The following is a 112427-nucleotide window of genomic DNA, read 5'->3' on the forward strand; positions in this document are numbered from 1 at the left end:
GTACAATTTTTGGCACAGATTCCGCCTTCAGGGTGCTCCTGGTCTGCCCTGAAGCAGCAAGCCATGGGTCTGAGATGCCACTTCCCTGGAGTGAGTGGTGCCAGGACGAAGGCTGGAGATACAGATGAGTCACTGAAACAGCAGAGGGACCTTTAGTTTGGTTATAAAGTATGTTTGCACTGACTAGCTGCTGGGCTGACAAAGAACTGGAGATAAACTGGAAGAAATTAGTGTGAGTTATTGTTACTGTGTGTAACTGTATTCCATATGCTCCATGCAGCTTAATTCCTTCAGGATCTTACCCATAATGAAATTAAAAATATATATATAAATATGATATAAAATATGAGAATGAAAAATACTCTGTAACTATTACTTCTTCCAGTTAGCCAATATGTCTACCTTCAAACTGATAAGAAGACTGATGAAGCTGGTTGTATTCTAAACAGAAATGCATATTTTCCAAGTGACTTAGCTGCTGCTGTATCCTATAGTTACAACTGGATGCAGTGGAAGATGTACGTAGTATGAGGACCAGTTCTCCTAAATCCAGAAATAGCTGGAGAAGGAGCATTAAAGTATTTTTTCCAGGATACTGTCTGAGAAAGCAGCCTCAGCTGCAAGGTAATTATGCTATTTGTCTAGTGCTCCAGATGGTAAAGATGAAATCCCCAATCCATACAAAACCACACTCCGGAAATTCACGTCCTATATGCTTTCTGAGGCAGGTCTAGACTGTGAACACACTTTATCCTGTGGAGTGTGTTTACAATGCTGTAACTGTCCTCGTGTAAGAGAAAAAAATCTGGCATGGATAAATTGCACCATTTTAACAGCCAAGATGAATAACATTTGTTATTTTCTTATCAAAGTATAATCAGACTTTCTCATAAAACACTAAACCCCACACTTTCTGCCACAGGAGTGCTGATATCACACATACTTTGTTGTCACAGATATGCTTGAGCCAGATATACATTATGTGAAACTGTGAGAAGGCTGTTGATAGAAGCCGCCATTCATTTCAAAATATTTTAAAGTATTTTAAAGTTGTGGTGTAAGTGGTAGGTTCAATGTTCTGCATTCACCTCAGGCTATATTCATTCATTATTTTCTCAGTGGAAATGGTCTTGATCTTTAGCAGAGGAAAGTGAAAGGTTGGACTGTACAGAAACTGAACTTGCTTAATGTTATAATGTGTCTTAAAAGAGGCCTTTTTAATCATATGGCAGTTCACTTTGGCAGAGGCTTATATTAAATAACAAAATTAAAATAAAAACTGGGGAATACCTTATCTGAAGTAACTGCTGTTGAAATGCATGCCCATTTATGGTGAAAGAGAATTAGCCTACAACAAGAAACATTAAAGCACATATGTTGTTAATTAAGACATTCCAGATTTTATTGCCAATATCAATGATGCATATCTATATATGAATAGCTAGGTATAATAGTAGTGCATTACATTATTGGCATTTAACACACGTTGTCATCCAGAATGACTTATATAGGTTACAATTTTTATGTCATCCAATTATACAGCTGGATAATGACTGAGGCAGATAAGTACCTGGCTCAAGGGTACAGCAACAGTACCCCTGTGGGGAATCGAACCAGCAGCCTTTCAGTTATGAGCCCTGCTCCTTACCACCATGCTACACTGCACTGTAGTAGTAGTTAGAGAACATTTTAGCATAATGACAAATCATGTGTAAGACTCCTTTTAGACATGTATTACCTATTCATTTTGTTCTCCCAGGTGCAAGGCCTTGTCTATTACTGACTAATATTAATTGACAGCTAAGTATTAAGCACGTAGTTTATATAACTATTCATCCCATAAAGTAATTTCCTTAAAATATAATGATTTATTATTTCAAGCTAATGGTAATTTAGCAAACATACTAAGAAATGAAAAATGTTGACAAATACGAGAAGTACAAAGATATGACAATAAACAGTCCATCTATTTCTGACATACGCAGATTGTAAGAAGTAATTTTTTAACGCATTACCTTTCTTAATAAAGGAGACAAAGGTCAAATACAGCACTGGCTAATGGTGTAAAAGGCATGCAATGAGCAAGCTTGAAACATGTGTGGAATCTTAATGGTGTAGGTCAGAGTTTGACAACAACTGAAATGGTAAGAGAAGTGAGGCCCATGCAGTTATGAGAAGACCCGCGGAATAAAAGCAGGAAAGACAGATATATATACTGTTTTCATATGACTTCAGTGGTTACTTGCAGACAGTTTCATCAAGCATGTGCAATATTTGATAAATTACAAATCATCTGTGCATCAATGATTTCACTGTGCCACAATAGCTGTACCCAGTATCTATTCTAGAATATGCTGGATTAAATAAAAAAAAATCTAACCATGCCCCATTATTACTGTAAACAAGCATCAACATAGACATGGAGAATTCTGTCAATCAGATGACCATTGATTTCTGGGATAGATTTGAAAAAGGATTTGAAAAAGATTTGGAAAAAAAAAACTGGGAAATGACTGCTGCAGTGTATGCAGGGCTTGTGATGCCTAGAGAATACAGCAGCCCAGAACCAACCTAAAACCAATTCAAACCAACCAACCTGGAATATATTCCATTTTATCCTAACATAATTGCTGTCATTTCATGAGACACCTCACAAACACCAGTGAACACTGAAGCTTTGTCAGTGCTGGAATAAGCATACTTATCCTAGGATGTTCCATATGCGAGTCAGACCATACCCCTCAAAAATGTTCATACCAAACCAGAAAATCAGATCACTTGTATAGTTTCTATATAGTTTCAACAATGAAAGAGAGAGAATTTTCAGTGAGTGCAGGGAACCAATTATCTGGACCATGTACTGTATAGAACTTCCATGGTTCTTACATAACACTCTTCAGCCATCACCCAGTTTTTTTCATATTTGGAAAATATTGTACAGCATATTGTACAGCAGGTGTGCTCTTGACCAAGGCTCAGAGTCACAAAGCGTTCAGCTTAAAAGTCTTGCAGTTGCCTGCAGCCTGCATCTGGTTTTTGATTTATTTCTTGGATGAGACAGTCCTGTGCCAGGATGCTGCTGTAATGAGATTGGTCTGGCTGTTCAGGTGCTCACATCCTAATGCCTCTTAAAGAGGTGCCACTCTGGGGCCAGACCCATAAACCACGAGTGCAGCTCAAAAGCAGATCAACATTGCAGTGATGTTCTCCAGATAGTGTCCAAGCCTGTGGTCTTGATATTGATTTGGCCAGACTGTGTTGCTACAGGTGATTCTGTCTTGGCAATTTATGCTTCAGGAGATGCTGTGTGACACAGAAAAAGAAATTTGTTTTAATTACTGGTCAGTGTGACAGGTAAATCACATTTTGGTTTGTTTCTTTATTTATGTATTATGAAGACATTTATTGACATTTATTTGTCAAAACATTTTATCTTTTTCTACGAAACTAATATGTCATGGTACATTAAGTACATATCACAAGGGCAAAAAGAACACAGTTACAGACCGGCCAGAATTACATTAAATCAGTAAATAGGTATATGCATACACACATACACACAGACACACAGTCTGGCCTTCTTTTATTACCCAAGAACTGTGTGTCTTGTTAATGAATAAGACAGTGGAAATATATATATCATTCGAGGGGTCTTGTAAATGTCAGTCTCAATCAGCATGCCCCAGGCTTGTCTATTCAGTTATGTTGGCTGAGTGAATATCATAAGTCAAAAGCAATATGTCATTGAGTCAAATGTGGTTTACGCAGTGTCTTGATCAGAGAACCATCATGAATACTCTGATAATTCATTACAAAAATATCCTCTACATTTCTCATACGTTCCTAGTGTTCTTTTCTCTTAAAATGTTCCAAAACAGTGCGCTGTAGCTCATTCAAAAACAGTACATTGTTGAATTTTAATGGGACATATGAAATAACTTTTGATAGCCTTTATCTCTGTGCTGCATAGCCGGCATCTTTGAGGGGCAGACTCTCTCTCTCAGTAAACACACGCGCACACACACGCACATACACACACACACGCGCACACCCACACACACACACACACACACACACACACACACACACATACTTTCTGTGGTGTTTGTCTGTGCCCCTGCTTTTCCTGCCGATATCAGCTAGCTCATGCATGACAGGCCAGGGCCTGGGGCACTCATGATAAACCTGTTTTCTCCAGACCTGAGGATGAGTTTTTGAGCATGGAGAGAATGTACAATTAGTGAACTCAATCAAGCAGCAATTACGTGCTTACACACAACAGCAGAGGTAAATGCTGCACAGGTTACTGGTAATGAGAACCTTTGCCAATCTGCCTGAACCACTTACCAAGAGGAAGGCTTGATTTGTGATATCGTGTCAGTTCAGAGACAGGTCATAGTCTATAATTAAAGACAATTATTACATTATTATTATTTTAATTTGGGCCTTTTCACCCCCAAACACTCAAGATTTCTGCTACATCCTTCAGCCAGTCATGGTGATGTTGCCCCCTGAAGGTAGTTGGAGGACTTACAGTCTGTGATGCTGGAGTTGTAGGTATTTCTGTCAGAGCCATGAGATCCCTGGCCAACACTAGCTGTGTAGAACTTGAACATGTTGGTGAGATGAAACGCTGCTGATGATGCCATGTGCATTTCCTAGAACAGCAAGTTGTCATTCTCTCACTCGGGTCAAGCCACAGTGCAAATGGAATTTGTTTTCGATGAGCTAAAATTCCTGTTTCGCAATGAAACAAAGGATGATATGGATTCAATTAGATCGGGAGGTATGTTTATATTTTAGAAGTGTACTATTAAAAAAATATTTACAGAGTGCACAGCACTTGCTGTAAGAGAACAGCAAGCTCTGGGGTAAAGAGGGGCAGTGCAAGGCAGAGGTGGCCACCCTGACCCTGGGTAGGAGTGGCAATTGACCATTCCAATTGTCAAAGGGCCACAATAAAATGGACCCGTTTATTATCCATTTGTACATTCATTTGAATTGGAAATCTGTTTTATATTACACCTGAGGTATAAATGATAAAATGGGTATTATACACTTCCCTTGCTTGTATACCTGTGGTGAGATGACAGGGGTAACCTGAACACTACTTGCCTTTATGTTGGTCTACATTGTAATGCTATTAAATGTATTTCACAGGACCCAGTGATATCATTTTTGATCATCACAGTAATCCAATTTGGAAGGTATGAGATTTCTTCCCTTCACACTTCAGGGGCCAAAGATGAACCTCTGAGGCTTTGAAGCCCTAGGACTGCAAGTTGATTATCATTTTCCTGCAAAAAGAAAAAAAAAATTGACATAACCTGTCATAATGAATTTTTATCCTCATAACTCATACATTAAACATTCAATTCAAGTTTAACATGCAGTACATTCAATATAGGGATATTCCCAATTCAGCTCACTAGGAAGAGCAATCAGTTCTAATACAAAGTTTGAATTGCTATCTGTACATCGCTGCATCCAGGGGGTTCATTTTGGGAAAATCTCATTTCTCCATTTGGGACCAAAGTAATTTCTGTAACTGAACAGACCAAGCCTACTGTTTAGGTTTTCATCATTAACAGAATCTACAAATAAATCAAGCAAAGAAATGAACGTTGCATCACTGATTGGTTTAGCCGACACTCTTGTAAGTCACTTTGGATAAAAGTGTCTGCCAAATGAATAAATGTAAATGTATTGAGGGCAACATTCTTCATGCAGCTTGTCTACGGCTTGCACAATTAAATAAACAACTGCTGTCACCACATTGTAAACAATTCATACATGCCTACACAAAGCAAAAACCAGTCATAAAAAGCATGCATGGTCATTTTCATTGTATATCATCCATAAAAATGGTTAGCTTAGTAATTAACTGTGAAGAGAAGGCCTGGCTATGATTTCAGTAAAATGCTTGGTTTCTTGTTTGTTGTTACGTTGTTTCTTAATCAATATCCAGTGCCCATTGCATGTCTTCCATTCAACAGAGGCCATAGCCTAGACTGGTGATTAAGTGCATATGTGTTTATACCAATGCCTGTGGCATGAGACAGCTAGACATACAGATTTGCCCCATACAAGGAGACTAGTGTCTGTCTGAAGCCAGTACCCAACAGAGAAGTCCTAGGTCTTAAGTTCAAAGCAGCTGACAAGGCCATAAAACCAGTTACTTAAACAAGGCTGACCAAAATAATCTTCCTACTCCTCAGCATGTTTGTACAGTCATAACCATAAATTGTTAAAAGGAAACTAGAATTTCAATTTCAGCCAGAAACACATCACTTTTTTGTTGTCACTCTGCAAATCCTGAAGTTCAAAAGCCAGGTGGCATGGTACCATCAATCATGTCTCTCATTTGACCCTGCAGTATATTAGTTACATATAGTTACATGTAGTTACGTGCACTATCTTTGACAATACATTGAGACACCCTTTGTTTATTGCCTATGATATAATTTTTTGAAAGACATTTTCAAAAACACAGCGGTTCATTGAAGACACAGTGTAGAATCTGATGCTATCTGATGCTATGCTGTATGCTTTTTTATTTTGTAATGGAGTGGTCAGGCTTTACTGCTGATATCCATTTTGAATTAATGTCATGAAGTTGTCAATGTGAGATAAAGACTGTTAAAAAACTGTATAGTGTAGTTTGTGTCTGTAACTAAGTCAGTAATATATAAAATACTGCACAAAGAAATGCAGGGAAAGTGAAATTTGGCTGGAAAATGACAAACATGTAATGATCTGTCTTTTAAGGCCGGTCTGTTTTAAATATGATGAACTGATCCAAAGTAACTTTGTGCTGATTTCAGGAGATGGACATTTGTGATTTTGAATATTTTAGAAGGGACTTTTCTGCAGTTCATAATATGAAATCAAGGTATTACATTATGAGTAGCTGGTTTCACATATATTTGGATTTTTACACTTTGCATCTGCTTCCCTTAGAAACAAAACTCGTGGCTCTCTTTTTTCAAAATATGATTATAAAATATTTCTCTTGGAAAGGGAGTCATTAACATCAGTAAAACTACAAAAGAGGATGAGATTTCTGCCTTGCAGTGGAGTTAAGCCAATTGCTTTGTGTGAACTCCCAGTGGATGTTTGGCCTCAGAGTGTTTCCCATTACCCAGGCTGTGTCACAGTTATAGCACTCACCTAGCAGGAACATGAGTTTGTCAGGGCTGTTTCAATGTCAACCTAATGCGCATTTAGAGACAGCACGGTCCTTCCCCATCCCCCCACCTAAGAATCCATTATTGCTTGGCTTACACATAAGGCCTATGAAAGTAAAACACATTTTCCATCGCTTGACAGGTCTATGGCCTATAATGAGGTGGAACAAAAAGTTGCATATATATGTTATGTGACATGAGCAAAGAGTTACAACTTGCTTACTTTGGCTTGCCATCAACATTGATTCTCTGTTACTACCATTAGCAGTTGAACTTGAAGTTTTATCCAGGGATATGCAGGCGTTAATCATGTCTAGGGCACTGCTGTTGTACCCTTGAGAGAGGTAAACTGAATATCCAGCTGGCTGAATGGATACTATGTGAGCTATGTAAGTTACTCTGGAAGAGCATCTGCTGAGCAATTTTTTATTTTATTTCATGTATTTTCTAAATGTGTCTAAATGTAAATGCATGTGCATGTATCATACAACATTAGATATGATGAAAATGAATACCTGCTTTTGAGGATCTTATTTATGAAGTGTTAATGTCACTTGATTTTATTTCCTGCTTTCTCAAAGAGATAAAAATAAAGGTCTATAGAGTCATATTTAAAACAGTAACTACCACTTTAGTCAAGATTTAATGTGACTTTTTTATGCAGGAGTGAGTTTTCTTGCTAACATGGTAGTGTTAAAATGGCGGTAATATATGTATGTATAACTCCAAGCTTTTTTTGTCCTATAAAACATATCCTGTAAAAAATGAATGCTCAACAAAAATGTATCAGTCCAGCTGGAGCCACAGAAAATCAGTTAAAAAACGGCTCCCTGATTTTTGGAACATGCACCAGCAATAGAACATCCCCGTATATCATTATCTTTGAATTTAATTTGCCAGAGCTTGATTTGTATTCCACAACCTCAGCTTTGTATGAAGACATTTATCAAATGGTCCTCCTTTATTTCATGGCCTCTGAATCACAATAAAGCAACTCTAATCTCAGATCAGCGACATTATGCCATTTACCTTTTCTGAATTCTTGCAGTGGAGGATTGGAAAGGACCCAGGTCCATTTTCACTCTTAATCACTGTCATAATACAAAGCTAAATCTCTGCATATTCCCCCACCAAAATAATCAAGAATGAGACTGAACCCTGAATTTAATCAATCATCTTAAGGACTTAACTATGACTCATAGATTAAATGCTAGCCTTTTTCTACACAAACTCTATTTACATTAATTGTGGTGATGTCTGAACTTGCCAAACTGTACTACTGAAGGGAAAAAAGAAACACTTTCATTCATTTGTAAGCCAAAGCTAAGGATACATGTTGATTAGGGTCAGGCATATCTAACCACTATGCTGATTTGTCCTTAAAGGTGGACTCTAATTTTGTCGGACTATACCTACGTTTAATCTGGCCCTTGTTTGTTTTATTGATAGCAAAATAAAAAACAACAGAATATCTATATCTGTGGAATTTTATTGCTTATGCTTAAGTATAGCACGAGGAGGAGTACACGCCGAATGTATGAGTTTTGACAAGGCTTTGCTTACAAGGCTGCTGAATTTGCCCTGGCAGCTGGAGGAGCATGCAGGGACGCCCGGTCCTGAAAGTGTGCACTGTGAGTTCAAAGCTTTATTCTCCCTGCAGTTAATTGACTGTGTGCATTGTAATAAGAACACTCTGTTCCGACGTGAAGCTGACAGTCTAATGGGGACGTTGCTGAGCTCTGCATAGCATCCGAAATTACAATGCGCAATGTCAAAATGTGTAATTTTTGGTATTCATCATTTGAACATCTTTGTTATTGAAATTATTCATTTTGTTTAGTAGATTCCAACCTTTCCACAAGAAACTGGCATTCAGTTAAAGAGCATTCCCTCGGCAAAAATGCAGGCGAAGTAGAGCGAACATAACAGGACATTAATGTACTAACAGTCGTGTTTTATGAGGTTGGACTGCAGTAAGGGTTCAGAATGACCCTGCTGACGAGATCCAATTGAGATCTGTAAAACATGACCCCACAAGTGTAAAACTTTTTCATCAGTGCGTTTACAGCACAAAATCATTGTTTAGATCACGCTTCATCACACAGTTCTCGTCTTCTCTGTTTTTGTGCCGTTAATAAAAATGTTCAGGAAAATAAATCCTGCCTTCTTCCCTTTAAACACTTGGGTGCCTCAGGGGCTTTGACCTTTTATGGGAGGGATTATCACAGCAGATTGAGCAAGCAAACATTTGTAACAAGCTGAAATGTAAAATTCGATTTATTTGAAAAAAACAGAAAATGTGGGAGAAGTCATATTATGGCTGTGTTTGGTATCAAGTGAAATGACATATGACAGTCATGAAATAATTTTGTATTGTGATTATGGTGGGAAGTGTGCAGAACATGAAACAATATCCCTGTAATAAAATTAAAAAGAAAAAAATTCACATGATATTCCACGCAGCAAAACTCCCTTGTGTTCTAATCAGATATATACATTGTGGAACAAGAAAAAAAACAATAGCATAAAAGAACAAGGCCTCTTGTTTTGGACATGGGAACTGTTTACATTCAGCATACCACGGTCTTTCAGCGTCACAGAAAACTCACAAGGGAAGGATGGATAGTGGGAAAACCACCTCTGCCTTCACTGCAAGGGAACAGCCCTGGTATTCAGTACATTTATTGAGTAGTGAATACATTTCATTGTATCATATTTTAACTTTTGGCAGGTAAGGTTAACACATTCCACCTAGCCATTTTGCCCCAATAATTTATTACATGTCCAAACCCGAACATGGAGAGTTTTTTCATTCCCAGTCCCTCAAACACCTAATTCTCAAATTTTCCATCCTCATTATTTTCCCAGTTATTTCATTTGAAATCTTTTATTGTTTGTTTTAAACACCACCTGGTATCACACATTTCTATATTTGCTGGTATTAAGTGTAATGCTATTTACATGATGAGATTTAAACAGGTCACCATGAATAAACCTCACTAAAACTGGGGTTTTTTTTCTATGTAGCCCATGTATCACTCGATGTGTCTTTGTGTGTGTTCCTGCGTGTGTGTGTGTATTCCTTTGTATCTTCATTGTCCATGCCACGGTGGCTGCCTTATTTATCGTCTGCCAGGGCTTTACAGAGGAAAGCTGGCTTTGTGATGTTCCGCCTCTGTGCAGCTGATCTGATCTCCGTGTCATGTCATTTCCTTTTGTTGTGTCTGTTAGAGTGCCTCTGTGTGACTCAACACTGCTCTGCCTGAAAGGTGACGAGCACTGATCTGTGGTGAATCATTCAGTTTGTTTATCTTCATATCAAGAGACGACTCTTTCTAACAAGGCCTTTAGAAGGTGAGTCATTCCCTTCAATCTCCGTCCTCAAGTCTGCCAAATGATGGTTATTTGTACCAAAGCACAACAACTTATTTTATTATTTTTTAATTGCCTAGCAGATGCTTTTATCAAAGGTGCCAGATATAGCTCACATTATAACATGTTATCACTTTATACAGTAATAACATCTACAAGTCGGATGTTTATCAAAGCTGCACGAGGGTACAACAATAGTGTTACAACTAGGGTTCTCTGATATTTAAAATGTCTTTTAAAGGTGAAAATGTATACTGCAATTACCACCATGTGAATTGTTTTTTAAAGAAAGAGTAATAATTCTTAAATGTCACATATTCATGTCTTGTGTTTTTGGAATAGCTTATTTTAGTTTTCCTCAGAAACTGACTCATATGTCAGTACTCCCTATCACTGATTAAACTGTCTCCAACTGTAAGGATGTTGGAAGTCCTTCATAGCTGATGCTTGACAGAAATGCCAAGAGGATGTAACCAATGCTGGACCATTCTGAATATGTGACTCCTAACCCCACCTAACACCACAGCCCAAACCTCTCCGCCTACTCTTGTGTAACCAAGCTGACTTAGTGATGATGTCCACACAGCCCTTTGATTTAAGTTGAAGAAGATGGTGCCAGGCTCTGAGACTCTGAACTCTTGTAGTGCTGCACATCTCCATACACATCCCTCAAAATCAGTGTCAGGTTGATGTTTTCACCCTGTGTGTATGCTGTAACCCAAGCACTGTATACATGCCGCACTGTGTGTGTTTACAATGATGGCTTCCCACTGTCTGGGCAGAGAAGACATGTCTGGCTCTTAGAGGCCAAAGAAGAGTCCATGCTTTCTTAATTTTCCTCTTCTTCCCATTGGAAGAGGCCTATATACCATCTGTGGGGTGTATGGTCTTGGGATGGTATGTACATACTCACTTTCTAACCCACGTAGACTATTTTATACCTTCTCTTCCCTCCTCAAACCTCCCCCTTCTTCACCCCCTCTGATCTCTCTGCAGATGACTTTGCAGATCACTTCAACCAAAAGATTACAGACACCTCTAGTCACCATAGCCCTCATCTCTCACCTCTTCCACTTTTCCCTCCCACCCACTCTCCACCTGTCCTCTCTCCAAATTCTCTACACTTTCAGATGTGGACGTTGCTCATCTCCTTACATCACATCAACCTACCACTTTTGCCCTGGATCCCATTTCCTCACCTCTTCTGAATTCATCTCTGGTCTGATGAATTTGTCACTCTCCACAGGCTGTGTGCCTGCGGCCCTCAAGAAGACACGAGTCACGGCTCTGCTGAAGAAGAGGACTCTTGACCCATCTGCTGTTCAGAACTATCAGCAGGTCTCTCTTCTTCCATTTCTCTCTAAAACACTTGAATGCACTGTGGCTAATCAACTATCCTTCTTTCTCTCCCAAAACAACTCTTTTCTGTCTGACTTCAGGGCTGGTCATTCCACAGAGACTGCCCTATTCTCCATTACTGAGGGTCTTCAATCAGCCACAGTATCCTACCACTCCTCAGTCCTGATTCTTCTGGACCTTTCTGTAGCCTTTGATACAGTGGACCACATTCTACTTCTATTTACCCTGGCTATATAGGGATCACTGACACTGCTGTTCTGTGGATTCAATCCCACCCCTCTGGACGCTCTTTCAGGGTGTGCTGGTACATCCAGACCCAACAGCATGCCTACTGGCGTCCTTCAAGACTCTGTAATCTATCCCCTCCTCTTCTCTCTTTACATGCAATCTCTTGGCTCTGTCGTCTCCTCCCATGGCTTTTCATACTACTTCTATTCTGACGACATGTAATTTTCCCTGTCTTTTCCACTATCTGACACACAGATATCTACGAGTGTTTCAGGTTTCCTCAAAGACAATTCACAGTGGACTGTGGACTCTTCAGACTGCATCTCTGCTCCACCTCAATCCCCACCCCCTAACACCAGCTACTTGTATTACTTGCTGTTTATTTTACATGTAGTATTGTGATGTGTTTTTGATTCTGTGATCTAGTGACTGATGTATGGTAGTAACCTTGGCTCCCCTTGTCTTGTTAGGTTGCACAAGTTAACTTGTGGTAGGCCTTGAATTGTGTTATGCTCACACTCCCAGGATTTCTTAACCTCGTCTGACACTGTTGCTTATACAACTTGAATGATTACACCTCTGTTCTTTTGCGCTAGAAGTCAGTTTAGGTATGAGTATCTGCGAAAGGAATGTAATGTAATCTGTATATATGTATATATACAAGTATGTATTACAGTATGGTATATAGTATAGTTATAATATTGTTATAGTTATAATAACATAATAATATAATATACAATATAATGATGTAATAAAAAAGCAATGGCTGTGTATATATATATATATATATATACTGTACTTATGCAGCAATGCATGCATAATTCTGTAAAAGAGGGTAGGTGAGCATGGCATGGTTGGCTTGGGAACAGATATGAAACCTGGGAACAGGGAGTGCTGACTGGTACAGATATCTGAAACCACAAGTTGCAAACCCACAAATGGTGAGCCCCTCCTTTTCTTCACTGTCAAAGACATTTGTGTTAAAGAAAAATATTTGTCTGCTTTACTTAATAAATATTTTACTGCTGTGTTTTTATGGAAATGCAAACTGCAGTTGTACAAGAGTCACTCAAAAAGTAAAGAAGTGTTTCTTTTCTCAGCTGAAATGTATTGAGAAAATATGAACTTAGCAGATTTATTGGTTACATGTGCATTACTATGCATAGCATTTAGTCGTAGAGCAAGTAAATGTGGACTTTTTTATTTTTTCAAAATAGAGCATTACGCTCTGTGTGACCCTTGTACATTGCAGGTATCAAATGAACTGTGGTTGAATTGAGAAAGGACAAAATATAACCTGGTGTGCACTCCCTCTCCCAGGGCGCTGAGTTTCAGATCCTTGGGGTTAGCTCTCACTCACAATGTACTGTCCAACCCATGTCTCACAAGGGTGAATCTTCTCAGATGCAAGACATCCTCAACCACATCAATTTACATATCAGCCATTCATATAGCTGGATATGTAGTGGAGAAATTCAATATTAGTACCTTCCTCAGGAGTACAACAGGAGTGCCTGTTAGGGCGCTAGACGGCTTTTGTGTCACTTAACACTGCTCTTTAACATTACTGCTGCCTGACCGATTCCTAGAATCTGTGCAACCTTGAGTTTGACCAGCCCTTCGTGAAATAATGAGTGCTGGTGAGAACAGCCAGAGTGCTGCACATGGGTTACATCCCTGACAGACCCCCAGGGCTGTTCATCTCACCCAGCTGCCATACTCCTCCTGTGCCCTGAGAGATTAATGTCCCAGCGCTCACTCTCAAACTGCTGCTTATCTTTGTCTATCACTGAGCATCACTTAGATGACCTTTAACTGAATCAAGGAGAAATGATGGACATACTGTAAATTTAATCTCCAACACATTTTCTCCTTCCCTACCTGTCTTGCTATGTCCATTTTCTCTCCCTCTCACTTTCATTTTCATTTCAAATATATTATTGAGGTTTCAAACAAAGATCTGGGAGAAGACTATCCCTTTGCAATTAACAAACCCATCCCATCCTCAAATATAACAATCTCACCAATCACCTCCTTTTCGTGTCAGTTGTTAATAACATCCCTTCTCCTTCTCATCTCCTCCTTTTATTTGTATTCCTGTATACAATGTCCAATTGGGGGGGTCAACAACCTTGCCCTGTGACCAAGTGTCATGCCTTCATCCAAGACCAGTGCACTATATCCTCCTCAACAGCAACCGTTATGCTTCTTCCTGTATTAAAATTCATATCTACTGAATAAGTTGATACAAAATACATTTTCACAATGTGTTATTGTACTGTATGGCAAGAAAGTGCATGGAAGCATTCACATTTGGAAGTATTTAACTGTGTGTGTGTGTGTGTGTGTGTGTGTGTGTGTGAGAGAGAGAGAGAGAGAGAAGGAAAGCGAGAGATAGAGAGAGAGACAGTGTGTTTATGTGTCTATGAGAGAGTACGTGTGTGTGCATGTATGTCTTACTGCATATAAGATGTGTGAGTGGGATAGTGTGTATGTGTTCGCATTTGTGTGTGTGTGTGTGTGTGTGTGTGTGTGCGTGTAGAGAAGTATCTCAGCAGCTCTGGGATCACGGCCCAACTCCAGACCCTCTCTGTGAGTCTGAGTGGGGCCGCCCCCTGCTCTCACGGGCAGGCAGTGTCCTTCCTTTAAATTCAATTTACTGAATTAAAGGCCTGACACTGTCTCCCAGCTTCAGAGAACACTCCCCAGTACACCCCTGACAAGTAAACAACTAGATGTTCTGTAGGTCAAGCCCATGTCCCACAGTGATAAAAAAGCACAAGCCAATATAGATGCTGTGCTTTAATTTGTCTGAAAGCAGAGGGAACCATGCTTAATATTTCTCTGTGCCAGCCATGACCACAGCCTTTAATTATTTATTTTCAGTCACTAGCACAGCCATTACATTATAATGCTACAACGCTTCCTATGAATTTTCTGTGGCTACGTGGCCACTTAGCTGATATTACATAATAACTACAATCACCCAGAACTTAGTGATTGTACAGTGGTGCTGCAGTAAACCTAATGTCGCTGCCGTAATTGTGTAAGTACTCTGTAATGGACATGATACATTTGTCAGTGACAAACCTTAAATACAGCCAATGGCATTTCACAGTAGATTACCCCCTACCAAAAAGTGTTCTGGCAATAAAAGTCAGCAATATGACCCTCTTTGATTTCTAGAATAAGTCCAGTACTCTCTGTGCAGCTTAAATAAACCTGGTTGCACAACCCAAATTGCCTGCAATACAGGATGGATCCAGTCAAGGTAAATAAAAACCTGTATAGATAGTGCACAGGTGATATTTCAATGGAGCATTAGTTATCAGTACTTACAGTATGTCTGTATGTCAGGTTATTTTAAGTTACTGTGTGGAAAAAATGGCTGGGTGGAATTTCACAGCTCTGTGGTGGAACTGACCGAAATCAGTGTTAATCATGGTCTGTGAATAGTAGCCAATCCATACACAACATGTCAACCAAATCCCATGAACCTGTGTCCCACTACTCTTAAGATATGTACAACCTGCTGTCAGAGCAGTGTGTCATTCTAATCCATAGTACTCCTTTTTTCAGAGGTTTATCTTGTTAATTACTGATGTGCAATTTGTGCACTGTGATGGACATTTCAAAGAAGGCACTTCATTCTCACCACAGTGATTATCAAGCATGGCTGTAAAAGTCTTCATTATGCTCTTGGCAGTCACAGCAAGCTGTCTGACTAATGCCTCTATTGATTAATTGAATATATACTGCTGCTTTAGAGATGATTATTTTCATTCAATGGTTAATATTGACTGAGGATGCGAGCATTGAAAGAACATGTGAAGAGAGGGAGAGAACACTGTATCTCAAACTACAGAAGACAGCTATGAGTGCTGTTTAGTTCCCTGGCAAAGTAGTGAAAATATAATAATATTTTCAATACAAACTTACTCTTATGGAAATATAATGGTTCTATAATGTAGTTCTCTACAAAACCAAAACTCTTGCCAAAACAACCAGGAAAAAAGGAATTAACGATGAAAGTAGTGGTAAACTGTATTTTGCCATACTGTTCTGTACACAATTGCTGTTTCTTTTAACAGTTAAGAAAATGTGTCTAGATCTAATTATTAAGACTCTACCTGGACTGACCCAGCACACAATTGCTGCCCCCCCACGCCCATCAGTGCTGCCGTAAATTGCTGTGCTTTTTAAATTGTGCTTTTAAATTTGTCTCTTGTTGCCGCCTTTACCCTGACGCTCATTGCGCCGTTTGAAGTTGTCGAAGTCCGCCGTTTGAAAGTGTATCATATTGGTTGCCCTTTAGGCTGTAATTGTACAAATCTAATAGTACTGTGTCCTCAAACAGACGCTGCTCTCAGCTGAGAACTGTCTCATTGTGGAACTGTACACATCCTGTCCCCGTACTGTCGCTATACTTGCTGTATGCACTTTTGTAAGTCGCTTTGGATAAAAGCGTCTGCTAAATAAATAAATGTAAATGTAAATGTAAATTAATCTGCTGGTGTTTCACTGATGAACTTGTCTGATGTGCCAATAAATATTTTACGCACTAAAAATTTTACAAACTAAAAATCAATGCATATATAAACCCAGCATACATATGTGTCTTGAAGTACACCTTCAGTTCCTGAAATAATTTACATTGCTGTCAGTTGTAATTCAACTGTGTGTGTTTATGTGCGTGAATGTGCATGTGTGTGTGTGTGCATACATTCATGTATGTGTGAATGCGCGTGCATGAGCATTTGTACGTGCACATGCATACTTGTGAAATAAAGAGCGGTGCAGTCTCGCTCTCTCAGCTGGATGCAGACGTTGGATTTGTTTTGCTTTGTGCTGGTGCAGCAGGCCTGTCTCACAATGGCCAGACACGGCGGACGCCACAGGCTGGCCCAGTCTGAGTGCCGCAGTCACCCATTAAAGGAGGAGTAAAAACCACACAGGAATGCTGAAGATTACAAAAATGCACATGCATGTGCACACATACCTACACACGCAAATATACATGCATGCGCACACAAATGTGCATGCATGTATGCAGACACACACATGCAGAGATATGCAGGCATGCACTCATGCACCCAAATTCACAGACAGACACGCAGAGTTGCACACAAACACAAAAAACTATGGGTTGTGCAGGCAGATTGGGAGGTTGCACCACTGAAGACGGAACTGATGTTAGAGTTCTTCATTCCCTACCACTGAGATATAAACACAACTGAAATATAAGCAGCTTCTACATGCTGTTGTACAACCCAGCATTCAGTGCTCTTCACAACAGCCTAAAGAGACATTTTGTGGTTCTTCTGTGAATATTCAGCAGAAACTAGACACATAAAGAATAGATTCAGGGCTCAAAGATGTGGTGCATCTGGATCGACATTAAACGAAACAGAAGTTTAATATTTACAGAAGATATCCATAAAAAATAGGAAACATCGTTTGAAGGGTGATCTGCAGCATTCTGATTCAATTAAGAATGTCATAACAGAGCACAAAAGTACAAGGCAACCACTTTGTCTTCTTCTGACGACAAGATTTCAAGCACAGGGTGCATATCTGCGTACATGAAAAAAAGAAACTATTATGAAAACAATGCACAATTGAAAGAGTCAGGTTTTAATGGGGGAAAAAAACTTTGTCTGGAATGTTTCGTAATAATCAACACCAGAACAGCAAGGCTTGTGATTTCCTGAAAATGTCAAAATGTTATAGAAAATAAAAGTAAAAAATAAAAATCCGTGACTTAGTGTCATTTAGGCTTTAGCAGTGTCCCGCTGTTGTGTTCAACACACATCCCCTGATATCTTTGACATTCAGTGACCTGAGAGCACTCCAATTTCAGCTCCTCACAGAAAAAAAGAACATCAACCATTACAGTGCAATCTTTGCTCCAGCCTGCCTACAGCATATGTACACTGTATAGGGCATTCACTGTGCTCCTGTTATTTTTGTTACAAAGCCAAATGACCTCTTAAGTCTCATAATGAGGCTTGAAAATGTGTTTGGACTAAAACCAAAAATAGAACAGGAGTAGCTCTAAATGCTTAATAGAGTCCCATGTCTCAAATAGGGGGCCATTTCTATGTGTGTTTACTCTGTCATCGAATAAGTTAAGTAATAACCTGACATAAGACACCTAATTGACAAATAGTCAGACCTTTGGATATAAACAGAATAAACACAGGCTATTGGTTATTGTATATGTGTGTGTGTGTGTGTGTGTGTGTGTGTGTGTGTGTGTGTGTGTGTGTGTGTGTGTGTGTGCGTGGGTGTGTGTGTGTGTGTGTGTGTGTGTGTGTGTGTGTGCGTGCGTGCGAATGTGGGCACCCGCGTATGTCTGTGCTTCATTTTAGACATAACACTACTGTTGGGGTGATCTAATCAAATAGTAACACAGAAAGCCTTGGCCCCTTTTTCCATTACCCATGAGTCGTTGTTTCAACATCTGATTGGCAGACATATGTATACACATAAAGCAGCATATTTAGTTTTGAATTTTTTTAGGATACAGTGCAGCAGGCCACCTGCCAACTGGCCTGTGTCCTACAATGTTGTGGTGCTGGTAGCTGACATTATAACACCATTGGAGGCTGAAAAACCAGTGAAAACCAAGTCGTTCCCAGTTCAAAGACTCTTACTGGGATGTGTAAGCGATTCTTTGGGGAGTTAGCAAGGTGTGATGTATTTGTTAGTGGCAATGGAGCGCAAATAAATGAACTGAGGAATGAATGCCTTCATGTTTCTTTTAATAAAAAATAAGTAAATTAATAAATATTCCATGTTCTCTTCATTACACTCCAGACTCAAGGGGGTGGTAGAGACGAGATACATTTGTTTTATTTCTTGAATAATATATTTACCTTTGAAGTCATGTTGCAATTTTGATCACTGATTGCAAGAGTGCATAAGAACAGCTGTTACTTAATTTCATTCCAGCTTCTGCTCTTAATTCTTTATTGATTTCCTTTAATGATCTTTCCCGATCATTTACTTGATCTGACACATTTGATAAAATGTGAGTAACAGAAGAATGTGCTTGTAGTATTTGTTGTTTTCTACCACAAGCATGAACCAGTGTAGGTGTATACAGCTAATTAGCTACAAATTTAGCCTTAGTTGCAAGGTGAAATTAAAACCAGCACCAAACTTTGCCCTCCAAAATCTTGGAAGTATACCCATGGCATCCCTGAGTTATAGCATCAAACAAATATATCCAGTAATGTTATATAACGTACAGGTAGCTAAGAGACTGGGTTGATGTATTACATAAGGATTTTTCCTTTTGATGCAGTTGGACTTTAGGTGCAGCCATATCTTGCACTGGACAGACATTCTTGGTGAGAGCTGGCCTTTCAATTCAGAAAGCAAACAAAGGGGCCGAGTGAATTAGACGTCGTAAAAAATCATTTTAACATGACTTACCGCTCCCTACAGTTCCCCTCTGCTATCTGGCCTGATTCGGCCATGCTCTGTAGATGATAACAGCGCGGTGAAAAGCCTGGATGCGTCATTGCTTATTGATGAAAACTCTGCGGCGTGTGACTTACGGATATCGGTGCGCTTTCTGTTTACTAAGCACCTTGGGAGGGGAGCATGAGTCACTGCAGTCTGTGCCTCTCTCTGGCCTGATGCAGCAATCCGCTCCCAGATCTCCCTCTCAGACTTCGTCCCTGCTTGACTTTAAAAGCCTTTGTTGGGTAATGTACCATAATCAAAAAACCGATAGTGTTTCACATACAGTACTATGGGTATCAATGCTCACAGGGGAAAAATCGTTTAAAAAAAACAGAACTGTTGTGGAGCAACAAACCCCATCACCTATGGTAAATACACAATTTAGCTGCCACTGTTTTCAACAATACAAGCAGGGGTGTTGTGTGTTCTGTGGTATCATATTATAACACCTTATTTGTTTCTTACACTTTCTTTCTCCAGAAATTCACCAGAACCTACTTTCTGTTTTTTGGCCGTTGCCTTAAATCTGCAACACATTTACATTTACACCATATCACACCAGTGCTTGGAAACATAGGTTTACCCTGCCCCTGCTTCTCATATCACAGAGCTTGGCAGAAGATGATGAAATTGATTATACTCCACTTACAATGAATGATCCAACACCCATTCACGTTGTGATTTCTGGCCAGAAGTCCACGCTGTCAGGTAAACAAAGAAAAAAAGGAGAATCAATGTTCATTTTATTTCATGAGTGCAAAAAGCAGCACCCTTTTAATAGCGCAGACGGACTCAAAACTTGCAGGTCATTTTGTTTGACATTCCGTTATCACGACTCACAGGCAATCTCTGAACCTCACTGCAACACCCTATACTGCATTTTGTGTATGTGTTGTAACATACATTTACATAGCATATCCAGAGCGAAATGGAAGTAGAGCAGGAGGCCTTTGGGAAATTATGCATTTAACTCAGGAAATTAAAAGCAGGACTTGGGAAATTCAGAGATGAGGCCCCTCTGGGCCTGCTGACCAGGCGTGGATCGATACGGCTGAGTTCAGGCCCGCAGGTATGTGCGCCAACGTGGAGGCATAATCCATGCATCAGCACGCGGTGTGTAACGAGGCGAAGCCTGTGGTGCAGCAGGCACGACCAGCAGGATAATGCGGCCCTCGGCGGCTGGCGCTCATGGACGTTACTCACCCCGCAGCACAAGGAGAAACAGCTAATTGGTTCCCAGTGCCCTTCACCGGGCTCTGTCAATGACGGTCGCCGCATTCTGCCTGTTTTCTTCACCTCTGCCCACCAATCAGACGTCGGCTGGAGCCACCAGGACAGCGCTCAGGGAACCTTGTTTGGATGAAACGTTCAAAACCTATGAGTGTTAGTATGCAGGTGTAGCTCTCACAGTCATGAAATAAAATTAAAATTGATTCTCCTTTCCCAGTTCGCTCACATGATAGCAGGGTACAGAGATCATATGTTATTAATCATCACAAGAGAATATCTGTTTACTCATACTGTGCATAGAGTTTTGATGAGATCAGTATGATAAACATACTTATTTCCAAGTATTGTTATGATATGGAACATTTGTATTTAAGACAAGTAAAGCACAACATAACAGGAACCCTAAGAAATTCTGGAGACAAAAATGGGGGTCTATTCAAGCTCCATGGTTTTTCAGCTAACTTAACATATGGATGTTTTGGTGAGGGCGAATTACTGCATGCAATTCTTTCTGCATATTTCCCTCCTGAACATCTTGTAGCAGAGGAATAGTTTGGCAGTTGTAACAATGCATAAATAAATAGAGAATGGCTGGGAGGCGTAAGGCAAAGTTGCAAGAATGCTGCCTACCCTGCCTATTGCTTCCTATTTTAACACACTCCAGGAACGTTCTGTTTAATCATACAGGTAGAGGCGTGCACGCTCACTGACAAATTGATTCGGGGAGACAGCCAAAACAGGTCATGACAGATTTCTACGCAACCTCTTTTGTATCTGTTGCCAGATTTTAAGCTGTTTACTGCACTATTAGATAGAATTGTTTCTTTTTTTGGTCTTCAACAAGGATCACACCAGATTTAGCTGCAAAGGCAAGGGAATGCAAGCATGCTGTGTGTTCTTTCTCACACTGGCGGATGAGTCTCCTTTAACCAGGAATGCAGTGCAGATGTGATGTGTTACAGCTGTGCTGCATTTTAAGTGAGGTTTCTTTACTCTAGCATCAGCTGAGGTGGGAAGCATACACAATTGAAATTTTTGTTTGTCTTACATATCAAACACACTTTGAAGGGATGGGATTGATATGGGTATGGCGTGTGGGCTTACCCCCCCCCCCCCCCCCCAGCCAGCTCGGGCATCAGAGCCAAGGGGAGCAATTACCCCCAACAGTTCTGTTTCGCTTCACATGGCTCCCTCATCATTTTTCTGATCCTCCACAGTCCAAAACGACGTCTGCTTGCAGCACCATTCAGGATCACAGCAGGGTAATCTGTACAAGCCTTGATGAAATCCACACATCCCTCACTTGACTGGGACTCTTTGTAAGCTTTGTGGATGTCTGTCACCTCTTTCTACACCGTTATTTATTTGTCTGACAGGAGCTCGTCTTCCTTTTTCTTGCTGGCACTGATTGTTTTGCCGCAGTTGCATCTTGTAAGTTATTTTTGTCAAGCTATGAAATGAGGAAGCAGTCATTGAAACTGATTTGTCTCTCATCAATTCACTTGCTAATTGAGCAGCTCCCTCAGCTATGAATGCCAGTAGTGATATTCTACCACTAAAGCCCAGAAAAGCTATTGCGGCTGTTGCCCAGTGCATTACATTACATTATATTATTGTCATTGCTTTTATCCAGAGTAAAGATTTATACAACATTCATACAGCTGGATATTTACTGAGGCAACTGTGGGTTAAGTACCTTGCCCAAGGGTACAACACCAGTGCCCCAGCAGGAAATCGAACCAGCAACTTTTTAGTTAGGAGCCCTGTTTTTCACAACTACGCCACACTGCAGCCCCAGTGCCTGTTCAGTTCTTGTTTTATCACTATATTGGGTTCTTACATGGAAAATTTCCCTTTCCTTGTGGTTTAAATCACTTGAGAATATTGAATAATCTCGATCTCCTGTAGACTGCTGTAGATATGACTCACACTCCCTGTTGCTATTGAGTCTGCGTGGCGCCTCTATATAAATCGCAGTCTGCCTTAGGAGAGGTATTTTCTCTAAAAGCTTTAATCATTCATACTCAGAAATCCATCCCTGAGGTGTGTGTCTTTTTAGCCTCTCAATCCCAACACCTGTATCCTCTGTTTTCCAAGCTTTATGGTTTAATTATGTGTCTTGAACAGGCCCTCTGAACTTCCATCAATATCCAAACCTTCACCTACACCTACACTTCAAATGACAGATCGTTTCCAGGTAAAAAGACTGTGAATCAGATTTGCCTCCTGCTGAAGTCTCACTCATAATAATAGCCATAAAGAGAACACTGACTCTAACAAGGGGAATATGTAAGTCAATTTTTGATGAAGTTCATCATGCCACAATGACTACCATAAAAATGACTTTCTATGATAATAATAGGTATCATGGAGATCACAGTCTGAACATTTTATTTATAGGGTTGCAATGAAGGCTAACCAGTTAGGGCTGTTACAAATTATGCAGATATTGTGCAAGAGACAATATTTGAAAGGCATTAGAGCAAAAAACATCCTCCGATGTGGGTGCAAACATACCACAGATTCTTATCAGTATGTTTTATAGTAATGTTACCCTCACTGTGACCAGGGTTAAAGCCACAAGTTAATCCAGCTTTTTGAGGACTACCTGTTTAAGCCAAAAGTTGTCTAGTTTCACATGTAACATCATTAACATTATTGGCATTTCACAAGTTTCACCCACTGCCCGGGAGACCTTGGTCTCTGCGTGGGCTTGGCGTTCAGGGCCTCCGCCTCCATATTTGCAAGAGGTGGACCAACAGAGTGAGGCACTGCTGTCACCTCAGCCAACCTATGTTTGCATGGTGGACATCCATATCCATGAAGATTTTACATACTATCCATTTGTACATCTGGATGTTTAGTTTGGAAATTCAGGTATCTTTCCTGTACTCTTCTGGATGCTAGTTATTTTCTGTAACCAGAAAATAACCAAACCAAACCGCTGCCCATCATGAACTCTTTCTTCAGTTCCTCATCCATCCACACACCCAGGGGCCAGTAAGTAAGATGAAATCCCAGACTTCAAACTGCAATTTCCTGCTTTTTAGCCACTAAAGAAAGACAACCACATAGCTGCAGGCTGTAAGAGAAACCAGTGTGTTGAATACTAGTGATACTGTCTTTTGGACCAGAAGGTTGCAGGTTTGGTTCCAGGGTAGAGACACCACTGTTTCACCCCTAAGCAAAGTACTTACTCTGTGTTGCTCCAGTTTAATATCCAGCTGTGGTAACACTTAATGTGTTAAAATGTGAGTTATGCACAGAAACTCCTGCTGGGACATCTGCTAAGCTCGCTAATACTACCTGCAGACAAAGGCAGTGTCTGGGCTTGGTTTACCTTTCCATTTAGCACTCCCTCAACCCCTCCTGAAATTTTCTCAAAATGGCTGCTATGGGAGGCACAGTGAAGGAGCTCAAATACATACTTGGAAAAAATCCCTGTGTTCAGTACATGAGACCCGTGCATGTTACACTTCCTATTATTATGGAAAAAAAATATGTGATTGTAATTTTAGAACTGTGTGACCTCATGTTCTTCTTAACGGCAGTGTATTCTAAAGCGGAACAAATTGAACTAATTTAATTCAACTTTTTCCATGCACACATTGAGATTTGATAATAGAAAAAATATTAGAAGTCATCATCGTAATCATAAACATAATCTATTTGTTTATATTACACTTTTGGTACCAAGTCATGAAAACAGGACGTTGTTGCACATGCAGAACGTTCCTGGAAAGCATTTAGTTTCTCACGTTGTAGCAGTGGTTTCAATGGTAGCCTTTGGCAGAGCTTTTCAAACTTTTTTGGTTTTGGCCAGCCAATAATAAATCATGGGAATCCTTGTTTAACCACGCAATAACCACCTCCAAAGATAAATTCAGTGTACATATCCCCTCACTATTATGTACATTAGAGACGCTGAAGTAGATGTTGATGTAGAAGTTGGCTGCGTTTTATTATTTTCATAATTGTGCATCCTTTCCCTTGACCACTTCACTAGAGATCAAGAATTACCAGCAGTTAAGAGGACCTCAGTTTGAGAAACACTGACATGTCAGATGAACAATCTCAGACAAAATTCATATCTCAAACAAATACATTTTCTTCATGGAGTTTTGCCACGCCATCTTGTGACTAGGAATGGGATTGCAGCACTTTTTTCCAGACAGACAAAGTGGGGACACACAATCCTATTTCCAGCAGATTTTCCTATCTCTGCTGAACAGCTATCTCTGAGAGGTAGAAAGGGCTAAATTTCTTTAAGTAAGGTGGTTTATACTTTAATCAAGAGCTTAAGGGCCCAGGTGGTAAAGAAACCTGCTATATCCCAGGAAGAGCATTCAGGACCTCTGTATTACAGTGTGTGTTTTCAATGTCTGGAACAGAATCAGAATCATGTCTCTGTTTTGTTGTTGTAATTATTTCTTTACACCATGCAATATTGTCAAGATAAAATGGAAATTCCTTGTGGTTTTTTCAAAACTGTACCAACAATATTGTTTTAGTTTGTACCAATGTTACACTGTTACCAATTTTAATTAGCTCTCCAGTCACAACAATAAGACCTGTATTTTGATGCTTATTGTGCCATAGTGATATATGTCACTACAAGAGAAAATGTTTTTCATGCTTTTAGCTCCTAGGTCATGTCATGTTGTAATGCAATGTTGTATGTTTTGAGTTGCCTTGCATTCACTTACCATTTTTACCATTGCTTTTTATATTATGGCACTGTTATAGTTTCTCTGGAGTCAAACTGAGTGTGCAATACACCACCAAAGAATAGTACAAGTCACTAAATAGTAGTTATTTATAGCAGTCACTGAGTGAGAAGGCAGTCTGTATTATCATCAGTGGAAGTTTTTACTTCATCTGGTCCTTACGAAGGCAGGAAAAAAAAACGTATAACAGCATGTTCAAGGTGGAAAGAGAAACACCTCTGAGGTTATGTAAGTTCACTATCACAAATGCTATCAGAGAAAATTTATTTTCACAAATTAACATTCCGTCTCATTAAACCGACCTTTTCCAGTACCAGCCAGAAAAGACTGAAGACACAGGTGAGTGCTATCACGATAAGGAGACATGTAGATTCTCAGACAGGGTATATCAGACTGGTTAGATCATTTTGCTAAGGGCTTCTTAGATATAACAGATAAGGGGTGTAGTACAGTATTCCAACCACTGCTTCATATAGTACAAAAACTGAAAACAATGACTTTGTTGGCAAGCCTCTTCAGTTCATTGGCTTTTGTCATATAAATAGAAATAGATGAGATAGGCGTATTTAACGTGTTTAAACAGAAGGATGGTATTCAATACAAAATACATCCAAAGACTTGAGAAAAATTATAGCATTCCGTAATACAACCATCATTATTATTAATAACAATATTATTGTAAGAGGCTCAAGGAGACATTTGCATGACAAGCAGCCTTCTTGTAGTAACAATGATCATGCTGGAATGGTGAGCGGAGGGATATGGCTTTAAATCCTAGGAATTACACTATTGTGGCCCTCAGACACAGAGGAACTCATTAAGAATGACTTCTCAGTTACCATGGATAAGGGATAGTACTAAAGAATTAGCTGAGGTAATGTGATGTTAAAACTCTGACTAAACATAGACTTCCTGGATGAAGTACAGGTTACTAGCCTATGGGTTTATACATTTCCATGACACAGATGGATCTGGGTCTAATTTTCATTCCCAACTCAAAACAGACCACAACAGTTGGGTAATGCTCCTGAGTGTGAAACAATAAGGAAGAAACAACTAAAATCATTTAAAGAAATTCCTAACATTTAAAGAAAGAGCTCATTGTTGTTTGAAAAGGTCCTCTTTTAAAGTCCCATTTCCAGTCTGTACAGCACATAATTGTGCAACAACCTCACACCATGGAATTGTACTGTGGGTGTGTATGCATGTGTGTCTGTGAGTATGTCCTTTGTTAGAAAATTGCTGTTTCATTGTGACCATCTGCTTAAGAGAAGCAGAGGTTTCTTAAAGAGGACCGGAGACACAGTCATGTCACAGCTGCAATGTTGAATTTGTACTTTCAATGTTTGAAAATGCATGTGTTGGCATGCGATGTCATATAGGTCTTTTGTTATATGGATTAGTTGCGTTTAGGTTTTCCTACCAAAAAATTAAACACAGTCTCCTCCTACTGCTTTAAGGAGAAAAGAAAAACATACTTTGTCATGTTATAGTGCTATAGTCACCTTCATTTCATTGACTTCTACAACCTAAAAGTGACATTGGTAGACCTCCATCGGCTGATGCAGAGAGGTTTTGGGGGAGCCATAAAAAGCTGCACATTCATTTGCATTTTGCAATGATATAATAAATTAGCTTGTAAGTAAGTTACCTTGTTTTGATCTCTGTGAGATTTTAAAAAAGCATTAGAGCCTTATTTATTTTTGCTATTGCTCTCTCGTGTGATGGTTGGCATCCCTGTACACAAACCTCCATTTTCTCTCCTGCAAAGGTGTGATCTCATTAGTCTCATTAGCTCATCTGTTCAGACACCATTTCTTTATGTATTTTTAAAGATATACTATAACGTTTGGAAAAACTTTCCACATCTTCACCATCTTTGTCAGATGATGTAAGGAACAGTGGAAGATTTGTCTCCAGGTGGCTGACACACTTACTGAAATCTTTCATTTCCAAATTACCACGATCAAATGGAGACTGGAAATAAGGAAAGAAAATGGACACAACACGTCAAATGATAACTCTTCTGTAGAGCTCCCCTTTGACCTTTACTCTTTATCTTAACTCATTCATGACAAACACCTGTTTCCATGGACACCTGAGCCAGTGTATTGGAGCTCTAAGGAGAATCACAGGGGACAAGAAAGTCGGTTGTCAGTGAGGAATCATTAAATGCAACTGAGTATATCATTTATTTAGTGCTTTGATCATGGTGAAGGATGTCAAAGATCAGGTTAGGGGGACACTCAGTGTGCCTATTATATGGCAGCCATTTTGTACCCAAGCGCTCACGACAAATCAGATTCAGAGGGTAAAAATTAAGTTGCATTTATTTGGACATTAGGATATTCAACATCCAACCAGTGGCTCGTGTACATTACATTACATAGGATTGAACCAATCAGACACTCATGAACAGACAGCGTTACCAGACAAGAATCAGAGAAGATATAAGACTACAGTTCACATCCAACATCACAGAAGGTTCAGCCAGTTTGGTTTTCTCCACTGTTGAGCTCTGATGAGAAGCTTTGAACATTAACAAAGAAAGATATTTTCATTATTACCTATAAATAAAACAGTCCCATTTTAGTATACATTCCATAAATTAAAAACTCTTCCTCTATGGTACGTAACAGTTTAAAGAAGAACAGTGCACTAGTGCCTTGTACCGTGCAAGCTGAGGGGTTTTTTTCTGAACACATCACGGCACCTGATATTCTGCAATGCAATAGCATGGGGGAGAGACAGCAGGAGTGAGGGACATCAAAGCTCTTTCACAGTACAGGGCCAAACTTGTGGGAAGAGAGGGCATTAAAGTAAATGTGCATTTATGACCGAAACCAAAGGCCTGAGACGAACCGCTGAAATGCTCCTCCCTAGTCCTTACACCATGTGACAGTATGTAGCAGTCAGGGCTGTGGAAGTAGTATGGTATACCTGTCAGCCTTAGACAGTTAAACTCTTCTACTACCATTTTTAAATGGTACATATTAGGTCATAAACAGAAACTGAGTATTTGTACAGATCAGTCACACAATTGCTACGTTTTTTTGTTCAACATATGGTAAAATATCAATCCAAATTCATCAGACTAAAGTATATATTTTAGTATATTTCAAAATATAGGGCATACAATGCTATACTATCAATTGCCACTCTCATACATGCAATTTAATACAATACATTTTGACAATTGATATAATTTCTAATATATGCCACATATTTTTGTATATTTTAAACATATATTCCTGAGATTTGGATCGTATATTTTAACACAACACATGTTTGCAATATCCAGGAAAATGCCCTGGCAGTAATTGTGCTAGTTCAGCATTTAAGATCAGGGCTACTCAGTACAGGTCCAGGACAGCCATCTTCCATCCAGTTCTCTTTAAGACATTAAACTGTATAAACAGGAGTTAAAGGAACGTGAAATCCAGAGTTGTGAAAAAAAAAAAAAAACGTCTATAATCTCAACCTTGGACTTCAACTCCCATTAGCACCACTGCTTAGCTTTTGGCTGTTGAACTCACCTGCAGTACGGGAAGTTGTTTCTATCAGAGCAACGGTTTGCTGAATGAGATAGTTAAGTGCTTGCAGCCAATGCACAGGCACAGTCTTGAGTAGCCTTGCCTTGAACTAACTCTGTATTTACTTTTTTGTCAGTCTCTGCAAGAAGGTGTACACACTAGCGTGGCTCAACTGTGGTTATTACAATACATGTCCTTCAGAGGAAATGGGATTAATGCATTAATGGATTACATTTGTATCTTTAAGACAAGGGAAAAATATCCAATGTCAAACATGGCCAGCAACATATACTATAGTTTACAAAAGTAATTATACAAGTCCATTAAAAACTGATGATGTGCGCAAAAGGCACTTAAAATACTTCTCATAAACAAAATCTAAAAGGCAATAAATTATAAAATACTAAAGAAAATTGTTATAACACAGTATAGTTTATATTTATTATAGTTCTTCTGAGAATCTTATGTGCCCTGTGCTTTTTAGTTATATGCATTTTTATTGTATTTTTTAAACATGCAATCATATTTGAATTTTACATTATGAAAAAGGAACTTAATTTGACTATCCGGAAGAAATGGGGGAAAATGTGGTTAAAAAATCCAAAATGATGAAGTGTCGAACAAGAGAAATGTAAAAATAACCCGATAAACAGCATTTGTAATTATTATAATAGTAAGTAGAAGAAGACAGAGTAAAAGAAGAATCAGAATAAGAATCAGATTCACTATCTCCACCGGAATCACCTGTCATATTGTCGTCAAGGACCCATCAATCCACTGAAGGCTCTTTAAGGGGAGCATTACCAATATTAGCCACTAGAGGGGTACATACACACATACAGCATGCCCTTTACTGTTGCATTTTTCTGCCTCTTTCTCACCACCAGGGGTCAGTGTATTAAATGTGGAATGGAAAGACTGCTAGGGCCTTCCCTGAGCATCAAACCAGCATAAAAAAAAACATTGAGGCCCAAGAACAAGCTTTTCACCGTGAATCTCCAACTGCTGATATTAACATAAAATGATTATATTTCACCAGTCAATCACTTCCTGAGGTGCTTGCTGGAGTATCAATACGTTTGAAATCTCCAAGTTTTCACTCATCTCCCCCTATATACATTTGTTCCAGGTTACATGAACAACACTTGAACAGTAGATATCTATGTGCCAATTTTTACAGTTAGACTGGCCCACCTTCGAGAAGCGAAGGCATCCGGTAAGGTACTTGTGCGTGTTAACAGGAAAGGCACCACAGACTGTCGCGTTGAACGGTGTCAAAAGCTATGCCACATGCACGCGAGGCTCTGTCACATGCTGGTCACTGTGCCATGATCCCAGAATGTCGTGAGATCGAGCGGATAAGTGACCTCATGCTCCTTCAAACAAGCACAAGTCCGTGAGATGCTGTGAGCTACCACAGGGTGTGTGGAACAATTGCGACAGCAGCCATGCAATTCACTGCCTTTTCCAAATCAGCTTCTTTCTCTCAAATCCTCCCACACTCCGCACTTCTCACTCAGAAAGACGAAAAAATAATAAAGGTGAGAGCTGGTTGGAGGAGAGGTGGGTGGGAGAGTGGTTTTGAACTAAGGGGATGTAACGCTTGGACATGAATGGGAAACTGTTTTGGGTCAGTAACAGCAGGAAGAAAGGAAGGCACAGAGCTGTGCTATTATTCTGTCAAGACATATTCACTGTTCAGGTGCTAAAAAATGGATGAGAATCTGTCAGATTCTGTGTAATCATCACATTTAATATTAAAATAATAATTAAAAAACTGTAACAGTACTTTCCAGCATATTTTGCAGCAATACAAGCAATATTTAGACCAAACTGGAACAGGCAATAGGCAGTTTAAAATGGCACAGTGACTGATTCTGCAAAATGAGTCAAAATTCGGTTAATATAAGGCTGCATTTAAAACAATTCCATAGAGAGGCACACATCTGAAAATGTATCTGGGTCAGACGGGCACATTATGGGGCAGCTAATATTTCTTACAGAGATGGGTCCTAGCTTTCCATGCTTCACAAGATATGAGCCAGTGCTGGCTAGTTGTGAGCTAAATTTTCAAGCAACACGCGAACAGATTCAAGCTCTTTGCTTAAAACTGCTTTATTCAATGGTAATGCCGTGCACATGAATGTATGATGTATACTTCATGAAGGTGTTATGAAGTTGCACATAATACCAAGTGTGATCATTAATAAAATACCTGAAACAGACTGGCTCCAGAGAATGCATACAGATCTACAGAAATAGAGTGTAGGGGGAATGATTGAAATGAGGACTATATCCAGTACCAGTGGCTTGGTTTTGAGGAAGGATGGCTGCTCATCCAGTTGGCACTTATGTTATTCCTTGCTATGATATCTCTACAAGACCCATCACTTCAAAATACTGTGGAGATGAAGCCCATTATAAAATAGTCTATGGTGTCTTCAACACTTCTAATATCAGATTCATAACTGACTAGTTTTTGTATATCAGCTATCTTAAATTAGGTCTTGTTAACTATTAACCTCAGCTGCTTGGCTTTTAATGTATGCAAATGGTTTTAAAAACACCAATGTAGTCAGAACACTAAAAATTCCCTAGGAAACTTTTGTGAAGGCATAGAACATAGCTACAACTGTAACACATTTTTTGCAGTGATTGCAGATTTGTGTCGTTTGTAAAAGAGCACCAAAAATAATAAACATATTCTAAATGCAATTAGTCATCAGCCTGACTGTCTATACTCCCATTCATTCTTCTCCCAAAATAACAAAATAAAAAATGAACCCTTTGAGTTTACATTGTGTGTGTATGTCTATGTGCGCATGTTTCAACATATGCCATTCTCATCTCTTTGCCTGTTCCATCTTGGCCTGTACAATGTTACCACTTACAAAAAAGTATCTACTCCAAGATAATATACAAGTTAAACTACATGTTTTACCACAGGGTTTTACTATTAGTTGGTATACTGGTTTTCAGTTCTGCATCTCATATACTTATATTTTACTATGTTGTTATTTTGATGAATATCCCTTATACTACAAACAAAAGGGAATACCACTTCAAGTAAGTATCTATGTACAACTCAAAGACTGCTGGCCTGATTGGTCCTCAGCTTTGAGGGACAGTCTGATCTCTGTATGTACAACTGAGTCCTGGAGAGACAGACCACCCCAGTCACTCTCTCTCCAAATGAGACCAGGTCCTTCAGCGCCAGAACTCGGGTCAGCTGTTTGGATGACCAGTGCAGGATAGAAATTAATGCCAAACTCGTTTAGTATTGCTTTGTCTGCAGTTCCCGAAACTCTGAACAAGAAACTGGCCCAAGAGCATGATTTCATCAATGAATTATTTTCTGAGGTAAAACGAAAGCATACAAATAAAATAAAAAGTGGTTCAGAGACTTTTTTTACGTATGTTAACTTGCTTTTCACCATGCTTCACGCTGCAGGGCCGTTCATACAGGAGATTTCCGAGGCTGCGTGCTCCAGCATCTCCTGTGGCGACACACCATTTACACCTCACCTGGTCATCATGGTAACACAGGTTACAATTAAGGGCTTCTTGGAAAAAAAGTCAAACTGAAAAAAAAAGCTAAAAAAAGAGATCCCTTCAAATAATAATTACAATAATAAAACGAGAATCCACCGCAACACAAAAAGCCCTTGTCCAGGAGGACAGTGTGTGTGTGTGTCATGTGGTGTGTGTGTGTGTGTGTGTGTGTGTGTGTGTGTGTGTGTGTGTGGTGTGTGTGTGTGTGTGTGTGTGCTCATACCGCAGCCGCGGGGCAGGGGCGGGGCTACATGGTGCCGGACTTGTCGGAGGACGAGGAGTTGTTGGGGAAGACCTTCTCGGTGGGCGTGACGGCGGGACTCCCCACGCCGGAGGAGGACGAGCTGCTGGAGCGGTGCTGCACGGGCGCGGGGCGGGCGGGCCGCATGGGCGGGGGGCGCAGCTGGGCTCCCGCCAGCCGCGCCGACAGCGCCGGCTTGAAGGTGGTCATCATCTCGGATGTGGAGCTGCTGCTGCGCCGCATTGCGGCGTCCGGGTCGCGGATCATGATGGTGTGCAGCGGGCTGGCCGGCTCCGAGCTCGCCGGGTTCTTGATGGGCTCCAGCGTGTCCAGCACCACGTCCGGCGCCTGCTTGGCCGTGTTCTGCCTCTCCAGCTCCCGCAGCTCGTGCAGGGCCGTGGTCATGGTCTTCTCTATGTCCTGTGCGCCGCACGCAGAGGGAAGGGGCCCAGGATCAGTTACAGCACCAGTCACAAGTTTGGACAGATATTTCTTTCCTTCTTTATTATCTTTATTATTTTCCACACTTTAGAATAATAGTAAAGACATCAAAACTATGAACACAAATGGAATTATGCAGTGACCAAAAAAATGTTATGAAAAAAAACCTTATATGTTAGATTCTTCAAAGTAGGCAAGAAAAAACTTTGAAAGAAATTCAAACATAGGCATCAACATCACTATTTATATTTGTCTAAGAAACAAATTTCAAGCATTTAAGCGTAAGTCTTTACATCCAAATGTCTTTGAATGCATGTTTCATTGAATTGGCTAAAGCCATGCACCCATATCTAATGCAGAAGATGAGCCACTTTCTAACAGTAGACTCCTTCACCACATGGTCAGCCTTGCAGAGTGGCATGGGGGTTAGGGAAATTCACTCAAACCAGAGAGTGGTGGGTTCAAATCTTACATGAGGCACTAATGTTGTACTCGTGAGCAAGGCACACACAACCCAAACCAAACCTATTTCTTCCACGGGCCCCATGTGGGCTGTTCCCAGCCACACTTTCACCTGGCCCCATCAAGCATTTCAGTCTGGCAACAATGCCCCATGTAATATCCCATTAATGGGAACAGGGCCCTCCTAATATGCCAGCTGCCCCCCTTACTTAGGGGAGCTAGAGCCACCCCTGATCTGAACTCCCTCAGTAAATATCAAACTCCACTATAAATAATATGTAAAAAATTTTACATATTGCTACATAGGGCCTTTTGTTGAGTTAATGTATCCATTTCAAATATGTGATAAGACATTTCCAGATATGACTAATTCCACTTTGTCAAAAGCCCAAACAGATAATTTCCTCCTGTGTGTTTTGGCGTCCATTTCCGTAACACAGCTGCGGATTATCTCTGACATTTTTACGCCTCTTCCCCTCCTCGCAGAGAGCGGTTCAGGTGGCGCGTTTGTCTTTGTCCGTATTTGCTCACTCCGTCCTCTAGAGCGCCACGCTGATGGACGGCTCCACCGACACAAAGCCGGGGAGAGGGGGAGACGCAGGCCGCGCTCTTTAACGGCCCTCACAGAGCTCAGCGTCGCATTAATCATCGGGCTGACACAGGACCAACAGAGCAATTAGAGATTAGAGATGGGGCTTTTATCTTCTCCCTTTTCCAGACGCACCACGCCGCTTCCCCGGCCCCGGGACTGAAATATGGTAACGAGAATAATGCTCACCTTAGCTGTGTGGCTGTAAATAATCCCATAAATTTCAAAATCTGTCTCCGACAGTCACAAATGAGTTTTTTTTTACATGAACCAAATGTGGGGCTGTTCCGGTCATTATTAAAAGAGTATTTAGTCTCCTACAATATCCAGTTAATTATCGCAGCATGACACTAAACGTACTCTGCCAAGCCAACCTAGCCTTTAACATATTCGTATCTTGTTTTTTTTTTTTTCAGCTAAGATGAAGTGACCTGCACTGCACTTGTTTTCAGGGAAATGCTTAAATGTCAGTACTGTGCATGATTGAGCGAGGGTATTGTATAAACACCATCACTGTATAGGATTCGGTGACGTCACAGAAATGTCTTAGTATTGCCCAACGTCGGTGTTGTACAGGATTGTGCAAGTTGTACTGTATAAATGTTGGTTTAGGATTCTGCATAAATGTGACATTACTATCAGATCGTGGAAAGGCACTGCATAAACAGTGACTGTGTAGGATTCAGGGAAGCAGTACTAACATTAATACTGTCTATGGTTCCAGGAAGGAGGAGTAAATATAAGTATCGTCTAGGACTTTGCAACATCACATGAATGTCAGTATTGTGCATGACTCATTGTATAAACGTAAATGCTGTGTCATAGACTGAGAGGAGCATAGCACAAACTTTGGTAACTGTGTGAGAATTTGGCAGGACATCAGGGCTGTGTCAGAATCTGTAAGGAATGCTGCAAAAACCGCAAAGCGTTGCATAAACTTCAGCAATCTGCCTAGGGGGAATACTGCATAAACATCATTACTGTGTAGTGCTCAGGGGGGCAGGGGAACTGTATCATCATGCAGTGATGTGTCTGACTGGGTGTGTGCCCTCAGAGCGGGAAAGCCGGTCACCTCTGCTAGAGCCTCGGCCTCCAGGGACTTATGGTCCCCCAGGCTGCTGTGGCGTGTGGCCCCAGGGGTGGGCCTCAGCGGGTGGCCCTCCGGGTAGACCTTCCTGTCTGGGTAGTTGATGCTGCCCACGCTGCCGAACGTGCCCAGCCTCCGCTTTTCCGGGCTCTCCACGCGGCCCCTGTTCACCGACACCTTGTGGGGGCTGCTGGGGCAGGCCGCAGCCCGCGGGGGGGTGTCAGTGCCCCTGGGGGGGCTGTGGGTGTCGGTACCACTGCGGCGACGTGGGATGGCCGCCCCATCGGACCGTAACCTCACCCTGAGAACCACGACAGAGGGGTGTTACTTTTAAAGAGAAACTAGTTACATCAAAACCAGCAAAAAAAAAACAAAAACACCACAGAGGCAACTATGAGTTCTGATGCTGGCTATGTGCTAATTCACATCACACACAGAGTGTATCATGTCTCAACCAACACAGAAAAGCAAAACAGAAAATGTTGTAAGGGATATATCCCCTCCAGGCTATGTGTCCCAGAGCTCAGCTTTATTATCTGAAGGTTAATTCCAGCTTGGTACGCCCAGGGGCTTAGTGGTACACTGAGAAAGAGGCATCTTGGTATTTAACTGGGTGATTCTAAGCCGTGAGCAGGTGTTACATGTGAAAACTGTGAATCTGAGTGTTTGCCACATGACTAATGAGAGAATGTTTTCTTCTCCTGGAGGTGGTTATCTGTGCAGAAGTGATGACAATGTCCTTCTTTTTTTATAACATAGCAAAGCTTCCGGTTCCATTTTTCCATTTGTATCAGAATAACATGAGAGGCATGTGGATGGCTGGATTAGCGCTACGGAGGTGGTGCCGCGGTGGAGCTCAGCAGACTCACCTTCCCATGACCCCCCCAAAGCTGTAGTCCGGCTCGCAGGGGGACTGGACGTCGTTCTTGGATGAGGCTTTGTCGTCCAGCAGGGGCCCGCTGCTGGCCTCACTGTCGGCCTTCTGACTGAGACTGTCTGAGAACGCGTCATCCCTGAGATTATGGCGAGCGGAGGGGGTGAAAGAGAGAAGGAGAGGGTGCAGCAGAGAGAGGACAGATGCAGACAGCAAGGAGACAATGCAGGAGAAAAGGACAGATGCAGACAGCAAGGAGACAAAAAGAATTGAGAGAATTGGCAAAGAAATATCGAGAAGAGAGAAGGTAGATGGAGACAGGATAGTGAGTAGGAGAGAGGAGAGAGGCAAAAACAAAAAATATCACACAAGCTCTGTTTTGTAAAAAAAATAATCGTAGAGAGGAGACAGCCAAAGCTCTGACACACAAGCTGTTTTGTCCTCCTAGATCCAGCTCTCGGTTCCCAAGTTTTACCCATCCTCCTCCATGTTCACAGCTATCTTTGGGCTCCTTTTCAAATAGCTGTTTCTATTGCTGAGTCATATTTCCGTACTGGTATACTGCTCTGCTGCAGCAGACTGAATGACCAGGTAGTGAATGGAGAGAGAGCCATACGCAGTGCTCTGTGGAGACTCACATGTCCTGCACCACAATGTACTGGTGGGGTATCAGCCCATCCACGCCGTTGTGCCTCCCCTCCCACCAGTCCTCCGACGCCCGGTGGTACAGCAACAGCGACGCTCCCTTCTTGAAGGACAGCTCCCTCGGGGTGCGGCCCACATAGTCGAACTTGGCGATAGCCTCGATCTGCTCTACCTCTGTGGGCAAGGCAATGGCAGGGGAGAGACATCAGCAAACAAGGCCTCTCTCTTTCTTCCTGTTATACATCAGGGACTGTACAACCTTGCAACAACCCCACCCCCCGCCCCCCCCCAAAAAAAACAACACACATAATTTTCCCCCAGCTTTCAAACATAACTAATGACTGTCTCTAATCATGAAGACAAACACAACCCGTGACCTGATCATTTGTGCTGGTGTCTCATTTTCCACTAATGACTGAGAGGGTGCTGTGTCTGCAGTGCATTTCTGGTATATATTCCATCATTCTGTAATCAAAGACTGTTACTGTAAGATTAGGGGAAGAAGGCCTATTCACCCCACACGTTTCAAAAGCTCAAATCAGAGCCCAGAACCCTTTTAAAACAAGAAAGAGAGGAGTGGTGGGGGGAGACACTGAGAAAACGAGTGACGATACGAATGTCATTAAAAGAGTTAATTAACACTGTCCTTCTCTCAGATGAATTCATTAACACTCTTCATGCATTTTTCCATGCTGGGGTGGTCCTTTTAGACTCGATACCAGACTCGGTCCCTCTCTGATTCTGTCTTACATGTGAATTATTAATAAGGGTCGGATTTCCCTGGCCCCCCGGGGGAGATGGAGACCGCCACCCACCATCCCCACCCCCCCTTACTCACGCCGTCTGTGCTGCTTCTCAAGCCTGACTGGGGAAAACTGAGCTCATCCTTCATGCAGAATGGGATAGCACCAGAATGATCACTCTGACAGACAGACGCTCTCTAGAATGGGACATTTTGAATACAAAAGCACGCTCAAGCATGCATTTGCATGTTCCCTCTTTCAGGGCAACATCCAAAATGCCTGGCCCTGCCAGTGATCTGTGAATGCATCTCTCATTGCACTAGCAGACCTCAGTCCCTGGGGGGGAGCACAGAAAAGAGTCCTGGCACATCAGCTGTGCAGGCCAGACAGACGTTTCGCCACAGAGAGGGTAATGTGGTAGGAACCGTGAGGAGAAAGGGGAAGGGAGGGTTTCATTTTCTCACTTTACAGCTAAACCGAGCAAGTATCGTGGTCAGAGGAAACACACAAATGCAAAGAACACATCATCATCCACATCACATTAAATGTGAGATTCTCATTCTCATCCATGTTTCTTCCTTTTGAAAATACTCCCTGATTTGGGGGGGCAGACTGTGCCGGAGAAAGGCCAGCATCTCCGTGTTTTTTGACATATCTGATGTGGGGGTCAGGGGGTAAGTAGATGTATAAAATAAATGGCTTCACAGCAGGCACCCTTTAAGTCAACCAGAAGAGCCCAATGTCTTCCATTAAGGCCTCCAGCCAGGAATGAAATTACCCTTGGACAAAGAAACAAGACTCAACCCTTTTTCTCCCCTCTGCAACACAGAAAAATCCAACACAGGACATTTTTATGACTTTAAAGCCAGGACATAGTTTTTACTTGTTTAATTTTTTGTACATACACATATGACAACCTATCATATTCCTCTATGTTGAAGAAAAGGTCACTTTCAGCATCAAAATGGCAGGATGTTACATTCTGCAATCGTAAAAACCGACCCATGTTGATTCCCCAGATTAATGGTCTTGTTTTATTGTTGGAAAGAGTACGGCAGCAGGGCTTCAGGTTTCAGGACCAGGTCATGTGACACATGCATCCCCTGAAAGCATTCTAATTAAACAGAGCGAGTCCATATACCAGCACAAAGAGCCTCACAGAATCAAGTGCCTCCACAGTGTAGTTATATTTATCGTTTACATTTTTACTCATAAAGTAAAAATAACAGTAAAAATGAACTCATCTCTGAAAAGGGAGTGTAAAGTGCACCGCACCGGCTGTGCATGCAGTTCAGAGTGTTTTAAGACCCAGCTGACAGCGGTTTGATTTTATCGGCGCTGTTACTTGTGTTTCTTGTTTTTTTTTTTGGGGTGGACGGTTACTCAAATTAATCTGTCAGTGCTTTGCGGAGAAACAGGAAAATACACAACAAAGGAAAGTCTCAAGGGACTTGTTGACTAAACCTGAACAAAGAGAAGGGAAAGGGAGAGAGTGAGGGGGTGAGAGAGAGAGAGAGAGAGAAAGAGAGAGAGAGACATAGAGGGGAAGAGAGAGAACCAGATTGTGTGTTAGAGTGTGTGAGAGAAAGAGGAAGAAAACCAGACTCAGAATGTGCAAGGTAGAGTGAGACAGACAGAGATAAAAAAGAGAGAAGGAACCAGAACAAACGCATGCATGACAGCGTGCAGTACGGTGTGTGTGAGAAAGAAGAGAGAAGGAGAAAGCCACAGAGAGAGAGAGAGAGAGGGAGAAGCATGTGCATAAAACCTGTCTAAACCTGGTTTAAACTGGGATCTGCCTATTTTCATCCTTGAGCTGTCCAAACATATCTACAGCAAGATCTGCCTGAGAGATGTATTTATTTTTCATAAACACATATTACATGAAGTCATAAATTGCAAAAGGGAAGGGCTGTTTGTGTGGCTGAGACTAGTTTTTGCATCTGCAAAAAAATCTGCTTTTGTCTGCTTGTGGACAGGGCATGAGGTAAAAAAGCATAGTTTTAGGCCTGCCTTCAATCTGCATCTTCTGTTACAGGAATAAAGAGGCGCTGATGGATCAGTGTTGGTTATTGGGGATCATTAAAAGGGGGGGAGTAGTTAAGGAGGGGAGTATAGGATTAAATCTTGATTGTGCTCTGACTCACTGTGAATGGCTCATTTAATGAGTTAGATATTCTGTGTATCAAGAGAATGGGAAAAACAGCTAATGTCTGTTTTTGCAAGTGATTTCAATTATGGAGGTCCAGACAAACATGGTTTCAGTGCTTAGGAAAACTACTGAGCTTAATTTGCCAGAACTGCACTTCAAGAGAATGTTCCACCTTAATGGTTATATACACCAAAAAGTGAGCTTTCATTAAATACTTTATTGGCTAGCTGTGTAAGAAATTTTGCAGAGCATCACAAAGACATAAAAACAGCAATGCTTTTTCTCAGTGGAACGGAGTGGAGTTAACTTCAAATGCATGCTGTGTGTATGCATAAGACGCCTGGGCTAAAAGGGGATGAAAAATGAAAACCAAAATCACAATGCAGGGGTAGTATTACCTTCACAAAGCCAGCTCACAGCACAGGAAATTTCAGCAGACCATTGTTCAAGATTCTAAGAGCAGCGCCCCACCTTGGCTTTAAATCCCAAACCCTCAGGCCATAAAGAGAGAGATTGCCGATCCCTGCCCCTAGCAATGTACACCAAAGTGTCACCGTGTCTCACAATAAACTCACCATCATCACTGGTGTGTGGCTCCGTGCCATTGTCCACCTCGTCGATAGTGCCTGGCTCACTGTGGGGACTGTCACTGATGGAGAAAGAAATGAGGAGTTGGGGGGTGAGTACCCCATTTCAAATTTACATCAACCATACGAATGCAGATATGCTCCTACACATTACATAAGATTATTTTTTACGCATGGTGACTTACAAGGAGTTAAAAATCAAATGGCTGTTTATTTGATTATTATGGGCATGACGGACAGCATGTGATGCTCTGATATCAGACTGTGAAAATTTTACCTTTTACCTTTGTTCCTTGCTTCTCTGTATATACCTACTACAACTATAACTTTCAACTCAATTTTTACTTAACATAGCACCCTTTACAAGTACATTGTCACAGAACACTAAAAAAGTGCTGGAGTACAGAGCCAAAACAGCAAAAAAATGTGTCACTGTCCAACCATTTTTGGAGGTCACTGTATATATGAATGATTAATGACTCATTGAGTGACAGTCAGTTCTAAAATGTAAAACAGTAGGGCTGGACCCAGGACTGGCACCAGCACTCAAACCTTCACTGCTAGGCCATGGCAGCTGTAGACGGCTACAGACACCGAGATGCCGCGGTGGTGAAGGAGGCCACACCCACTCACCAGTACTCCTCCCCTCCTGTCATGCATTTCTCGTAGACGGGCCCTTCCAGCTCGCGGTGGCTGGGAAAGATGACCTCGTTGTGCACGATGATGGTTTTGATGACCTCGTTGACGTGGGCCTGGCAGGCCACTGGGTCCTGCCCGTCGGGGATGGGCATGAGGGTGGGGCCGAAGCAGATGGCCAGGTTGTAGGGGTCCATCATGTTTTCATCGCTGTACTGGGACAGGCTGTAGGGAAGGGGGCGGGGCAGGGAGGTCAGTTCACAGCTTAAGAGAGGCCAAATTCATTTGCCAGGCTATTCTTGTGGGTTTCTTAACCATGGATGCACCTTTTACAAAGAAGCACAGTGCAATACCTCACACTGCATTGCAGTAATGGGGCTCTGTGATCCCCATAATGGTGGAGCTACCATGTGCTGTCACTCACTCACTCATACCAACAAATAAAAAGACCTTGCTATCCATGGCAAAGCACTATGATTTGTTCAAATCAGTACACATCAACACAACTATTTAAACGAAAGCTCAAACCTAAGGCGTGTCTACACTTCCCGCATGACCTATAAAAAGCTATCGCTGGAAAAGCTCCAAAAAGGCAGAGGGCAAGGAAAGAGGAGTAAAACTCAGGAAGTGACATTAAATCCTCCATTCTGCAAGGGAACTGAGCAAAGGCAGCATCAATAGGGGTCCAATAAAAAGGACAGACATAACACTTCACCGAAGAATGAGTTTCCAGACATTTAAGCAACCTGCAGAGCCCAGCTGACAAAAGCTTTTAAAAGACATGGTTTTGGGACAACGAAAGACAGCTGACAGAAGCTTTAAGAGAAGACACGGGTCTGAGACAGCTCAATAAGTCAGCGCAAATGAGCCCTTTAGTTCTTCCTTCTTTTAATGCGGTCTACAAGTACTCAATACAGTTCATGGTAAAGTAGGTTTTTTCCTGAAACACAGGAGGCAGAAATGTGTGTCAGCCATTAATTCAGTGTTCAAAACTCCGTATGCCACATAATGTAGCCCATGAAAAAGGTAAATGCTGAAGGAGAATCCCCATCTAACTGAGGCTAAGACTGACTAAGGCTGAGGCTACTTCCACACTCATTACTCATAACTGTAACTGTTTGGTTACATAATCTAGGTAACAAACATTAAACGAATTTCAACTCACTGATTGAGGAAGGCAAACAGGTATCTCATGACAATGATGACAGTCCGAGGAAGAGTGACTATAATCTGCTGGATGTGATGAGCTCTCTCAGCAGGTGATTCAAGTTCTGGAAAAGAAGATTATTTCTTATTTTAGTATGCTCTATTTCTAGAAAAAAAACAATAGAAAAAAGCAGGATTCATGCACTGCAAGGCATTTTGGGAACAATGTTCTTTCACCTTAATATACCATTCTTCATTAAAATCCCAGACACAAATAAGCGAAAGCCAGATCCATCAGACCTGGATCTGGTCTGAATACTTCACATCAAACGACTGAATGGAATTAGAAGGTGTGATTTAATGGCCCTCATCTGAACTATTATTTATACAGAGACACACACACCTTGGGTAGAGAAATTAATTAAGCCATAGCCACCGGGCTAATGGGAGCAGGGATCGAGTCTGGCAAAAGACTGATGTGCTGCGGCTTTAATATCTATTAAATCACACACAGGCGGCCATGGTGCTCTGATTGTTTCCATATGCTGTGCTGCACGTCTCGACCGGGGTGGGTTTCCGATATCCTGCGTCGAGCTCAGGGAGAGGACATTTCACAGTGCTGGAGTGAACTGGTGGCGATAAGCAAAACCAGAGGAGCACTTTCCCATCACTCCCTGCCCCCACACCTGCATCCGCCCGGGGAGCACAGGGTCATGACAGCATAGGTCCACCAGTGAAATAAAAACCAAACCCAGTGGTTATTCACCCCATGGAGGCGAAAGCATATTTCACTTTTCGCTTTAGGGCTTCCTCTGATACCCTCCTTCTCCATCTGAGAGACAATGCATTCGACCCACATCTAAATACTGTGCTCTCTACTAGGAGACAACTCTCCTTTATCTTTCACTTTGCTGTCCAACAGTTTGACACAATTCGATTTACTTTATTCAGTCTAACATGTTCTTATTCAAAGAGGTAACATGATCATTGTTTTTAAGTTTTAGTATTACATTATTTATTAATACTTTAATAGTTTTTAAAGAGTTCAATTTGGTCATGTTCAGTAAAATAATCTTCCAAGTTTTCCTCATACTGGTTAAAATGTTCATTTTTGACTGCTGGAAAATATCCAATGTGATTTTATTGGATGACTGAATGACTGACTAACTGAATCATTAGCTGTGTGTCGATGGCTTGTCCACTTGGCACAACACTCACTGATGGTGGATATCAGGTCCAGGAAGCGCTCCTTGGGAAACAGTGGATTCTCCAGTCCCCGGAAGTAGAGCTTCAGAACCCCGGCTACGGAGTTGATGTCATGGTCACTCTGATCGTCAATCAGTGGATCCTCACCTGGACAAGGGTGAAATACTCTTATAAATTAGAAGATTAGAGAACTGGGCACTGAGAGGAAATTTTCCAATCTAACACATAGGGCAGTGGGTGTGGTGTGCAAGAAATGTAAATACTAGACCACATTACTGTGGTTTGATATTTAGACTACAGTATAATGAAAACAGCATGACAATGCAAATACAATTAATATAAACATGCTTCATTTTGCATGCACGTCACACCATTGTGTAATCAAGCATTCTTGAAGGCATGGTGCAAATAGAATTTAGGTAAATTACAAAATAATGTAGGCTGAAAAGAAAAAATGGTTTTGATTATATTTTTCTCCCTGCAGTCAGTGACATTGCCCTGCACCTCCACTGTCATTACGGAAAAAAATATGCAGGCAAGAGCGGAGGGAAACAAAAGTTCATTTGAAAACAATCGTGTGGGGAAAATCTGCTCACAAGACCAACCTCTTTCAAATGAGTTTTTAATGTCGTTCACTTCAACCTGAGATCCAGGGACACGGAATATGCCCTGCTGCTGCAGGCCTGTAAAAAGACAAACGGGACGTCACATCACCGGCACACCCATCACCCCACTGAAAAACACTCGACACGTGAATGCAATCTGGCAACACTCCAGAGGACCGGAAATGTACTCTAACCCTAAAGAGGTTTCTTTTTTCCCCAGGAGTGGGGCCCCTCAGAAGACAGGCTGCCGAGCACATGGTCTTTGTTAGCGTCTCCTAATTGCTTTCTGGAATTTAATTCAATCCAGGGGAATGCAGCAAACTTGATGGATAGAACATCACGGAGGAAGTCACACGTGTGAGGCAGTCTGGCTGGATTTATGTAACGAGGCAGTTCGGCTCGGACGCGTCGCTGTGATAACTCCCCTGGATGACGCACCGCCACCTTCTTCCTTCTGTTTTGCTTAATTGACTTCTAACTATGTGTGTCCTGGCATGCAGTCATTTGAGCTCATCAGCATCTGAAGCACAAAGCAGGCGTGCAGACAGATGCACTGTGGGATTGTGGCTCTCCTAATCACTCTTTGTATATCATTGCCGATGTCTGATGAAGACTCGGCATTTTAAAATAACACAAGAGCATTATCATGTGAAGGGGACAGGATTCTGACTGGCTGAAACACACTAAGCCTACACAGTGACCCTGCATGTACACCGTATACCGCATTTGACCGATGCTTCACTGCTCTATGAAATGAGGATTTGTCCATCATACTTAACCTAAGTCATTAGCATAGACATTGCCCAAACTGTTTGCACTTTCTGCATAAATGGGGTTGAACTCACCATAGAGATTTATGTATCGAATGCAGCTCTCCACCACAAGTGGAATGGGTTGACCTGAATCCTGGGGCAAAGAAGAGGCTTTAGTAAGACAAGGCTAAGCGCTCGTATAGATTTTGATGGCCATATTAAGACTGACACACACTGTCCAATGCTATATTAATGACTGTAACACTATTTCAACAGGTTAACAGGATTCATTTGCTGTACTGTCACTGCGCATTCTTTCAAAGAGTCATTTGTCATACATTACAGCCAAAAAGAAATAAATTATGCATTTCAACAGCCCCAGCCCCAAACCCCCATCACTAACAAGCACACATACACACTACTATCATCCAGTCACCAAAATAATGCAAACATGCCCCCATTATTAATGCTGCAGTTCTGAGATGCAGTGTTTAATTAGTGCGATTGCATGTGGGAAAAGGAAAAAACAAAGACAGTGTAATTAGTGCACAAAGTTCAAGTTCCTAGTTTTTGAGGACCCCCCCCCCCCCCCCAACCGCCACCCCCTCCCTCCCAGTCACATGATACCTGGTTGCGGGTGCGAGCATTCCGTCTTCCCCTGGGACAGAAAGCAGCGCAGCATGAAGCAGAGAAACAGAGGCGAGAACCACATCGATTAGAGAAGCAGGAGGGCCAGGGGGGACCCAAGGCAGCCAGCAGGGTGAGGGAGATGGCAGCTGCATGGCTCCAGATGCAGGGAGAGGGCAGGAATCCACATGCTCTCTCTTTCTCTAGCCCTCTCTCTCTCTCTCTCTCTCTCTCTCTCTCTCTGTATGTGCCCCCCTCTCTCCATAAGCCTGCTCTACAACATCAGTATCAATTCCACTCCCCCTGCACTAGCATCCACGGATCTGTTTCTCTCCAATGGCACGTGCAGATTGTCACATCTATCCCTCGCTCTATATCTGTCTCTCTCTCTCTCCCTGTTTCTCTTGCTCTCTATGAGCTCTATGAATCTCACGTGTGTGTGTGTGTGTGTGCGCGCACCTGCATGTGTGCACGTGTTTTCATGCTTGTATGCTTATCTGCGTGTGTGTGTGTATGTAAGTTTTTGTGTGTGCATATCTGTTTGCAGGCTCTATTTTTGGGGCATTTTTTGCAAGAATCAAATACTGTAGGTCATGCTTGATGTGATATATGCAATAAAAGTGTCAAATCAAATTCGTGCCTGTGTTCCATTCATGTGGAAAATGCTGTGTATTACTGTGACATGCCATTACCCTTCCTGCTGGACATTCCTGATTTAAATGCTGAGTAGATTCCCTGCCAGTCTCACACTAACGTTCTGACCACACACCCCGTCAATACAAATACACACAATTGTAAATTTAAAACCTAGTGTCTGGTTGGATATTCTGAACATTCAAAAATCATCCTTGTAAGAGTTATTTCCTTGCTCCATTTAACACATACCTACATACTCAAAATTCATTTTCACAAGCTCAGGACTCAGACTTCTGAACACTGAGGGACAGAAAAAACTTATGTTCTTATGAAAGTGGAGTCTTTCACAGATTCTGAAAATACATTTTATGCAGTTTAACTCTAACCCCAACCTCGTCACCTACCCTTGTGGGAACTGCTTGTAGCAAATCTCTGACTGGCCTCTGAGCTAACCAATCTGCAAACCCGAAGCTAACCAGTAGCTTGGCCTCCGAACCCTGGCTACATCATGAGAGCCATGGAAAGGAATGGGGTGGAGTCAGGCTGAGATTAAGGAAAGGTTACAGGAAGAGGCAGAGCAGAGAGAAGAGAGAGGGCCCAGACCACCAATCCCTACAACCCTCAGGAGCTCTCAGACACACACCCACAGAGGCTGGGTACCTTGATGAAGGTCTCCATATTGCCGTTAAACAGCTTATGGTTATACACGGAGCGAGGCCTAGGTTTCCTCATTTTCTGTGGTTTAGGGGGGAGTGTGGGGGGCCTAGGGAAATGATGAGGGGGGAAGGGTGGGGGGGGGGGGGGGGACAAACACCAAAATACAGTGACACAATAGAACATGGAACATGAACACACGAACTGAACACGTGAGCCAACTAAGCCTCATTAACAAAGACAAGTATATCTTATTTTAAAAATATATTTATGTCCATTATACTGTTTAAAATGTTTTGACAGAAGATGTGCTACATATTTTCCTCAAAGTTAGCTTCTTTATGTACGCCTCTCATAATATTTGATGGTTGTAACACCCTAATTAACCGCTAATAACCAGCGCAAACACTGAGTCTCCATGTAAACACTGGCCCAGGCCTCTGAGTGGAAGATTTTCATTGAGTTATTGAAAACATTACCATAGTTAATGAGGCAGAATGGATAACAATATAACTGCTAACCAACAGGAGGTAATAAACCTAAGTAGGCTAGCTGGTATTTCAAGTTAGTTATTAGATGCAAGTTATAAAGTAATAAACAGAAAGGGGTGTTCTCAAAAGCAACAACCACTAGAAGAGCTTTTTCCCATTTAAAATTAATAACTGAAAAGCTTAAATGTAGACAGTCATAAACGTAGAAAAAAAACACCATTTTCAATAATTACACTTTAAGAAAGGCTACTGCAATGTAAGAGTCAAAGAGGTATTGGCGATGCTAAACTGTCCACTTTATATAAATGAGTTAAGACTTGCTGAAATTGCACTCTGGCTTCATTCTGATGGCGGGTGCATGACCGAGGCAAACTACGACATTCGAGAAGTATTTTATTTCCATTACCATTGGAGGCTTTTTTGCAGCCCCTGTGAAATGTAAAATGTACTATTGTCTTGTAGATGGTCTGCGTGGGCTCAGCATTGAGCAGCAGGCAGAACTTTTGATATTGTTTCAAACCCCTTGACGATGTGACCACACACATAGAACCGGCCGGCCAGAGTATTCTGCTTTCCCAACTGTCTGGAACCCTCCCCAGTGAGACCTGCATGTCACGGGCCTTTCTGCTTGTGAGCTATAAATCTAAGGCCAGCCAGCCTTCTGCAAACATTTAGTAGCTGTTGGCTCTGCAGGCGAGGATACCCAGCTGCTTGGCAGTGTACATCTCTGGCATGTGGACTGGCACACATTACCTTCACCAAGACATGATGTGGTTGAAAACAATGGTTAACACACATTTAAGCTGGTATTTAAAAGTGAAAAGAAGCATACACTGCTGATCAGTATCTGTCCATTAAACTAACCGTTTGATTGTATATTATTATTATTTTTAATTAGATTCGCATAATTGGCATCCTTATCTGGGTCACTTATACACTGTCCATTTATATGGCTGGATTTAGCTAGAATTTTAACCTGCGGGCTTCTGATGTTTTCTGACAACAGTCTCCCACACAGAATTCACACCCATAACATTCTGGTTTGCAGTGCAGTTCAATAAATACTGATGTGAACCACCTGAGAGTGTGGCATTCCCTGCAGTTGCTAGAACTGTATACACAGATGCTCAAATGTGCACTTAACTGTACAACAGGCTTATTGTGTAATTAATCTAAAGCTGTCAAATTTGAGCCAATCAAATACGTGTTCTGTTGGTTCCCTGATTTTCTAGCTGCCCCTAGGCGCAACTGTAGTGTTTCAGGTAGAAATCACCCGCTGTGCTGAGTCTATGACCCTATGTCCAGTTGCATCTCTCCCACTGATACCCAACTGATATGACATTCGTGGGCACAATAGCTGGAAATCAGTCAGCTGGAATGGCATCACTGTTTAGTTCTCTCTCCCAGCATGGGGGGAGAACTACCCCACGCAGCTGTGCTAAAAATTGAACAGGAGGGACCTCAGCCATGCTTGTAGCAAAGAGATTATATTTGTGTTGCATAATGCCAAAACTGCCAAAATTTCCACTTTATCTTGTGATTTAAGTTCTGTCTTTGCATGCTTAATAGTAAGTCATGCTTTTACTTAGTAAGTTGTCAGGAAACATCCTGGTTCAAAGGATCCTGCATGTATCTCACCTTGTTGTTCCGCATTCAGCCCTTTCTCCTGGAAAAGAAGACAGATAGATAGGTAAGCCCTTAGGAGAACAACTGCATGTGCACTGAGCCCACCAAAGTTCCAAACCTCTCTGTCCAAGAGACATCGTCAAGGACTTAATGAGAAAAAAGCGGTACTATTGAGATAAAAAGAGAGATGAATGGTTTGGTGCCAATACCGCTCCTGAGACAAAAGACATTTTTCAGTCGCCGTAGAAACGCCCAGTGGGACTCTGAGGGAAGTAGGCCCGCTCTCAGAGGGATGAAAAAGGGGCTGGGGGACGAAGGGGGACGAGGGAGTGGGAGGGGGAGGGCATTCCGCTGACACTGAGCGATGTCTGCTTCAGATGACTGAGTCCATTGTCCCTGGCCCGTTGCACTGAATGGATCTGACATGGTTACCCAACACACTTTAAATCGGGGGGGGGGGGGGGGTGACAGAACTCCAAGTGTCTGGTCTGAAAGGGCCAGCTCAGAGTTCCCTGATGATCCCCACACTTCGAGGGAACATCTGATCACATCCTGCACATGTGCACTTGAAAGCCAGGATAACATGAGCAGAGCTAATGAAGTGAGGAAACACACTGAACACAAGCCTGAGAGAGAGGACACAAGTGTAACTGAAGCATTAGGTTCAAGCACTGTGGGCAACAGAACTGCAGCACATTATTTTCCTTAAACAGCTTTTTAATGAAAAAAAGAGTAATGTGAACGCCATTTTTCCAATATGTAATTTTGGCAGGAGGGAACAGCTCTGCGGTCTCTGGTGCGTTCATGTGAAGAAACAACAGTGAATTTCTGCCAGTCATTTTGGTGAGGCATTGCCAGATGTGGCAATCTGCCCAATGAACCCCGAAACTACTCTATTTCTCCAGTACCAGCGTGATTTTCCAGTTTCTTTGGGATGCCTGATATATCTAATATGCACATTTCCCTTCATATTCATACAGCTAAAACTGCTACCACTGCTGAATTACAACCAATGTCCAATGCACCATATGCATAATTTCTGCATTTTCTATCAGTAGAATGAATGCACTAAACCTTTGTGATTTCCGTAAAAGTGCTTTTATATTTGGCTTGTTTTATGCCAGGCCCTTTACTTTGGTACTTCTGTGTGGTATGTCTGTTTATTGTAGCATCGTTATATATAATGACACTTTGTTTCAATTATGAGACATTATATGCATATTGCGGTTAATCTATCTTTGTGAAATGCACTAACCCGTAAATCGCTGTGAATAGGAGCATCCACTGCATAAATAAATGTAATGTAAATACTAGAATGTATAACAGAAAAATCTGTGAAGTCCGCACCTTCTACCTTCTAGTGTGCTCTCTCTCTCTCCACGAAAAAGCAAAAAGTCTTTAAAATCCTTGCTTTTTCCTAACAAACTCCTTTGATGTTGTCAGTGACACCCACTGAGCTGGTTGCTACCGGTCTGCAAGGACTACACACACTGACAATGGCCGTACAGCGGGTCGAGGCAGGTGGGCTAATGGACAGAACATTTAATTGATTAGCTGCATAATAAACGAGTGCAATACCTGCAGCCGCTGGATGTGATGTTTTCACGCGCCAACGACCTTGTAAATAGACTTGGGTATCTGTGAATAGGGAGCCACTCACACCTCCTGTGTAATGACAGGAGAGAGACGTCTAGGTCCTCGCGGCTGATGAGACGGGACCGTGATTGACCATATGGGGGAATCTCCTGCTTGGAGAGAGTGCGTGGACCCCGTGCAGCTGGACCCAGCTGGTCCGGTCCCGGTCCCTCCTCCATTAGATTAATACGTGGCCCGCGAGCAGCTGCTGAACAGCGCTCCGATTGGTCGGGCGTGACCGCTCGTGTCGAGGTAAACGAGTCCCAGCGGAGGGCGAAGCTGGAGGTGGAGACAGGGGCCGGCGTGTGCTCCTTTTCTCTCTATTACCAGCTGACAAAAGAATAAAGCGCCCTCACGTGACCTCATCAGAGAGAGGACACGAGGGCCGGAGAAGGGCACAGACCGTGGCTTCCTCAAGGGCTCCGGAGCAGGGCTGGCGTGGCTGCTGCCCTGCTCCAAGTTCCGCAAGCACTCTAATCACCCACCCCCAAAGACACGTCTTTAAAAAAGAAAGGATGCCTCCTGGAAAACCCTGTCTTCTTAATTATAAACCAATGATTGCTGTATTTAACCGTGAAGCGGGATGCACCAGATGAGTCCGAAGTGGGAAGAGTGCTTACCTTCTCCCAGCGTCTGTTTGAGGAGGTCGTGTTTGGCCTGCAGCTTAATGATCAGGTTACTGCCGTTCAGGTACTCTTTGAATTTCTGCAAAGACAAACCCAGATATCAAGTGAACAAATGGGCTTGACGTAAACTGGGGAAACATGGGGAAATTATTTGCATTTACAGATGGTGCAAAAATGAAAAAAAGGGTACAAAAAAAAGGTACAAAAATGAAATCAGTTCAAAGGGAATTTTATTTCCATGTCAAAATGAAGTTGGAGGTGTTGTTGGATGCTGATATATAGAGGAGCCAAAGAGCACACACTAGCTGAGAGTAAGTGTATGCCATGTTAGGGTTAGGGTCTAATGGCCCCTTGGGTCTAATCGATCACAGCCTCTCAGTGATTTGGGGAAGCAGTACTCACAGTGAAGTAGAAGACTTCGGTCTCCTGTTGGTTGGCCCTCCTCTTGGCTATGTTGATCTTGCTCATGTAGGTCTCGGAGGCGGCCGACTTTATGGACTCGGTGGAACGGCTGTGCTGGAAGGCATCCGACACGTCGAAGTCCTCCACCGTCAGCATGTCCTGCAGGGTTTGCATGGTGGCGTCCAGAGTCTTTCTCACCTGGAGGAGGATACCAACCCAGATGCTGCAGATATTCAATCAAAAGGATGAACGAATCCAACGGAGTATTCCACACTCACGCTGTGATCATGTCTAAACTGCGGCACAGGAAGAAATAATTCCCAAAGACCCTACAAAGGAGCAAATGACTCCCACACCAAACAAGTAAGACCTCTCCCTGTTCTGTTTCATTGTGAAATAACAATGATGCAAATTCCTGTTTTTGCATAAACATAAGATAATAGCGAGGACTAAGACATGTTCGCTGTAGGCATTGTTCATTTATTTGTACAATTGGAGGAATTAAAACTGGCTTTTATCCAAGAAAGAGAAAGAAAATAACTTGGACCTTGCTCTTCCGTGCAAAAAATGTGTGCTAGCACTAAAGACAACTGTGTGATTTGTGAAACACAGAGGAAGTGAGAGCAAATAGTACGCAGCAAATCTATTCCAAGGACAGGCTGACACGCAGACCCGTCTGCGACCTTTAAATATGCTGGTCTGGTCTGACTTGGGGTAGCCACTGCCTGCCCTGAAGGAGGTGAAGTGATCATTCCCTGGCTTAGATGCAGGACGACCCCAGGGGTCAGGCATCAGTCTGACTAATGGCTGAAAATGGAGGCCGTCTGAAGGCAGTGCTTGAAATGGCTCTGGGCTTCTCTCATGCAGTACATGAGATTAATACCACGCACTCGTGAGGTGACGCGGGTCATCCATTACCGACCCGTTATGAGACACTGGATGATAGGGACGAGATGCGGTCATCAATATAGGCCATGAATTCTATTAGCACTTGCATGCACTTAGCGGATGCCCTGTAGGTGCTAGGCAGCAGCTACGCACCCTCCTGGATAAGAATAATACAGTCTTAAAGTCTTAACCAAGGACAGATTGCAGCATATGCCACACATACGTCTGAATCCTCATCACAATCGCTCAAACAGCAGAACAGCAGGTGCGAAGTTTGCACACAAAAGGATAGAACAGAACAGAACAGAATTCAGGCATCCTCCACAGGATCAATGTAGTGTATGGCAATGTAATGTGAAGTGGGTGCTGTTTATTCTGTAAAATGGCTGACCATTGAACAATTCTTGTGGACTACCCCAGACACAAACAGCTTGGTGGAACCCCGAGAATGCCTCACCTCTTCATTCTCGATCTTCAGCGTCGCCAGTCGGGACTGCAGCTGGTGATAGCGCATCAGCAGCTCCGTCTGCACTGGCTGCTGGGCACTCACCTGGCACACCTAGACAGGGCAAAGAGGAGCACCTGTATGGCCTCATTGTTTCATTTATTCACCAGTGTCACAACAATCCCTCCGCACACATGGGACACACATAGACATTGTAGCAGATAATATATTCTACAATTACCACAAATATCTAATATCTCTGGATGCTTACTGTACTGCTGGCTACATAGGATGCATGTTGTACTGCCCCCAACATGGCAAATAACAATCAGGGGTGCTTGATGTTTGATGAATGTTTTCAAGACATTTACATTTTGTTTCATTAGCATGTTTGTTTCAGGAGACCATAGTTGGGTTGCTGCAGCGTCATGATGAATTTTTGTCTGTTGTTTTCTGGAAACCACATTTTACAGTGTTTTTATTTTGAGTGAAAGAGAATATTTATCAAAAGCAACATTTTGCTATAGAAGTTGAATTTTATTCTGGGGCAATTCATGGGAAATTAGAACAGCATTTTCACAATGGAGGCTAGAACCCAAAACCACCTGAATTACAGCACCACTAGGTTAATAAGAGAGCCGGAGTATCTGCCTCACCTCATCTCCCATATGGGGCAGGTACTCGAAGCGCATGGGTGGGCAGAACACCTGGTTGTGCATGTCCATGATCTTGTGCTTGTCGCTGCGGGCATCCAGGTTGTCTACGGCATTCTCGATGATGTCCAGGCCCTCGTGACGCGACGTCTCCAGGTTGTACTCCGCCGACAGGTACGTTCTGAAGGTGCGGGCCAGGCTGGCATGGTAACCGAGGTCACAGCACTGGGAGAGGAGGCACATCATCCTGTCACTGCAGGAAACTGCAGTCTTACAATATTTAAATATGACAGCAGACGATGCAGAAAGCATCGGTATTGTACAAGGTAACATTACAGTTCTTTTTCCTTTTCTTCTTTTCTGCAGAAACAGAAAAGACATATGAATTATGTCTTTTTTATTGCTACCCAAACCTCTGTGGCTTTTATGATCAGAGAGGTCAAGTAAGAGTAAGTATCTGTCCCCTCAGATTTAATACCACACTGTGCTCTCAAACATATATTTAATGAAAGTGCATAGAAGATGATGTCTTCCTAAAATAGCAGTATCCACACAGCAGACACAGCAGGTAATACAGGTTAATTAGCAGAACCATGAAACAGTATGAACTTATCTAATTAAATATAAACGAGTGGGTTTAGAATGTGCTGGAGGGTACTGAAAGCTCTACTGTTCGCTAAAATGACTTTAATGAAAACAAAATGAATTACAACATCGCAATGAAAAGAAATCCCGGAGAAGAATAAATTAGAGATAAAAGCAACGCCGAACCTGACTTAAAGTATGATGCCATTTATTATATCGTCCCCAAATCTGCTGTGGATTGAAGGAAGGTATGTTTTCAACTTTAGAGTCCTTTAGACCTACAGCAAGTCAACAGACTTAGTACAGTACTCAAGGGCTTTAAATGTATTAAAATTTGGACTGCCCATTGCTGCCTCCAAAATTACATCAGCTTGAATGTGGCATCATGGAACCCAAATCAAGGCCCCTACATGTGATTACAGCTACTATTAGTAGTAGTGAAGTATAGTGAAGATGATGATGGTGAAGATATTTACTGTTATTATTATTGTATTACTACTAGTAGTACCATTACATGAATAACAATAATAGTCTTTGCTGGTTTTATGGGATTATGGCTTTGTGGAAGCATAAGAGCTCCATATTCCACTCCACTGTCAACTCTGAATCTGTTTTCCAGTATTGGTGAGTTAATGATGTATGTCACCCATGTGAGACAAACACAGGCACAATGATTGTCGGGGTGTTTGGTCGTAGCTGTCGAGAGCAGTGAGTGGGCCCACTTCCTCTCCCAGCCAACAGTAACACAGGCCACCCTGCTTCTGAATACTCCCTGCTGTGGCTCAGAAGAATCTGGGTCGACATGCCGACACTGACACCAGGCACAGCATCGGCCAAAACAAATGGCCTCGTAAAGCACAATCACAGATGCCGTTCGTCAGCCAGCTTTGATCCTGAAGCCTCTTTCCCCCATTTTAACATGGCTTATACTGCATGCACACATTTAACAATGCTGCCCTCCAGGCCAGCTCATAGCTGCATTCATGTTCCATTTCCATGGCTTGATGTTACAATACCCTCAGCCTACATATTCATACTCATTGCCCATTTTGGTTCATGTGATATACATGCATATAAAAATCTAAGACTCTCTGGATCTGATTGTCAAATAATCAAACCCCACATTTTTCTACAAAGTACCCTTGAAAATATGAACAGCTGCAAAGAGATCTATGTTCAATAAGGACAGGACAGGACAATTAGCATTATTGATGAGATATTGGTTATTTTAAGATGGTTCTAAGGTTCTCAAACTCTCCTTTATAGATATTGACGAGACAGAACAAAACCCTGGATCTAAATTTCTTGTTAATTAGTGAATGTTCACATAATGATCCACATAATAGATCTCAAGACCAAGTACTGACATCAAATATCTTGATCCCTACCTAACATAAAGAAAGAATTCCCCATATGACAGACTCCACTTTATTCACCTGTATGAACAATGCTGGGAAAAAGCCACAGTGCGCAAACAGACAGTATTTATATTCGTTTTCTTCAGGTTGTTGGTGGTTTGAATACAAATTCTTCTCTGTCTGATACTGACTCAAACAGGGGTCCTCACAACCAGGAGACGCCTCCTTCAGAGGAAGGGTTTCAGTTCAGGGTTTGGCCTGGAGATGGCACTGTACTGCATGCGTGTGTGTGTGTGTGTGTGTGTGTTACCGAAGGGCAATGTTTCTTACTCCAGGATATATTTCCCTTCATGTCTGCCTGTCTATCGGTCAACCTGTCTGTCTGCCTCTTTGTCTCTCTCCTGCCTCTGTCTGCCTTAATTTGCCTGTCTGTTTGTCTCAGCCTATCTACCTCTCTGTCCCTCCCCTCTTTCTCCTGCTTTTATCCTTCCCCCTCTCTTTTCTTTCTCTCACTGTCTCTCTCTGTCTCTTTCTCTCTTCCTCTCTCTCTCTGTCTCTGTCTGTATCTCTCTCTCTGTCTCTCTTTCTCTCTCCCTCCCTCTCTCTCTCTCTCTCTCTCTCTCTCTCTCAGGTTGTTTTGGGCGGCGGGGGCGGGCATTCACGTGCCATTCCTGGCAACAAATGAGAGAGAAGAGGACCCCAGCCTGGCCCGTGACACTCTGGTCCCCTGCCCATGCGTCAGCAGAAGCACATGCTTTCCTTGGCTCCCCCCTGCACACTGCACTACACTGTACGTGTGACGGTGACAGACGCGGTGGCTGGACTGCGCCTCCTCGTCTCTCAGCGAAATTCCCTGAAGGCAGCGCGTCTGTTCGGAGATAAACGCTACACGACAGGAAAAAAAGCAAGAACCAAGAAAGACAAAGACAAGAGGACCACCGAGGTGCCCGCTGTGGTCCCGTCTGGGGGGATTTTAAACATACGAATATGAATCATAATATTAGTTGAGAATGGATTGTACATCTATAAACATGTTTCATAAAATGTACTATGATATTTTCTATGAAGACATAATTTACATTTTGGCCTCTGACTTCTGAATCAGAATTATGCAAATTCAATTCATCCACATTAATTCACAGAGAAAGAAGCACTGCAAGAACTGGTCTACCCAAATGCGTGCACAATTAGGTAGAAATGAGAGGCAGACTTAACGTATGGTGCAGTAAGCTAAAGTCCAGAAACCCAAGACAAACCCCAGCCCAGAGCAGTGTACAGCATACTTACGTCTATCATATCAGAGACGTCGTGGATGTAGTATTTCGCCACAACGGCATTTGTAGCAGCCAGGTTCAATAAATAGTCGTTCCGAGCTTTTGTGCATTTTAGCTTGTTTTCAGAATACTTGGCTTGTCTCTGGAGGAAAAAAATGACAAAAGAATGAAAGTTAAACATCAGCAACAGAAAGATGTTGTTCTGCAATGGTTATGAACTAGTATTTTTTTTTTTTACTTTGGTGGGCACTGATGTCTGAATTATGTACAAAATTACCCTGAAAGTCAAATGAATGCGCTGTCTTGAGTGGTCTTAGTCTTACACAACTTGAGCTGATGGCACTGAAATAGTCAGGGGTAGTGACTATTGATAGGTACTTTGAGGGTCAGTAGATAAGGACAACTAAGTGGTGAGCTGACGTACTGTTTTCATAGCCGAACCAAGCAGCGGTGGTTTCTCACACTTCAACACAATAAACCGCATAGCATTGACACTGCCAAGAAAGGCAGATAAAGGACATCCGCAAACATTCACTCACACACACACACACACACACACACACACACACACACACACACACACACAGTATATACTGTACTCTATACACCCAGGCACACATACACAGACACTCACAGACATGTTACACTACTAATACATAAGATAATATCATTATTCAGATATAATGAAGCAAATTCTGGTACCTTCCCCTCAGATGTAACAAAACAGCCAACACACTGAGCCAAATTTCTATTTTGTAAATCTACTGAACACTGCAAGCTGACGAAAGACTCCTGTTTGTTGCTATGGTTATATAAACATGTCCCATCTGTTAGAGGGACTCAGCTGGAAAATATAATTTTTTTATCAAAAAGAATAAGTACTCAAAGAGGTCAGCTGTTCTCAGATTAATAATTGATGTTAATTGACTGATCCTTTATTGTATTGACAACACAAGCCAATTATAAAACACTAAAGTGAAGCGTAGAAACCCCTTTTAAAAACATGTTTACAAAAACTACTGTAAATGGCTCATCTACAGGCTTGAACCAACATGGCTTAGATGGTAAACATATCAAATATTTATACATACAATTAACGCTTATACTTTAATACATCATCTGTACTGTAAATGATCAACAAAATAAATACCAATACTGCATTTTCTCTCCAGTTTCTCATACATTCAGGTAGCGCTAACAAAGCCACAGCAGGCTCCAAATTCAGGTCGCCCAGCTTTAAAGCAAGAGCATCCATAGCTACAGAGAAGCTATAAATAGTATGGAGTTGTGCAGTTTTATTCTGGCAGCACTCTGAGATGCAGGGTGGGGGAGAGGTAGAGAAGCAGTAGGTGTGTGAGCCTTTTGATACCTTCATCTTCTCAGACCCGCGCACCTGATTAGCATAAGGAAAGTCTTACAGTGAAACTGTAATGAGATCTACGGCAGGCTCCTTACATCACGCAGCACAGTACATTAATCAGCGGCAGCACGAATTACCGAGGCTGAGAGCCGTCTCTCAGCTTCGGAGACGCTCTGAAGAGTTGATTCATTGACCTGGAATAGCCGTTCCGCGCGTCTTGCTGCGAGACGAGGCCACGGGGGATCCGGCAGCCATTTAATATCCTCTAAAACATCACCACAGGAGTGGCCAAACACAAAGGAACGGGACGTACTCTTTATGCATCGCAGGCTGCACCCCAACTCCCCCCCCCCACCCCCTGTGCTGAGAGCGCCCCTGCTGTCCTAGGCCAGAACAATGGAGCGTGAGGCCGTGATCACAGCAGGTACGGGCCACTCGCCGCGCCAGACGCTACAGCGACATCGCTCAGCTGCAGAGAGCGTCGGGCGATGAACACCCGGTCACGTGGAAACAAGATGGAAAACAGACCTCCATCCATCTAAAAAAAAAAATACCCCCCCACCTCCTAATCCTAATCACACAGGGCGTGAACAGGTACGAAAGCACAACACCCCCTCGCTCCCCGACCGGGGGGCCTCACCTTCTCCTTCATCTTCTCGATCTTGCGGACGGAGCTGCGGCGCTGGGGGCGGTCCTCGTGCCTCAGCAGGTTGACGTTGATGTCGCCAGATTTGCTGAACTGCTTCTCCTCCTGCTTCTCCGCCTCCTTCAGCTTGCTCTCGGCACTGATGCTCTCCGTGTGGTACATGTGGTATGTCTTCATCACCTGCGGAAACGAGGGTGCAAAACAGGGGTCAGCCAGCTCCCCTAAAATATCACTCATCAAAGCAAGGAAGACATTTTTTTTTTACATTTTTGTTATCACACTGTGAGACTGCCCCCCCCACACACACACACACACACACACACACACACACTTCACACTTCAGTCTCCAGCCAACCGCATGCAGTCCAGTTGTGTGTTCAGACACCCTCTTTACTTCCAGCAAACTGAATACTATGTATGTCGGGACATGCAACAAGACTGCACTTGTTCAGCCTCATAATGCAATGCATGTTTAGTAAGTGGCCGTTTTTAATTCATTAGGGCCGGTGTTAAGCCCTGCGGAGGAGGTCACATCAGTATTCTCATCATGACTGCGGCGCTGGGGACAGCGCGTTAATATGCATGAGTGTTCCGTATGCAGAGAGCAGGGGGGACTCTCCCATGGGCCGGAGGAGAGGGAGGAGAGGAGAGCAGAGCAAACGAGAGCCGCGGCGTTCCACTCCCCGGGAGGGTCCCTGCGCCTCTCCCTCACACACACACAGAGCTGTCTGCATCCTCAATGACCGTATCACCCCAATAACTGTTCTGCCATTGCTGCTTGAAGAGACTGCAGCCAATTCAATGGACGTCAAACAGCACATTTGAAAACACAACAACGATTACCATTATCATGCCACTTACCCGGGGTGAACAAAATTTAGTGCATAGTAAAAAAGCAAACATTTCCAACATAATTACATTCCACCGAAGCCCCTCAATATTTGACATATATTCCACATGTACTATATGATTTCTTTTTTCATTTCAATGGCACCATTTGCAATGGTGATTAATTTAAGAGAAGAACAAGTATCTGCATGCTGTTTGTCATACATTAAAAGGGGGTTGACAAATAAAAAAAAGGTCCTGACTAGACAAAGGATTACAGTCGAAACAAAGTCCCTGTTTGTTGTTTATTTCAAGGGGCATTATCAGCGTGTGAATACACACTTCCCTCCTAAAAAATGAGCAAACCTACATTTGTTCTGCTGTTGGCAGACTTCGCTTAGGGGATTCTGCTCCACTGCTGCACTGTATTACAGTACGTCTGTCTTCCAGCCAGCAGATGCCAGTCAGACGATGTTTTGAATGAAAGGCAGATTAAGTCAGTGGGCCGAAGGCTGCCGCAGGGATGCTCATCTGGGCCAACCTTGGCACCGCCGCCCCCACTGGCATCCGCACTTTGGATGTGAGAGAAACCTTGTTCCCTCTACAAGGCGCTGACAGGCACTGTGTTCACTCGCCTCCGTTACTACATCCCCCATTGTTTCCATAGCAGCCAATCAGTAACCAAAGACCACTGTACATCAGACCGCCCAAAGCCCCCTGTGCCCAGTGTCCTGCCCCACTCCACCTCACCATTTCAGAGTCCCCACAATTCCCCACTCAGAAACAAGTGCTTCCAAAACTAACTCATGGACAGATGTGCAGAACAGTGTGACACTCAGTGAGCAGTCCTTTGGTGTGCACAGAACGCAGAACATAGGTGCTCTCTGGCTCAGAGCGTCAGGGGCGGGGCGGGAGAGGGGCATTTCAGCGGTGATTTGCTATTAACTTTTATTGACAGATTTAAGCAAGTGGCACATATTTTTCATTCTTACATATCACCATCAGTTTTGGCTTTGCCGGAAATTAAGCGGGCGTGTGTGCCTGTATATATCGTGTAAAATGTTAACCTCCACTTGTTACACAGCAACAGCACTGCTGTGCCTCAACTGCAGGTCCATTCCAAGGTGTCCCGTCTTCTCTACCGGCTCGTAAAACTGCAGACCGGATCACTTAAATGCACAGCATGCCTCTCTCACCATTCCATTCACACCGCTGTTCAGTGCATGGGTCAGTGTATGAGAAACACCCCCAGAAGTAATGCAACAATCAGCGCCAACACTAACATCAGCCCATTCCCCAGCTGTAAGGGGATACTCAATTCATACTGGCTGTGTTGGCGCTATAATCACTGGAAACACTACATACACTTACTAAAATGTCATATGGGACTCAGTGCCGTTCCTATCAGATTAAGGCAGTAGACTCAGATTCTATACAATTTTCTGTAGTCCTGTAGGACATAGGGCAATAGCAAACTCAGCCAACAGTAGGCATTCCAGCACCAGAGTGTGTCAACACTACCGCAATATGCATGCAGACCCCAACATTGACACAGAACTCTCAGTGTACTGAAACTGCGGGGTAGTTTGATTCACCCATCACAGTCTATCACAGAAGAAAAAATACTGCAACTTCCAACAACACAAAAACACAGCAGAGGAGGTATTTCACATTCGGCTATGACAAACAAAACATTCAAAAAAAATATATTTATTCTGTTGCCAGATTTCACTGGGTAGCTCCAATCTGAGTAAAGAAACTAGGTTAAACCTACTCCTCTCTGGATGTCAAACTATTTTTTTCCTCTGGAGGGAGACGGGTTTCCTGGCAACTTTGATTTGCTTTACTGAGATGTAGAAGTCCTCCAGCAAAAGAGGAGCTGATTCAAAGGAACAATGAACTTAGCTGGATCATGTCTTTCTCGCCTGCACTGGAGCTGAAGTTTTTTCACTCATTGTTTTGAACTTTTTCTACATAAAGGTTTAAATAAATCATTTTTTATTGACATAGGCACCCTCTTTACCAACCAGAAAACTCTGACCTCTGAAAAAATGACTAACACACGACTCAAAAATTCATAACTACATCAAAACTAAACAGAGGTCCTACTGCAAGTTCTATTCAGCAACACATTCATGTGTATATTCAGCAGAGCTCCACCAACATCAGCAGCAGAAAGGAGCTATTACACTTCCAAAGGGATGCTACAGCAGAATGACCTAAGCTGAACTAAGCCAGAATGAACTAAACTGGACTCGAATAAAGCTGTCTCTTTCACTTCAGAACAGGAACATGCAAACATGTTCCTGGAGTGTCGCAGTACTGCAGATGCTCTTGGTCTCCCTAAGTTAAAGTATTAAAAAATTAAATATCTTTGGTACATGCTCACCTGCATTAATTATCTTAACAATTAACTTAATTAAATTAAAATAAAAACAGATCTGACACAGCAGGTTGCCAAGCGATGATGTAACAGCTTGGCAAATTTGAGCAGTAGTAACAATCTAAGTCTAAGGTTTTAAGGAGCAACACATTTCCATAATTCCTTCAAGCAGGAAACACAGGGCAGCTATAAAGCTCATTTGCAAACAGAGACAACACAAGGCATTAATAACGCTGAACAGCTCCCCTGTGCTGCCGAGTTAAAATAAGAGCGTGAGGTGCACCTGGAGAAACACATTAAGGCTGGGAGAGTAATTGGCCTCCTGATCCACTAACAGATTGCAGGCCTTTGTTCTCACGTTTCTTGTCTCGGAATCAGTATATAATCTGACCAAAAGTCATTATCCTCGTCATCAAATCAATGTCATCAGCGGTGAAAAAAAGCAGACGGCTCCTCATTTCTCCTTTACTGGAAACCTTGTTTTAAAGATTTTTTTGGTTAAACTCTTTACCCAATTTCTCTCTTTTCCTTATGCTTTCCCAGGTTCCGACTGTCACAGTCATTCCATGCCTTCATTCTTCTAAACTCTTGCTCTCGTTCTAATATCCAGGAGGATTTTGCTTTAAATAGCCCTGGATTTAGTTGTCCCCAAGCATGTACTGTTCCTGGGCTCCTTTTCAGCAGATCAGTTTTACATTTTACTTTGTAATTATGATTGAAATCCAAAGCTTTGGAAATGTAATATTTCATACTGAAATACTCATGTTAATGCAATATCCCTCCTGTGCTAATGTGACTACAAAATCATCAGAAAGTCAGAATGAAGAACACAGCTTTATAAAGATTTTTAAAATAACAGCTTATGAACCTGCAGAGTTAGGATTTCAGTGTTGCACAAATGATAATTTGTTAAATAGTAAATGTAACAATCAACATTTAAACAATTGATGATTGTAGCAGCTGCAAAACACATACTTTAGCTTTACAATACTCATCCCTATAAAATTAGACAAATATTGTTTTTTGCTCTGAAGACTTTATCACCAATCAATAACTGAACAAGCCAAATCATGTGTGATCTTTGACCTATTGACCCCTGACCTATACTGCGCAGTTCTGATAGAGTGAAGTGGCCCGCAAAGTGTATGCTGGGTAAGGGCATCTGGATGATAAATAAATAATAAAGTACATCTATCTGTAGTGTCTGGGAGAACAGATGGATGGATGTATGGAGATGGATATCTTTGCCAAAGATCGCCCTTTGATGACTCGCCGCTTGTGACATTTGATGAATAAGTAATCTCTCTCTGGTGGCAGACCCAGCTCTGGGGGTGACAGAAGTGCTGCGGTGGCTTGAAAATCAGCCAGCCGTGGGTGCGGCATCTCCTTCAGCGAGAGACTCTCCGAGTGGGCATGAAAAAAAGGCCCTTTCTTTCCTCCCAGTCAGGGTCAAGACTTCATGCGAGGAGCTTCCTGCTGATTAAGCTCATCATCCCAGTTCTGCATGGATCCTGAGGGGTGTGCAGAGGATACGTGGATCTGAACTGCGCCATCAACTGGTGCTATCAAACTACCTGTCTACACTATAGAAAGAAGGGGGAAAGAGGGTGAGAGAGAGAGAGAAAGAGGGAGGAAGAGAGAGGGAGAAGGAACCTGAAAGAGAACAGCCTCACTTACTGGCCGGCTGTCTGGCCTGGTGTTCAGCCAGTCTTACAAGCTTGTTTGAGGAAGAAGAGAGAGAAAAAAGGGTGAGAGGAGAGAGAGAAAGAGAGCGAAAGATAGTGAGAGATAAAGTGACAGTGGGGGAAGGAGAGAAAGAGAGAGTGTTTTATTCTGAGAGGGAAGGGGGGTGATCTTTTATGTTCATGATGCCTTGGCAACACTGGATAACTCCTGTCATGCTAATAAAGCCTGTTTGACAGTGACGGTGGGGGAGGAACAGAGAGAGTGTGTTTGAGGGAGAGAAGTGGGTGTGAGCAGCCGCACGTGCCAAAGAGACAGATCTATGGATCCTGCGGCAGGAGATGGGAACTTCATATTGATGTTACAGCAGGCCCAGACATAAAAAAAACAAGGTCCAATGTGGTAGTGATCTGAGATTAATCTGGCCCATAGGGAGACTGCAGCAATGTTCCATTCTATCATCAGCATTTATGGTATCGTCCACAGTCTAATGCTGCTTCTATGGTCTGTTTTACTGGCACCCACAATGCTCTGCAGTGTGACTTCCACCTCACACGTTCTTTGCTCTCAGGCGGCGACAAACAGCCAGAGGAAGAGACTGAGGATGTCTGCGTGAGGACACAGCGAGCAGAAGTGCACTGCATGAAATAGGTTCTGACAGCCATAAAGGGAAGGAATATTGGTTTACTCACAGTGTAGAGTTCGTTTGTCACCTTCACCAGCTCCTCGTGCATCTGTATGCCAATGTCCTTGCTCTGCAGAAAAATCAAACAGACCAGACAGGACTCAGGCAAGTGACTGGGGTCACATAATATATGACTGACTCCAGGTCAGCACATAAACATGTCACAACAGATTCATCCTACAAAAAAAAAAAAAAAAACAACTGTTACCACAATTACTGTTACATCACTATACACCTGACAGAAAGATGCCCAGAAACGGAAAATAAGATGTATAAAACAACATCCACCATTGAAAGTAACCATTACTGATCCTCAATCAGTAAAGAACTGGACACCACTGTCTACATTAGTAATCACATGCTCTGATTAGGATGGATTTAAATGTGAGATGATAATGGATTTAACCTCCTTGGGGTCGTTAAAAAGGAATTCCAGGGCTGTGCTTTTGGAATGCTGAGCATCGCTGGAGGCTAAGGCCTGGATTTAATCAACATATGTCCTAAACTCTGACTACACAATAAATGCCAGTGTTGCTTTTTTCTGTAAAAAACTGAGGAAATCGATTTTGGTGATCACTGAATTCACCAAAACTGTGTTTGCATAGAATAAAAGTGTGTCTGGAATAAAAAACTGTCTGAAAAAATGAGAGCACATGTTGATTAAATCCAACTCAAAACTTCGCTGGGTTCATCTATGAATCTAGTCATTATTATGACGGCAAAAAAGGATAATTTTATAAAATGGGCTTTACAGTTTTTTGAACAGCAGGCTGGTAAATATCAATTTAATCCGGGCCAAGGTCCGCAACCCCCTGTTACGCCAGCACATGTGACCCAGCCCCAAAACACAGATCTCCTACTGCCACATCCTCCTGCATGAACAGGCCTGCCAGCCAGCTTATCAGTGGCACACCAGTCACCGCTGTTGAATGGACTTCCCGTCTAGCTGTTTGCTTAAGCACACGTTTAAGAAGGTACAGTTGCATGGTCTCCTGGTCCAGTTTATGTCTCTCCCCTTTCCTGTGATTATTCAAGCTCCATGTTTGGCAGTAGAGCTGTGTAAATGTCAAACCCTGGTCCCGGTGATCCACTAAACCCCTGCTTTGCCTTGGTATGCTCAATCTGTCTGACAACAGCAGCACAACTCCCTAAAACAGAGGTACTGAACAGGGTATGCTACTGCGTGCGTATACTGTAGCACTTTGGCCAGATATAGCAGGGAAACTCATCATCACCAGGCTCAATGCGGTTTCTGCAGTGATATTGTGCAGCTAATGTGTGAACGTTGTGCAACCAAGAAGTCAAAGATTAATAATTCTGAAACTGTTGTGAATATTGGAAACAAGGCGGAAATGTACTGAAGCACATCATACACTGAAAATTTGCGGTCTGCGATGTTTCAGAATTTAGTGTTAGTGTTTTTCCTTACAGAGGATGACACCAATTGTCTTTTCCCTCTCAGAGCTGAAAGTTCTGTATCCCTGGGAGTTTTTCACAAGCTGTGCACCTCACCACAGGAGTAACCTTAATCGGATAGACTGAGCTATTCATCTTTGCAGTCAGAAAACACCAAGACGTGCAGACTGAAAATGTGTGATGCAACGCAAGGGACAAAACCATCAAACAATTGTCACTACATTCCTTATACTGCTGCTTTTCAGTGAAGCATTCTGGGAGCTTTGGGGGTGTGGATGGCAATGCAGATATTTGCAAACACTGATGTGTATGACAGAAAGAACCTTGAAAAGAATGAAAAACAGAAGTGTATGGTTACATTCACACAATGTGCTTAGTTTCCAGAAAAGCAATGAATTAGACAGAAAGATTTTGTTAGTGTTCAACACCATATTCTCTGACTCAGTCCTAACAAGCAGCACAAATATTGAGGTGGAAAACATCCTAGGGTGAGGAACAGCAATGTGTTTCTGTAAAACCTATTTCAGCGCACAGAACATGTCTATCACTCCTGTGTTCATATTCGTTTTCACAACTATGAAGGTGAAAAATCTCACCTATCTGGTGTTAGTGTGGAAAAAAACGACCTATTCACAGTGTTCTTGACACCCACTACCAACTTTTTAACTAGAACTGGTGAAGATATTTAATTCTACAGTTGTGTAGCTTCCCTTTACTCCAGTACATTTTCACTTTCTTGGCCTCACCTAGAATTCATTATCCTTTCTTCCATGGTGCACCTTTCTGCACATAAATCATACTGGACTTTAATATATACAGATCAATACAGCCCAGGGCCTTATGGTATGGTCAGTGTTGTTGAGCTCGTTGTTTTGGACACTGTCAACACACATATACACACAGTCTGTTACAGAAAATGTTTAACCCTTTTGAACGCTTTTGTGTGCAACTGAATAACTTCATCTTCATATTTAGAAATGTGATCTCCCTATATACAAAAATGTGAATTAGAAACAGAAAATGATCACGCAAATGCCGAACTACCAAGGCCAGAAATTTTCCTCAGCTAATCCAACGTGCAAAACTGAAGTAGCAGGGATAAGCTGTGATAGATGGTTCAGAGAAAGAGGTCCTCGGGTGGAAGGAAAGAAGACCATGAAGGAGATCCTTGCAAAGAGGAAGAGTGGGATTTGGGAGAAGAGAGTAAATTGAAGGGTTTGTGGAAAACAAAGATGGAGTTTATTACATAAGGACTTGATGGAGGGAAAATGAGACTGATGAAATGAAAGAATATTTATAGATTTGTCAGTTACCAGAATGACACAGATGAGACAGAAAGATAAACTTTGTGAGAGTGTGATGGAAGCAGCAAACAGTAAAACAAAACAGTGACAAAAGGGAGAAAAAATTCCTTACAAACCAAAAATACACCATGATGCAGACAAGTCAGAAAATATGAAAAAGCAAAAGAATATGAAAAAGTAATCATTAAACAATAATTACAATAACAACAACAATGATCAATTATTGGCTGATTAACCATTAACCCACAAAAATACACAAAGACCATCAAGTAAGGAAAATAAAAGTAAACCATTGAATAAGTAAGTGAGTGAGAAACAACAGACATGCAAACCACAAGCATCAGTGCCGAAAATCCACAGTAAAGAAGACTCAGAGAGACTACTGTTACATCACTATACACCTGAAGACGCCCAGAAACAGAATGTATAATGTATCAGATGTATAATACAACATCCACCAATCAAGGTCAGCATTACAGATCCTAAATTAGTGAAGAACTGGACAGCATTCTGGCCCCAGATCACTGTGACCCCAGGCATGACTGGTCCACATTGGGGAATCGTATGGGGCAAATCATATGGGGTAATATTGGCAGAACCCCTTCCCTTTCCCCCCCTACTCCCAACACACACACACAACCACCCAACCCTCATGATCGCCCCAACAATGCTCCCTGGAGACAAACAGCGCACAGCTGCAGGATAAATGCAGCCAAACGCTCTCTGCAAACTGCTCCTCTCCAATCCCAAATGAGAATCCACACCGACACAATACAGCAGAGGTTTTACTGTAGAGTGAAACCCCTCAGTCACAGTCACTCTCTCTCTTTCTCTGTTTTTTTATTGGTTCATTTGCTGTCTTTAATCTTTTTTGATTTACTACATTGTACACAATTATGTCCACTTATTTTATCTACATTGATAAAATAAAGTTCACCTTAAAGACTCCCTCTCCCTCCCTCTCTCCCTAGCCTCTCCCCCCCTCAGTCCAATCCCTATTCAGGGCTGTCAATGGTGGCTATTTATCCAAATATCAAATTGTGTTTGACTGAATGTGATAAGTGGAAAGCGCTTTTATGGAGGAGAGAATAAGCCTCTTGGCAGGGAGTGAATGGCATTTGTATGCATCACTGGCGCTGCTGTTGCTACATTGCAGGGAATGTACTGAACTGCTGGCGGGGGGGCATTTTCTTCCATGGAAAATGCCCGCTTTCAACACAACATACAGTACTACAACTGCAAACCACGTAACGTATTGTGCAATGAGGCAATGAGTGCAACCTCTGCACCAATGCAGAATACCGATCCAACACAACAATGTCTTGTGCATTTTCTACACCATGTACCATTGGATGTACAGTAAATTTATATCATGGACCACCTTAAACTCATAGAATGACATCTTAATGGAGACATATCTCAGTGCTCAAACATGACGCTTGACTTTGCAGCTGACACAATTTGTCAAATTTGACAATTTGTCTGGACACCTAAACTGAGCAGAGCTTCAAACACGCTGTAATTTTGAGCTCAATAAGACTTTTTCCACCAGTAGGCTGATCATGAGTATGCCACAGTCACAGCTCACACAACCACCACCCTTTCATACAGACACCATCCACCCATGCTCAGCTCCAAACCCGAGGCAACAACAGCACCAAAAGGGACACTTCACAGTACTTTTAAACATGATAAGAGTTCTATATTTTAAAAAAAAATGAATAACTGCCAAGCGTTGTGGTGAAGTGATAAAGGGTGAACTCTTATTTAACAGGGTTGATATAAATGTTAAATAATGCATTTAGTTCATGTTAAATTAAACAAGTGAAAATGTTGTGGTGTTTTTTTTTTGTTTGGGAAAAATATCTTCTTAAATATAACTTAACCCTGTCCACAGAAGAGCAACAGATTCCTCCTTTTAACTAGGCCATCTCATCATTACATTGTCCTTCTTTTGGCTGCAGCTGAGAAAGCAGAAGCCTGAATCTCTTACACATCCCCATTCATTGACTTACTGACTGAGGGGGTAGCTCCCCAAAGGTAACTAGAATGCCTTCTTTCTACCACTAGGGGTAAAAAGGCACAACTCAGGGGATGCACCACATCAGAACAGGGCCTGCTCTCTTCTTGTGTAAAATCTATCATCCATTCCAAGGGGACAGGGCAAACATTCATGGCCTCAGTCAGAGGAAAAGGTTACTCTTATACTTTCCACTGTAACTAAAAGGAATTGGCACCTGTGTGGTTTTGGCTCACACCCTGTCGGCCCTGTTGTGTGTCATGTGTCCACACACACTGCTGCTGGCAGCAAGGGGAGAGAGCCTCCACCAGGGTGGTGGGTTGGGTCTCACCTACAGGAAGCCCAGCCAGGTGAAAACAGCAGCCCATGTTTGGGTAAGACCTCAGTAATGTCTGCAATGTGCTGATGGTGTTCCCGCTCTGTGGACTGGGGGGGGAGGCAGGGGGGACGGCGCTGTGCCCTTCCATACCACCACTCGATACCCAAGATTCCAGAGCAGAGAGGGATTTCCAGTCAGTTACACACAACACATACTAACACACTCACTCAAACACATTAACACATGAATACGTGCACACACTCACACACATACACACACACACACACACACAACTCACACCTGAATAATGTCAACATGCACACTCACATCACAGTCATATAATCTGTAAGGAGGAGTAAAGAATATTACTCAGGGGGACTTCTAACCAGACGGTCGATAGTTCAAATCCTGGGCAGAACCTTGTTGTTAAACCCTTTAGCACCGTAGCTGGCCGACATCCTTTTGGTAAACACCTAGCTGTATAATGGGTGAAGGGGTCAAACACAAGTTGTGTAAGTAGCCCTGGAAAAAGGGAGTCTGCTAACAGAAATAAATGAAAAAACAACATTGCTGCTTTCTGAGTGATTTCCCAGCAGGCAGCAGGGAGCTTTAGGAGGAAAACAGCAGAGATGAAAGAGCAGGACCCCCCGCCTGACCTTCTTGAAGAGTCTAATGACGTCCTCGCTGATCTGGGACAGGCGCACGATGACATTATTGGTGTAGATGTCATTGAGCGTGGCGTGATCCCGGCTCTCTCGCCTCGTCTGGTTCAGGACCAGGTACCAGCAGTTCACGGAAGAGAGAAGGTGCTGGTCCTTTCTGAAGAAACAGAGAGAAATGCCATTCAGAAACATACACACATCAATGCTCACCTCTCCTTTGTGATAAGGGTTTTATTTTACATGCCATTTTACATGTTTGTTTAAAGACGCTTTTGAGCACTGTTAGCTACTGAGCTATTATTACTAGTTTACTTTCTTGCCATTTTAACACGCATGTCGAGCTGGGGATTGGTACTTATCATACAGATTATGTAGGTTTTCTGGAAAAAGTCAATAAGCATTAGAAAATTAACCCCAGGGCAGGAATGTAGCTGAGCGATCCAAGTGCACATCAAGCAAAAGCTCTTCAAGGGGAAGATTTAGAAATGCTTGTTAAGTCCAAGAAAACATTTTCCCTTGGTTTTCCTTTCTCTTAGAGAATGACCCTGGATGCTTTTCAGAGCTGCTTAATTGTAGACGCTGTGACCTAGCCTGGGATATATAATTAATACAGAAATATTCCTGTGCTCTAAGTGAATAGTGTGGCAAATAGCCAATAACACCATTCACAAACACAGACAGAAAGACGCAAGAAAGACCAGCATTCACATTTGGGAACATCAGCAGAGCTTCTTTCAGCCCAGTGATAGCAATAATGTGGAGCAGATGCCATTCATTTCCTTGTACAATGTTACTGTCTGACACTGTATCGATTGTTTAATTCCTTAACACTGGTTAATATAATGACCAAAGGCAGTGTCTTCCACTGAATATAAAAAGCTTTCATGGTCTCTTTCATTCAGAGTGTACCTCAGCCCTACCTGAATCCAATCTCAATGCAAATCAATCAGCACTCTCTCTGTAAAAGGAAGGCGCGAGGCTCGGAGATACCGGTGTACAGAGTTCCAGGGGGAAAACTGTGCACGCTATTACTTCAGAAAAAAAGGAACAGATGAAACATCAAAGGGCTTTGCTCTGTGGCACTGCTGAAATGTTTTCCGAAATAGTAATCACTTCTAATGAATGGGGTGTCTGCTGGCACCGGCATCCTGCTCTCATTCAGCACAGCCTGACTGTCATCTGCCTAATCATACAGGCAGATATACATGCACACAAACATGTGCGCACACACACACACATACACACACGCACACGCACACACACACACACACACACACACACACACACACACACAGGCCAGTACAGGCCCTCCAGGCTGGAAATATTAATGCCAAAACTCAAATGACTCTCAGCACACTTCCTCCGTTACAAGGAAGAGGAAGAGAGCTGCATATGGTGGCAGATCATTCAAATAGATAGATTGCACCCACTGAAAAGATTAAACACCCCCTATCTCAGGCATACCCCCAACAGCAGCATGTGGCTGTTCAAGCTGACCTCACATATCAAAGACACTGGAAGGTCTAAGGTACATGTTAGTATGTGGCTTAGATGAACTCCACTGAATCATCTCCTATGAGCCTCATTCACTGGACGTGCATCCATTTTGCTTTGCCATGAGGACCTTCTGTGCTGGTACATCGTGCCTTTGCAGCATCGTAAAATGGAAGAGGAAGACAGCTGTAAAGCAGAGCTGGCCTTTTATCTGCTTCCCTGCTGATTACATGATCATTATTTCCTTCTTCATTAAAGGATCACATTTTGCGGTGAGCCTTCAACACATTTTCTCAGTCCACTGAACAGATTTTTACTGCATCTAGAAATGGACTCTAGCAGATTCTCTTTGTCAAGACTACCCTGTACATTCTATGCAAGAATCACGTGAGCAAAAGGTCCACAATGATAGAATAACAAGTGCGTTATTTTCATTTTCTATAGTAAAAACATTGAAATGTAAATGTGCACCATAACTTCTTTTCTCATTTGAGAAAAGAAGTGATGCTGACATCACTCTCAGTAAGCAAAAACGGAGTCAACCTCTTGGCATTGCACATGGGTGGCCTTTAAAAGTTAAAGATGCTTGGTGTTTAACAAGTGTTTATGTATGAAAAAACACAGGGGACCAAACCTCCAGCCCTGAATATTCCCCAGGAGAGAACCGGAGAACTAAATCACTTTCTAAATCATCACGGTGCTTGGGTTTCCCTGGCATTTTCAGTACCCATCTCAACGAGAGGAGATTTACAGGCCTCCGTGCACCCCTCCACCTCTCTGCAGAAATGCTGACGAGACATTACGTACGCTTGTAATCTCCTATAAAATATTTATCTGCGCACTTACGCAACCACAGCACCAGGCCACTGCTGGTGCATTGGCCTGCAGAAACAACAGTGTCTGAGATGGACATGAGTGAACCAGAACTCCCTGTAAACCTGCAAACCGCCCCTGTGAAACTGGAACTGTAAAGCCTTAAACCCAGTGCAAGGATTTAGCTACAGGAGCATTCTATTGACCAGAAGTGCATGAGCACATGAGCCAAATACACACAATGCATGCTGTGGAACAGAATGAGCAGAGAGCAGAGAGCTGGCACCAAAATGCTTTTGAAGGGCACACGTGTGAACATCAAATTTTGCATTGACAACATGGTGTCTCTGTTTAGGGTTACAGTTGAAGTGACATGGTGCAAATTTTTTCTTCATTTGCTGTTTTTCAAATGCACAAAATAACCCCCTGGATGGGTAGTCTTTTTAAGCCATGCCAGCTGTTTCCCCTGCAAGACAAAAGGCTGGAAATTAAAGTTGCGTGCCTGTGTGCATGCAAGACCTGATGTCATTATTTTTACACTGGTAATAAATGGGGCCCATGGACCTCATTAAAGTGACGTGTGCGCTGCACTCTGCAGGCCCTCAAGGCTTCTCCAAAGCATGCCGAAAATCACTGGGTGGAACTGAGAGGCACCAGGTCTTTCCGGCACACACCGACCTGGATGGGAACACACCTCAGGAGCACACCCCACTGCTGCCCCACTCCGTTACGACCGTGACCATTTCTGCCCTTCTAGAAGTTTCCATTTCCACCCGTTGGCAGCTGGTGGGTGACTCTTTAAGAGCTTCAAAAGGTTCCGTTCCGCATCATTCTGCACCCGCAGTCATTACGCAGTCGGGCCTAATTAACAGGAGGCATCGGATGCAAAGCTCCTGGGGTCTTGCAGCTCCACAAGGCAGCCATTCTCTGCTGTTCGTTTTTCCGCTAATTCACCTCTCCAGCATCTGTTCCTCCACGTCCCTGCTTCTTATCATTGCCATCTCACTGGCCTCCTGTCTCCTTCTCAGCACACCCCTGGCACGTCGGAGGCAGTAATCAGGAATGTCTGCACCACCAAGAGGGAGAGAGAAATAGAGGAGAAGTATGGGAGAGAGAGATGGAATAAAAGTGGGGATAAAAGAGACTGGAATAGAGACGTAAAAGCGGGAGATACGTGTGTGTGTATGTGTGTGCTTATCAAAAAGTGTTCCGGAGTCTAAAGATACCTAATACTATCCTAGAGAGATGAATGGCTAAACAAGAGGCATAATAAGCAGCTTCCATAAAGAAGAGAAACACTCTTATCCCGTAACGTGGTATGTAAAATGACTTCATGCTTTGGTAACGGGTGCGGCGAGTTCACAGAACCCATTTATTTAATCAGATACATCATTAAACGTGTCGGACGCCTGCAGTGGAAAGCGTGCCTTTTTGAAAGTCCCAGATTCAAGCCCTGGGAAAATCCTTTGAAAGCGCTCCATGGCGGCGAGCTCCTGCTTATCTCTGAGGCAGTGTGGAAAAAAAGAGGGGGCCAGAATCAAAGGCGAAATCAAAGGCTGGGAATGGCAGCCCCACACTGGCAGCGCTGCTGTTCAAACGTGGTGCTTTCAGACACGCCCAGCCATGCATCTGGGACACTTTTCAGCGCCTCTTTATTTCCGAGGCGCTGCCAAAGTCTGATAGTAACCAGACAGAGCCTACCAGCTCACCGGGCTGGTCCCACGGGCCAGAGGTGGCAGGGAGGGGAAGGGTGTGGCCACGCCCAACCCAAAACACACCCTCCCCAGGCAGCATGGGGCTGGTGTTAGTGCCTCATTCAGTACAGTGATAAAACCTGCACTCTGGCTCGGCTGAAGACCTACTGCACTCAGTATCTGATGTGTCCTTCTACTGGACACTGGCACAGATTATTGTTATTATTATAATTAGTAATAGTAGTAGAATCAGTAGCAGAAGTAATATTAGTAGTAGCAGTGGTAGTAGCAGCAGTATTATTAATAGTAGTCTATATTTGCTTGACAGACACCTTATGCAAGGTGGCTCAGGTAGCTTCCATTGTTAAGCATTATCCATTCAAAGAGCCGGATATTTACTGAAGCAGTGCAGGTTAATTACCTTGCTCCTTACCTTGCAGCAATCCTTAGGCCAACCGGAGCTCTGCTGCAGTGCGGCGTTGATCAGGTTTTCAAATCAGTGCGCCATGCTGCAGCAGAGCTAACGGCTCAGAGAGGAGCACATTACTACATGCTCATCCCCCTCTGCGGCTCATCCTACTTCCAGTGGAGCGCTAAATGATCGTGAGGGACTGGGCTCAAGGGGGTTCAAGGGTCTGAAATGACCACTAACTGATGTAAGGGTGACACGGTTCGGTGCGCACACATGACGGCCTGACTTGGCTTTAGCAAACTCAACCCTGATGACATGCTGGAATTTGAGTGACAGGTTTTTTTTTTTTTCTAAAGCTATCAGCACTGTTCCCGATTGCCACACAAAGCATCGGTGCCTGTTATTCTGTAGATCCGTCCAGAGCGGTCAGCCAGGCCAAGCACTCATTAGATTACCGCAGGAACATTCCAACTGCCAACATTTTCTTCTGTCCCGTAGGCTAGCGGAGGCAAATCATGAATAACTTATAGCATTCTGCTGGGAATCATTAGAAAGTAAATGCTCACATATTCATGAGGTGATGAATAATTACTGAAAAAAAACTGGCACGCAACACTGAGAAAGTTACATGTCGTATCCATGCATATGGATAGTATGATGAAAAGCCTAATAATAATTTCAGATACAGTCATGTAAAGTCTGCTAAACTGAGTTCATACAGCTATATATGGATGTTTTTCTGGATGTGGAAATTTTCCTCATGGAGGTGATATCAATGGGTTCATCAAATGTCCAGAATATTACACATTATATTTAATACTTAAAGTGAAATATATGTGACAATAATACAGACAAAAATTATAAAATAAGAAACTGCAGTGAGCTATATTTTTTTCTTAAATGCAAGCATCATTACATGTCATACTAAACCCAAACATATTGTGATATTTTAGGTTTTAGGTTTTACCTTAAGTGTCCAGAGTTGATTTAAAACACAACACAAAAGCCTAAATATTACTGAGCAGAGAGCCTCCCACTATGAAAAAGGGACAAAGAAAGGTTAATTCTGCAGCCACCGCCAAGGTTTCATTCACCGCCTGCACTGTGTTCCACATACAGAGGAGAGTGAGCGGGGATTTCAGACAGACTGGTGAAGGACTGTGAGCAGCCCCGACAGAGGCACGGCAGCTGCGGCCGTGCGGAGCTCACGCATTCAGCAGCCTGAGTCTGTCTGCCACAGAAAGATATGGGAAAAAAATCTTTAATGACCTGCTCTGGACGCTAATGCCATTCATTAATACAAATGATGCCCTATCTCCTTCAGACAGGTAATGTTTCTCTCCAGAATTACATGAGCTGATTTCTGACGGCTTTGCATATTTTTTAAAACCCGAACAAACGATTTGGTTTATTAACGCATGTAATAATTCTTGTTTAGAATTGAAGACCACATATATAAACGTGTATGAGAGGGTATATTAAAAAAAAACAGAGAAGATGATGCTACCTTTGACATGAAAATCCATGGCTAGCTTGTCTTTTTCTACCCATTCAGGGTTACAAATACTCCTTTTCCCCAGTCTGACACGGAGGCAATCAAAGGAGCAAAGGTCACTGGAGGAGCGGAGGGGAAAAAGCCTGCTTTTGAAGGAGGGGGGTAGGGGTGCAAGTCCCAACAGCATGAGAGGTGGGGACCTGACAGCTCCTATTCCCACTCTCAAGACTCATACCAACCTTTCATGAAATAATAAAGATCTCTCACTGTTGAGAGGGAGAGAAAGAGACCAAGGAAGCCATAGATGGAAAAGAGAAGATCAACCGGATGGAATTTCTACCGCTCCAACATCCTCTGATATTCTGAGAATCCGCTTCATATTGAGAGCACTGAATATTCAACTCCATGTGGTTGATGGGACACAAAACAATGTCTTGATATGGAAATATATAAAGACAGAGGACTCCAAACACATGGCCTAAAATGTTTCTTTCACCACTCATCAAAAATTCAGACCTTTAAAAGCAACAGGAATTAATACAATATAGGGTTCCAATTTAAGAGCAAAGTCCAGGGACACCATCCAGAGCAAAGACAAAAAAAATCCAGGGGTACAATCCAGTGCAGATCACCAGCCTATGCATGGTTCTCTTTTATAGCCACTTCATATTTGGCATTTCAGTGGTGGCTTAAGAGACATACACCTGAAATGGTGAAGACGCTGAGCTCAATGCCTCGAGCTGTTCATCCTCTGTCTCATTCCCCCAATTTCCCAGCATCCCCCTCCACACAGCACCTGGAAAGCCTCAACAAGACAGCGAGACCCAAATGCACTCCTGGAGTTTATTTACAAATGAAGGTCTTTACAGCTGCACTGTCAAACATAGTAGGTGACACAGCTTTGCTGGCATGTTTAGTTGAGTTAATAGTTTTTGAAAAAAAAAAGCCAATGTGGCCCTCATAATGGAGAGATCTTAATCAAAGTGATTGAAAATCGCTGCTGTGGTGTTACTGGGGCTTTCTTAGCGGCTGGCTGTACATACCACCAATCTCTTTATGGCCAAAATGTGCAACCTGATGTCTAGTTTTTAAGTCATACTGTCAAAAGCACAGTGTATACTGATTTTCTCAAAGGAACTTAAACAAGCTCATGTACATGAGCGTGAGTGTGTGTGTGTGTGTGTGTGTGTGTGTGTGTGCGAATGCATGCATGCATCCTTACATGCATGTATGCGTATGAACGTGTGTGTGTGTGTGTTTCTGTACACACATGCATGCATGGATGTGGATGCACGTGTGAGTGTGTGAGTGTGTGTGTGTATGTGTGTGAGTGTGTGTGTGTGTGTGTGTGTGGTTGTGTCTACATGCGTGCATCAGGGGACAGTGTTGGGGGTGGGGGCAGACTCAGTATCGTTACAGGGTTGCGCAGATGCGTTGGGCCAAAACATCTGTAGCAGCAGAGCTTTCCACAGTCGGCCTGGCCCAGGAGCCCTGCTGCAGACAGTGTGCTTTCCAACAGCTGGGCTCAATTACACAGTTACTTCCCAGCTGACTGCCCCTCACTCTCAACACACCGGACAGCCAAGAGCCCTTCACCTGGCCCCTTTCACTGCCTCCACTCAGACATAAAGCAGGCCGCAGGGACACGCGTCTCCCACACCCATGCACACAGCGGCCGATTCAACATGCCACTTATTATACTTTATATTTTAAAGATTCACTTATAAGTGAGCTTTTTTTTCTTGCTGTTGGCTTGTGTGTATGGAAACCTATACCTATACCTATACATATAACTATATACACAATGTAAAAATGTAAATAATGTGTACGCACACACGCAACACACACACACACACACACACATACACACACACACAAACTCTTCACCCAAGGTATAGAAAGAATTATTATTTTTTACGCTGTACATAATTACAGGCGATTACAAGCACAACTTTTTTGTTTTGTAATGGTTTTCAGCCTGAAACATCTGGCTGCACAGTAATCAAAAGCCACACTGTGAGCAGTGTGACTGCTGAGTTCAGCAAGCTATAAATCTGTGGCTGGCAGATTTCCATGACAGGGAATTATCCATTGATCTGATGCGGTACAAGTGCAAACTGCTCTGTATGGCCAGGGTGCCTCTTTGCCACGGTGCTTCCAAGGACAACACTGCACCATAAGGACAGTGTGCCTTGAGCGCTGTTCAGAAGCAGTTATGAGGTTTTACATATGAAGTTCACAGACACAATGGCTTTTTCACAAAAGTGGCTTTTCCACAGAATTTCAAATGAGGTAACTGGTGTTAAGAGGGCATCTTGTGTGGTTTCAAATTTAAATGAATCCCAGGGAGTTTGGTTGTACATAACAACTTATCATTTTTCCCTGTTCATCTTCAAAACCCCATGGGCTTCTTTTCCAGAGAAGTTTATTTCAAGCTGTAATTAGTCACACTAGATACTGTGTGATAATTGCAAAGTAAACTATTGACAGCTCAAACCAGCTTTGTAGGCAGTTATAAATTATATTTATTACAACAACAACAAAGGTGTCTACACATGGCCCCGCTCTTGTATTCATACTTCATACAAGAATAAACATTCTTATTCTGCACCATACGGAAGAGAAGACAGAAATCCATAACCATGAGGCTTTATACTGGTTTTCTTCCAAAATGTGACTATTGGAGGAGTAAAGGCCACAAGGCAGCTTTGAAAACTACAGCCTTTTTCCTTGCGTTTTCCTCTGCTAGTGTTGCTGAATGTTGTATTACTTTTCTGATCAGTGCGATGATTGCCTTTTCACAGATTCCACTTCTATCAGTGCGCATCCAGAGTTTCTCACATTCGAATGTGCAGGAACTGCCCAAAAGTAAGGGTGGATCTCAGCGCAAGAAGAGGGGAGTGGATGAGGCCCTGGCACGGTGCGCGCACAAATTGGATAATAAGTCTGACCTAGTTGAGGCAGAGCAGCAGAGTGTGGTTTTCAGCCACATGGTCTCTTGGCTCTGTCTCCCACTCTCTCTTTCTCTTTCTCTCCCCCACCCCCCTCCGAGCACTGGCTTTGCTGGTTGGGACTTACTTAAACTGGTGGTGCTCGCGGGAGCTGCGGATCTTGGAGGAGAAGCGCTCAGCCAGCTTCTCCAGGCTGCGGGAGTACTCCAGCTGGATCTCGGCCTTGCGGCGGAAGAACTCCTGCAGGTCCTGCAGCAGCTGGATGCGCGACTCGGACTGCTGCTCCAGGCATTTGAACTGCTCCACGAGCTGGTTACGGATCTCTGTGGATGGTAAAACAAATACAGACACACACAATAATTAATATTTGCCATGCAATTCTACTGTCCTGTGTAACATTTTAAACAACTGAATACGATGTAGCTCTAAAATAAAACACTGTAGACCAACACTGCAGAAAACGCAATAAAGACGTTATCGTTAAAATGAAATCAAAATGAAATCACAGGATGCCGGAAATTTGGAGCCATGAAACCAAGTGCCTTTTGCCCCCTGTTAAGGCTGCTGGACAATGTAACAAAGCTGCCAAATTAAGCAGTCACTTTAGTGTCAACTTAACTGCAATGTTTTTCCATCCATAAAATATGTATACGTCATCTTTTTTAAGTGGTATCTAAAACAACCACTCTGCCACATATTTTCATTCCTTAGAAAAGCTGCTAATGACTGGGCTGCGTGTGCAGCTATCGTTCAGTTGTCTCTGATGCGGTGACCCCCCTCACTGTGAAGTGCACAGATCAGTGTGGGAGGGGCCCCCAAGCTCCCCTCATATTTACAAACAGTGCAGTGTCATGGTGAGATGAGCAGAGACTCCTACAAATGTGGGCCACACACTGGAAATAGCACAGGGTCCTATATTTAGTCAAAAGCCCACAAAAATACTAAATCATTTTGACCTTGCCTCTACCTGTCCCAGGACAGATAGGCACATGGGACTGAGGGGAGATGTGATACAGATTCCCATATGAGCTAAAATGCTCATCTGCCACGTGTCTCCAGAGAGAGACTGAGGGAGGGAGAGAGAGAGAGGAACAGAGAGAAAGTGAGAAAGAGGAGAATCTGTGAGAAGAAGGTACCCTTAAGGGTTTCTACAAGGCAAGCATATCATATTCTGGTGTTTTGTCATGTGACCTCAATACCTTCAACGTTTATGGCACAGTTTAATTTCACATCCGATAAACACACAATAAAAACTACTACAAATAAGAGCCTATTACTGGTTTGCTGGCAGCCTCTGCTGCAGAGGGTCTATTAAAATGCCATAATTCTCCATAAGCCGCCCTGTCGGATTAATTTTCAACTGTGAAAACAAGCTTATCGGAGCGGTGAGATATCATTATCACTTCTAAACTTTCTGCTTCTCTGAAACAGTTCTATTTCTGGCAGTAATGCAAGCTTGCTGTCTGCAGACAAAATATAATTACGTTCCGCAATTTTGACATTTTCCACTTGTCCACTTATTAACTGAGAGAGGTCACATATATATTCAAGTGCTTTATTACTGACTCATGGCTTTCACTCTAGGCAAATTAATATATTTTTTAATCAAACAGTAGGCTTGGAAAATAACACACGTACCATCGCCGAGAGGCTTGTAACGCATTGTGCTCTTTCCAGAGTTTGCAACCCCCTTTTCCACCTCCAAAAGAACTCGTTCTCTCTCTACTCCAGCTACGGAGCAATGTAGTGGAGAGTTAGGACAGACGGTTACTGCAGCGTCTTCAGAACCGCGCTGGATCCAGCCCCTGTGTCTCGGCGCACACAAACAGAGGCGCTCTCTTGAACAGCAGACGTATAATCAAGAGCTCAAATGTCAATGGGTAGGTGCTGCAATTCGCTGCCCGGAGTGGGGGGCTGGGGAGGCACTGGCTACTGTTAAAGAAACAGGACACTTTCTTTTGCCTCTGCTCACAAATTCAGTCACAACAGGGCCAACGGAAAGAAACCCAGCATCTTTCCATCTCTTTGGAACGTCACTTTTTTCATCAACAATGCTACTTCCTTTCACAAAAGTGCTTATTTTACATGGAAAACAAATGACAAAATAACACGCTTAACATGCTTAAATGTTTCAGGAAAAAAAAAAAAAAAAAAACTTATACACATTCTGATAACCTAAATATGTCATTTTCAAGCCAATGTGAGCAGAGAAAAAAACTGACAGTTCCTTGATTGGCTGGTACCACCAACAGCCAAAGAAAAGCACAGGCCATGACAAAGTGATTTTAAATTCAGAGCAGAAAGGTGCACTCAAAGCTTAATGAAGTCTCTGGTGCACCCCGTATTTTACATGCCTTATGAAAGCTTTGACGTATGCCATATCAAAGCCTCTATATTGCTGTATCAAAGCTGCCTACAAGGCAGAGTTCCTTTCACTCCTTCCTGGGCCGAGGCAAGGATACCTGCAGGCTTTAATAACAGAGATATAGGATGACAGCATCAAAATAGCAAGATCTTAAGTAGGACTGGCACTGTGCCCTTGCCTTCAGCCTACAAAGAGTTCTGATGCCTCCTCCTATTGTACAGGGTCATGAAAGATTAATCAACGTGACTCATTCTCAGAGTGAACTGTCTACACCATACTGTCTTCCACAGTGACTGGCTCAACCCAATGCACAGAGGCCAAAAGCAGACATGTTCCACTGTACCACACAGGCATCAGAAGGCGTCTGAGTCCTCAGATTGTGTCACACTCCACAGAAATGGCCTCATAATTATAATGTAAAATCTGTAGGAAAAAAGATTGTTGTCTAACATCATGCTGTAACTGGAGAGGAAAGAATCTTTAAGGATAAATAACTAGGCAGAGCTACAGGGGAGACTGGCTGCTGACTGCAGTGCACTGCCAGGGCCATTGTAAAAAACCTTTGAAGGGTGTGTTTTGGTCAGCCCTGCTTGGAGCAGGAATAACACACTCCACAACTTTGGTTTAACAGCTTAACCAACAAATGTTGTGTAGGGCAGCATTTTTTCCCCTATACAATGCTGGTGAATCTGGCTATCGCTCGATCGGCAGGCCACAATTTCTGGTTAACCGCATTGTCTTGGCCCTTCCTTGTGAACAAGGCCTCTGTTTGACTCCCAGTATCTGACTTAAATCCATACGGGCCTACAGACAGATACCTCACATTTCCCTGAGCCCACGGCCATGCAGGGCCAGCCAGGAGAATGCTACCCAAAACATTCCGCACTTCCCTGGAAACGGTGCCTTTTCCCAGCCTAGATTTTCTGTTTCCTTTTTTCCTTCCCCTCTCAACACGTATCCAGTGACAAAACCAGGAGGAACGCCCCAGAAAATCTGACACCGATCCGCATGAATGGCAGAAAAGTCTCTTTAAAAACTCACTTGTGAAAAAAATACTCCAAACGAACAGCGGCAGCAGTGGATTTGACAGGCAAGTCGGAAAATAGGTCACACACCAAAGGAGTGTTCTCCATTTCGAGAAACGTGCAGAGCCGTGGATAATTCCGAGACACTTTGAATTCCTCGGAGTTTTCTGTGGCTCCACTTAAAGTTTTGAAACTCAGTGGTTCTTTTCCTACACTGAGATGAGAATGATGTGAATTTCTGGCCTGCATTTCTGTCTGCTGTGTTGCCCTCAATTGCACAGAAAGCTTTTTGTAAATGAGGCATACAATTGGTTGAGGACAGAACTTATATGTCATAGACCTCTACAAAGAATGTTTCAAATGGCATTTCAAAATAGCATTTAAATTTGGCAGAATTAACAGTTAATTACAAATATCAGTGAGGCAGAAGAAAATTGAATAGAAAACCACTGCGTCTATCACTTGCTGTATTAAGCTCCTGATTGCTGTTAATGGAGCATTTTTTTAGAACCAAGCAATCAAGAAATGAAATGCACAAAGTCCTTTGGAGACGTGAATGATCTAATCTATTATGGAAATGACCATTCCGAGCCTTTGCTTCAGCATTTGCTAAAAGACTTGTGTGGGAAAGCAATAAATTATCCCAGCATGGGAGTGCACCGTGGGGTAATTTAACTGCCAAAGCAACAATCGCTCAGCTAATTAGATACAGGTTTTAAGTATAACCTTAACTTCAAGGGTTATCATTTTGTTTCTTTTTTGTCGCTATTCACTGAGAAATGTAGGAATGACACAGGCCATGATTTCCGCCTGTTCTTTCCACATGTTTCCATGTCTTTACTTTTCTGTTTACTTCAGTGGTGAGGCGCGTGCGGGCAAGCAGGGCGGGTCAGCTGTGGTGGGCGATGCTGCGCTGTGGCATGCTGGGGTCTTCTAAGTATAAGGTTGTGTTTTTGGGCATCCTACTTTGCAAATTCACTAACTTTACAATTACTTGACTGGCTTATTCCAGTCATTGAGCCCACTTAGGCCAATCCATCCACTTAGGCAGTGAATCTGCAAATGGCACTCTAAAATATGACCTTGGTCTTTGCAGACCAGAATATGGGGCGTTTACACAGGAAAGGCATGTCAACAAAGTGTTCGTTTGGGTTACCTCAGGGCTCCTGAGCTGTTGGGCTCTCTCGCATGGTAATTGATGACAAAAATAATAGAGATCTTTGAAAACATTTGTTTAAAATAGCAAGTGGAGCACTGAGGAAAAACTAACAAATAGTTGTTCATTGTCATCTTGAAATCTTGGGCTCTCAGACCAATGTGATGTAAGTATGCATGCACACACATTCAAAGGAGCAATCTAGGGCAAGCAAAAGTTCCTTTTTTCTTGATTGGGACACGCTAGAACATGTGACTTGAAGCCATCTTGAGGTGAAGTGCTTAGGGCAAGTCAGCAAAAATGCCAGCTGGTTTGCAGCCAATACAGGAGCAGAGGGAGAGAGAAAACGCGGGAGAGGGAGAAAGAAAGACAGAGGCAGAAAGCAGGAGGCAGAAACAGACATATCGCGAGAGTATCTGATAGGGAGTGTAAAAAAAAGCGCCATTCATGCATACCATATTCATCTACTGGGTACATTTCTGGGCCGGGCCCAGTGTTAAACCAAGATTTCACAATGCATAGATTTGGCTGAGAAGTAATAGATGAAGTCCATGTAGCACACTGCATTGGGCTGTGCAGTTAATGATGATTATCTTTCAGAAGTCAGTGTCTCCTGCATGAAGGTGAGGAATTCACTGAATTACCTTTTCTCTTTATGCCATGATAACAAATCAAGCTGCTGTTTCACTTTGTTCACTCAGCCTGCACACTGGCCTCTGACTAGGCAAGAATACGATAGTATGGAACTTGCTAACACGCCAGAGGAAGGGAAGCAGACGCCAACACTGTTCAACAGTGACTGAGGCTATGCTAAGCTTCAGTATTTTATGAAAGAGTGCACTGCACACCCAAACACATTTTTGCTGTGTGGTGAACTCTCAGAATTTAACTGTAAACAAAACTTTATTTTTGGCTTTTTGTCCAATTTAACTATCTGTGGGTAACACTCCTTTCACTTACACAGAGCATGCCTGTGGCTCCAAACATTCAATAATGCAAAATGGACAGAAGCCCATATAGCAAATGTGCCAAAAGGTTCTTAATCCAAAGGTGCACATTGACTGTGTGTTTGCAAACACTGAAAAGAGTTTATTCGGTTAACAACTTTCATCTGGTAAACACAAATTTGTCATTTCCGTTTGGTCCTGGCTCCAGTCCTTAAATCCTATGGTTTCAGTGTAAAGACAACAAACTGAATCAGGTTTCCAGGCCTTGACATTACAATGGCAAGCCACAAACAAATCTGTAGCCAATGCAAGCACGCCCCATATGGCCACAGTCAAACTCATCGCCAAACCCCAATAAAGGGAACTCCTTATTATTAACAATGGACAAGTCTTGGCTTACAACACCCATCCCTTTGGGTTTGGAAAATTATGAATTTTCTCCACAAGACTGCCAAATGCACATCACAGCACATATTATACACTTGCTAAATATAATCATACTTAATCCATATTTTTCCAGTTTTAGATACTAATTAAGCGATTAGCTACTTAGCAATCTGAAATCATTACAAAAATTATCCAGTAATGGCGCGTTATGGAAAAAGATTTAGCAGAAAATAGAACCGATGAAGCTATGGGTATTCAAGACGCTTTAAAAGCTTCCAGTCATTGGTCTCATCCATTGTACATTTTATCCAGACAGACAGACCAGCCTTTGTGGATAGCATCAATCGACAAGCATTCTCTCCTTGCGAAAAAAAAAATACACTTGTTTGTATCTGAATGCCTTTTCTGTAGTGATGAATAGCGTAGCAGCAAAATAGCGGCTGTGTGTGCATTGCCTGCTAGCTGCAGCTTGGATGAAACAGGTCCTTGGTGATGGTTGTCAGGACACTGGGGCCTCCCTGCATCTTTGCCCAGTACAATCTACTCACCCATGTTCCATTCCCTCAAGCACAGGTACACCCCCTGAGTGGGAGGGCCTCTCCTGCCACTCAGCATTAGCGGGGTGGGAACGTTAGCCGTTAGCCGGTTTATGGGGAAGCAGTTAAGGAGGAGGACCGCTAACCCTGGTAACTGGTAACAGCTGATTCCCTGCTGTAGCCCTGAGCAACCATCCTTAACCTGAATGGCTTCAACAAATATCTAGCTGTATAAATGGACAGAATGTAAAAGGTAAGCTGTTCTGTATAAGGTCTGTGTTTCAAGATACATTTTGTGATATGAGCCTGTATCAAAGATAGAGCCATTTCTTACACACTACCTGAAATCATGTGGCTATCTATATAATGAGACAGTGGTGAAAGTTAAGATGAAGTCCTAAATCCAGTCACAAATAGGCAGGCCCTGATAAATTATTAAATGCAATGTTAAAGCCAAAAATCTGAATCAAAACACAAAGACACAGCTGTTTCAATTGGCCTATGTAGGGACTTCTGTGAGCTATATCACGGCACGTAAACAACTCTTCCCAGTTAGTTAAGATTAAATGGGTTGTTAAAAATGTCACGCACGACTATTATTGTATTGAATTATTGAAATGGCAGCTCCTGGTCTGGACTAGCATCTGTGTAGGTTTATGGTACATCTAGATATCCTTCTCTTTTTGTACTAGATATTGCAGACATAGATGCATCAATATTCACAATATGTAATACTATTATACATATGACTCAATATTAATCGAGTCAAATGGATGTAAAAATCTCAGCATGGCCTGAGAAGAGGTAATGTTAATTACCTTCTGAGGCGTAAACAGGATGATAGAGACACAGATAAACCCCTTCATGGGCTTTGGGGTGAAATAATTCATCATTTAACATCATTATTCTTTTCCACCATGGACACCTGCTTTACATGATAATCCAACTACAGGGTCCTCAGAACGATGGTGTCTGGCAAACAGCCTTCCTGCCTTGAAAAGATAGAGAACCTCTGTGAACAATAGCAGGAAATGGGAGATCCCTGACCTTTGACCGCAGCAAAACCATCACCACAGCTGCAGGACGTTATGATAATTCAGCGAGCACAGCCACTGCTGGGAGAGACCAGAGCTGGAGGGGGAAATCAGGCCAGGGCCAGGTTTTATAACAACAGTTAATCCAGAATCTAGTGTTGCTCCCCAAAGTCATAAATCTCACTTAATCTAAGATGTTTTTTATCTTCCTCTGTGGTTTCCTACAGCCACCAGGAAAATGGTCAACAGATGTAGAGTGAAATACAGTTACATACAGTTCAAGTTTATCACTCTTCACACATACTTGCAGCACACTGTAATAGAGCATTCTCAACTCACATGTATATAACGTATACCACACACAAAGATTTTTTCTCTCTTCAAAATGGCTAAAATATTATCACAACTAAAAAATAAGACCAAAATATATAACACTGAGAGAAATACTCTTTATTTACAATCTGCCAAATGGTTCACTTATGGTGATATAAGGAGAATTTGTCTGATGCATACTGTAATACATCACAATGGTGCTATTTAATTATGAAAACTATAAAAAGAAAAAGAAAATGGCTCCAATACTACACACTTGCTCCATTTTGCTGTACTTGTCAATAAGTGAAACAAATTTTTCTACGGGTGTTTTGAGATGTACCTATAAATATATACCCTGACAACCAAGCACAGAAACAAAACAGCCTCACAACCCATTTTGGCACTGGCAGCTCTACAGGCAAACAATTTTTCCCTAGTTTGCAAAGAAAAAAAAACATAATAGTTCTTTAAAACAGATTATTCTAATTCACTTAAAATAACACAGGCAAAAGTCAGCGTTCACAGAAAAAACAAAGACGCCAGGGAAAACACAGGACTAGCATCTTGATATCAGCTTCCTTACACTCATTCTCAACTCCTGAATGCAATTACAGCAGAAACAACACCCTTAAAGCAATGAATGCAAGCATGAGCCATTGAAACTTGCACCAAAGGCCCAGCTGAGCTGGAACACCAGACTCGCAAACCATCTGCTGATGTGGGCGTGGCCTGCTTTACTCGTCCCATTCCCTTTCTACACAGCCACTGGCCTTCTTGGTACTCTCTGTCTGTGTGACCTCTGACTTCTCAGGCAATGAGATTCGCATCTTTAAGCACTGAACACACTTGCCTTTCCTTTTCACTATGGATCACAAAGAAGGAAGGCTTTCTCTAATCAGCTTAGCAGTTGTGCTTAAGCAGACCGAATGGAGCAAATGGTAGAGTCTCCAAGGAGCATCAGATTTTTCAAAAGCAGCACAATCCTCAAACATATAGTAACTCGCAGAACACAACTGTACACACTTCAGTTTTATTCTGCTTTGTTCTATAGGTAACAATGTATGATTGTATTTTGAGTAGCAATCTGCAACACAGTAGAAACTTTATCATGCGAGACAAACACCTTTTCTGTTTGCAGTTTAAACAGTCTTATGATTTTAGGAATCAAACAATAAAAATCATCTGCTGTTAAACAGAATAACTGTATACAGTGTGTGTGTGTGTGTGTGTGTGTGTGTATATATATATATATATATATATATATATATATATATATATACATACACACATACTGTATATAGTACATTTATATGTAGATCTAGATCCTATCATAGGTTTAGATCCTATCATATATCATATAATCACACCAAAACCATGATGATGTAAAACAGAAGCCAAGAGCTATTTCTCTGCTACACTGACCAAGAAGCTCTGTCTCTGGCACCAGAAACCTAGCCCTTTAACCTGGCAGCAAAGAGAATCAGCGTTTTTATGTGACTCTGCAATTTGGGAAGGTTACATAATGCCTCCTGGAGGCAATTAACTTGAAAAGGAATATATTAACCTCCTGTGGACACATTAAAGTCTTTTCATTAACAATGTAAGACCTGTGCATGTGCCGCTCTTAGTCAAGCCTGTGAGCCCTGGTTTGTGTGTGTGTGTGTGTGTGTGTGTGTGTGTGTGTGTGTGTGTGTGTGTGTGTGTGTTCAAAATCTCAACGAAGCGAAGGCTGTGTGAAAGAACAGCTCTTGTGTGTGTATAATACAGACAAAAGAGGTTTCCTAAATTGCAGTAATGTTGTAAAAACATGGCATGTTTGTTAAGATACAGCTCCTTATCGCAACACAGTTTTTTTCCTCCTCCATTCTGAGTTAAGGACAATACCAAAAGGACAGAAAGGTATGCCATGGTAATAACATAGAAGTGAGCTATGAATATTTATCAAGAACAGAATGAATCTATCCTGACATATCTGATTTCTGGATATGTCTGTACAAAATAACCCATTCAAAAATCCTATACACCTTAACAATATCAATTTGTGTAGACGTGGGGAACTGGAGAAGATAACATACTTAGGAAGATATTTGTCATTTTTTTTATTGGTTTAATGGTTGTTACCGTCACATTTTCCAAATTCCATGCATCTTTTTCTAAATATAATTAGCCATAATGCAAACAACTACATGTTGGTCTGTATTGAATTACCCAAAAATGCAGATGGTGAATGTACATAATGGTTGCAATATGCCTTACAATGTAATTATAATTGATTATTCAATGAGCTGTGTAGGCTCTTTGAATAATCAATGTAAGGACCTGTGGGTCTAGCTCTTACTTTTCACATGAAGCAACCTCCCTGTCCTCATCCATTAACTCCACACCAATGTGAATAATGGAGGGTTATGAATGCCTACAGAGAAGGTACTTTAAGACTTATGCCACCATGGTTTGCAGCACTCATGACACAAGTGACATGACACAAGTAATTCTGATATGGTGGAGTCCACACAGCTATTTCTCTTTTTTTAGTCCACTATGCTAAGTGACGGATGGAATGAATGCATTAAAATTCAGCTTGTTACCAGTGATCCACAGCGGTGGAGTTCACATAAATGAAGTAAAATTCCTCTAGCATTCTAAAAGCGAGAATATTCTCTGGGTGGAGCATGTCTCCATAGCCTCTTCATCATGTCCTGAGGGGCCCTGCTGCATGAATGGATGAGAATGTAAAGGTAAGAAACAGCCAGAATCACCTGAAACAGCCAAAATCATCTGAATAGGTGTAAAGAGGGAAACTCCTGAGTCGTTAGGGTTTTTTGGGCTAGCATCTGGACCTGGCATGTGAAAAACAAATGGCATCAAAAGGAATTAACTTCCTTGACAACTGTATCCTGAGGCTTGGCATGCCAGTGTGGGATAACACACACTTCTCACAGCAACGGAGAGACAAAGCACCTGCCTCCCAGCCAAATCTCGCTCACCTAATCCCCCCCACAGCAGCTCCAAAAGGGTGGGGGTATTCAGTGAAACACTCAGAGCGCCTTATCGAGAGCTCTTAGCGATCTATGCGCATGTGAACGTACTGTAGCACTACACACACGTGAAAACGATTCCAAAAAACTGAACCAGGTGACCAGGGGATAGCAAAGAAATGATGCAGTAAAGACAAGTTATTGCATCACCTAGATTTACAGGCGAGGCCCCCATCAACCCCTCAGGGCGTGTCCTGCCTGATGGAATATAAAACTATCCACATTCCGTGATATGGTACAAACCCAAGGTTTTCAACAGTCACTTTTCACCATCCCACTGTTCTGATCTTTACATGAATGTAAAGGTACTCGTAATTTAAGTTTGGGCAGAACCAGTCTCTCTCTGTCCCTGACTCTGTGCTGGGCTTGTGTTTCCCTGTCCCAGGGGCAGTTCTTGATACACACATTATCAAGGTTTCACTATTGGGAGCATGCCAGAGTGTTAAAGCACCTGATTATGCTGTTTCTGTTTCTGTTGGGGGTATTTACGTGTTTTTTTAATTCATACAAATGTTTTATTTTCAATCCCCTTTTTAATTCTTCCTGTTTGTTAATGATCTTGTGACAGGTGTCCAATACAAAATTTTTAAAATTAAAAGCAAGCCAGACTCTGTTCTCTCTCCTTGATTAGGTCTGTTTTCCTTGTGTCTCAACATCTCTTAGACTAGGTCAGTGTGCCCTGTGTCTCAGAGTCTCTCTCAGAATGGGTCACTTTCCCCTGTCTCTCTCCTAGACTAGGTCAGTGTCATGTGTCTCAGTGTCTCTCCTAGACTGGGTCAGTGTCTCTTTGTCTCAGCCCTTCCCCCTGGATTGTGCTAGTTCCTCTCTGCTTCTCTCTTCTCCTCCCTCACTCAACCTCCTCTTCATCAGAAGCGTAGCAAGCGTCTGCCAAGTTCCCACTGCCTAGTCCCTATCCGCTGCCTGATCGCTTTCCCGGAGATTAAAATGAGATGCTATTGTGCTCATGTCAGCACTGAGTAGCCAGACGATCCGACAGACAGTACATCCTGAATCACTGTGTGGCTGTAAGTATTTGATTTGATTATTCCCATTAAAGTTACCACTTCCTGTACGACTGAATTTTAATAAAGTCTTTAGAACACATTCCAGAAAAATTATAAATTCAATTCAACCCAGAAAAAATGTCTGTTCATTCTACCGAACAATAATGACCATTCATCGGTATAATTAAGCAATTACTTCTGTGGGGGGGGGATTTTGAATAGATATAAAACAGAATAGGCAATTCCTGCAATGGCTGTTGGAATGACCTTATTTTGTCTGACAAAAACATACTTGTGGTAAACAGACTACTCTGAAAGAAACAGTTTTCAACAGTCTACCTGACATACAAGCCATACAAATGGCTTAAGTGGAAATTACCCTGTTTATCTGAAATGTAAATCTCCATGGTCCCGGGGGGGGGGGGGGGATGGGGGGCAAAAAAATAATTTCACTTTCAAAATGTCAAAGCTCAACATGACACGTTCCATTTGAAATGGCCCAGCCTCGCACAGTGCCAGGAATCATTTCCAGGCTCGCATCCGCAGCATCGATTTTCCTGTGTGATTGCTGCCGTTTCCTCACGTTACATGAGCCTGGTGGTGCTTTGGGGAAACTCAATGCCCCCGACACACAAGATGTACCATTTTAAACCAAACAGTCGGCCATCATCTCCCGCTGCAGAGAGGCTAGCACGAACCGCCGAACATAGCTGTGAAATTACCGCACGTTCGTCTCCCCAGCAACACACTCCCGCAAGCTCCAGTCCCCTGGGAGGGGCTCACTTAAGACAAGGCGGTGGTGGAAGGCACATGCAGGTTTTATACGCAATGACATGACATGTTTATTTTCTCCCTCTGTTCTCTCTCTCTGTAAACTGCGGCTGGTCATGTCGCGCACACACTATCATTACGGTGCTGGATATGGCTTTGCTGCACTGCACTTCTCTGACCCACTGTCTCCTTAACGGCTATAAATAAAGACACTTTGCACCTCACCAGAAAATGTGAGGTGACTGGGAGAGAAAAATGGTGTGGCAGAGGAAAAAGGGGAGGCAAATGCTTTCAGAAACTATTGCAATGATTTTTAGACTTCTCAAACAACGGTCTTTGTGTACATTATATTACACAATGTTTCTGTGATCTGAATTGCTTCACCGTATGAAAAACATTTTCCTTCTAAGTGTGTGGATTCCCACACCACAAAAACAGCACCCACTTCCGACACACAACAAGGCAGCACTCATCCAATACAAGGTCTGTTTCTGCAGTGGGAGAGATGACCTGCTGCAGAAAATGAACAGCTCAGAGGGGAAGTCCTCCAGTCTAACAGAGAGTGGAGAGCGTCAGTGGAAAGATGAGCCCTCGGCTGAAAGCCGTGCGGAAGAGGATGGCTCACTTTCACAGCCATTAGAGGTCAACAGAAGATGAGAGGGCCATGCATTTCCCTGGGTTGGCCAGCTTGTCGTTGCACATTACAGATTACTTTGCACTCACTGGAGATATGGGGCCCGGAAACCCAATAGTTTCTAAGAGACAGGCTGATTATCTCTTATCAAAATTCCCAAATCAAAACTCCCAGTCAAAATTAGGACAGGACCCAAGCAAAGTTAATTACATGGGAGTCTGCACCCCTGCAGTTCTTCCTAGTCTGGCTGAGGCATTTCAGTTAATATTTAAATTGTGAGTTACTGAGTTCTGGTGATGGATCTATCAGTTCAACAACGCAAAAGGCACAATGAATCATTTTCAGTGAAAAGTACAGAGATCCGGCTGACTTGGCAGTTAGATACAAGGAATCTTTGATGCTACTCTTCCCACTGAAGAGTAGGTATGTATTCACTCTCGGTTCTTCATTATTCACCTGTCAACAGTCCAATAATATTGTCCATATAAGAGACTCTTTGACTGGATCTCTAAGACGTTAGGTGTTCCTAGCAAATGATTACAAAGCAACATAAAGCAACATCATTTCTATAAAAACTGCTTCGAACTGCAACATGAATCAGTGTGTCAATGGATGGTTTTGGATCTAAACTGATGCAACACCTGCTACCTTTAACAAAAGTGCTTTCCCTTCCACAGGAACCTGTCCTATACTTGTAAGCACTCATCAAATTCCACATGAGAAGTATGCTTCTCATGAGCCCTCCATCAAAACAAAACAATCCCCATTTTCAGTCTCATTAATTATTCAGAGAACTCTCTTGCCTTGAGTGACCTGGGGATCAGGGTAAGAGATATCTGGAAGAAAACACAGCCACTTGTTCAATAAACACTTCCATATGTCTGTTTGCAGAAATGCACTTTAGTGACTTGGACCAGTTTAGTCGCTTTAGACGAAGAAAGAAAGATCTAGCCAGGCCCACGGCTATGGACTGGATTCATCCCCTGGCGTGTTAAGGTGGGTCTTTTATTTTGTACAGCACTGCACATCTGTAAAACAAAGCCAAACCATTCAACCAACCTCTGTCGCAATCATTTTTGCATCATGCAAGCTGTTTTAATAGCAATCTGACAAGCTCCTCATTAACATTCTGAACACAGCCTAGCGATGACTGTCCCTGTCTCTGTATCAGCATTATTGCCATTATTAAGTATATCCATTCCTTAAATGTTTGAATGACTTTTACTTTTATTTGAGGGTAATATGTCTGTGTTTTGTGCAATGATACTGAGTATGTACATGAGTCAGCTCTAATTGATTTAACATTGAGAACGGTGCACGGTGCTCAAGGGTAGAAGCGGCTCTCAATGACATTTCATATGTCACTTTAATGACATGTAAATCAGAAATATGAGGTGTTTTTGTTGGGGTTGCTGTGTTTGAAGTGAAATTTCAAAGTGGCAAGAAGACCTCCCAGCATTCCCTTTCATGCACTGCTTAATAACGGCGCCTGAATTTGCGTCCAGTTTAGCATCACAATGAACTCTTGCAAATACACCCTACTGTAACTCATTATCAGTAGAATTTGTGATAAATATTACTTTATTCTATTAAACAAGGTCAAGTATTTCATGTGCAGTGGGGACTTCAAATGCATTTCTTCCCCAGTGGAAAGTGTTCCAGGCCAGCTGTGATCCTAATCGGTGTCTAAACGAGTAAGTCTATTCATTAATTGCTGAGATCCATTGGAACATGTGTTATATTGCCGTATAATACTGTTAATTACGCAGGCCTGGAGATAATTAGGAGTCTATTAATGACCTCACCTTCACTCTGAGTCCTGCCGATTTTCATGGCACCAGTCGAGAATTGTTTACTTTTACAGCCGTCATTGTTTTTAGAGGTACTTTTTCATAGAATTTCTCCCTCCACTTGGGCCTTTGGTGACTGTGAGGCTAAATGCCTCAGCTAATTTCGGAATCGGAACAGCCCCTCAGTGCTATCCACTGAAATTTCCAGGCCGGGAAACTAATGTGTCAAATAGGGTGCAACACCACTTACCCTTCTGCTTTCCAACCGTGACAGATTTTCTCACTCTGTGGAGAGTTTCAGTTTTGTGTTTATAAGCACGCTGCACACAGAGCTGTGAGCTCAAAACGTCGGTGGAAAAGGAGTAGATACTATATCAAGAGAACAGATGCATTCAGTCTCATGGGCTTAAACCTACTCCATCAATCCACATAAGAATATTACAATATGTTAACCTGCTTACTAATCTGTTGTGAGTGACAAATTACATCATGGTACCCTGTAGAGTATTCTCTTTATTAATATTCCAGAGAGACAATTATTCCTGTATCCCAAACTAAACACTAGTGAACAGCAAATTCATCACAGTTCACATCAACAGCTGTATTGTAGCCATTCCAACCTGGTCTTCAGGGCCGTCGAAAATGAAAGCACTATCCAAAGACGAATGCATTGTCCTGCATCATTATTTTAACATAACATATTGTGTTCTACACCAGCACAGACTAAACATCTACACGAGTATCATCTCATCTTTCAGACTGATAGTTCTGCTTGTCCTTCTACATTGCAGCTATTTTCAGACTGTGAATGGGAAAACCGTCTGCCAGGTTTTGTGGAACCTGTACAGAGGGAGAAAACTGGGTCAGTTTGGCTTTTCTTGGCTTCTTTTGTGTTCATCATAAACTATCCTTGTAGGTTTTAGTATTTATTTCTCGCTATGTACTTTCGGATATGAAATTTTTCCAATTTATATGTTAATTGTTAAGAGTGGGATTAGCAGGATTATACAAAATAGCAATGCTTCTAAAACATGTTGCCACATCTGCAATTTTGTTGATTGAAAGAATACATAACTACCTTAAAGATCACAGAATAAATATAGACATTTTTAAAAATAAAATTGTTGTTGTCTCAATTGTAGCACCAATGACTTTCAAACACTGTCAATGTGCCAGAGCGCAGTAATAATACTATGCTGCATTCAAAGCTACCATGTTGTGAAGTATAATCAGAGGCCCAATGTATACGCTTCAGGTAAAGGAAGCAGAATATACACTGGGCATTCTACTACCTCTGCATGCCACACTAGCATGCATGGTTACCTTCACAGACTTCACCTAAGCATGCAGCAAAAATAAAGCAAAACAAAAACACCTCCACATTTAGCTGACGACAACACAATGCAAGACACTTTCGCCTTCACTCTCTCCACCTCTGATGGTGAAATCATAGTCATCAAACAACAATAATACAATAAGTATTAAGAACAATCCTAGTCAAATAAAACTCTACTTTCTGAACCTTTCGAAAAAGAGACAATTTAAATAAATGTTCTACAAGTTGTACAGCATTTCACACAAACCACAATACATAGAAGCAAGATAGGTCAAGAAGGCAGGTTAAGACGAAATGGTCAGACAGACAGCCATTCAAAGAAGCAACTCTCACAGCCATTCTCACAAGCAAACATAAATAAAGCCATTCAAAGAAGCAACTCTCACAGCCATTCTCATAAGCAAGCATAAATAAAGTGCTTCATTACATGAAACCAGTTCATTATCTTGCAAAGCTGTCAGAGAAGTAAAAATTCTCTGGACAGCATTTCAATTTCACCAGAAGGCTGTCAAACCACAAAGGAAAAGGAAAGTTAGCACCCCTGAAAAAACCTGTTGCCACAAAGAAAGGTGTCAATTCCTGCACAGTTTGTGAGTGCAGAGATACAGTAATACTTTTTTGTAAAGTTGTGTGACAACCTCATTGGAGCTCATACTATTCTCCACTTCTGTATGACTGTTTTCATCCTATAGCTCTGACGCTTGCCAAAAAGGTCGCTGATTCTTTACAATGGAGTTCAAATTGGCATCTCTCGCACCCTTTAAACAAAGCTAATGACACTTCACCCCATCATTCACAGACTCATCCAGTGTTTCCGTTTGCTGTGAAAAACATGGGAAAGACTAAGACAGAGTATTCGCTTACTGAAACTCACTCGTCCTGAAAGACGAGTGAAAGTCATCTGAAGTGAATGATGGACTAGCCTAATTACGCAGTTAACTGGGCCATCCTATTTTGTCATTAAATAGTACCAGAAATAACAACAGAGTGAATGATAGGGAATGAATATTTGATTCACTGTGATTGCAGGGCAGGGATTTATCAAGTGATAAGCGTTAATGTGTTCTGAATTTTCTCTGATCGGCATGCAAACAGTACTTTGCCTCTCTTAAGGTTTACTGCAACATTGTTAATGGCCTACTGAGATGACATGATAACCTGGCAGAAATTCCACAGCAAATCAAATCATGCTACATTTCTGCTCCATACAGGCAGGAAATATCTGGATGAGATTTGCAAGTGTGTGTGGGGGGGTGTTAATGTTGTGGGTAGAGCCCACTTTACCCATTTAGCTGCTTTCACAAACCCCCTGAGAACATAACCACTATCTCATGGATTAGCAATATTGCTGATAATGCTCATCATAATTCGTTTGAAAATTGTGTATTGTTTGTAAGATTTTTTATTAAGATAAAATGCTAAAGTCTTTTTTAGACTGATAATTGTGGAAAAGTTCTCCAAATTTCTTTTATAAAATCATAAATACACAGTATGTGCTGCAGAATTTACTTTTTTTGCAACTATGCAAATGAAAAAATTAGATTTTTAAAAATCAGTTTTTCATGCTATGTATTACTGGTTGACAGAATATTTATAAACAGAAGTGCCAACTGCAACAAAAGCCAGAAGTACAATTTACAAATGTATGTACAAGAAACAATAACACGTTCCTAAATTCTTATCAGTGTTATGCGGAAGGATGTTGTCTCACTGCTCTATCTGTTTTGCTTGTGCTGTCAGAATGGAGAGCTTATACTAGCGTATGGTTATGCATGCTTTTAATCTCACACAAAACAAATCATACCCAGGCACGCACACACACACACACACACACACACACACACACACACACACACACACACACACACACACACACACACATCAAAAGTATTGAACATGCACTCCTGGTCCTTCAGTTGGCTTATATGATGCACCTAGTGCTTTTCAGTAAGTCAAAGACATTATTCACAACAGACTGTTGTTTGTGTCCTCTGAATGGGTTCAGTTACTTGCATTTGGTCCCTACATAAGAAACCTAGAGGGGCTGCTGCTGCACTTGAGCGCAAAGGCAGAAACCTGATCTCAAAGGTGTGAAAAAACTTTCTGACTGCACAGCTAGCTACACCTCCTGCAGCAATACAGGCCACTTCCTGTCACCATGCAGGAATTCCCAATGCATGCATGCACACGCAGATCACAAGGCTCTCTCCAGTTGCAAAGGAGAAGCTCCTCCTACTCAGGCCAAATACACTTGAATTTATGCCTATAGGTTCAAACACCTGGAACTGAATGTTGGGTTGTTGTATCATTAGACATATTTCTAAAATATAATAGAATAATTATAACATAATATATTATTGACATGGCCTGTTAAAACATGTTGAAATAAATTGGTCCCAGAAAACACGCCAGGTGAAAAACATTAGGTAAGCCTTTCTGCTAATCAAATCAACCATACACAGGGGTCCTGTGAGGGGCATCCATATTGCTCTGGCTTACATCAGCTGAAGGGCCTGTTTTAGGTAGCCATCCTGAAGCATCAGATGCAGTCCAAGGAGAATCAAGCGTGGACGTCAGCGGCTGGCAGGCCGAAGTCACCTGGACTAGCTTTTATGATGAAGTAAGCCCGTCACACATTCAGATAAACTACCTTCTTTCTTTACCAGTGCCTGGAATTGTTTCAATGTTTCAAATCTTAAACAGACTGATCCCTCAAAGTAAACACACATGACAAGCAGACCATTGCAGCCTACAGCAACTGGGTGGGAAGTGGGCCCCTGAATTTGCCGTGAATGGAAGTTCAGAGTAATTGCAGCAAAGGTGTGTTTCTCCTCTCTTGTAAGATGACTGCCAAAGTCTTCAAACAAAGAGCATTCCTGTTCAAGTATCCACGAGTTCAAATGATCAAAGCACAAATGCAAAGTAGTTACTGACGGCACAGTCCTCCCTAACTAGTTTCAATTAATTTTTCATGTCTACTAAATAACTACTCCTTCTTGACACTAAGCATTGCAATCATGAGTTACTGCAATATTACAGCATCTGTTTGTGCTAAACATCCAATTTAGATCTGAAATACCTTCAGAATAAACTAACAAAGCATAGCATATTGCCAATTCAAAAGCATAACTACCAGCTTGTATTGTTTTTTTGTGTGCTTTTTGCTATGATTTCATAACAACAATCTGGACTGCCTCAGGTTTTTGACACTCCAAACGGATGACATGCCACTGATGCATTTTGCATTTGGAAGCAAAATGTACACAGCACGGGTTGATATGGATTCAAATGACCAAAAACATAGAGCTTTGCTGATATAAACAAGTAAATAAATCAAGGTCTACAGACCTACAAAATCAGAGGTTTTGCAACTAAAATTGTGGGGTGATGCCACAGTCTCCCACAGATGACTGAGAGGAACAGGAAGAAGTCCAGCCACACTCATGCAAGGGTAGATCTTTAACAAGCTGGCCTAAGGGAACACAGCCAAAGGGACAGGCAACCTGCTGTCCCCCTGCAAGTCTCAGCAGGTCAGGGCAACAAGGAGAGCAGCCAGCAGATAAATAACAGACAAATCTAATAAAAAAGAGGGCCGGTCAAACAACAACCTTGCCACCAGTCGTACCATATGGCAGGAGTACAAGACTGAGTGGCTACGAGAGATTAAAAGGGGAAAAAAAAAAACATGATGCTGCTGCTCCAAATGCAGCACAGGCATTTATCTAGGCAATCTATATCAGAAAGCAATGACATATCCCCTGCAAACCTGCTGCCAGACTTGGCAGAACGTCATGCAGCTAAGACCAGAAATAAAGACACAGACTCATACAAACTATGTGTGTTTGTATGTATGTGTGTTTGTGTGTGTGTGTGTGTGTGTGTGTGTGTGTGTGTGTGCATGTGTGTGTGAGTGTGAGTGTGTTATCCAGATAGTGCCTGGCCATAAGCCTCCTGATCCATTGTTCATTAATCCCTTTAGCAGACAGTCTCACATAGAGCAACTGCCACTGATTAGAAATGCAAGTATCATTTATTTTAACTTCAGTTTTTTACAGAAGCAAGAAGAAGAAGGCCTGTATGGCGGATGGCCTTTGATGGTGAATGGAGAATGATCGCTTGCTGAATACTGTAGGTGAATGATCAATGGTAGAGCCATGACATTCTAGTTAGAGGCTACAGGCCAAACTCTTTACAGCTAGTTTACTCATTTGATTTTAGCTGCATCAATCAGGGCAATTTACTTGTCTTCCGTTCAACATCTTACAAAATGATCCTTCATTTATGCTCACATGCATTTATACAGCTTGATAGGGGTGTCCAATAATGTCATTAACAGGGAACAGAAACATTGTCCTGCCTGGTATTTGGACCCTAAATAATCCCAAACCTAACTCTACTCCAGCCTCAACCACCCTGCCCCACATCAACTGCTAAGGGCTGTACATGTTAAGTCTCTCATCTCCATTCTTATCTTGGGGATGTTTCTGTCCTACAACCTCAAGGCAGAAAGGCCTTAAGGGTGAAGATACTGCACTCCATTTCACTGAAAAAAATGTGCCTTCTCCTTCCACAGAGGACCAGGGATACATACAGAGACCACAGAAGACTCGCTGAACAGGAACCCCTGGTGTTTCCACAAAATTTGACAAGTAATTTAGCCTTTTTGTTTCTATAAGAACAAGTATCAGCATTGTAAACCTGCAATGTTATAATGCAAACAAGAGTGCGCGGCTCCTAATCTGTTCATGAATTATTCATGATGGTGGAAAAAGATGGTGTTAACCTGCAACCTGTGGAATATGACTGTGCAGCAGTTTGATATGGCAGGTCAAGGGTGATTTAAGTAAGCTAGGTAGCTGATGAGCTTTCAAAGCTCAAAACAAAGACATCTAGCAGTGGCAAATGCATGGCATACAAATACAACCTGCAACAGAATGAAGAAAACTAACACTATAAGGAATAAGTGCTGAGCAAAATGACCAGCACTTACATGTCTCCATTTTCCAGTGCAGATGTAAAGAAAATGTGTTGCTTGCTATAAATATAAGCAATTGGTACTGTGTATTAAAATGTGAAGCAGATGGGGTTCTCTGAATGCAGAAGTTCTATGGGAATGAACCTGCACAATTGTCTGACAGTCAAGCCCTGAAACAGACTGTCTTATACCATAAATATTCTGCTCATCTTTGCTCCATAGGACAGAAGCCCTGACAGCATTGTCATGTGAACTCTAGCTCCTCATTGGATGCCATCAGCAGCAGGGGTCATGTGACGGGTTTTGTTGTGGTGTCGTGGAAGGACTGATGCAGGTGCACAAGAAGGTACACTGACAGTCTACTGAGACAGTGAGCAAGAATAGGGCCACCGGGAATGACATCTCAGCACCCCTCTCTGCTCTGGTGCTCTTTCTCTTTTCAGTGCATGCACTTGTGTGTGTGTGTGTGTGTGTGTGTGTGTGTGTGTGTGTGTGTGTGTGTGTGTGTGTGTGTGTGTGGCAGGGGTAGGACACAAGTTCAAATTTCTACTTACAGCTTCTACTATTCAAATGAAATCCCAAAGTTCCCAGAGCTCTACAGTTCCCCTCTGTTTAGCGTTTCTCCATTTAAATGCAAATCAGGCACTTCACCGGCAGAGCAGCTTGAACATAGATGGAAAACACAAACCCCTAACGTCTTAACAAGTCCCATCTCCATTTGGCATTCGGCTACTGCCATTCTCCAACGGTTTGCTTGCAGTGTGCCCTACTGCATTCAAATCCTACGTGTGTTTTTGTATTCTACAAAAATTTAAATTTCTTTGTACTGCTTGTAACATTTACATTTAAGCAACACTCATCAATCTGAGGACAATGTCCGAGTTTGGAAATGTGTGGATTAGTTATGATTAAGGACCTCTTACACACAGACCTACAGGTTTGCAAAACATTTATGCACATTGCATTGCATTGATACATGCTACTCTTATGTTATCATGTATTATGAAATGTTATCCACCAATGTAAATGTCTTCTTTCAGAATATTTTCAGCAACAGTATGTTCAGTTGAACTTATCTGAACTTGAAACCTTCACATATAATTGAGACTGAGGCCTTGCCAGAAAACAATGTGGGAAGAAAACAGTCATTGAAGTGAAGTGTGGATTTGACAGACGTCTTTTTCAAATGTCTGACTGTGTGCTAAAAGGGCTGTCATCTCTGTCTTCTGATTGAAACATGTCATTTCACAGTTTAAACAAAGTGGAGGGAGGCCAACATTGACGACAATCTTGTGCCAGTTTCACGGATGTGTTTTTCTTCTCTTTTTCTTCCTCTCTAAAGTCATTTGTTTGCCTCACTTCAAGTGGAAATCAAACAGAGAGAGCGAAAACTGAACAAACCTGTTTTTTAACTACGTTATGGCAAGCGGTAACTGCAGAGAACCAGGAATTTACCAACCGCTCCTCAGATGCTTTCATTTAAGGCAGAAAAGAGAACTTAGTAGGCCAAATCGTTCACTCCACCCCCGGTGGCTGTTAGCTCGTGCCTCAGAGCGCGATACCCCTACATCTAAAGGAGCTCTCACACTGCTCAACAAACCACCAAGTCGGTGAACTCCCACTCAGACTGGACTATAACGTGACACGGATAAACCACAGACGAGGACGGGGAGCAAACAGAGCAGCCCGCTCAATGGAGTGACATAGGACAGCCCAACAACACTGCATCTACTCTGCATTCCTTCATCGTGACGTGCAGGGGTGGGCCTTAGGCATGAGAGCATGGCATGCCGACCTACATTTACTGTGTACGGGGTTGGGGGCTGGGACACCAGCTACAGATGTTTCCTAAATGTTTCCTAATTCCACTCTCTCGAGCCATTAAAGAAATACAGAAAAACGGTTCAGCGAAAGGCAGGAAACCGGGAGTGATTCAGCTACATGGAGTCGACTCGGAATGCATGGGGCTCATTTACAAAGTGGACATTGCTATTCACGACACAGCTGAGCAACACAGAGCTGCCACCACATGAAAAGTGTCACGTTATCAAGTTATTGTAAGACTGGAGAGGAGACAGATCCCGGCGCTTCCTTGTAAATCAAATAACCAAGAAGGGCTAAGATAAGGTGCACAAGTATCACCTTGCAACTGCAAGGAACCGCATGTCAAACCAGTTACCAAAAACCGGTTTTGATTAAGCACCTTGATTATACTGAGTACCTGTAACTCCTTTATGGTTCAGGATAATTTATAAATGTAGTTACAAAAGGTCACTAATGACTTTGTAACCATTTATAAAGCATTTGTAAATGGCTGTATTATTTGATTAATAAGGTTTCTGGATAATGTTTGTAACATCAAAGCTGGACAGCACAAGCAGTCCATATCCCAGCACGGTCGTTTCCTGATAGAGGATGTAGCTGTCTGAGGGCTGGGAGAAACTGTAATGTAGGATTTCATGTAATGTAGGTACCAATAAGATGTGGTACAACTGTGTGATAGATTTACTGTTCATTTTCCTGAAAATGTGGCAAGATTTAGAATCAGAGTCAGTCAAAAAGGATGGATATGCGTGGGAGTCCCTGCAACAGCTCCCATTAAATTAACACCATGACAACACTTGCCTTCTTTTATATACATATTCTTCTTATTACTTGTCTACCAGTACACAACACCGAGTAGCTCTCTAAATCATTTAGACTTTATATCCTGTGGCCCCTAATCCACCACTCCTTCCTGTGTTAATCATTACAATTACCACGATCTAGCAGTCCAGCAGGTCTGTCAGTTAAATATCCTCTTCACATACATGCATGCATGGGTACAAACACATGTGCAATAACAGAACACAATAACAAATAAAACAATCTCTAATCACCATGTTGCCTTTGTCCTGCTCAGAACCAGTGTCACTTTTGCCATTAAACACCCCACTTAACAAAAGACCCCAAGGTTTCAATCCCAGAATCCCCCAGCATTGGTGGCTCCACACGTTTAAGCAGCTGAGTGTGAGCAGTGAGACGGATTCTCCATAAATTAGCATCATTCTCCTTTCATTCTCGTTCAGGGCCTTGTCTTCTTACACAGGCCTGTTTTATGAAACGAGAGCTCTGTGCCCATGGCAGCCCTAGATGCAAACAGCATAATTGATGCCTGAATGCACAAAAGGGCCCGTAGTCAGCCGAGCAGCATGGCAGCCGACTGATGCTGGCTACGCTGGCAGACGAGTGCTACCGGATCCAAGATGCAATTATAATAAGCTTAGCCGTCAGATTTAAGAGTGAGAGCTTAACAGCTCTTCATAAACAGGAGCTGGTGATGCCAGCATCTCTGGAGTCAGAGAATAAGAGAGGATTCAACACACACAAACACACACACACACACAAATATGCATACTCACACACGCGCACATATAAACACACGCGCATGCGCACACACACGCACACAGACACATATATGTACAGTCACATACACACATGCACACACACATGCACACACACACACACATACATGCATAAAGAGGCTTCTGAGGCTGTTTAGCACAAGACAGCTGTAATTACAACACTGTTCTAACCATCACTTCACACTTAACAGCTCTAAGGACACAAACAAGGTCACCTCATTAGCAGTTACCTCCCTGTGCATGCACTCAAGGCTAGAGTGTCAAAAGCCATCAATGGTGTGCTGTGTTCAGACGAGCTGTACAAATTCAAAAAAGCCCCCCTTCCCTGGTAGGCTGTAATCAAAAGCATACAGTGGCTAACAATGGCCCCAGCAACTGTGCTTCTCCCATTAAATAATGATCCTCTTACTCAGCATCCCTAGAGAAGGTCCTCTTCCTTCCCTCAGTGACATTTACTTGCAACACTGTCCCAGCTATTAGGTAGGGACACCTGTTTTGAACACTGCAACTATCATTCCTTCCATACCAAGGGGTGAATTCCAATGAGTTTGAAGTAAGTGATGTCCTGCACAGGTATCAGTTGTCACCTCCATGCTATGGGACTAAGCAGTCTGAGCAGAACTCCAGCTGGTTCACATGGACTTACCCACATAGCCCTACCCTGGAGTCATTCTCACATGGAGCCAATATGCAACAGCCATGGCTATTACCTACACCATATCACTGGCAAACTTTGGTTTGGCAGCTATGCAGCTCATTACAGAGTCCATCGTTTGGCTCTGCTGCAATGCATGTTGAAGTGAAGATGGGACAGATTCCCTCTCTGAAAACACACACTCTCCCACAACCATATAGCAGCCCACAGAGCAGCCCCAGCGATCATGTCTTCTCCCCATTTTCCAGTGGTGTTTCAGTCACTTGTTCCATCTTCACAAAGCCCCACCCCCACCCCCTCACAGCCATCTCCTACTCTATTATTCATCCTGTCAACCTACATTATTTACACCTTTTTTTACACTGTTTGCTTTAAGTGTTCCCTGATCTCTTTCAACACATTCCTTCAAGATGAGGGTCGGACATCCTCCGTGTGATCCTGAAGACATCAGCGTCATCGTTTCCCTGTCGTGAGAAAGGCTGTCATCCTCTCAGAACGAGACCAGGTTTTACCTCTGGAGCAAAACCCAAAAAAAGCATCACCAGCTTCACACCAATTGGCAGCCTGCATTGAGGGAATTACCTTGATTTCAGGTTCTCTACACTGTGCACTTGCTGGGTGATTAACACGTTCAATAACTAGCAGCTCAAATGTCAATTGCTGTCACCCCTCTTGAAAGCATGGCAGGTATTTCACAAGCCCCAATTAGCTCTTATCCATGACATAATGGCTCATTTGGTCAATCATCTTTTTCCACATGGGTGATTTAGACCCACAGTGGATCAGCTTTAATCACTGCAAGTGAAACCTACCCCTGGTATCTTGTATGCATCATATTCCCGTGAAACAGTCAAGATTCTTTTATTTTTCAGGTCAATGAAGCACAGCTCCGTTAAACCGGTTTATCCTGAAGAGCTACCACGGATACAGAAAGTCAAGAATACTGCAGGCAATTTCAAACAACAATAGCAGGGTAACACAAAATGTGATTGGGTTGGGATACCTACATGATGACATGACACGGTCAGCAGCACTTTGTCATCTAATGCTGCAGTTCACAAACATTCCATGTACCAGCCTCTACATACATGCTTACTTGTTGATAATATGTTTTTCAAAAATATTCTCATTTATGTGGTACAGCTTACTGTACTGGCTTAAAGCTCCAAACATCAATTGATATAATTTACTAGGTAGAATAATGTACTTATTAATAATAAGTTGTGTGTAAGATACCACTAATATTGCATTGTATTCCACAGATTTTTTTACTCTGAACAGCTATACAGTGACACTGAGGAGCTAACTGTTGCACACTGAAAAATGAAAGACTATGCTAAAATTGCTGAATTTGCTTTCGCACTTCTATATCAGCTTTAGGGACATCCTGTTCTTCCTGAACCCTTCTGCCCTTTTTTTCACTGGTCGTTCGCTCAGGATGTTGCTGTAGTGTTGATCTCTGACATTCCCTCCCCAGCAGTCGGGGGATCTGAAAGTTCAGCTGAGCTTAACAGGCAGACACTTTTGCACGGCTGGACCCAGCATTATTACTGCAGTTCTGCACAGCATGCACAGACATATTTGAACTTTCTCTCACAGCCCACTGGCTTTTTCCTGTACATGTGCTCAATTCAAAAAATTGAAAACCTGAACACGCCTAATCCATTCAAAATTTCATGTCCACAGTTTTGAAGAAGGCCTTGTGTGGTGACTTAAGGTTACAACAGAGGCCATTCTACTCAGCAGGATGACAAATTGCTGTCGCTGTGAAAATCTGTTTGCTGAAATGCTTTAAAATGTCTTCTTTTCTTAGCTTAATCTATGCACTTTTTGCCAACAGTGGAAATTAATGTGTACAATGCAAATATTGAACACATTAAACATATCTGTGTTGAGGGCTACATAAGTTACATTACAACAAAGCCAAATATTAGAATACTGCACCAAAACCCATGATTTTATTTATCTATCTTCACTAGTCAGACTTGTGCATGGACATGTCCAGGAGAGAAACGCTTCAAATAGCACAATTTCCTCTATTTGAGTCCTTGTATAACTCTGTTTTGGGTCTATATGTTTACTTTCAACTGCATGGTCAGCTTGGGATTTGCTCTCTTTCAAAGAATCGAATCTGGAGATTTAACATGCACACTTATCATTTTGTATGAATAATTTATACATCCATTTTCTATTATTAAACAGAAGGTAATTTACTGTGAAATGACAATGACATCTTTTTTGGATCAGGGAGAGGGGGTGGGTTGACCAGGCTGTTATGTTATACTTTATGAGGTTTTCTTCAAACCAAATAAAAATAGTCCAGTGGTCAGAGGTAATTTACCAAGGTTGTACTTTCATAAATATGTTTGAAAAGCATTGTGTGTGAATACCCAAAATAAGCAGCAGTCCCCTTTGGAAATGGCATTGCTTTTACCAAGCTTACAGTACTGCAGAATAAAAACAGATAAATCAACATGGTTATTTACTCTACACAGGGAGTGACATATAATTATATTATGTATTCACATACATTTTTGCATGCAAGAAAGCAGACCCTGAAACAACAGAGATCTTCACTCATTCACTAACATGCCCTACACCCCAAGGGTCATTTTTACAGGGTATAGTACAGTCACACTTCACTATAGGTAAAGGTATCTTCCATACTGCACCCACTGTCACCAAGTGACTTCTTGCCATTTGATTGTCATAGTCACAATGCTTTGTAGTTCCAATGCTTCTAGGGTTGGAATCAACCCACTACTCAAAGGCAAAACCATGGCCCCACCCCTAAATCACCTGAACTATCCGATTCTGGTTTAGTAACAGGATGCTAAAATCACAGCAATCTTACATGAACTGCTGCAGGTGAACTTTGTCTCAGGACTGGTAAGCTCCTACCAAATAACAACAGTACCCTTATATTACCACTAAACGGTCAAAAGGATCTACAAAGAAGTTCCACAAAAGTTCCCCACTCCTGTGCATGTTTTGTCTGTTTTTCTCTTCTCGCACTGTTACTTCCCTTTTTACAGAGAATGAGATATGCTACACAACACAGCACTTAGTCTAGTCTCTGGGATTGTCGCCCATATGGACACCAGGCTTTCATGGGGCAGCACAGGGTCATGGACTGAGGGAGCCAGGCCCTCTAAGTGCTGCCTGTCTCTGGGGAGGCCTGCTGAGAAAAGAGGTACTCCTGCTTTGGACAGACTTTCATCCCCAAAAACCCCCTCAGGCCTCATGGGAGGACCTGGTGCCCCCAGGGCCCTGCCAAACAAAGTCAATGACTGGCCGTCTGCTGTTCCAAGGTTTCTGTGTCACCTGACAGACATCCGTCTGCTAGAGGCAAAACAGTGGAGCGTGCTGTTAGTGAGAAATGGCACAGTTGCATATTAAACACAACGACAAACAAATGGAGCAGTTTGTGCCTGCAGCACAAGGTGCGTGGCTCTGAAGACCGTATAGATCTTTTTATTGCATACTAGTTAGGGACTTAGGCTGGTGACCCCAATAGCGCAGGCTGAAATACCAGGTGGAGTACTGCAGCTGCCCTTGAGCAAGGTACTTAACCTTTATAGCCACAGGATATATCCCGCTGTCTGGATGGACAATATGCAGAGTAGCAAACCGTCATGCATGTGCTGTAAAATTAATGCTTTAAGACTGCAAGAGGTGCAGTCTTAAAGTGTGGATGGATGATTTGGAAGCTTTGAAACACGTATTATTAACAGACAATTAGACAGTTTACCAGAAATGTTACATGTTAGAAGTGGAGAGGTATGAAAACTAGAAAGAATAATGCATACTGCAACATGCATTTTTACTGTGCGAAAAATTCACAGCAAAGCTGTAAATGAGACCAGTAATGACACGTCGTTTCTGCATGTACTATCTCCTGTGAGTAAATGTATATGCGTGTGTAAGTTTACATATGACCCGGTTTCTATTCCGTCCTTTCTTTAGACTGACTACAAAGGCCTGGTTCGCAGATCGTAACAATGGCAAACAATTAAGGGACCTTGCTCCAGAGTTCCACCCATCTGCCTGTGCGCTCAGACTGACTTTAAGCACAAAGATCATTCTACCCAGCAACACCACAGGCAGCAGCGTTCGCCTGACACAACTGACATAAAACAAGATGCCTTAACTTTAGGGCCACTTAAACTGGTGGACCCACAGGGCGTCAGATTACATTATAGGATTTGACAATCCAAACCTATGCGGTGAAATGGACATCTAATCATTTAAAGAATTATAACAGATATCACGGAGGCTGGCAAGGTTCCGACACCCTTGCTGCCACCATCATCAATCACAACTCATTTCGATCCTGCATTAAATTAGGTGGTTTTTTCGAAAAAAAAAAATCACTGTCACACCGAACTATCCGCTAACATGTTACGCATGTATGCTTACACGCGCAGACATCTAAATACTTCATAACAGCTCGCGCAGAGGGAAGCTGAATTGGGGTGGCTAACCTATGGGATGACATGCAATTATGCAATTGCTACTGATGCAACCACTAAGGAACAAATCTGCCTTTCCTTAATTCTTAATACTACTGTACGCAATCCTTCAACAATTATCCAACACGTACACATTTAAGTCAATAATATTGCCAGTTATATGTGGCATAAATCGACTACTTGTGCTTCTAAACCTTATCCTGAGTTTAAAAACTGCTGCATGATATCCGCGGTGAAAACCCGCAAATTTGGTATCATGAACAAACTAATCGCACGATAACAGATGCATCTATCAAGATATCAAGAGCACGCACCTTTCACTTGTGTCTCGTACTCCCCTATGATCTCCTTGTCCTTCTTGAATTTAGTTTGAGATGACATGTTTCCTGAGGTCTGAAGGGTAGGGTCTTGTGAGATGTCCAAACGTGGTAAGAAGCTTTTGCTTGATCGAACGTGGCTGTTACTGTTTTTCGGTGTCACAGCGCTTAAGATTCAGTGTGTCCTGTAAAAACCACAAAGTGCGAATCTTCGATTTATTTGTGTCTTCCCTGACGAAGTTCTTCTGTAAACTAAGCAGTACCGTTTCAAGTAAAACTTTGAAGACTCACTCAAATGCTCACCTGCACTGGGCTATTTTATCGTCTACGATAGCGCAGAGAACTACTACACTACAGCGGGGAAATGGGAGCTCCTCCTTTCTTGTGATAGCATGCCATCCAAAACGCGAGCTGCAGCAGAGGAAAAAAATGTGTTTATCTGAGAAATGAAACGGATTGCGAAAGATGCGCCTTTGTGTATCGTTCCATTCCTAAGTTATATTATATCCTCGTGTCCATAAATGAGCAGCTGTGCGCGCTGGGCAATCGATGTGCATCATTAGAATGGCTCTGCACACTGAGGATTTTTCGCTGCAGGATGGAATGAATTGAGGCAGACGTCACATCGGACTCCTCCCACTGCAAGAGCACCCCCTCCCTCCTTTATATTTTGTAGTTATGTACTCATTGTAGCTGTGAATGGGGACAAGCGAGAGGGGAATGGACGGAAAGTGTTTTGAAATTGTGCCACTAAAATCCAAAATGGTTTCAGGCGAGGAAAACAAATAGTGACTGAAGAAAAAAAAAAAAAAAACAATAACCCTGATGCAGCTATTCGTTTCCCTTTTCTGGGCTGGCAGTTAGAGGTAGGTCAAAAAGAGGCCGCAATTTTGATGTATTTTTCGAGTTCCCCATTGATACTATGATGAGAATTTTGATGTGTTTGTTGCCGTGTGTGTGTGTGTGTGTGGTGGTGGTGGTGGTGGGGGGGGGGGGGGGGGGGTCAGCAGTGGAATGATGCCACTTCAAGATAATTTTCGAACGGAGCATTAAGACAGAGCCAGGACAGACGGAAATAGACTTGTCGTGAAAGGTGACTGATGGAGTCCCGTCTAGTCTTTTGGTCTGGTTACCATGCCGGAATATGTGTCCAATTTAAAACTGTCTCTGACAGCGACCAGGACGCTCTACAAGGCTGTCCCAGATCTACAGGAAGGGTCATGTTGAACAGAAGCTGCTCAGCTTTTCTATCAGAATCTCAAATATAATTCTGATGTTTTATTTTTTGCAGTATAAGAATACACATATACAGAAATAAGTTGATTCGGAGGATGTGGTGAAATGTACCCTGCTTTGCAAATCATTTTAGCAGGCCTAACAAAAGAATGTAGAATACCTGAAGCTCAGCACTCTCACATTAGTGAATTCAAGGTTGCTTCTCATATGAAAATCTCAGCCTCCTATAACCAACTGCATGCCAACACACATACACACACACACAATTACGCCACAATGTTTTGCTTAAGTTAGTAGGGCATCGACCAAAATATTCCATTACAGTAAAGAATGTTGTTTTGTGTCCCTCTTTGTATTAACAAGTACAAGGTTTCATCCAGCATCTTTCCCAGACATGCAATTTACAGACTAATTCCAGTATTCCACATTACTCAGAAGCTTGTTCCTGTTCTTTTTTGTTTTTTTGTTCTCATGTGTGACGGGGGGACAGCAAAACAGCTTCACACAATGTCTTAACTCCACAGCCTGAAAAGCCTTATTCCCAATGAGGCTGTCAAAGGTCAGCCAGGAGGGCCTCCCCCTTTTCACCCAGTCTGCTCCTCTCCACCATGAGGAGCTACAAAGACCCCAATGATCAAAACTGGCCTATTCTGTTTCCCTGCCCAAACTCTGCACGTGTCTGTCAGAACATGTCAGTTGCCTTGCCTTGATCATAAGGCCAGTTCTTAATGTCATGCATGGTGTTTCATATGTTACAGTTGACACAGATTCCTCCTTACTGATACATAGCTACAACAAAACATGGGAAATACTCTCTATTCTCTCTGTTACCATGGTAACCTCACACCCACCAACCCCCACCCAAATACTCATATACACCACAGCCATGCTAACGCACGTTACTTCCGTGGCAGTGGCCCTCATCATATGATGCCAGATGTGGTATTTACTCATAAATGCCCCACTGTGCACGAGGGAGAATTCCTCTCTCTCTGCCCACCTCATCCTTGCACATTACATGACCGCAGACATTCCGTGCTCTGTCACACACTTGATACACAGCAGTAAGGGCAAAACTGAGCCCGTGGGCACCTGTGTCAGTTTGACGTGCGTGCGCAGCACTGGGGGTGATGTGAATGACCGTAGTGGTTTTGTATACACAGACAGTCTTGTTTGAGCTTCTGTTGAGTGACCATTCCTGCAGGTGATTGGCTGGGATGGCATTGGCACTCACTCTGTGAGCAATGTCTGTCCTGATGCCTGTCCATTAAGATCACTGTGTCACTATGTCGAGACTCAGATTCAATCTTACTGTGCTGAGCTTTGTCCTTTGCATGGAGTAGCAATTTTAACCAAGCATAATGTTTTTGTGAACAGCATTTATTGTTTGTTGCAATGAACTGAACGTTGTATAAATATTACAAAAAACTCTTGTTTATTGTCAGTATTACAAGTATAATATGATGATGATTGTGATGGTAGTAGGTAGGTTTGAGGTAGTAGTTCAAGTAGTAGTAGCAACAGCGGTAGCACAGTAGCATTATACTGGTCACAACCTGTGACAGATGTTTGTTCTGCTCTTAAATCATTTTACATGTACATTATTCATTTGATCATAATTTGAAGAATTTCTACAGCGAGGCTTGATTTTTGGGTGAGATTTGAATGAAGTCTTTTTTTGTTTTTTTGTTCTTTTTCATTTTTGGCTTGTGTAGAGTGAGGTAATGTGTGTTTATACATGTGAGGATTTTTTTTTTTTGCTGTTTTCTCTTTATTTCTCTCTTCTGTTTTCTTTCCCGTTTTGACTTTGTTGGTTGTGTTTTCATTTCTTTGTGTGCCTACGATTCATAGCAGTTCTTCACCATCACTCTTCACACCCCTTCATTTCCTGTGAAGCCCCATTAATGTCACGCAAGAGGGAGCACTCACAGAAAATGCTGCACAAAACTTGCCTAGGTGTTTTTGCTTCATGGAAACAATAAAAACAAGCACTACAATGAGTCAAGAAGCCACAGATAGTTAATGCCAATTCTGGGAATTGAGATCTTGGCACACGTCATAAATTTTGACTGCTTCAAAGTTTCAGCACAACCAAGTCTGCACAAAACTAATTGGAGTGGCAAGCAAAAAAGTCCAAAAAT

General features: G+C 42.3%; 1 protein-coding gene across 2 annotated transcripts; it reads right to left on the reverse strand.

The window, feature by feature from the left end:
* Window positions 1-32847: 32847 nt before the first annotated feature.
* On the reverse strand, window positions 32848-109614 carry srgap3 (SLIT-ROBO Rho GTPase activating protein 3). 2 transcript variants are annotated; one of them, XM_036530479.1, is made up of 22 exons: window positions 109048-109614; window positions 79020-79215; window positions 70028-70190; window positions 64320-64382; window positions 58728-58913; window positions 56741-56869; window positions 53514-53735; window positions 52870-52971; window positions 51525-51722; window positions 51117-51201; window positions 48874-48901; window positions 45455-45485; window positions 44921-44981; window positions 44076-44153; window positions 43483-43617; window positions 42284-42389; window positions 41116-41343; window positions 40471-40544; window positions 36994-37174; window positions 36351-36494; window positions 35467-35782; window positions 32848-33322 (listed from the first exon to the last, which is right to left on the reverse strand). In XM_036530479.1, exons 1-22 carry the CDS (start codon window positions 109112-109114, stop codon window positions 32909-32911), a joined length of 3207 nt encoding a protein of 1068 aa, XP_036386372.1. In that variant the 5' UTR covers window positions 109115-109614; the 3' UTR covers window positions 32848-32908. The 2 variants fall into 2 exon arrangements, with proteins under 2 accessions (XP_036386372.1, XP_036386371.1); XM_036530478.1 differs by lacking the exon at window positions 45455-45485 and adding an exon at window positions 46751-46853.
* Window positions 109615-112427: the final 2813 nt, after the last annotated feature.

This window comes from Megalops cyprinoides, chromosome 6 (genome assembly GCF_013368585.1).
Source record: "Megalops cyprinoides isolate fMegCyp1 chromosome 6, fMegCyp1.pri, whole genome shotgun sequence".
In the NCBI taxonomy this organism is placed as follows: domain Eukaryota; kingdom Metazoa; phylum Chordata; class Actinopteri; order Elopiformes; family Megalopidae; genus Megalops; species Megalops cyprinoides.

Bases quoted from the DNA above. Each gene is read 5' to 3' on its own strand.
- srgap3 (XM_036530478.1), bottom strand. From the start codon at position 109,114: ATGTCATCTCAAACTAAATTCAAGAAGGACAAGGAGATCATAGGGGAG. The intron at 79,216-109,047 runs GTGCGTGCTCTT...TACCATCCACAG, and splicing joins GTACGAGACACAAGTGAAAG to AGATCCGTAACCAGCTCGTG. The intron at 53,736-56,740 runs GTAAGTATGCTG...CTCCTCTCCCAG, and splicing joins ACGTCTCTGATATGATAGAC to TGCTGTGACCTCGGTTACCA.